Source organism: Eulemur rufifrons, chromosome 7 (assembly GCF_041146395.1).
Source record: "Eulemur rufifrons isolate Redbay chromosome 7, OSU_ERuf_1, whole genome shotgun sequence".
NCBI classification, from domain to species: domain Eukaryota; kingdom Metazoa; phylum Chordata; class Mammalia; order Primates; family Lemuridae; genus Eulemur; species Eulemur rufifrons.
In genome coordinates, this window is record NC_090989.1 from 38,737,964 (window position 1) to 38,882,142 (window position 144,179).

The following is a 144,179-nucleotide window of genomic DNA, read 5'->3' on the forward strand; positions in this document are numbered from 1 at the left end:
TTGATGGAACAAATATGCAGAAAATCAGTAATAAATTAGAACAACACCTGGCAATCTACAACCTGAGAGCTAAATCCATCCCTTTCATTTCCTATCTATTTTTGTAAATAACGTTTTACTGAGACATAGACAATTTCATTCATTTATACAGCATCTACAGCTGCTTTCACATTACAACAGAAGAGTGGGATTTAGGGGAAAATTTATAGCACTAAGTGCCAATATTTTGTACTGAATGAAAATAAAAACACAACATATGAAACTTTGTGAAACACCACTGAGACAGTACTTAGAGGGAAATTGATAGCCCTAAGTGTCAATGTAAGAAAAGAAAAAGAGATCTTAAGTAAATTTCTTCAGCTTCCACCTGAAGAGTAACTTACTGTGACAAGAGATTCTAAAGCCCACAGATCCTAAAACATTTGTCATCTTCCGTTTAAAGAAAAGTTTACTGATACCTGATACAGAAGATTAGAATTTGACCTAGTAGGCATTCATAGAATATGCCATTCAATAATACATATTCTTTTTAAGTGCACATGGAACATTACCAAGAGTGACTATATTCTGAGCCAATAAAATAAGTCTCAATTAATTCAAATGAATTAAAGTCATCCAAAGAGTGTCCCCTGATCAAAATAGAATAAAATTAGAAATCAATATTAAAAAATTACCTGGAAAATTCCCAAATATTTGGAAACTAATTGATACACTTCTAAATAACTCATAAGTTAAAGAAGAAACCAAAAGAGAAATCAGAAATTATTTTGTGTTTAATGTGAAAACAAAACATATCAAATTGGTGAAGTGCAACTAGTACATTACTTATGGGGAAATTCGTCATAACAGCCAATATCAGAAAAGAACAAAGATCTCAAATAAATGACTTTAGCTTCCACCTTAAGAGACTATTAAAAAGGAAGGTCAAGTTAAACCCAAACTAATAGAAGAAAAGAAATGATAAATACTGGCACACAAACCAATGACATAGGAAAGAGAAAAATAATAGTGAGAAATCAATGAAACCAAAAGGTGGTTCTTTCAGAAGATCAATAAACTGTATAAACCTCTAGCCAGACTGATCAGGAAAAAGACAGAAGACACCATGAGAGAGGTGAGCTCACAACAGAATCCACAGTTATTAAAGAATAATAAGAAAATATGAATAACACTATGCCTATAAATTTACAACTTAGATGAAATGAAAAAAAAAAAACCTTAAAAGACAGAAACTACCAAAACTCCCTCAAGAAGAAATAGATAACCTGATAACTCTATATCTATTAATAAATTTGAATCTGCAATTAAAAACTTTTCTATAAAGAAAACTCCAGGCCACTTTGCATCTCGGGTGAATTCCATCAAACACTAAAGGAAGAAATAATATAAATTCCTCACAAGCTTTTCCAGAGAATTGAAATGGAGGAATGTTCTGATCATTTCCTACTCACCCTGTTAGTGAAGAAGGAATCCCCACCCTAAATAGTACAAGATGGCCAAATACATAACACTTAAAGCTGTACAGATGAAATTAAGAGCAATTTATTAGTCACATACACAGTACTCACAGTTCAGGGGAAGATGACACTACAAATCACACAGGACTGTGGGAGGAAGGCTTGGTAGCGAAAACAGGGTTCCTATGGGAGGATGTGATTGGCTTGTTTGAATAATTGTGCAGGCTGATGGGGAGATGAAACCTGTGAGATTGAGTAGTAGGTAGTGTGCAGTTGGTCCAGTTAATAGGGAAACTAGCTGGGCAGAGAACCTTTCCCACTGGTGGCATATCTGGTAAGAGCAGGGGAACTCACAGCTAGGCCCTGGGACCCTATGAGGCTCAAAAGTTGACAAGACACCACAAGGATCAGTGGTTTTGCAGACATCTTCACGAGCTCCCATTTTACCCATGGCAGATAGAGTGAAAGCTTCTCAAACTCTCCTCAAATTCTCGCCTTTCAATCCACATCAAGCTTCAGGCTGAAGACATTAGTGATGTGATCCTCTGGCTTCTTTCCCAGCTTTTCCACACTCATGTAAATTCAAATTCTCATCATAAACCCTTTTATTCCCATAATAGTTTTCAGGGCACTACTCTTGTCTGAATCTAGGCTGATAAACATTTTCTTCAAATTGGCTCCTGAGTTCTTTTGATACACACAACATTGTAGTCTTTGGTAACTCACTTGTTTCTAGGATAAGGAGATATTCTAAGGTTATCTTAAACTATTCTTACTCAAGATCTAGAACCAGCTATTTCTCCAGGACCCCCTATATTTTAAGTCCCTTGGAATAGTTCCTCTCTATCTGACTACACGATTTATTAATAACAGCTCATATCACTATCTGACATTAAATCATATATTTATTTGCTCATTGTCTGCCTCCTCCATTAGAATATAGGTCCAATGAGAGCAAGGACTTTCTTTGTTTTGCCCATCATTGTATCTCTAGTCTCTAGAAAAATATCTGGCACATCACAGGCACTCAAAACTCTGTTGAAAGAATAAATAAAATCTTTGTTCCCAGTTTATATCTTTTTCTTCAGTTTTAGACCAATAACATGGCCACCACTTATAGCTGTACAAGTTGTGCTCTGCACAAACTGGGGGACAACATTCACACTGCAGTTAATGAAAACAGCACCCCAGGATGGTGCACAACCTCAATAACAATTCACAGCAGCCCTGTAACCTGTTTAATGGACATCTAAAATGAAAGCCCCACAGACATTTCAAACTCAACATATGAAAACCTGATTTCATTACTATTGCTTATTGCCCATTCCCCTCTTCTGAGGTTCCCCAGCTCAGTTTTAATAGCTCCAAGAAACCACAACTAAACCAGAAACCTGAGAGGCTTCCTCAATGCCTCCTTTCCCGTCATGAGCACATCAAGTTAGTGTTTATTTGGATAGCTCTCTTATTCATCCCATTTTCTCCATTTCTTATTACTATCTCCCAAGTTTAAGATCTCATGATCTCTCACTTGGTCTGTCTACAATCTAGTTTCATTCAAGTGCCATCTAACCTTCATAAAAGTTGTTGAAATTATCTTTTAAAACTCAAAAGTTGGTCCAGATTTTCTCTTGTTTGTGTCCCTAAGTGGTTCCCCATTTGCATTGACTAACAAAGTCCCTGATCAATTTTATTCATTATTTTAAATGTAGCTTGAGTGATACCTCTTTCATAAAGCCTCTTTTAGTCTCCTCCACTCCAGACTAACATTCAACTTGTTCTCCTTCTATATCCTGTGGTTACCTTGAACACAGCACCTATTTTCTCTGTGGTTCTTGCTTTCATTTTGATCTCCAAACCTTGTAACTCCTTGAGATTAAAAGCCATATCATATTCTTTTTCTCTCTCCTTAGCCTGTAGCCTACCAAAGTTCTGTAACAAATTTAGAAACTTAATAAATGAATGTAGAAAGATGAATGGATTTAGAAATATCTAAAAGCACTTTCTATTTCATTAGGATATTGTAGTGAAACAGTATCACAAAAACTACTATACACTGAAACTCAAGCTTCTAATGTTTCCACACAAGTCTTTACAAAAAAGGCCCACAGACACTTTAACATCTCCTCCCAATGTCTCAATAATGAGCCTGAAGAAGTTAGATACCAACATCCTTGCTAGCACTTTCCACAGAATGTACCCATACAGCTGGTATCACTTTTGGATTTTCACCATGCATTTAGGGGGAAAAGAGACTGAAGAGAGTTAGTGATATAGCATGTGAATCAAAACAGAAAGGAAGTAACTAGCCAAAGTTAGAGATTTCATTTTCAAAGTTGAATAAGGTTACCAAGTTCAAGCAAATTTCACTAAGACTACAAATGATCATTGTGGAAAACTTAGAAGATCTAGATCCAACATATTGATAATTCCTAGATAGAAAGGGCCTTTTCATTAACACCTATATTCAGTGTTTGAAAGTGAAACTAACACCAAAAGTATTTTGAAGAAGAAGAAGAAGAAGAAGAAAGAAGAAAGAAGAAAGAAGGAGAAGAAGAAAGAAGAAGGAGAAGGAGAAGGAGAAGAAACAGCAAATTTAGGCGAAGTTATAGGAGGAAATAGTTTACAGAACACCAAGAGATTTAATCATTAGTAAGGGCTAAGAATAATTTTTTAAATTGTTTAAAATGCATTCTTTTTTTACTCCTATTTTCAAGTTTTGGCAACTTTGTTTATAAACCATGTATTATTTAACTTCTAAGTATTATGGAAAATTAAAAGGCAAATTAAAAAACAAAGATATCAGACATTACACTCAAGGGACTTCGGATGAATCTAAGATAATTTGAAACCCACACACATATACAACAGGAGAAGAGGATAATACAAAATATTTTTCTTCAAGGAAAAGCCTTGAAAAGCTTTGACATACATATAGTAAAATACACTACACTGGGGCAAAAATAAGTGTGGCTTTGAGCAAAAGTGCAATGCAGCTGTTATGTGACACCTAGGAGCACTGTGGTTTTTGTAGACATAAAAAATAAACAGTGAACTCAGAAAAGTATGCCCACAGTAGTCTATTTTACATAAGTATGTTGGTGCCAAACATTTAGTACTAAAATGTTAAGTGTGAAAAAGTCAGTAAGCATTATAAATATATGATTAAAAAATGAGATGTAAATAATCATAATCACACCACTACAAACCACATGTTTTTCATAAATGTTTCCAATTTTCATATTGGCAGGCTGAGTACTTGTAATTGGAGAAAGTCTTCAGACTAAAGAAATATCTTTCTACTATAAACTTCAATGATTTAAATTGATTGGGATAGGGGAGTAACTATAAATTATTTGATATTTTATCAAATCCAGATTACCACAGCTAAACATAAAAAATGTAGCTAGGAAAGTCCTTTATGTTTACTGAATCAATATACTTTAATATAAAATAAATATATTAGATGAAACTGGAGGACATTATGCTAAATGAAATAAGCCGGGCACAGAAAGACAAATACTGTATTATCTCACTTTCAAGTGGACTCCAGGAAAGTTTCTAACAGAAACAGAGAGTTAGGTGTTTGTCAGAGAATGAGAGGGAAGAGAGGGATGGGGAAAGGGAAAATATTGATCAAGGGGTACAAAGTTTCGGTTAGACTGCAGAAACAAGTTTTAGTGATTTATTGCACTACATGGTAACCATGTAGTTAATAATGTATTATGTATTTCAAAATTGCTAAAAGAATAGATTTTACACTTTCTCACCACAAAAAATTGCTAAGTTGGTCAAGTGATGTATTATTTAATTAGCTTGATTGAACACTTCTATAAAGTATACATAGATCAAAACATCGCATTGTACCCCATAAATATAAACAATTATTATTTTTCAATTAAAAATAAATTTAAAAAATAAACAGTGAAATTATATTTGTAAAGAGTGCTTCCAAAATGTACCAGGTTTTAAAAAACAATGCTTTGTGTGATAAAAACCCTTCAACAAATTGGATATAGAAGGAACATATCTCAACACAATAAGGGCCACATAGGACAGATTTAATATTTCACATTAAGTTCCCTCTGTCTAGTCACTGTTCTTCAGTGTAGTGGCCAGTCACAATTTAAAAATAAAATGAAATTAAATATTAACAGTAGGAAACTGATGGGGCAAACTGCTGTCTCTGCTGCTGCAGTTGGTCCTAAGGCTTTGACTACTATTTGTCATTTTACTTTTTGGGCAGCCATTTTGTGTTTCACTCATCCTTGGCCAGCAATTCTCCTAGTCCAGGTTGCTTCACTTTAGCGAAACTCAGACTCTCATCCCTGAGGGGTCTGATCCCTTTTTTACTGTTCTCTAACCAGTGCATGGTTGCTATAATTGCCTTTTTACTGTTATCATTAGACATAGGAGCACCAAGAGGGATCCAGTGAATCCCCTAAGTTCCAGATATAATTCTCCTTGCCTCCGGTGAGTAGTAGTAACTTTATCTCCTCATAATAAGGATCAATTACACCTTTCTGCACAGTAACTCTTTTCCTTGCTTGCTGGCCTATTGGCCTGAAGAGCCAGAAATGGTCAGTGGCAGCCATAGCTTCAGATTTAGTAGAATCTTACCGATCCCCTACAGTCCAGCATAACACAAGTTATGCAGATGAAAGCACGAACATCCAAAGTGGTTCACTGATGTTAAGAACCACTCCTCATTTTAGCTTTTGATTCCTGGAACCAAATGTTCTAGCTGTCACAGTGATAGCACATGTAATGGCCATTGGTTCAAAGTATATATCACATGCTGAAAAACAGCACCTTACAGCTATAGTATCATCCACAAGCCTCATCTGTTAAGAGGCCATTTCAACATTCTATCACACTTGCAGATTCAGGTCCATGGCAGGACCAGCGGATCCTGGTCACCTGCATATTGCCACGCCTCCTTTGCTATAAGGGAGTCCAGTGTAACCAACTTGCCACAAAGTTGTTGGTTGATCTCCCTCGGGCTCAGTATCAGTCTCTGTTGCTGGCAGATCTGATGATATTCAACAGCAGCAATAGTTAGATGAACATTGGTAGGAGGAAGCTGTGCTCTTGAGTCCATGTATAGCCTCTATATCCACCATCATGCCAACAATTTACAAGTTTATCGTGGGCACTGGGATGGCCAAGGCCAGAGGCTAGCTAATCTTCCGAGATGAGTTATCCTGTACACCTGGTTGTTCAGATCCTCCTCTTTATTTTATGCTCATTCCAAAGATTTATCTACATGCCTCTTTCTCAGTCTTCTTTGAATCTGATCTTCCAATATTAGTTATTCTAGGCTCCTGACCTTCCAGCCAAGCTACATGACACTTTTCAAGACCTTATTTATAGTCTTCTTTCAGACCACATCTCTATATACACAATGGTGATGACCTAAGTGTGCTTCTTGTGGCCCTGCCCTCTGGGAGGATTTCCCTTCATTGTGTCTTCAGGGCCACACCTGAGGAGTTCTATCATACAGCAGCAGTTCATTTTTAGCTCACTCCAACATATTGAGCAAACTCATCTGCATAAAAGGCATAAAAGAATGCCTTTAAAAATCCCCTATGTTTGGAGATTTTAAACAGCATACTACTAAATGATCCTTTGGTTAAACAGGAAAAAAAAAAGGGAAACTAGTGAAATACTTAGTACTATATATCAAGTCTGCAGAACATTACTAAAGCAATGCTTAATGGAAATATTATAGTTTTGAATATATTCATGAGAAAACTGGAACAATTAAAAACAAATGAGCTAAGAGTTCAAGAACCTAGAGCAGGAACAGCAGAGTAAGCTTGCTAGAAAGAAAAACGAAGGAAGAAAATAATAAAGATAGAGGCATAATAAATAGAACAGCAGCAAAAAATAAATAAAAGTAAAGTAAAAAGGAGAGATCAACAAAACAAAAGCTGATTTTTTTGGAAGATAAATAAGATAGACATATAAATATACATGACTCAGAACCCCACTCTTGGTAATATGCTGAGAGATAATCTTATACAGGCCTATAAAGGAATAGATACAAGTTTATCACAGCATTATTTATGAAAAGGGAGAACTGAAGACATCTCAGTTGTCACTGAGATAATGGATAGGTAAAATGTGATGATGCATATTATAGAATTATATGAAGTAGTCAGAAATAATGAACTAGATGTAATAAAGCCACATGGGTAGATCTTGAAAACATTCTGTTAAATAAAATAACAAAGACAAAAATGAGAAGATCTGTGCAAATAATGACAGCATATCATGATCCCAAAAGTGAAACTGACAACTATTTGCATCACAGGTTAAAAAAATATAATGTTCTGTCACCATTAATAATTAATTACATGACATGAAAATTATATTTCATATAATGTAAAGATCACATTCTTTCACCGAGCCAAATTAATAGACATCTCTCTTTGAAAAATTTTGAGATTTGCATTCTGACTCAGGTTTCCCTTGGGCTTTATTGTGCTTTTTCTGTGAGTAAAATTTGGTCATAATATTCTCAATCCTTAAGGAATTCAAGTATTTATCCAACTTAAAACTTCATAGAACAGCATCATTCCAAATAATTAATTAATCCATTAATTAAAATAATGAATACCATACAATAAAAAAAGGTCAATAGAATGATTCATAAATAGAAAAATACATTTCTTCTTATGTATCAAATGTTCTAGGCAGATATTTCTAGATTTCTGAATTTTCAGTATTTTTTCACATAATCCAATAAGAAATATTTTTCTAGTAAACAGCAAAATAAAAACCTAAAAGTAGGTACTCAGCAAAATAAAAGATTCCTTAAATTGCATCAGAATCTATTTTATCATTATAAAATTTTTTTACATTTCATATCTAAATAAGAAAGTTGGAAAAATGGAAAAATGTATAGTTAACCAAAAATTAAAATATTCTAAAAATAATGAATTGTATTGTCATATTCTAAAGTCCTAGCTTTATGTCTATATTTTTTAATGTTTCAATTCTCTTTTTCACTTTAAAATATTATGATGATCTTTAAAGTAGATGTACCTTAAGATATTTTTAGGTCAATATCTAAATATTAATTTACTTATGTTCCAATACCTATAAAGATCCTTAACAGAGATATTACTCATCTCTGTTTTGAATACTTAACATAATAGCCAAATTAACTATCCATGCATTTTCCATTGTTTTGAATACTGGTAATAGCTTTATCCCAAGCCAAACATAGTTTTTCACAAAAACAGACATGTTTAAATTTGGTGATCAATTCTGGAATAGAGATAGAATAAAATATTCTTTAAAACAAAAATAATTGTCCTAAAGAAATCTTGGCTCCAGGAACACAAGTTATTAAGGCTATAAGAGTTTTTAAGATAGTTCATAAAAACAATTTGCTAAAAGAATCTTGGTGTTGAAAATATAGTTTACATGATTTAGTATATGGGAAATATAGCTGATACTCAATATTTTTGAATGAATGAAGAGTCAACGTATATAATTATAGCATATCATTTTCTTTTAAATATCCTCTTTGAACTCTTTTGTCTGGAAAAGTAACAGGAAAGTTCAGGAGGCAGGAGGTAGTGCCTGGAAAATGGCGCAGATGGGGCTGAGTGAGAGTTTTATGGGCGCTTTTCTGTTTTCCCTTGTAATGTCCCTCATGTTGCCTATAAAAGGCGTCTGGCTGAGTATGGGTCAGGAGGTGTTGTATGTCCTTGTGGGTGAGACTAGCTGACTTTTAGAACTGTTGTAGATCAGATGTAAACATACATGTGTATGCATGCATGTTAGTAGGTGGGCTACTGAGATTTTATTCCAATTAGTTTCACTTTCGCTTTCTCACGGTGTGATGGTCCAGTTTGGCAATGTGAGCTGCACTGCTGGCACCAACTGCTAAATTCTACCTCCCTTTAAATCTCTTTAACAAAGAACTATACCAAGCCTTTGACAACATGCCTATCAAAGGCTTATGCTAATTCTGCATGTTTAATTCACTTGGGTTTTTGTTGTCCAGGTTTTATTTAACAATATTTTTCTTGTTCTCAACATCTCCTCTTACTGTGATTTTCAGAACATGATTTGTCTCCTGTCACATTCTGTGCTTCTGGGGAATCCCTCCTGCTGAGTTCCACATCGATCACTTCTGTATCTTAAAACTTCCCCGGATTTTGTGTTGTTCATATAGCTCCCATGATGTGTAAATGAGCCCTTGCAATGTCTCAGGTGCGGAGCTCTGCGGTTTCACATATCTGATTTAATTTCCAAATTCCTCTTTGATCTGTGAGCTCCTCAAGGCCAGAAGCTATGACTTACCCATCTTTTCATTTCCAATATCCAGATTAGAGCCTGAAATATGACAGGCATTCAGGAATTGTTGAAGTGAACACAAAGAGAAGCAGATTGGGACTTGAACCTGGGAGAAGTTTATTCTAATAGTGAAATCCTTTTCATACTATATGTCATATTTATTGCCAAGTTATTTTATGGTACATGCTTTTTATGTACATACTTGCTATCAAACTCACACAACAAAGTAGGACTTACTATCCTAATTTTATTGAAAAACAAATAAGCAAACAGCAAATATAATGCTCAGAGTTTGAGTAACTTGTCTGAGGTGAAACAGAATTATTTTAAATAGTAAAACTTAATCTATTTCAAAAGTCTTAGCTCTTTTATCTAAATTCAGCTGATAGAAAATACATATGGGATTTTTCTCAGTCCCAACATGGTTATCAACCGTGAAAGCAGGAATAATTGAGGAGGGGGGGTACGGAATTGCCTGTTTAAAATAAGAGGTGGTTGGATATTACTTACTGGGGCTTGGATTACCATTTGTCAGACCTAAAAGAATTGTAGTCCTCAAATTAGCATACAACCACCTAAAAATAGAAAGGAGAAGGAGCAAAAAGGAGTGTAGGAGAAATGCAATTGTGTCATGATTTAACATTCAAGACTCAAGATTAAAAGGTCTGCTTTCATAAACTGTCTCCCCAGTATACTATAAACCAAATAAAACTTCAGGGAAAAAAAGACCTACTTCTAAGAATCTTTTATCATTTTGTCCCAGTTGTCTATTGCTGCATAACAAATTACCCCAAGATTTAGCAGTGTCATACAATAATTTTATTACATTATATCTCATGATGTTGTGGGTAAAAAAGTTGAACAAGTCTGAGCTGAGAGACTCTTCTGTTCCTTGTGGGATTGACTGAGATCAGTGGGTTGTGAACAACTGATGGATGGGATGGTCTGGGCCCTGGAAAGTCTAAGGTGTTCCGCTCACATCTTGGTACCTTGTGGGAAAATCGTAAAGGCTGCTTTTAGCTGCAACTGTTGAACAGAACACCAACATGTGACCTTTCCAGCATGGCAGTTGCAAGATAGTTGAAATTCTTACAGTACAACCCAGGGTTCCTAGAAAGAATTTTCAAGAAACAGTAAGTAGAAGCTGCCAGTCTCTTAAGGCCTGGTCCCAGAGATAGGTACAGCATTGTTTCTGCCATAATCTATTGGTCAAAGCAGTCATTGCGATTTAAAGTGATCCTCACCTTGGGATGGGAGGAATGTCAAGGTATTGGGGATCATTTTTAATCCACCAAACAACTGAATTAACTTTCAGCAGTTCTTGCTTATAGATGATATTTTTCAATTTTTTTTTTTCGAGACCAAAAAGGAAGAAACCTTTGTGATCCTCTCTGATCCTCAGATTACTACTCTTAAAGCTGTGTCACATTGTACCTTATGTTATGGCTACTGTATATATTTTGTTACCACTTCAAAGGTTTATACTAAGATATTTTTACCTTTATGCCCAATATGAACACATATTTTAGGCAGAAATTTCATAATACCTATAGCTGTCCTTGTTATTTTCTTCTCGGCTCCTGACTTTAAATACTTACAGACTCTTTGCTCTCCCATGAGTGGGTTGAATGGCTGCCATTACCAGCATCTCAGCATGCAACAGAATTTTTCTCATTACTGTTAAGCCAAAAAGTTTGTCTATACAGGGACCATATAAACCAAACTTGCCATTTCATAGAAGTAAAACTGAGATTCAGGGAACGAACTCATCCAAATCATACAAATAATTTATAAGCAAGCCACAGCTAACATCCAGAGCTCATTGAGCCTCTTCATTTGTAGAGATGGCACATGTATTTTGTGTTGGTATATTTTCAAAAGGAATTTTATTAGGAAACTAAGAGGGAAAAACTATTAAAAATTGCCAAATCAACCAAATCCAGAATACGGTACCAGAAACTATTGAATTTCCTAAAAGCAAGTTTTTAAAAACTTAATTAAAATTATCAACCATCCTTCAATACTTGTTTCATGGCTCAGTCTAAATGGTTGAGATTAATATTCACAGAACAAGCCATCGTGTTCACTTGATTATTAAAATCTTTCTCTGCCTAAGGTTACATTTGGTGAACATTCCTATAGAACACAAATATCTCCACATTTTTTGCTCATTCAAAGAGGTCTATCTACATACCTCTTCCCCAAATTTTCTTGTCACTGACTTCCTAATCATTTTCCCTCCACGTCCCTGACCATTCTGCCAAACCAAAGGCCACAGTCCATGAATCAGATTACAGTTGCACATCTGGCCAGCCATTCCTCCTTCTAAGCAAAGTGAACAACCAGGTACACTGCTTGTCATTCTGCCTACTGAGAAAATCTCCTTTTACCACAGTCCTTCAGAGATGTCCCAGAAAGGGGTTGCAGGTGTCCCCTTTTTGGGTGGTACCTCGGTGGTACCTGTATTTTAGGTAGAGCCATCTATAAACCAGGTTTAAATCTTTTCTCTCTGCCAACTGATCATAGAGAACTTCCTGTGCAGGTTGGGAGAAAGAAGGTAGAGTAGAAGGAGTGGGGACTACGGGCATCTGGGCCTCTTATCCATGTAACTTACTCGTGCCTTCATGGCCTACTCAGGCCCAATCTCACATATACCACTTTAATTGGATGATGGAGTGCTGGTGTTGGTGCCCAACTTTATGGCTTGGTGGGTCAAATAACACCCATTTGATGGGCAGCTCAGGTCATATGATAACTTCGTGGCCCATGGTTAAGTAGTCAGTCTCTACTAAGACCTCACAGGCCAAGAACTGTTTCTCATAAAGAAAGTAGTTATCTGTATAGGATAGCAGTGCTTTGCTCTAAATACTAAGGGCTTGTGTTGTGACTCACCTATAGGGGCCTGCCAAATGCTCCAAACAGCATCCCTATCTGCTGCTGACACTTCAAGCACCATTAAATCCACTGAATCATATGGCCCAAGTGGCAGACAAGCCTGCATGGCAGACTGGACCTGTGGCAGAGCCTTCTTTTATTCTAAGTCTCATGAAAAACTAGCTGTTTTTCTAATTACTCAGTACATTGGCTGGGGTAACACTCCCAAATGAGGAATATGTTGCCTCCAAAACCCAAAGAGGCCTACTAGGCATTATGGATCTTTTTGATTTGTAGAAGGGGCCAGAGGAAACAACTTATCCTTTGTCTTAGAAGAAATATTTCAACATGCCTCACACCACTACACTTAAAGAAATTTCACAGAGGTAGGAGGTCCCTGAATTTTTATTTTTTTATTTTTTTGTTTGTTTTGTCATTATTTTTATGGGTCCCTGAATTTTTGTCATATTTATTTCCATCCCCTGACATACAAATGTCTTATCAATAAGTTCAAGGTCATGGCTACTTCTTGCTCACTAGGTCCAATCAGCGTAACATCACCAATGTAATGGACAAGTATGAGATCTAAGGAAGGGAAAGGCAATCAAATCCCTGTGAACAAAATTATGACATATGGCTGAAGAGTTCATAGTCTCCTGAGGTAGGACCAGGAAGGTACATTGCTGGACTTGCTAGCTGAAAGCAAACTGCTTCAAATAGTCTTTATTGATAAGTATGAAGAAAAAAGCATTTTCCAGATCAGTAGCTGCGTACCAAGAACCAGAGGGTATGTTAATTTGCTTAAGCAATTAAACTACATCTGAGACAGCAGTTGCAATTGGAATTATCACCTAGGTAAGCTTATAATAACCTATTATCATTCTGAAAGATCCATGTGTCCTCTGCATAGGCCAAATAGATGAGTTGAATGGGGATATGGTTGGAATCACCATCTCTACATCTCTTAAATGTTTGAATGGGGGCACTAATCTCTGCAATCCCTTCAGAAATGTGGCATTGCTTTCGGTTTACTATTTTCCTAGGCAGAGGTAATTCTACTTGGTCTTTGTCATCATAATAGTCCTAACTCCACAGGTCAGGGCACCAATGTGGAGATTCTATCAGCTGCTGAGTATGTCTATGCCAATTATGCATTCTGGAATTGGAGGAAAAAACACAGGATGGGTTCAGGGACCCACTAGACCCAATGCAAGATGGACCTGAACTCCACTGGTAGCCTGACCTCAACAGGCCTCAATTCTGACCTGCAACATTAAATGCAGAATCCCTGATTTGTGGACCCATATTAATAAATTTGGCCTGATCCAACTTTATATTCCTTCCACTATTATCCTGCACCCTTAGTATCCATTTCCACATGTGTTTCCAAGAACTCTGCTTATGTAAATTAGAAAACTCAAGTAGTTCTTTTGGAGTATAACACTGCAACTTATGGGTCACACTTTGTATCTCACCTATAGGAGCATGATAGGCCTTGAGTCTAGTTATAGTTCAAGAAGCAAAGAAGAATGGTGAGGGTGGGTCCTGAGGAGACACACGATTGTCTTGCATGACAACTGCCTTGATGGAGGCCATTACAATTTCCTCAGGCAATGTAGTTAAACTCCTCAGATGAGGCTGGAGAGGCAGTTCCTACCTAAGGTGGACAGTCTTCTCCTACTGAGGGTGGGGAGGCCACTCCCATCGAGAGAAAAGAATAATCAGAAATTAGGTGTTCAACACCCCTGTTTTTATCAGGGTCTTCCCACACGTCCTCATACCGACTTTCAGGACCCCATTCCTTCCCAATCAATGCCCTCACTTTTATAGTCCTTATGTTACTAGGCTGGGAGTTCAATTTGCATTATAATTCAGGAATATAATTTGGATTCTCGGTTTGATTCTCAGCAATCTCAGCCCTGTGGCTACAGGAGCTAAAGGTCTTCATGAGGGCATACATTGAAGCTTTTGGATCATTTATGCAGCACTTGAGCTGGAGATTCAAATGCCTGAGCTCAGTCTTTTCTTTTCCTACTTTAGTAACATTAGAAGCAACCATCCCATCTCATTATGTTTGTTGTTTTGCCAAAAATTTTCAAAATCATCTTATACACAATCACCCAAATCCTTACTTTTTATAAGTGATTGAGTATCTTTGTGTATCTTCATTGCTAGATCATTCCATAGACTATTAAGAACCATTAATATCTATAAATCTAATCAGAGAGCCAATTCCAGAAATCCCAGAGTCAATTCAGAAAACTCATCCTTAAAATTCTGTTCCTCTAGAACCACTCTCAGTGCCAAAATTTGTATTTGTTATGGTTCTACAGAGAAGCAGAACCAATAGGATGTGTATATGTATGTGTGTGTGTGTATGTGTGTGTGTGTGTGTATATATATATATATATATATATGGAGAGAGAGAGCACACTCTTTATTATAAGGAATTGCCTCGCACAATTGCAGAGGACGACAAGTCCCAAGATCTACAGTCAGCAAGCTGGAGACCTAGGAGAGTCGTTGGACTAGTTTTGGTATGAGTCTGAAGGCCTGAAAACCAGGAGAGCCAATGGTGTGGCTTCAGTCCAAATACTGGTAGGCTTGAGACCCAGGAAGAGCTGATGTTTTGGTTTGGTTTTAAAAGCAGGAAGAAATCAATGTCCCAGCTCAAGCCAGTCAGGCAGGAGAAAACTCCTCGTTACTCTTGGGCATGTGGGCCTTTTCGTTCTATTCAGGCCTTCACCTGGTTGTATGGGTCCCATCCACATTAGGGAGGGCAATCTGCTTTACTCAGCCTACTCATTCAAGTGTTAATCTCATCCAAAGCACCCTCATAGGCACACCCCAAATAATGTTTGACCAAATATTCGAACATCCCATGGCCTAGTAAAGCTGGCACATAAAATTACTCATGACGAATGGTAAAGCAATTTGCTGCATTTAGGAGATCAACAGATATTTGCCCCTTTTCTCTTATCGATGGTGTCTAGCCTTATTACAATTTCTTCCTTGGCATGTTTTTAGGCCTTTCTATATTACAATAAAAGCCATACTAGTAATAATAAGCAGTTTATTTTAGCATAGTGTAGTCTGTAGGTTTTGTATTGAAGTCAAAAAACAGTAAACTGTGCTATCTTCTGTTTAGTATTAATATATGTAGGAAGTATAGCAAGACATTGGTTGGCCTAAGTAGCCATTTACTCTGATGACTACTCAGACACAATAGCTCCTGCTTTTCATATTTGTTCACTTTTGGCTTGCCATTTTTGTGAATCTGCTCTGAATTTGGAAGTGGTTTCTTCAGGAGCTGGTTTTCTTCAAAGCATTTGGGCTTTGGATTTTCTGTTCTCTTGCTTCCCAATCAATCTAATACAATCTACTTTTCATCATCTGTGCAATCTATCTTTCCCTTGCTCAGGATCCTCCAGATGTCTTTTCTGTTCATGGAACCCTTTCTTATTTATAAGACTGCTATGAATTTCTTCTCAGATTTTAAGGTATTTGGTGCATAGAGGGGAGCAAAGACATGTTTTGGTCTGTCCTGTCTATCCAGGCTCTGGCTTTGATATTGAAATGTCACATATTGAGATCAGAAGCAAAGGGTTTTTGGCTAAAAATGGCAAACTAGCCTTATGAATTTATCTCCTTTCTGTCATAAAACATCACTAAAACAAAAATATATAAATTAAAATTATATATATGTATACATATATGCATATGTATAAAATACAAGGACAAATGAAATATAAAATGGCCCACAATGTATGAAAAATTGTCCCAACTTTCAAAAGTTAGAGAGCAGTTGGGTGGGTAATAAGTGACTGACTGGAGGGGAGGAAATACACAAGAGTGAGTCCATTCGGGTACAGAACCCCTCTGAGACTCAGCAGGCTGCAAAGAGAAGAGGGCAGGGTGCCCTCAGCCCTCTTGCCTAGACTACACAGGTAGGCAACTATTTCCTCACTCACACATTCATACACTCCACCAAATGAGAGATCAAAAGTTTATTTTCTAGATTATTTGAGCCAGAGAACCTTTAGATTCAGGAAAGCCAGTTGAATAGAGGGTTGTAACATAAAGGCAAGGGCCTAACATCATGGGATTAAAAGAATTGTTATATATTGAACCATATGTAATAGTTCCTCATGCTGCCATAACAAAATATCAAACATGACCAACTGGGTGTCTTGAACAACAGAATGGGATTGTTTCACAGTTCTGCAGGGTGCAAGTCTAAGACCAAGGTTTCAGCAAGATAGATTACTTCTGAGGGCTGTGAGGTGGAATCTGTTCACTGCCTTTCTCTTAGCTTCTGGTAGTGTGCTGGCTGTCCCTTGTTTTCTGCTGCATGACTCTGACCTCTGCCTTCGTCTTCATGTGGGGTTCTCCCTGTGTATGTGTGTCTGTGTCCAACTATCCCCTTTTTATAAGGACCCTAGTCTAGTATCGCCTTATCTTAACTAATTACATCTGCAATGACCCTATTTCTAAATAAGGTCACATTCTGGGGGTTAGGATTTCAACACATGAGTTTTGGGGAGGACATAATTCAACCCATAAGATCTCCCTTGCTCATCCTGCTCTCAGAATGCCAATAATTGTGCATGTGACACACATCCTTTTCAATCCTCTCCTCGTGAGATTGAAGAAACTGAAAGCCTTTAAATAAAACATTTTTAAAAACTGATTTTTAGGGTTATTCAAAGATTGTGTTTTGTTTCTGATCACTCTACCTGTTTCCAAGCCCACCCATGTACACAGGGATCCCATTCAGTTATTTAGTTCTTAAATATGAATGAGCACCCAGGGATCACTAGATACTTAAGTAATGTTTCTAACAGAAAAGAGACAGACTGAAACCAGCAATCAGAAAGAGAGAGTCCTGGAGGAAACAGAGACAATGCAAGAATAGAAGAAAGCTTTAAAAAAATTGCAATTAATAGTCACAGACAAGGCCGGGCACTGTGGCTCAGGCCTGTAATCCTAACACTCTGGGAGGCCGAGGCAGGAGGATCACTTGAGGTCAGGAGTTCGAGACCAGCCTGAGCAAGAGTGAAACCCCATTTCTACTAAAAATAGAAAAAATTAGCTGGGCATGGCGGTACACATCTGTAGTCCCAGCTACTCAGGAGGCTGAGGCAGAAGGATTGCTTGAGCTTAGCAGTTTGAGGTTGCAGTGAGCTAGGCTGACACCACGGCACTCTAGCCTGGGCAACAGAGTAAGATTTTGTCCCAAGGAAAAAAAAAACAAACAGACACAGAGAGATAAAATGAAATACTGCAATAATAAATGTAACATGAGATCCTATTAAAAATAAATATTCAGAAACAATCTTAGAAATTAAAAGCAGGATAAAATTAGTGTAAGAGAGTAGATTATCAAAGTAATGTAATATAAAATAATATATATTACATTTCTTTTTCTGGAGGTTTCTCTTCTCAGTCTTCTTTCCTCTTCCTACAATTTGAACTTGTTTTTCTGTAAGTCCAATATAGCAATCATTCTAAGATGTCTCTTTGCTTTGCTGCTTTTGTGGCAGTAAATATTTATATTGTAAATATAATGTAAAATAATATAAAACCACATTATATATTAAGGAATAAGATTGAGAAAAGAACTACACTTCTTAATACAACTCTAGGTACTAAAAGACTGAACAGTGAACTGTGATTTATATTTATGGAACAATGTCTTCAAAATTATCAAAGAAAATTGTTTTCAACCTACTAAGCCAAATTTTCAATTAATCATCAGAGAATGATGAAGTTATTTTCAGTCATACAAGGTATTAAAAAATAGTCTTTCCATGCCTTCTTTCTTAGGAAGCTTTTGGAGGACGTGCAAGGCATAGGATGCGTGGTACAGGAAAGGAAGGGTCTAACCATAAAAGCAGCAAAGCAAAGGACATCCCAGGATAACTACTATGTTGAACCTAGAGAAAAACAAGTTCATATGTGAGCAGGAGAAAATAAGAATGGAAGGCAGGTCTCCAGGAAAATAACTGGAATTGATAGTTTATTTGGCATATATAAGCCCTTGGGAAGATAATTTGTAGGTATTTGTAGTATCCCTTAATGCATTTGGACAAAAAACCAACCAACCAAACAAACAAACAAACAAAACCACAAAGCAGAAGAAAAAGAGATAAAATTATTAACTTTAGGAAAGATTGAAAAATTGAATGAACAGGGAAATAATCACAGCACACTATTTGGTTCAATGATGAACAATCATTTGCATGGTCATAAAATTAGAAATATTGTATATTAATTTTAACTACACACAAATCCTATAGTGAGGGAAAGTATGGGATGATGATGGAAAAGAACAAAATCTTCATTTTAAGCATCATTTCTAAAACTGATAAACCAAAAATGGTAGTATAAACATATTATTTAGAAATATGGAAGTAAGTTTCAGAAGAAATGGCTAAAAGAGTTGAAAATAGGTGATTCTGGTGGGGAGGGAGAATTGAAAAATAGGGAAGGGTGAGAGGGTGAGGCACAGATTACTGATTATAAATCATGTATGTATTATCTGATTTTTAAAACTATTAATATGTGCATATTGTTTTGACAAAAATAACAAATTAAAAAAGAATACAGAAGCAAATAAATGATACCAAAATATGGTGAATATAATTTTAAAACTTATCTACCAATGTTATTCCTTTCCTAAATGTAGCATGATGATTGATACTCTATATCATCTTAAGAAAACAATGAAATCAATCAGGTATTTATAGCATTAGCTTCATTGTTAATGCTAGTTAACAGACATACAAGTCAATGTAACAGACACATTAATATTCACCTAACAAGTTTAAGGTTAATTGCCCAACAACAGTGGCAGAAAATTTTATTGTAAAAGGTATTTCTATAGAAATGTAGAACCCAGAGTCATGTGCATGTATGATTCCATGAAGATATTATACTAGATGTAGCATTCTGGCAGTATTTGAAGACTGAATTACAAAGGTCTGCTTCATTTTGTGAGTACACCTAAAAATGTGGACCAATGACTACATGGATTCTATACCTAAATTTATACTTAAAACTCTTGTGAACTCACAGTGAATTGATAATATTTTGTGTTAGTCAAAGGTGCAACATTAAGAATCTACAAGGGGAAGAGATAAGGGGGCATTACCAGAAAGAAGGAAATCAGACAGGAAGGAAAGATTAAGAACAGATGGCCAGCCAGGCACAGAGGCTCACGCCTGTAATCCCAGCACTTTGGTAGGCTGAGGCAGGAAGATCACTTGAGGCCAAGTCTAAACAAGTCTGGACAACAGAGTGAGACTGCATCACTACAAAATATAGAAAAATTAGCTGGTGTGGTGGTGCGCACCTGTATTCCCACCTGTACTCGGGAGGCTGAGGTAAGAGGATTGCTTGAGCTGGGGAATTTGAGGTTGCAGTGAGCTATGATGATGCCACTGCACTCTAGTCTGGGCAACAAAGCAAGATCTTGTGTCAAAAAAGAAAAAGAAAAAAAAATGGCCATTAGCATAGGGAAAGATTACATCTTGACTGTTCTATGTTTACTACTGCAGTGAGTAGTAAAGGAACTGCTATTGTATCAGTAAGCAAGGAAATGCTAGACAATCCCTCGGTAGGAAAAGAGAATTCAAAAGACTGTAAGTTCTGAAAGGGTAACCTTCCTGGAGAAGAGGTTGACAAATGATTACCAGACATGGAATTTAAATTTTGATCTGATTCTGGTTTTCTGAAATAGAAAATTAAAGTGGTATATAGAAATTATTATAAGTTATAAAGAATTACCTGGTGATATATATGCTATTCATCTTATTCTCATTAACTGAGAAACACGTCCACAGGGTTACAGCAGTGATTAAATTTATGTTTGTTGTAGGCATTATTGAAGCACAGAAGAGTAATGTATACAACTACTGCAAACAACTAGAAGGTATAGGCTATTTATAGAGTAAAAGAACAGGGATACTAAAGTCATAGCTTTCAAATTGACCCCCTCTTTACCCACTTAGTAATGAATGACATGGAAAAAAGGATGATGACTTAACTTTGTAAATGCACAACTACACTTTAAAAGGAAAGAATTAAAAAAAGATAGCTTAAAATATTTGTTCAGCAATTAAAATTCTTAAATGAGAATTAAAGAATTAAAATGATTTAATACTTCCATTAATAAAGTAGACAAATTTTGTGATATTGCTATTCTTTACAGTTTGGCTATAACTACTGAGCAAACAGTTTTAAATAAAAGTCTACTTCATATTTTTGTGTGTGAAAGAGACAACATGTGCTTATTGTAAATAAGTCAACCATACAGGAGTGTTATTAAAAAAACAGGTAGATATTCTCTCCCTGTCCCTTTCAATGTCACCACTTGTCTGTGATCTTAGCATTTGGTGTGCATCTGCCTACCTGGTGCAAATATATTGCACTTATATAGTATTGTTTTTCTATTTTTTCCAAAAGTTAGAAAATACATTCTATGTCTTTTTAACCTGGCAATTATTGTAGACATCAATTCTTCTTCTTCTTCTTCTTTTTTTTAAGACGAGGTCTCACTCTGTTGCCCAGGCTAAAGTATGGTGGTGTCATCATATCTCACTGCAACCGTAAGTGAGCCTCCTGCCTCAGACTCCCCAGTAGCTGGAACTACGGGTGTGCACCACCATGCCTGGCTAATTTTTCTATTTTTTGTAGAAATCGGGTCTTGCTCTTGCTCAGGACAGTGTCGAACTCCTGGCCTCATGCAATCCTCCTGCCTCAGCCTCCCAAAGTGCTAGGATTATAGATGTGAGCCACCATGCTTAACCTGGACATCTCTCGGATCCATACTTTTAGATCACTTGACTAGCTCATAATATGGATCTTTCGTAATTTTTTGACCATTATCCTATTGTTAGACATTCAAAGTATTTGTAGTTTTTGACTATTGTACTACAATGAACCTCCTTTTACATGTATCTTTACATATTGGCTATATTATTTCTGTAGGATATATTCATAAAAGCAGAAGTTGCTAGATTAAAAAGAATACATAAAATCATCATCATCATTATTATAGAATATGTACTACATGATCATGGTAAAAAGAAAGACTAGAAATAGAAATAGAATAGAAAAAAAGGATATAAAACAGTCTTCTATTACACACTGATTGATTCCTTTTATGTTTAAATAGAAAAGCTTGAAGAGTCTATCATCTGATACACATACTAACCCAGAGGGTTGGATTATGATTATAATTAGTAAATGTGTGATTAGGTACACCAGTGACTATCTTGATATTGAATATTCAATGAAGTTCTTGCCTTACTGTGGACATTTCATTAAAATGTGTGTGGCAAGTTCTTACTGTACAGGTATTTAAATTGTTCAATCCTATTGCTTAATAGATTTCAATTGGAAACTACCAGATTTTCAAAGAATATGCAGACTTTTTAAAAAAATCTACAAATTTTCAACTTTTATTGCTCTTATATGAAATAAGACTTTGAGAATACAGATGAAACCAGTGATAACTATTTGGCTGGCAACTAGTCCCATGAGGAATGCTTAAAGGAGTTGCTTAGAAAAAACGAAGGTAAGTCTATCTCCCTGATACCTGCTCACCCCAGAATCACTGTATTGTGACAATGCATAATAACTAGAATGTATGCTTGTGCAGGGTAGAGATTTGTATTTTCTGTGATGTGGTCCCAGTGGCTGCAGCAGTGTCTGGCACATGGTAGGGACTCGATAAATACTAGGTGATTGATATTGTTCAAATTTAAACAGAACTTGAGGACATGGTCTTTTAAATAATCTGATTCCAACATTTAAATAAAAAGCTAAGAAGCATTCATTCTAAATAGTATACCTATAAAACAACTGAAATCAAGTAACATATTGGATGGGCAATTATTTGGAAGTCATGGTATACATACCATGTATATAACACATAGTACCACATCATGTGTTGTCTTATTCCACTTCCTAGTTTTAGCTTTTTAGCTTTCACAGTGCTAGTCTGATTCCAGAAGCATCCTTGCATCATGACATACCTTATTACAGGTACATAATACAACTCAATTCACAGACAGAAACAAAACTGTTATGAGACCCAGAGGCACAAGCATTCAATTGTTTTACATTTAATAAATGTTGTGATGAGATTCTTTAGGAAGAATAAAGACAGGTCTCTCATGGCTTGGTGGTATTAACCTGAACGCAGAAGTATTGACTAATTTCTTAAGGTCCTTTGTACCATTTTAATACCAGGGAAAATAAAAATTTGAAAAATTTGTTAATTTAATTTTTTGCCACATAAAAGTGAGTATGGATATTTTCCTTCAAAATTATGTAAAATTATTAAAAGACAGTTTTTAATTTCTACACATTTTGTCCCAAGTGGCAAATGAGAATGTAGCAGTGAAGCTTATGAGATGAAAATTAGGGCCTTTTAATATTTCTAAAAGTAAACTGTTTCCAATTAAAATCACTGATTAAGCTATTACTATAATTATTATTACCTATATAATTTTTGGGAAAAAGGGCCATCTGTAGCTATGATATGAATCTGATTTGACAGAATATATACTTTTACATCAAGTTTAAGGACTAATATTACAAAAAGAAGATGTAACTAGTAGAAAAATAAAACTCAATTACTAAAATTCTGTTGGTCTTTTGGAATTATGATATATATTTATCATTGACTCACAAAACAATAAAATGTGCTTTCAAAAACCTCTAAAACAACTTTTTTTTTGAAATTTATTTCTAAAAGTCACAGAGACAAAACTTTAAAAGCGACACATTTATACTAAGGATACATGCGTGAGCAAAAAAATAAGCATGGGAATACAAAAATGAACATAGTAAAATTTGAATTAATACAGTATTCTGGATACAAGTAGAATACCACTAGAAAAAATTGTATTTACCTCAGAAATCTATGATAGTATGGGTTTAAATAAACCAAGGTTTAGGATAGCCACTTCACTATTCACATTTTAGTCAGTGTTGACCAGAAGCTCAAACAATTTATTTTAGGCTAAAATTTTCAATGAAATTATAGAACTAATCTTCCAAGTAATAAATCAAATTAACATGTTTTAAGGTGATCTGTCTTCATTTAATGGTAGCTGGGGCAAGTCAAATCATGGAAAGCCCTTAAAAAGACTAAGCACCAAATGATAAAATTGTTAGTGGCTATTGTTTTGGGCCACCTTAAATTTTATTTTGCTTACATATGTTTTCCATTAACATTGATGTGCAAATCCTTTCAGGCAAAAGTTTTAACATGGAACTTTCAGCCCTGAGGTCTTGCCAACTGTACTTATAATAGTTTTTAAGCAATTAATACTTTCAGAACAATTCAAAGCTGATACTTAATTGGTTAGAATTGTAAGATGCAGAAATTTTTCTTTAAAGTTTTCTGGTCCCTAAAAATTCAGCAGGGCCAAATTAATTAACTGGAAGTAGCATTTTTTTTTTTTTTTTAAAGGAAGTCTTAAAGATGGTAACGATAAAACTATATAGGCTCTCATACACAATCTTTCTAAATTTTCACCCTGTAAGAAATGATTACAATATCCTTCAGGCTTGCTATATGCCCCATAGAATCAAAAAGAAAGCCAACAAGGAATTTAACATTTCAACAAGCTAGGAACTATTTACTGTAAGCATATCCTGAAATTCTGGAAGACATACTACCATACTGAGAAAACACTATTAACAGGTAAGCATGTGTTGAAGGCAGTTTATAAACGAAACATTACAAATCTTATGTTAATGCATACAACTTATAAAATAGAAAAAAGTTGCTATTTTTCCAATAGTATAGCATCACACTAACACTATATAGTTAAGATTGAAAGCTTCTGTACACATGTTCACTATACTTCCAAAGCAGCATATGCCTCTTAGACATTCTTGTTTGTTATCTAACATATGCCAATCATGGTTTCAGGGATTTTTAACAGTTTGAGCAGGCTAAAACAATCATTCTGCCTTATTTAACGATGAAACAAAGTTAACCAGTTTCAGGGAATGAACGTTTCATAATCAGTAAAGAAACATTAATATTAAATCCCCACAACAGAATGGAAAATGCTTCTAAGGACATGATATAATCCTAACAGAATGCACTATGCCCCTAGATATAGTGAATGTGTGAATAATTAGGAGCCTGAAAAAATACATCAAGATACATGGGACCTAAATGATTACCAAATCAGTAATTACTACTAGAAAATTAAATATGAATTATTCATGTTTTTAATACAACATCATCCAGTTTACTGCTTAGGACTACTCAAAGCTGTTCTGCCATTACATTTTGCTGTTAGTGCAAATTAATATCCAAACAATAGGGAACAAGCAGTCTGAATCACATGGGATTTCAAAAAACTAGAATGATTGTACATCTAACTTTATTTCTGTATTCTGAAAATAGTGCTATAAAATTCAATTATTTTTCTAGCTTCTTAGACTTTCTACCATCTTAGATAATTCAAATTAAACATGGTTGCCTGCAAATTCTTTTCTAAAGGAAGTAAAAGCAAAACACATTTTGGTTATGTTTTGCTGCTGGTCTCCTCAGCTATGTGCTTCATCAATGAGAGCACTAATCTAGGCATTTATTGTGCTACTTATAACAGAACATGAAAAAAAACTGACAGTTCAAATTTTAACAAGTGATTTGTTTTTTTGGTGGCAGGCTTATTTTTTAAATGAAAACAAAACAAACTCTAAAATCAGATGGCCGGCTTGACAACATGAATTAGAAACTTAAGCCTGTAAAAAAAAACTTAAGGCATGGAAAGTTGTTTCTGAAAAACACAAAATCTAACCTTTTTCTTATTCACTTTGGTTTTTTCTTTTTTAAATGAAGATTTGTGGTAAAAATTAAAGATAACTCCCTCTAAGTCACATAGGGTATCATTTGTCAGTGCTTTGTAATAGAAATATTTCTTATAAATATTTTTAACTTGAATTTCAAAGAATTTAAGGTTTTTTTTTTATTAAAGCTCTAGTCCAAGTTTCCAGCTGTTAAATTTTCTAAAAAATATAATTTGGGGCTCTGATAGAGAGGACTTAGCTGGGCTAAGTTACTTTGATACTCTTACAAGATAGTAAGGTTCAGACAGAGATCATTTCCTGAACATGGTTGACCTTTAACAGAACTGATTATTTCCTCACCCAAACAATTATGCAGGATACTGCCATATCTCCACTACAAAAATCTTGTCAGAATTTATGGACAATTATTTACCATCTATGTTTTAAAACCTTGCACCACCAGAGAGGCAAAGCAAATAAAAGTGAAAGTAAGTAAACTTGTTTCTAGTCTACTCTATTTACCTAAATAAACTCTTATAAAATCATATGGAAAAATTATAGTATAGAAAGTAATTTTCTTATTAACTGATCTGTCAGCCAAAAAGTCATTACTAATTCTCTGTAAAAAGAGAAAACTCAACCATAAAATGTCTACCTGTTTAAATAAAAATGCCAATTCTGAAGTCTTTTAACACTAAGACATGAAAAAAATTTGCAAACTCAAGATGATACTTAAAATGAAAGCTATAGTTCAAAAATTTGTGTTCCTAGTAAGAGACTAAAATCTTGTCACTGCAAAATTCCCTATGGTTTTTGGCACTGACATTAAAAGAAAGATTTTAGTCTTTTGGTCACTTGAAACTGCTAAAATACAGTAAGTCTTTAAAAAAGAGGTAAAAGTGAAAAATTGAAGTATAGTTAACTACATCATATACAAGTAAAACATAGTTTGAAATAAACAGTCATTTCTGCTAGGGATCTGAAGACATAAGAACAGTTTCCCACTGCCCCTTCTTTTTTGAAGAGGATCCTCTGATCAGGAATAATTTCTTTAAATTACCGTGAGTGGTGTTGCCTGGCAGCAGCTTCAATTTCCTAGGCTAGTCTTTGAGTAATTAAGTAATCTCACAAGGAATAATCATACATGGCAACAGGGTAAAAAAGCAGGGCAGTTCTTCCATGCACAAACATTTCAGGAGAAAAACCATCAATTTTAAAGATAACCATCAGGTTTCAGGTATCCTAGCACACTCTAAACCTAAGTTTTGCTTTAGACCATTGGTGACTAAAATTAACAAGTTTTGCAGTGAGGTTTTTTTTTTTTTTTTTTTTTGCCTGCAACTATATACACATTGCAAAACTATTCTGCATCACATGATTTTTAAACGAAATAAATATAAAAATGAACCACACAATCAACACATAACTTTAATACTCCACATTATTTATCTTGATCACAATGGTGGTAACCTCCTTGTCAACAATCTTGTGAGTTGAGGAGCTGATTCTCATTCTCATATCCATCAGGCAGATAGGCTCTCCGCAGCTGGTCTGACTTAGGTATGGAGCCTCCATTCTTCACATGGCGAGACAGAAACGCACGGACTGCTGGGTGATCAGCCTTCTCAAGTGGGATATTGGCTTCCAGGCACATTTTGACAAAGTCCTGGATAACACTGACTTTCTCTGTTTGCGCAGTACTGTTGCACTGAAGAGATGCAGTTAGGGGCCTCTGCTTCTTTCTCACATTCTGCTCTTCAAATTCTGCCTTCCTCTTGGTATGAGTCTTTGACTTGAGGTGGTCACTAATGGCAGACTTGCGAACATGATTCAGAACCACATTGCAAGAAGTGCAGAAGAGTTTTCCTCCATCTTCATGTAGCTCACCTCCAAACTCCGAGACTCGATCCAGGGGAGTCACATACAAAGCAGTCTTAGAACGGTTTCGAGCAGGTGGTGCGGTTACTACAAATCGTTCCATTCTGACTTTGAGTAAGATTCTTTCAAGACAAGAGAAACAAAGACATCTGTTATAACAACAGCTCATCCTGGAAGTAATTAATAATAAAAGGCAGAGTATAAGCACTCTAACATTAAAGACTTCAAAAAACGTAATTCAAATTAACAGACTGTGTCCATTAAGTCTTAACTTATCCAAAATATGTGAGGGAAGGCAAAAGTAGAGCAAGTTACTAGTTAAAACTAGATCCATTCCTTGATTTTTACGAAATTCAAATAAATTAGAACTATGAAAAAAAACCCTCAAACTATCCCAGAGTTCACTATCTTTTATAACAGGAAAACATAATCACAGGTCAACAGGTAGAGTATTAATTATATTAATCTCATCCAATTTAGGTACGTATTCAAGTTTAAAAGAGCCTCTCTCCTGTCACAATTTTGGGGCAACTGATTTTAGGAATTCAACTGTGGGCAAAGTTTGTTCAAACAGGTGGGCTGATAAACTAGCATAATTCTGTATGAAGATGGATATAGTTTCCAAAATTGTTCTGAGGAGGAAAAAAAAGTAAAACTAAGAAAGAACACAGACCAAATGCAATTAACAGAGACAATGCATTAAATTTTAAAGCCAAAATATAGAGTTTAAAGTTATTTTTTAATGCATGTATAACTCTCCTAAGCTTTCTGAAATGTGATAAGATATGCAAAGTGCTTTCTCCAATATCTTTTTGTTTCCTTTTCCCATTAAAGACTAATAATTACATTTGTTAATATCTATTTCACTTATTGACTAGTAAGTTAGAACAAAATCAAGAACTTAACATAGTGTCTAGTATATGGCAGAAGCTCAATCAAAACTTGATGGAAAAAGTAAAGGAGCATCTTCACTATTTGTCCAAACATTTATTTAACTTAGAAGCAGCTTAATACTTTCTCAATTTATCCTAATAACAAGCTTTTATGATTACTGGAACTTTATGGGCATTGAAACCTTGAAATAATGAACTATTTTGGTAGGTGACAAATGGTCATTAAGTCTTAATTGTTCCCTGGGGCCGTGCCTTTGGACTAAGCTCTTATAATAACCAAGATGTAAAAAATTAAAATGAATTGACAGAATCCAAGTTGGAATTCTGTTCTGTACAAATATGTTAGTGAAAGATTCCTAAGTGTGCTCTGAAGAACTATGCTTTATGTAATCAGAAACAATAGAGTATTCTATTAATCCATACTAGAGAATAGCTGGGTAACATGAAATCTCTTTCAAAAAATTTTTAAATTGTCAATGTGTTAGACACCCATGGACCCAACCCAAAGGATTTTATATTTCACAGAAATTCTGGAAAGTATAATGAAGTCTAGGTTTTAATAGGCTTAATTCTATTTTTTACCATTAAAGTTTTTTTTTAGGGCATAGCTCTCATTTGCCAAATACAGAGTCAGGCCATAGGTTTGCAATGGCAGAGAAGGCAGACACGATTCCTGACTAGTACTTAGTGAATTATCATTACACATATTTGCATTTTAAGTTAATGGTATGTGTTTCACACTCCCATAACAAATCAGTCCCGATTATGATTAATGGTTCTAAGTTAGTTATGAAAAACATTAAATATTTGCACCCACTAATGCCTAAATCTTATTTTCTATGTGAAAAATCATCTATCTTTAAATATTGGGATTTCAAACTTTAATAAAGTACATAATTCTTTATGACATAAAATGCTCAATCATTTGTGTAAATGTGAAAGGCCTATATACTATCCAATGTCTTGTAACTTTCAAAAACTCTGTGTTACTGCAAAGGCAAATATCTACCCAGTAGAGGATGCTCGAGTTTACATTCCCGAAGAACAAAAGTGTTTTCAATAGAAGAGAGAGATATTTTAAACGAATAAGTTCAAAAGTTAAGAGCAGGAGTTAGACAACAAAAGAAAAGCAGGAAATCATTTACTAAATCAAAATAAAACTCATCAGAAGTTTTCAAGTTTAAATGTTTACCGGATTAGTTTCCAGTTTTTTTCGTCTTGATACTTAGTGAAGGGTCTCCAGCGCAAAACCAGAGACGCATCAAATCCTGGCACTTTCTGTTTGTTCAAACCCGGAGATGCCTTCAAGTCAGTTTTTCAACAAGTGGTGGTGGGGAAACAGTTTCTGGGCTTGCACCCTATTTTCCCTGCGGTGCCGGGAAGTCATGCCTTTACTGTAAAACGCGAAAAACAAATGGAAAGGAAAAATGGGGGAGGGGGAGGGGAAAAAAGGGTGGATGAAAAGATGAACAAGACCGACCGCGCAGGTGTCTCTAAAATCGTTCTTCAGGTAACTCTACACCACAAACCCGATCTCAATGTTAACCCAACACTACCCCTCCCAGTTCCTTCTCGGTTGTCCGGCCCCCTTTACACCTCCTCGCGGTCCCCAGGCCCCAGGGTTCGGGCGGGGGTGGGAGAGAGGAGGGGCGCGGGACGTTCCTGGCGTCTAGACTCCCTTCTCCCGCGCCAAGCCCAGCACGCCGGCGCCCCACCGCCCTGACCCCGCTAGCAGGGCCGAGTCCCAGCTGCCAGCCGTGGGCCCAGCAACTCAACAGCCGAGTTGGCGGCAGTCTCAGGGGAGGCGGCAGCAGGAGCCTGGGGGAGGCGGCCGCTGTCAGGCTTCCCGTCTCCTCCCTCTTCCTCCCGCCGACAACGGCACCCCGGCCCCGCCCCCGGCTCCCGCTTCGGGACGGAAGGCCCCGGGCCCAGAGCCCGCACCAACGGCCGGGCCCACCCTCGGCCTCCCTAGCTGTCTCGGTACCGTAGGATCGAGGCCGCCGTTAGGGGAAGTAGATGAGACCTGGTCGGAAAGGAAAAGAGGAGGAAGAAAAGGAAGAGCAAGGGGATGAGGGAGAAGGAAGACTCGACGACGCCGCCGCCGCCGTCGCCGCCGTTGCCCGATCGAGCCCCCGGCGGCCGCTGTGTCCCCCGCCGCGCCCCGTCCTCCTGCACCGCCTATGGCAGAGCCCGTAGGCGGTCCCCAGCAACCGCCGAGTAGCATTGACCAACAGACCGCTGGTCTATCAAACAGACGGTTGATTTGACCAATAGTAATGGAAGGGCAGGTATAATAATGATTGGCGGCTAGATTTATCCAGTGAAAACTGTGGGCGTGGGTGGGCGGAGCCGGAAGTAGAGCCCAGCAGAGAGGCCCCTGTCCGGCTAGGGCGGAGGGAAGGGGGAGGGAACTAGAAGAGGAGGAGGTTAGCCAAGGCAGCTACAGCGGCGGCGGCGCAGGGGCTGGTACGCGCTGGGCGGCGAGAGCCTCATGGCGGAGGAAGAGAGCGACCAAGAGGCCGAACGCCTCGGAGAAGAGCTCGTGGCCATTGTGGAGTCCCCGCTGGGCCCTGTGGGGCTTAGTTCTGCGGGCGACGGCAGAGGTGGCGCTGGCGGCGGCAGCTGCGGCGGCTGCGGCGGCGGCGGCGTCGGGATCAGCAGTCGGGATTACTGCCGACGCTTCTGTCAGGTGAGGCGCCCGTTGGCTGCCCCGACTTGTCACCCGGGTCCTGGGCCTCTCTGCGTCTCCTGGCCTTCTCGTCCACGAATCTGGGTTGTGTCCAGTGCTCGCTTCTCCAGCTCAACAAGGAGGCTGAGGGTGAAGCTACTCCCTCCACCTATCCAGCTTGGGGTGGGGGGCGGGGAGCAGGACAGGGGTGACCCGCCGGCTTGGGGTTGCTAAGAAAGTGAGAGTTGGTCGGGGATGGAAGGGCTGGAGAGAAGGAGGGTCAGCTGGCCGGAAAGCTCTGTCCTGACAAGCCTCTCCTACCCCAAACAGACCCTTTCCTGCCCGAGAGTCCCGCCTTTCTTATGTTTCCTACTGTGGTCCTTCTCACCGCGTTTCGAACCTCTGATAAGGTTTTTTGCCTCCTCTCCTGCGCCCCTTGCCCCTTGTATTTTCCCCTTTTTCGGGCATGGGAGGCATGCCATCTCTCTACCACCTCCTCTCCTGTCACAGTCACCCTTCCCCCTCTGCTAGGGTCTCCTGTCATCCCTTCACAAGATCCCGCTGGGCCAGTTCTCCAATTGGCTTAGGCGCTGACCCACGCTGATTTAGTTACTTCTTCGGGCGGGGGGCGGGCGTTAAGGCAGTGTGATTATCATCTTTCCTTTTTTTTTTTTTTTTTTTAAACTTCCTTCCCTTGACACATACACGTATTTTCTAATTAACTGCTCGTAGAGAAAGTCATTTTCCTGAAATTCTGGCTCCAGTTACATCTTCAACTCCCATTATCCTTTAAATTACAATGTATTTTATTTAGCCTGTAAAATACGATGTCTGAACAGTGACCGTAAATTATTTTCTTAGTCCACTGCCACCAGGATTTGATGTTGTTTAAAGTGTTTGTAATCAAATGTTATAGAACCAAAGTACTTGTTTGGGGGTAACGTTTGTGTATTGTGCATTCTCATCTGTGTACATTTATAATTTAAATGTTTTGTTGTTATTCATAACACTCTTTGTTTTGTAAGCCATTTTGGAAAAAAGCATTTACTCCTTTTCCATTTCGTCCGTTCCTTTTTAAATTTGTTTATTATTTTGGATGTATTAGGGTTCAAATCCTGGCTCTACCACTTCTAGCTCTGTTACCTAGAACAAATTACTTCACCTCTCTGTGTGTCAGTCTCCCCTTCTGCCAAGTAGGGATAATAATTGAATAAATTTATGAAGAGTTTGGATCAGTTAGTTATTAATTTCATTCTGGTAATAGGTAGGAAATAAAGTTAATGAAAAGTGAGCATCATGTTTGTTGACATTTGATTTTGTGCCCTTTAAAGCATTGAAAGAAAAAGAATGGAGTTGACATTTTCAGGTAAGTTTTTAATGCTTTAGTTCAAATTGTCTTTTGATTTCATTTTTTCCCCCAGTGTCATAAATAAGTTGGTTTGAAAGTTATAATTGTCCTATAAAGGGTGTGTCAATTTCTTCAGCATTGCACTCTATTTAGTGACATTCTTGAAAATATATTTTTATTTTGATAATTGGCATTCACTGGATTTAGAGGTTCAGTTTCTTGTTTTCAGAGCACTTGTTTTCTAACTATACATTTTATATTTATTATGCTATTGGTAGACTTCGTGCCTATACAAATTTAAATTTCTGAAAATTAGAATAAAGTTAATATATTTATGGGCAGAAAATCTATATCTTTCTGTTTTGCTTTTTATATCGTTAACGAGCAACTTGTTTTGGTTATACTTAGCTTTGTTAATTTACTTGATCAAATAACCCTTAATTGCAGTAGAATCTGAAATTTTATTTGAGGGCCAGAACATTTTTGAAGAACTTTTAACTATTATTCTGTTTCTTGAACTCAATTTTAAGAACAAATGAACAAATTTAGCCTGTGAAATACAGTGTCTGAACAGTGACAGTAAAATATTTTAAGAACAAATGAAGTTGACTATTTTATAAAATTTCACTACTTTCTAAATATCCAAGGAAATAAAACTAAACAGGAAGAACTTAATTAACTTTTATTTTACATTCCTAAATTGAGTGTTATACTGACATACTTTCATGTTACCGACTTTTACCTGAAATCTCATTACCTATTTTATAATACTCTAGATTACCAGTAGATCTGTTCTTAGGTTCCTCTCCATCTTGCAGATGATCTTTGTGAAGTTCCTCTTTCTATTAAAACTTTTAGTTGGAATAAAAAATTACCTTTATTAAATTATATTTTTATCTACTGATTAATAAAATTCTATAGTTATTCTGTTTTATTTGCCAGTAAGAAAAGCAGTGGATTATATAATCTAATTCCCAAAGATTGTTTCTTTTTGAAGATTTGGTTTTCTAATATTTACTGAGGGTAATATTAAACAGTAATATTAAGTGTTAAAATAAATTTGAATTTATTAGTAAATGACTTAATGGTGAGTAATCTGTAAAATGGATAGTATGCACTTGCGTGGGTGACAGTTAACTAAATATGTGCATTATACACACAGCCTGATGGTGTTGAGAAGAAAGGCTCCAATTTATCTTCCTCCTTTTAGAGGGAAATATGAATCAAAATTTCTTGGCAGTTGTGTGGGTGAAGGGAGAGAAGAAGGAACACTTCTAGGGAGATTCTTCTTTTATCACAAGGAAAAATAAAATAGGAGATAAGGTGTAATGTTGGACTAACTGTGTCTATCACATCCTCCCTGGGCTCTTGTTAGTAGACTCTCAATAAATGCTTAAATAGAATTGGCCCTTAACTGATACTTAATTTGCTTTGAAGATGAAAGGTAGGAGAAAGTAACTTTTATTGAGGGCCTACTAACTCTTAGCCTTCAGATAGCAAGTTACATAGTTGAAATTGAGGCCTGAACAAGTTAATTTGTCTTAGTTTCAGATAGGTGGGTAGAGAAGCTGGGATCTGAACCGAGCCTTCAGTTTCTACTGAAAGGCAGATTGAAATTACAAGTAAATTTTCATATAATTATAGAGGAAGTTTTTTTTGGCAAGTGCTGCAAAGAGAAAAAAGTTACTGAAAATACTCAGGAAATCATGGATGAAAAGTTTAAAAAGTACTCTTTTGTTATGCCACAGTAGTAAAAAATATTTCAAAAAACAGATCATTATTGTCCCTTTGACTTGTTAGGTGCTATGAACATTTCGCCAATTCCTGAAGGTTCTAATAATTCAACTTATTTTGTCACCACATGTATTGAATTTTTTTTTTTTTTTTTGCCATAAATTGATTGTAAACTAAGCAAGTTAAGGTACTTTCTTCTTACTCAGTGCCAGAGTGAATATAGTGAGTAATAAATATTTCTGGAAATACTTTGATATGTTGATTAAGATAGACTTTAAATTATTTCACACTACAATGGGGTTAATAGTCATTCCATCAGGATGTCATGAATATAAAATGAGAGAATGAACATATAGTGTTTAGTACTATACCTAGCTCGTAGATAGGCTTGAAGAGATAGAGGCTATTAATATTTCTCTCTTGTGAAATCCTCTGAGGATTTAGGAGGGACATTAGAGATAATCTAATCTGTAGGTAGTTTATAGTCTGTGTCCCATAATAAACTTTACAAATGTTATAATTCTTAAATTTCGTTATTTAACTAGAAAAGCTGAATGCTTCTGGTGAAACACAGTAATGTGCAAAACAACTACATTTTCTCTATGGCAGAGGTTCTCAGAGATTTGGTTCCTACACAAGACACTTGGCAAAGTCAGGAGATATATATTTTTTTTTTTTTTTTCTTTGAGACAGTCTAGCTCTGTCGCCCAGACTGGGGTGCTGCGGTTTAGCCTAGTTCACAGCAACCTCAAACTCCTGGGCTCAAGCGATACTCCCAAGTAAGTGGGACTATAGGAGTGTACCACCGCCTGACTAATTTTTTTATGATTTTTCATAAAGGCAGGTGTTGGTCTTGCTCAGGCTGCTCACCAACTCCTGACCTCAAGTGATCCCTTCCTCCTCAGCCTCCCGGAGTGGTTAGAGGAGATATTTTTGATTGTCTTGATTGGAGTAAGCTGCTGGCATAAAGATCAGAGATGCTGCTGAACATCCTACAATGCACAAGATAGCTCCAATGACAAAGAATTATCTGATTTAAAATATCAGAGGTGGCTAGGTTGAGAACTGAGAAACCCTGCTCTATCCTTACTCTGGGACTCTTAGTGGATACTTTATGTCTGTAATGCTGATACAAATGGCAAAAAAGTATTTAATGATCCTCAAATGATTTTTGAGTAACTACTGTGGGCTAGACACTATAATAGGTGTAGAAGAGGCAATCTTAGCAAAAGAAAGGGTAATTTGCCTCATTGTTTTATAAAATACATGCTAATCTCTCTTTAGAGAAATTAAAATTTAATTGTTTTAGGAAAAAAATAATCCTTATCTCTTGGTCTTCGTATAGAATTTACATAATATAATTCTATGAGTAGTTTTTTTAAGCATAGTACATTTTAACAATTCTTGCTATTAATTGGAATATTTAGAAATTTTCCTTTTATTTTTATCAATGTACATAGTTTAAAAAGTCATATGAGGCCTAAATATTAGGAATTGCATTTTGCTGCTAATAGAGAAACTGGCTTACATTTATTTCTCATATAAACAGTCTTGACAGATAGTATAGGGATGGTATGGTGGCCTTATCATCTTTGTATAATCATTTGCTCGCTCTTTCTTATCAGTCATCCTTACCTTCCCATCCATCGTGATCCAGGATAGTTACTGAAGTTCCAGCTATCACATCGGACTTCCAGGTGACAGGAACTGGATATCTTTGTGGGGGAAGCCCAGAACAACTTGCCCTAAATTCTACTCAGTGACTTCAATTTTTTTAGCTATCCCCATATGAAAAAAATGTTAGGAAATTTTTTTTTTTTTTTTTTTAAGTTTTGTTGTTTTTTTTCTTGGTCAACACATGCCTGTGATTCTTTTAGTAAGGAAGGAAGAAAACAAGAATGGATATTATAGAAGCAACCAGCTAGTTTTTAGGGGGTTGGGGGCACAGCTTATATTAATCATAAAAATAGCAGTCATTCTCTGTCCCTTTCCTTCCATACTTATTCTGCAGAGACAAACACTTGCAACTCTTTTAGTTATTTACCTTCATGTTTATAAATAATTTTTTCCCTAGTTGTAGATGTGATCAGTTGTCCTAGTTGAGGGAGATGATATGGACTGTGTCACCATCTCACTATGTACACTTTGATTTTACCCTGTTTTCTCTATGCCCTTCTTCTCTCTACTTCCCCTTCCTTCCCTCTTTGTGTTAAGTATCTTATAGTTCAGTCTTTCCATAGAATTAGAAGTTAATTTCCATTATTTTGGTAGGAGAGGGAATCAGAGGGAGATATTCAACTGGTCTTTCTTTTTCCTTTTTTCTTTTCCTTTTTCCCCTTTCCTTTCCTTCCCTTTCCCTTTCTGTTTCCCTTTCCTTCCTTCCCTCTTTCTGCTTTCTTTCTTTGTCTGTCATGACAGAGTCTCACTCTTTTGCCCTGGGTAGAGTGCACTGGTGTCATCATAGCTCCCTGGGCTCAAGTGATCCTCCTACTCCAGCCTCCTGAGTAGCAGGGACTACAGGGCTGGGCCAGGACGCCTGGCTAATTTTTCTGTTTTTAGTAAAGATGAGGTCTCCCTCTCTCTCAGGTCGGTCTCAAACTACTGAGCTCCCATCTTGGCCTCCCAGAGTGCTAGAATTACAGACATGAGTCACCCCACCCAGCCTCAACTGATCTTTCTGTTCTTGACTCCTTTTACTTCCACTTTTAGAGGTATATGGTGCCTCAGGTTTCTGAGATTTTTCCAGGGTTCTGAGATTGATTCAAGCACACATCAGCTTGTTCCTGAACTCCTTCCACTGATGGCTTGAATTTAAGGTACTCAGGTCTGTTAAGTCCACTTACTACTCATTCATCTAGTTTCCAACTACCCAAATGTAGACATCTCTCCTTTCTCATTCCTTTTTTCTGTGTGGGTTTAGGTTTTTTAAAACAAATTTATTTTTACCTTATTTTAATGGAGTTTTCAAGTGGGATCAGAAGTAAATGTGTGTTCAATCTGCCATATTTAACTAGAAGTCTCAAATTAGTTTTTCTAGTTCAATAAAGACTAGATATGGAAGATGCTGAAAAGGAAAGTATTGAAAATAATTCATAGTGACTTATTTACTTTTGAAAAAGAGTATGCTACTTTCTGATTTAGTCTGTAGTGATTAAGAGCTAGAAATAATTTCATTGTATTGAATTACTTTATGTTTTCCTTTTGGCATAATTATTTTTATTTATAAATTGCAAGTTAAAATTTGTAGTTTTTTAAAAAATGGTTTTCAAAATTGAGCACGTTTGGGACATTTCCAGTGACCATGAAAGGTGAAATCCATGAAAAGACATTAACTTATTTATTATATTAATAATTAGGAAAAACAAAACAAAATGAACCTTAGATCTTGAGGGCTGTATTTGAGGAGCTAAATGCTTTTTTTTTGTTGTTGTTGTTGTTTAGTACTTTTTTAGGTTGACTTTCAGAGTTGATTTGCACTAATTGTTCATAATGACATTGTGTGTAATAAATCATGGAATAAAATCATTGTTTGTAATAAATCATCAATGACCAATGTTAGGGGAGTTGTTACATACAATGGAATCCTATGTCCTTACCCCCAAACAATTATATTTTTAAAGAATATTTATTTATATAGGAAACTGTTTATACTATGATAACCAACTGAAAAGACACTGGAGACAGTTGATTTCACTTTTGTAAATAAAAAAGACTGAAAAGAAACATACCAAATTGTTAGTGATGGATGACTTCTTAGTGGTATGTTTGAGGCTGAATTTTGTTTTTTTTCTTTACACTTGTTTATTTTTTAGATTTTAAAAAATCAAACTTACTACCTTTATAATCAAAGAAAAAATAAAGTATAAAAATATAAATTTTATTTTTTCTTTCCCTACCTCACAGATTGTTTATTTTCTACAAATAAATGCAAAATTATCCTTGATGATGATGAAGTTTTAATTCTTTCTTTACCAAAATATATGAGATGATTTTTTAAAAGAATGAATTGGTTGAGTGAACTTATGAAGGTCATTTTAGGTTGACCAATGAGATCCTAAGCTTCAGTAACTTTTTATACGCAGTATTTCATTAGATGCATGACTATTACTACTGTCTAAATAACCACTTATTACATTGTTTAAAAAAAACTATCTCAATTTTAGCTTTGTAGGTAAAATGGTAGGAGAAAGTATTTTTAAATGGAGTTCACTGCTTCTAAGTTCTTTAATGATACCATCATTTTGCAGTTCTGCCAAACAGAAGTAAGGCACCAGCTGTACTGTGATTGTTGGCACTGCATTTTTTTGATTTCCCTGCCAAAATGTGCTAAACTATACTTTAATTACAACAAAAACAAATAAGAGAACTTTAAATTAAATTTAAGAAATCTATTGTAAAATATGTGTCTGGTGGGCTATTTGAAAAAATAAAATATTAATAAAATCTAGTCAAATGACATTTTAAATGTATATGTATATTAATATGTAATGTTAAGGATATTAGGGGATTGGGATGCTGGTGGCAAAAGCTGTGAGAGGTTGATTTGTGTAATGTGTTACATAAAATCCTAAAGTCCAGTATGTTAACTCTGCACTGTCAACTCTCCCAAGCAATAGTAAAAATAAAAATAACTGAAAGACTCTCCATCTAAGCAGTAGATTTTTGTTGAAGCTTGTCAGTTATATGAGGCACTGGAGATGCAGTGGTAAGCAAACAGGCATTGTCCCTGTTTTAGAAAAGGTATACAATACTATACATGGGGGCTAATAGGAGGCTTGACTATTTTTTGGATTCTCGGGCAAGTTCAGCTCTGCTGAGATTCTTTGGTTTAGTTTGAACATGTTGAATTTAAGGTACTTTTGTCTCATCCAGGGAGAGATCTTAAAGATAGCTGGATTTACGGACACGAGACAGAGTTCAGAAGGCAGGTCTGGTTATCATCTGTCAATGGTATTTGAAACAATATGTGTAAATAAGCTCATATAAGGAGATAATGTAGACAAGGAAAAGAAGAGGACTTAAGCCTAAAGCGTGATTAAATGGCCTACTAGGAAAGGAGAGTCTTCAAATGAAATCTGAGAAGGATTAAAGAGGTTGGAGAAAACCAGAGAACTATGGTGTCACAGAATGCAAGGTAAAAGAATGTTTCAGGATGAGGTGAATGGCAACTGGCATAGCAAGCTGTTGAGATCCAATCATTGAATTAACATGGAGTCTTAGGTGACTCTAAGCAGAGCAGTTTTGATGTAGTGATGAGCTCAGGAGTTAGGCAGGAGTATTTTGAGGAGTGAGAGGTAAAGAAATAGACAGTAAGTATATATTAATATAACCTATAAAGAAGAAGGAATGATATGGGTGGTAACTGAAGGGATTGTGAATTCAAGGAAGGATTTTTTTAAAAAATTGATGAGAATGGGTATGTTTAAAATCTGATGAGAATTATGCATTTGAAAGGAAGAATGTAAATCTACAAAAGAAAGAAAGGATAATCCATAGTATAAGATTCCTGAAGGGAAGGAAGGACAAGATTCAAAGCACAAGTGAAGGGGAGTTACTTTATGTAGGAGCTTTTTGGTAGGAGGAAGGTTTCTCTGTTGAGACTACGTGGAGGTTTAAGGAGAATGGAGGTCTAGAATGGTAGTTGCCTAGAGAGGTAGTTTCTGTAGGTAGTTACCTACAGAACTATTTGCATTTGCTGATTATGAATGGAGAATGACCACTAGTCTATACCTTTGTTTATTAGTGCTTATCTTTCTAGGTGAAGGCATGGAGAACATGAATAAGTTACCTGCATTTGGGATTGGGTGTAGACCATGATTCATCAGTTAATTGACTTTGAGAAAGAAGGACACAGGTTCATTTTCTGGCTCCATTTTCAAAACAGTACAGAGAAGTGAAGGGTGAAAATACAGAAGGAAGAGAAGTGGTTATATCAATAGATATTAATAGACAGGTGCACAGCATTGCCCTGTGTACTATAAAAATATTTATATATATATGCGTATATAGATACTGTTCTAATAAAACATTTACACAGTTTATTAATATGTATTTTATAGAAATATTTTGTAGACTAGAGTTACGGACATTAACCAGTATTTTTGGTTACTCTAAAGTTGAAATATTCTGAATACTACTCAAGTCTTGCCAATGATTAAATGTGTGTTTTATGTTTTAGTATCTGGAACATTTTATTGGAATGTTCTATATATGGATATGTGTACTTAACTCATATTTTGAGTGGTTTTCCTTTATCAGGAACTGTGAGAAGTCCTGTACCTGTTTTATCTCATTTAATTCACTACCTTACAGGGTATGTGCTATTATTCTCATTTTACAGATCAAGAAACTAAAATCAGGATAGAGTAAATGGCTTGAATAAGTCATGTAGCTAGTATGTGACAATCAGAGTGGAATCTGTCCACTCTATCATGAGCCAGCCTGTGCACTTAACCACTATGATATACATATACATTGTATTGTATCACTCAATGTGCATTTGGTATCTATTGTAGCATCTGTGCATATATACTACAGCATACTAAAACAGTTTTGAGTAGTAGTAGTGCAATGGGCATTGATAAAAAAAGACTCAAAGGAGCAGAAACAAAAGATGTTCATAAATGTGAAAGAGAGAAAAAGAAAAAAAAAATTAAGTTTAAGCTATCAGAAGTTCCCCATTAGAAGTGATTCTCCACTCTTATTCACAACACACCCCACCTCCAGCCCACCTGAATGAGATATACTTAGGTAAGTAGCAGTGGCTCTCAAAATATGAAAGTTATGATGATTACAAGCCAGTAGAAGTTATTTTATGTTTATTATCTTGTGTTTTGAAGGTAGGAGGGTGCGGCATGTGTTTTAAATGTTTATCTTAAATGATTAAATTTGAAGTTTCTATCTCTCCATATTATTTAGAGTTAACCTTGAATACCTGGAAATCCCACCAGTCCTAAATACAATGGATATGCATTCTGAGCCTTGATCTGCCATTTTACCATCCTTTGAAAACTCTTGCCAAAGATTTCTCAGATTGTAGAATTTATTAGGAAAGTCGAAAGTGTATATAAGTTCCATGCTTATGAGGATGTGGTGAAATGGATATCTCATTTTCAGCTGATGGGAGTAAAAATCACAACTATTTTGTATCAAGATATATTAGTTCATCAAGATATATTGGAAACCTTAAGAATAATTTGTACCTTTTGACTTAGTCATTTTCTTTATAGCATTGACTTCTGAGGAAATATAAATTTGGACATTAAGCTATTTATCATAGCCTTAATTATAATTAATGAAATGAATGAATTAAAAAGGGAAAGCAACCAGAACATCTAAAATAGTTGAATATCTTTTCATCTCTCATATACTATTATTTATCCATAAAATGATATTTTCAGTGGCTATGTAATGACCTAGGAAAATATAATTATAACTCAAACAAATCAGGTGGAAAAATTTGTTTGTAGAAGGGATTATATAATTTGGATAAAGATTGTCCATTCCCACTGTACTTACATCTGAATTTTAGAGGGGGAGAGAGTGCTTCAAAGAAAAATCAAATGAGCTATTTCACTAGAAACAGGATCTCTTGATGATCATCCATGGAGCCATTTGTATAATACAGGAAGTCTGTAAACCCTCTGAAATGATGTATAAAAAGCTGTATTTGTGTTTTATTGATAAGCAGTTCCAAAGGTTTTTTTAAAAATCAGATTCTCTTAATAATTTCAAAACTTTCCAAAGACAACCCAATAATAATCCAAACACACCAAAAAGTTGTGAACATTTACCGTAAGCCATTGTGGCACAAGTAACACTGCCTGTTTTTTGCAAATAAACTTTATTAGGGTTTGCCCATTTATTTCTGTATTTTCTGTGACTGCTTTCTTGATAGAACAGCAAAGTTGAATAGCTGGGATAGAGAATGTATGGCCCATAAGCCACTTTCTGGTCCTTTAAGAAAAAGTATGTCAGTCCCTGTCCTAGATTCTCATTTATTCTTTGCAACAACCCTGTGAGATAAGTACTATTTTTATCTTTATTTTATGAATGATGCAGCTGAGACTCAGAGAGATTAAGCAAGTACCCCCAAGACACACAGCTAAAAAAGGAAAATATATCTAGATGTTAATAGTGGTTATATGTGGGCAGTGCAATGATGGGGGATTTTTTTTTTTCTCATATTATCCAGATTTACTATAGTGAATATATATATATGATATAATCAAGGAGGCAGGGAAGGTATAAAAACTTACATAGAACAGAGTTGTGAGAATATTAAAACTCATTCATCTTTTTTAAATTTATTACTTTGATTTCCTCCATTTCATCTCGTGTTTATAAACTTAGAGTGGATATGTAATTTTGCTATCCTTGGCACCTGACTATTATGCAGCCCCTTCTTAACTCTTGATTTTATGAAGAAAATATTCTATTATCTTTAGGTTCTTAAAAACTTCTATATTAACTGAAGCCATTTTCTTTTACTCTAACTTTTGAGATTCTTTGTCTTCTCTTTTATATTTTGAAGTTAACTTCAACAGCTATTAAGTGTTCATAACTTAATAAGTGCTCATAAAATGCTGTATATATGTCTGTCAGATAGTACATAAATTCTTAATATCAATCAATTGAATTATCCTTTATTATCTTAGGCATAGATCTTGATACATAAAGTACAGTAAAAGTGTTGTAGATGGTATTCCTTCAAGAAAAAAATTATTTACTGTGTGAAAAGTATCATCTTAGTGATTACAGGGGATTTAAAGAGGTAAAAGACGCAACCCTTGCCCTCAAGGAAATGAATCATCTACTAAGGGAGAGAAGGTGTATCTGACTGCTACTTCCATTTTTATGACCTGATCCAACCCATAGTCATCTTTCCCCTGGATTATTTTATTTCCTTGCTTCCAACTTACAGTTTATTCTCTACACAGCAGCCAAAAATGATCCTTTTAAAGATGTGAGATCTCTTCCAAACCTTCCCTGCTTTTCTATCTTAGTCAAAGCTAAAATCCGTACAGTGGCCTGCAGGGCTCCATGATCCTGCCCCTGACTAGCTCTTTGACTTTGTCTTTTATTCTTCTTTCCCTCTGCTACTTACCTTTACTTACACTAGCTTTTTTGCTGCTCCTTTTATTTGAGTAAGTATGCTTCTTCTTCTTGGCCTTTGTTTTGTAGGCTGGAAATAACTTTTCATTTGGATATCTATGTGGTTAGCTCCAGGGCCCTTTTCAAATATCCTCTTATCAGAGAGATGGAGGCTTCTCTGAATACCTTATATAAAGTAGCATCCCATCTCTAGCATTCCCTTTTCCCCTTGTATTTTATTTTTTTCCAAGGTACTTAACACCATCTAATATATATTTGTTTGCCTATTTTTCCTCCACTAAAAATGAAAGCATTAGAGTACTTGGTATAGTAGAGCACTCTAAGGTTTCAGTAAATGAATATAAACCCTAAAACAGGAACACTGTGATTAGTGCCACCATTTTAATTCTTATGCAAGTTAACACAGAGAGAATACTTCAATTAGAGATAATTGGGAAAATTTTAATGGATAAGACAACATTCAACTTGACTCTTGAATTATCTATTGGGTACAACGTATACTATTTGAGTAACAAGTACACTAAAAGCCCTGACTTGACTACTATACAATTCATCCATGTAACAAAAAAACATTAGTATCCCTTAAATCTACTGAAATAATTAATTTTTTAAAAAAGAATTGTTAATTAAAATGTAGGCATGAAAAAAAGAAGTAGTATGGGAAGGAGAACATTTTAAGTAGAGCAGATAATTTTTGAAAAGGTGGATGGCATGGTGCATTTATGAATGGGGGTAATAGTTAATTGACTAGAACTATGATTCTTAAAATGTGATTCCCCAGAACGGCAGTATGAGCATCACCTGGAAACTATTAGCAATGTAAACTATTAACCCTACCCCACACCTACAGAATCTGAAACTCTGGGGGGTTCAGCAGTCTATATTTTTCACAAGCCTTCCAGATGATTCTGATGCATACTAAAGTTTGAGAACCACTGGACTAGAACATTGACTTAGAGAAGTATTGGGAAGTATTAAGATTAGAAAAATGGGTTGGTACCGATCTTGAGTCAGGGGTTTGAATTTTATGGGATGATAAGGGAGTTTAAGGGCAAAACAGTGCCATCATTAATCTTAAAATATTGTTTTAAGATAGACTAGAGGAGGTAAAGAATGAAAGCCTACACACAAAAAGTGAGTATTTCAGAAAAAGGGAATTGAAAGTCTACCTGTGTAATAGTAATGAAAATGGAGTGGTAGGAACAGTTTCAAGAAATGTCATGGAAGTATTTAGCATCTTGTTAAATGTAGAAACAAGGCACCAGAGAATTCTATGAAATTGCATTAGGTTTTTAATCTAAATATCTGGGAATATGGTGGTAGTATTAACAATAAATGGTAAAAGGGGGCCGGGCGTGGTGGCTCACGCCTGTAATCCTAGCACTCTGGGAGGCCGAGGTGGGCGGATCGTTTGAGCTCAGGAGTTCGAGACCAGCCTGAGCAAGAGCGAGACCCCATCTCTACTAAAAATAGAAAGAAATTATCTGGACAGCTAAAAATATATATAGAAAAAATTAGCCGGGCATGGTGGTGCATGCCTGTAGTCCCAGCTACTCGGGAGGCTGAGACAGGAGGATCGCTTGAGCTCAGGAGTTTGAGGTTGCTGTGAGCTAGGCTGATGCCACGGCACTCACTCTAGCCTGGGCAACAGAGTGAGACTCTGTCTCAAAAAAAAAAAAAAAAAAAACAATAAATGGTAAAAGGAACAATTCAGTACAGTTTTGGTTCTATTGGGTTTTCAGAGTTAATGTATTCTTGAAAAAAATGGAAGAACAGAAATTGTTAATCAGTAGCCACAATGTACATTTTTATTAATATTGAAAATACTCATCTCAAGAACAGTGGATTTTTGGGTAACTGATGATAAAGTTTATTGAAATATAGAACTCTTAATTTATTTTTTCCTTTTAGTAACACCTCAGTACTTAAGAGTATAAGTCTGCTTCTGTGTTTGAGAGAGCTAATTAACCTATGATAGTTTTTTAGTTTAAAAAATTTTTTCAGGTTTTAATTTGGGGACATAAGCAGTTTTGGTACAGGGGACCAAATGTCAATAAAAATACTCATATGTCAGATTTCTTCAAATGAATTGTCTCCCATGATTGAGTTCACAAAGAGAAATTAAAATTTAAAGTCTAAAAAGGTTAAGATCCTAAATTCCCTTCCTAGAATATTGCTTAATCAGAGCCATTGGGTCTCTCTGTGCCTCTGTGGTTTAGAGCTGGGGATTTTTCAGGAACTGCAGCTTGGATTGTCTTCCTTTGATTGGTAGTGGTTTCTTTCACCCCTCTAAAGGATAATTGTTTAACCTCTTTGTGGCTTACTTTTTTTTAAGTGTCTGGAAGCCCAGTAGGGCAAACATTTATTATTGCACCCAGCCCAATACCGATTAAATTTAGAAACACTAGTAATTCCCTGAATTTAGTACATAGTACACGTGACTCACATTACTGTTGCCATTAGGATTTAGTGATATCAGAGGGAAGATGGATGCACAGAGAACAGGATGCACAGAAAACAGGTTTCAACCTCAGCAGGCTCACCAGGGTGCCAGGCAGTTGTGCCAAATGCCAAAGTCCGTAACATGTATTTAACTGGAAAAATTCATCAAGTGGTCAGTTGTGACACTGTATTTTACCATATTTTTGGGAGGGCTAGAGCTCTTAACCTGTATACTTCTATTTCTTCCTTCCAGAAAGTATTATAGTATCTGAATTTCCTTTTGCAGAGTTTACAAATTTCCATGTATAATAGCCCCAGGCACCAGGTATTAATTCATTTTTCCTACTTTAGATTTCTTTCATATTAAAAGCTTTTAATTTCTATTTCTTCTGTGTTTTCCTGGTACTCCTCTGCTGAAGTAATTGTGGTACAGCTTCTAAAGCCTCTTGTTAAAGATTATCACTTTGTATTGTGACAAGCTCCAAGTACAGTCATTGCCTTGTGATCCACAGCCCCAGTGTTTGGCCATTGCATCTGGATTTCTCTATCCCCAAACTTGTGCCAAGACATTTTTAGTTTCGTGCTACCTGGGGTGTTGATATTCCCAATGTAATTTTTAGACCTATTGAACTTAATCATAAAAGCACTCTTTTTGTGGCCCATATTTGTATTACTCATCAACAGATACCTAAAATGAAGCTGCTTTTGATGTTTCTGAAGTCTGTGCTCCTAGAAGCCCAGTGAAGACAGTATCTCTTCTGCTACTTGCTCCTTTAAACCTTTTTTTTACTTAGCTTTTAATTGTTCTAGGCCTTGCTTAATTTGTTCTACTTGGTTGGCAATGTAAACATTCCTTTTTGACACATTTCTTTCAGCAGTAGTAGGATATGTCATTTCAGGTAAACATAGATGTTTTTTGTATGTGTTTACATTATAGCCTGTTCTTAAGTTGGCCTCTCCTATCTTCCTTTTCCTTCCTTTTTGCTCCTTCAGTTATCTTTTGTAGTACTTTATTTAATGTTAGAGATGAAAGTCAAGGAGTTTGGACTTCATCAAAAAGCATTCAATGTCAAATAAATTTTGCCCAGTCTCATCTCCCTGACCTAATAAAATCTTATCAGCCCAAAATCAAACTCAGGATTAACTGCTTACTTTGTTTCTTTTCAGTATTGCTTTTCCCATTCACTCCTGCAGACCTACATTTGAGTTCCTGGAGCACCGTCCTTTATGGCACCATGCCATAGCATATATAGCCATTTGTTGTAAATGTTAACTTGAAGTGCATCTGAAATGCTTCAAGTATTTTAAGGTAATGTCCCTGCTTTTTTATTTTCTCAAATCTGTACAGATTTTGTATTACTTTGTTTAGTAATCTCAGTCTTCAAAGTGTGGCTTTTCATTTGCTGTTATTATTGACTTTATCTATCTTTGAAAGAGGTAGTTCATTTCCAGTCTGGGTTAGTCTTGAGATTTCCATCCAGCAGTTCCCTTCTGTCCTTCAGGTACGTTTGGAACCAGGACCAAAAGTTACTTTCTAATGAGTAACAACTATAATCCTTTTTTTTTCTTTCCTAATTCCATCTTTAAGAACAGTTCTTGTATATAATCCTTTTTTCACATCTGTCTAGTCTAGCCTCTAAGAGTGAACTATTATTTCCAAGGAAGTCTCTCTCTTCTTCCATCTTAACCAGCATGCCCTCCTTTTATTTTACTTTTTTAATTCTCCCACTGTTATTTTAATTGTAAGTGTATTATCTGTTTCTTTGTTTTCTTAAAAAAGCCAATTTAGTTCTTGAGACTGAGCAAACCTGGTCCTAGAGTTAGTGTTTGTTCACCCCTTGTTTTAATTTGATCTTCATGGACTTCTCCTTGTACATGTATCTTCGGGGTTTCCTTGTCCATGTACCAGTTTTAATATATATGAAGGAAGCATTTAATATGTTACTCTTCCCTCTGATTTTAGAATAAAATGAAAAATTGACAGGGATCAAAATTTATCTATAGCCTTTAAAATGACTTACTACTTATAAAAAGTAAGTTGGATCTTTAAGGAGATAGCCACGCGGCCCACATGGAGGACCCTGACCTGCCTCATATGTGGTGGATGTAGAAAACTCAAGGAGATGAGAACCAGACCTGTACATTAACTTTGGCCAGGCGCTGATAGCTTCTCACTAGTATTGTTAATTTCACTTGTGTGGAGTAAGGGAATTTTGGGGAAGGATGAAAATTGTCCTCTCAGTGGTACTTTTTGAGAGAGAGTAAGTTCCTATTTTGTGAACAGGAATGTAAAGGAAAAGAGAAAAATCTGTCCGGAGTTTCATCATGTCCAGAATTTAGGAAGAGGACAAAAATAGAATGAAATAGAGAAGGAGAATTCTGAATGAGTTTTTGTTGTTTACCCTTCCCTACTCATTTCTCCTCCACTCACCAACATAGGCAGCCTGCTTTCTAGTTCTTTGCCCTGGCTTATAGAAAATGTTGGTGGCTGGCTACAAAAAAGAAAAAAAAAAAAGTTACGGACTTAATGTTGTGTGGGAAATCATCATTCTTTATTTAATTCATGAAATATTCATACAAAGAACTTCCATTTGAGGGAATGTCAGAAAAAATATACTGCTTCTGGGATAAGGGTACCTTTTCAAAGTAACACCAAGAAGAGATAAATGAAACGTTGTAATCAGGTGCAAACTAACAAGAATGCAGCTTAACAGAGTATCTTAAAAACTAAAGAAATCACAACTGATTTTAAATACTAATGTCCAATATCCTGATTCAAAGAATTATTTACAGTGTGTTTAATGAAAATTATCTCTCAAAGCTAAGGTTGGTTTTTAGCGTAGAGCTAATTCTGTATGGTCTATAATATCTAACTGTACTGTATTCTCTCATTACTCACCAAAACATCTTTATTTTGCATATATGTTGGCTTTTAGGTGAATATTAGGACCGTAAAACTGCTTCATAGGCTGAATTGCTTTTTGGAGTTCATTTGTATTTAATATGAAGCATGTTTAATATTCTAATTCCAGAATCTCTGTGTTAGCAAGTATAATACTATATATTTCAAACTGTTGTGTATATCTGATTGGTTTCTGTGTTAAACTAGTTTTTGATATATTTTCTTTCCTCTTGGATGGAATGAATTCCTATAATATAATTTCATTCCTTCCTGTGTAGGTTCATTATCTTCTATTAAATCAACTGATATAAACGAAGGGGATAGATATGCTTTGGGCAGAAAAATACAACTACTTCATTTCATTTTTATTTCTTTATCTATTTTTTTTGTAGATAGAATGGCTGGAAAAGATTTAGTAGATGGAAATTTGTTTTTGTGGATTATTTTTCTTTTTTTTTTTAAGAAACAGGATCTCTTTCGCCCAGGCTGGAGTGCAGTGACACAAATCCTGGACTATACTTCATTTCATTTTTAAAATATCTTTTCTAACAAAGTGAATGATTTTCAAATTAGGAACTAAATTTGGTTAAAAGAATTGAAGCCCAAAATAGGTAGGGAAAGCTGATAGGGGGTTTTTAAGTAAGTTTAAATCTCTCAGGTAAATGACATCCAAGTATAGTGTGGGGGACAGGGAACACTTTGCATAGAACCACAGTAATGTTTGAAGAAACAGAACTAAAGAGATGTTATCAATCTAGATATGGACAGATATTCTGTTTTTAAAACAGGTGGGTTATGAGAATAGAAGACCACTAAAAGTAGTATAATGTTGAGCCAAATTATTGAATAGTTTATTAAATAAATGGTTGTTCATAGTTAGAAAACAGTATCTTCATCTCTAGTCATCACTATAGGTTCATTAAATCAGATCATTCCAAATTCTTATTTCTACTTTTTTAATAATGAGATTATTGGTAATAGATATAGGAGATGTTACAGACTTAGTATATATGGATTTCAGCATGGTTTTTTTACAAAATTTCTTGCATTCTTATAGACATGTGGAGAAATGGGGAGTGGATTAGTATTAGTAACTAATTGAACACTCTTGCCAAAAGGATATTGGTTAATGGTCCTAAGTATATAGCGGAAGGATCTGAACTTGGCCCTATTATGTGTTGTGTCTGTGTGAATTTTTTTGTATACAACTTTGATGATAAAATGAAAAACCTCCTCTTCAGATTTATAGGTAACCCATACTGGGAGGCAAAGCTAATGTATTGGCTAGAAATGCAGTACTGAAGGTTTGGGCTGAAACTAAGAATGGGGAAAAAGTAAGAAGGATTAATGTATAGTTATCATGCAAAAAAAAAAAAATCAACTACAAAAAGTTATAGGATGTAGGAAAACTGGCTTAATATAGCAATCTGTGTGAAAAAGATATAGCATTTTTGCTGACTCAAAAATCAATAAAACCTAAAGTAACTTCAAGCTGTATTAATATAATAAAGTCAAAAAGGGAGGTGATATTCCCATTGATTCTGACTGGAGTTGCCTGGAGTCCATAAACATGGACAATTTGGATTGTGAACAGGATATACTAATGGGAACTGTGAAAATTTTGTAGACTATTGGGAAATAGTTGAAATGGTCGAAAGGATGGCAGATATTTAATCTAGGGAAGAGACTATAATAAAGATGTGATAGCTGCCTTATGATATTTAATGGACTGTTGCATGTTTTGTTTACATAATTTTAGAAGTTCAAACTAGAACTGGTGGATAGGTGTTACAGTTTTTGCTTCATAATGAAGAATTTTCTAATAAATTGGTCTATAAAATTAAGTAAATTATCTTTTGGGGTGGTGAATTGCTCATCAGTAGCAGTATTCACATTGGTTAACACTCTGGGAGTGATAGTGTAATGAGTATTTGTGCTCTGCTTGGTAGTTTGAACTAGATAATCTTCAAGATTCCTTTTAACAGTAAGATTGTATGGAAAAATTAAGATATAGATAGAGATGGTTACCCCCATCTTCCAGTTTGAAAATACTTGGTCTTATTACATTCACAGAACCTATTAAAAACTTTAATGTTGTAGAAACATTAACATAAGGAGTAGTGAGTTAAACCAACAATAATCTTTATTAAGCCCTCAAAAGAACTGGGTTTTAGATTTCTCGCTTCTATAGATTTTGTCCTTTGCAGATTCCAACCAACTTATAACTTAATTAGAATCCGTTTTTAAACCATTTTGGTGTGGCTTTTTTGTTTTGTTTTGAGACCAGGTCTCTCTCTTTTGCCCAGGCTCTAGTAATGATAGCTCTTGTTTGTTATATGCCAGGAATTATCCTAGATTTTAATATATGTCTGATTTAGTTCTTTGGTAAGCCTGTGATTAAGGTGATATTAAATTCCATTTTGCAGGAAACTTATACTGAGACGTTTAATAACTTTGCTAGGGCTATACAGCTAATAAGTGACAGAGCTGGAATTCAAACCCAGGTCTGTCAGATTCCAAAGCCTATACTTTTTCCATGGTGGTGCCAATCTACCTGCTTTATTTTTCCATCTGACTCTTAAAAAAAGAAAAATACCCACAGGCGAGGGTAAATCTTGAGATGCAATTGGGTAACAAAGTAGAAAAACTAAATGTAGAAATGTGCTTATGTTATAAAATAGCATTCAGGAAATAAATAAGAACATTGAAATTTTAAGGAAAAGGTGAGAACAAAATAGTTTTGGTTTTAAATTTTTAAAAATTGAACTAATTTTAAACTTAGAGAAAATTGTACAGCTATCAAGAGCAGAAAGGTAACATTGGTACAATAGTTAACTATAGACCTTATTTGAAATGTAGCAGTTTTTCTACTGATGCTATTTTTTTGTTCCAGGATGTTATCCATGATCTCACTTTGCATTTACTTATTGTTTCTCCTTAGTTTGTTCCAGTCTGTAACAGTTCTTTAGCCTTTCCTTGTCTTTCATGACCTTGACACTTGATTACTGGTGAGTTATTTTGTAGGATATCCCTCAGTTTGGGTTTGTCTGATGTTCTGTCATGATAGGAATGAGTTTATTTATTTTCAGCAAGAGTACCACTAAAATGACATTATGTCTTTCTCAGTGTATCACATCAAGAGTTTCATGACAATGCTGTTTTATTACTTACTAGTGCGATTTACCTTCATGGTTTGGTTAAAGTTTGTATCTGTGGGGTTTCTCCACTCTAATGGTACTATCTTTATGCTTGTAGTTGATAAATCTCTTGGGGGAGATACTTTGAGACTACAAATTCTGCTTTTCTTCAGACTTTCACCAATACTAGCATTGATCCATGGATCTTAGCTACAACATTTATTACTGTGGTATTTGCCTAATGGTGATTTTATATTTCCCTATTTCTTCTACATTTATTAATTGGAGTTTCACTGTGGGGAACAGCTGTCTCATCACTAACATATATTTATTTATGCAATTATTTATTTGTGTCAGTATGGACTTAGGTATTTTTAATTTACTGTATGGACTAATGTCCAATGCTATCATTTATTTTGTTGTTCAGATTGTTCCAGCTTTAGCCTTTATGAGGTCCTTTAGGTTGGTCCTCCTGTTCTTATGTCCCATTTTTTTTTTTTTTTTTCAGCATTTCTTTACTTTGTGGTACCACAAAATATTCTAGGCTCATCTTGTATTTTTCCTGTCCCAGCCCTGGAATCAACTGCTTCTTCAAGGAGCTTAGGTTCCTCTTATTGGAGAGTATTGGTTAAAGACCAAGATTTGGGTACTAAGTATGTTTATTGTTAGCGTGGAGTCATTACTTTTAGGTCCTCTCAGTGGACAGAACTAGAAAATTTTTATATAATATAAAGTATCTGCATTACAAATGAATAACAATCATACTGAAGGGGTTAGGGAAAAGACTAGCTTTATGCTTATTATAATAAAATAAAATATTTTAAGTATTTAGAAAATTGGTGAACATAATGCATAGGTTATCTGTATTCAACAAATTCATACAGGCATGTATTATAGACATACTTTGAAACTCCTAGAATGGAGGGTAATTGTAACACATCTTCTGGTTTGTTAATCAGATTTAAAAAGTGGCTAGATTGACTGTAAACAAGTGATGAAAATAATATTAGTGAACAGCTCGATCAACACCTATGAACTGTGAGGTGTCGGAACCTATAAACTGTGAGGTGTTTGACATAGTGAAAGTTGGTAACAATGGGAGATTTCAGAGAGCAGAGTGACAGGGATTTGAATAGCCAAATAATAGAAATAACGTCATGCTTGATACTTTGCAAATGATCTAGTCTATTAATTATTACCTGGGGTTAGATACCAAGATCATTGTTTGCTCACTGACAAACTACTGTTTGGTAGTCTTCATTGTTACATTACAAAAAAGGAAAGCTCAGTTAAGAAACAGTAAACCATGTTTTAATCACTTTAGATCATTTTAGATGATATTTTTCAGGTTCTTAAACAGCTAAATTTATATTACATTTATATATTTGTATGTTAGCTTAGACTACCACAGCAAAATGCCACAGAGTGGGTGGCTCAAAAACCAGAAATTTATTTTCTCACAGTTCCTAAGGTTGGAAGTCTTAGATCAGGTTGCCAGCATGGTCAGGTTCTGATTGAGGACTCTTTTTCGGGCTCGCAGAGCCTTTTTGCTGTGTGCTCACGTGGACTTTCCTTGGAGCATGTGTGGAGAGAGGGGAAAAGGGGAGAGAGAGTAATAAAGAGAAAAAGCAAAAAAGATGGAGAGCGAGGGAAAGAGACCTCCCCCTTCTTATAAGGCCACCAATCCAACTGGAATAGGATTCTACCTTTATGACCTCGTTTAACCTTAAGTACTTCCAAAAAGCCCTATTTCCAAATACAGTCACATTGACTTTTGGAAGGACACAATTCAGTCAGTACTTAACAATTTAGATGATGTATTTTAATGTTTCTAAATGATTAATATAATTTTAACTTAATAGATTTACATTAAGTCTACATTTTGACAGTTTTGACAGAAAATGAGTCTGTGCTCATTTTCACATTAATTTTCTGTGGTAAATTAAGATATGATAATATATAGTATATATACCATATCCCTTTTAGAGCAGGGTATATGCTCCTGTAAATGGGCATGCTGAGTAAGTGCTGCGGGATCAGTAGAGTAGTCCAGCATCTTTCTTTGGCAGTAGCTTTGCCCTCTCTTTAATTCCCCTTATATCATGGCATGCTTCTGGCATTGACTGTAGCTTCTTTCAGCAGTATTCAGAGTGTCTGTAAATACTCATTATGGTAATGTTTATTCCCTTCAAAATGAGCAAAGGGTTTCTACCAATCCCTAAAAGATTTCTGACCTTGATCCTGTGTTTCTTAGGCCATTTTCTTTAGTAATTTAGAACTGTAATAAGGGTGGATTTTTAAGATCCAGGTAAATACTATTCCTGTTTGTTTGCAGCACCTTCAGCATTATCCTGGCCACTGTTATGGTGACCTGTCAGAATACAAAAAAAGAAAAAGAAAAAATTGAAGATGTATTTTTACTGCACTATGGCCTGTTTGAATGCGTTCAGATTATGGTGTCACGGTATCAGCTCTCATTAGCTGTGTGCTTATGATAGCACTCTGGAGAAAAATTTCCAAGTAACAGGGCAGTGTAATATAATTGTTTCATATATTTTAAGGATAATATTTCAAAGAGAAATAGTGTTATAATGAATTTTTAATGCCTGGCAGGACATTTAACAGCATAAGAAGATATGTAAATATAAGTTAATTTTGTTTATGTCCTGAGGGCATTGTGGCAAACCTATTGGAGGTGTTATCCACTAGGGCTTTTTATTGTGTTATGTTTGTGCTCAGCTAGACCAGGCAATGCAGTGGCAGCTGAATCTTGAGTGAATAAAGGAAACTGTAATGAGAACAGAATCTGAGAAAGTAGAAAGATTGTCTTCCAAGGAGAGAAACCAGCCCATAAATAGGAATTGAATAAGATTGCAAGTAGACGTGGACTAGAACAAACTATTTGAGACTAGGGGAAAAATGTGAAGCTGTCAGATACCTATTTTTTATGTGGCACCAGAGTAGTGGCAAAGTGACCAGAAAAAGGCAATAAAACTGGTCAAAGACTCTGATGAAGAGAAAATTTAAAGCAAGGAACCACTGTTTGTCTAACATTCCCCCTTTTTTGGTCTGTGGTGGTTTGGATAGGTTTGTCCTACTACTGAGTTAGTAGTAATTTTTACTTTCCAGCTAGGGAGAACTGCAAAATATAGAAGGGACACAAGGTCACAGAGATAATCCCCTGTAGCATCGTTTTTCATCTGTATATGTTCCCAAAAACATTGGCGAGATATGCTAGGTACCTGGTATTGCCATTTGGAATTGTTAAGAACTGTGAAGAGTCTGAGACTTTATCCAAGTTAGTCTGCCACAATTTCATGGATGCTTGCAGAAGATATGAAACTCCTGGGTCTGAGATAAAGGACTTTATTAATTATGGTAGAGCAAGCAAGTAAAATGAGTTTCATGTTCATTGTGGTTCCCCTTGACCCTCAAGTCTCATATGGTTGATGTGAGTGGCCTAGGTGGATGCTACCTCTAGTAGGTTTTCATCACCGCTGAGGAACCCCAAGTTTAAGGAGGTCTGATCTTTTATAATGATATGTAAGCATATCTGACTGACCTTTGCCCTAGAGGGAGACAGTATCTTATTATCCTGGATAGTAAACAGGTTCACTGCTCTGGAGGGAGATGATATCTCTATTTTTTTCAAGGTAGTCTCCTGTAAATATCTTTGAAATGATGAAGTCAGTTAGGGCTTTTTGAAAACTTACAGTAATGTGAGAGACTTATGGAAAATCATCTCCCAACAGGAAGTGATTAATGTGAAAAGTCCTTTGGGCTCTTGAGTATTCTTGGCTTTTGTATTCTACTCTATGTTTCTCTGTTTTTATATCAGGAGTCCGCAAACTTTTTCTGTAAAGGGGCAAATATTAACTATTTTAGGCTTTGTGAGCCATATGGTTTCTTTCACAACTACTGAACTTGGTGGTTGTAGCAGGAAAGCAGCCATATACAATATATAAATGGATGAACCTGACCATGTTCCAATAAAACTTTATTTATAAACTCTGATATTTGAAATTCATACAATTTTCATGTATCACCAAGTGTTATTTTTTTCAACCATTTGAAACTGTAAAATCCATTCTTTCTTGTGGTTGTACAAAAACAGGTGGCAGGCCAAATTTGGCCTACCGGATTTTGTTAATATAATACATTGTTTTAATACAGCATTCTTACATATAAGAGATCATAATTAACATTTTTATGGCAATTCGTAATTCTAAAATGTTTTCTTATAAATTACCCCAACTTAGTGGCAGAGTAAACCTGCAAGATAAGCATTATTATCTCCATTTTATGGTAAGGAAACTAATGCATTGAGAAAGAAGATGACCTACCTAAATTTGTAAAACTAGTTAAGTGATAGGACCAAGACTGACTGTATTCTGGACTCTGTCCCCCATGTAGTACAAGTTAAATATTCATAATTGGAGCATCTTGCTGTATCTTAATACTCATATGTTTCCAGAATGCTTAGAACCTTATAAATAATAATGATAATAACAATGAATGGTCATTTCTAATTTTCTTTATTACTATATATCTGTGGATTTTATAATTTATAATTTTATAATATTTAATAATTGGTATTTTGACAAAAGCTAGATATAGGAGGTAAAGGGCATTTGTTAATGAAGTTTGGTAAGAATTTGGCATTGAGCAGTACAGTCATTCATATTGTATTTTCCACATTTTCAAAGATAATAATTGATTTTATTTTCAGATGTGTACCATGAAAATAAATAGTACAGAACTTTCTTTCCTCCTAAGTCACCTCTGTTCATGCCGAACTAATGTTTTAATTTATCTAATAAGTTTTATCCAAATTTTAAAACTTGTGATGTTGAGCACATTTTCCATAGTAATGTTTGGATTGCTTTCCTATCAGGTGGTTGAAGATTATGCTGGAAGATGGCAGGTCCCTTTGCCACAGCTTCAGGTTCTTCAGACTGCACTTTGTTGTTTTACATCAGCCAGTGCATCATTCCCAGATGAATGTGAGCACGTACAGTATGTTTTGAGTAGCCTTGCTGTGTAAGTACTCTACCTCTTATAAACGCATTATTTTTCTTGATATGTTTGGGAATTGGTTTTTGATTATTTCTTCTGATCAAGAAACCTTTCCTAAAGTCTTCCTTCAAAAAGAAATTTTCATTTCTTCACTTAAATATTTAAGTTTAATTTTGAACATTTAACCACAATTTTACTTGTAGTTTTAGAGTTAAATGGAATTGTGATACACAGATTCTTCTGGTCACTACAAGCATTTTACTTTCCTTTTTAATTCTCCAGATTGCATTAGCAAGCTCTAATGGTAAATTCCAGAATACAGCAGTTTAGGTCATCCTAGTGAGCAGAGGGACCTTAAATCAGGCCAGAAAGAGGTTAGTAAACTCCTGGTTTTTAAAAATGCTTATAGAGAACTTTTAATTAAAGATTATGACTAAACACTTAGATTTATCCTTTTTGCCCTCCTAGGGGGCCCACTAAAATTATAGTAAAGAAGTAAAAGGAGAAATAAAGTGAAAGAAAATAAAGGTTATCAGTGAATGAAAGATTTCCACAATTTTCTGGGGGACAGAAAGCAGATAGAGGAATGGTAATTGAAACACAACAGTGCAAGTCACAACTTCATCTATTATTTATTTATTTATGTCTCAAATTACACTCACACCACAACAGTGGGTTGTAAAATCATTTATTACCATTACAAAATGCCTTTGAAAATATCAGAATATATCTCATAGGATAAGTATTATTTTGTGAAACTCTTGATGTTTTATTTTTATGTATGTATATACTTAATTATTTGTAAAACATTTTTTAAAACCATAGGTAGCATCTGAAACAAAATTATCCTTTGTTTTATAAGCTAGGAGGAAGCTGTTTGCCCTTCCCCTACTAAGAGGTATACCATTCGAATAACCAAGTATAAAATACAGAGTAGAGAATGAGATATTTTGGGAGAATGCAGATAAAGAAGTTAATTAAAATTTTTCCATTCATGTCAATCACCAGGCCTTAGGGCCAGGTTGGGTAGGGAAACAGTATTACAGCTTGAGCATCCCTCATCCAAAATTTCAAAATCTAAAATGCTGTAAACTCTTTGAGTACCAACATGATACTCAAAGGAAATGCTCACTGGAGCATTCTGGACATTGGATTTTTGGATTAGGGATGCTGAACCAGTAAGTATAAATGCATATATTTCAAAATTTGAAAAAATCTGGAATCTGAAACACTTCTGGTCCTAAGCATTTCAGATAAGGGATACTCAACCTACCCTACTTCCCTCCCCACCTGGCCGCAAAGAAATCAGATGATCCTGGAGCAATGACCTTTGCATTCTGGAACTTAAGGATTCCTTACTGATAGCTAATCACTTAATTGCCCTAAAGAAAAATTCATTCGTCAAGAAACTCCAAACTCATGCTCACTGGGCTCCCAATTATCTGCTTAGGCCTTATTTTTAAGTATTAATGGGTATCTAAGAATCATCAGACATTTGAAAAATGCCTTCAACATGAAAAAAAAACTATACTGAAAAAAATTCTGGAAGAAATAGTGTTAATGTTGGAAACAACATTAAAAATGTTTCAAAAATTAAAAAGATAGTAGAAAATCTATAATTAGCAATTTTCAGAGAGATTTGAGAAGATATGCATAACGTTAAAACATCAGTGTCAGGTTGTGTGAAAGGAATAATGAGATACCAAAAATGAGTGTGAAATTAAGAAAATATGATGCTTAAAACTTAAAGTTCTATAGGAAGGTTGTAGGGTGTAAAGTTGAAGAAATAATCTAGTATGTAAAACAAAACCAAAGAAAAATTTAAACAAAATAGTACATTGTGCTTCTTTTAAAAGTAGCTTGTATATATTTAAACTTTTAGGAGGGAAGGAGAATTTAGAATATAATATTTAGATTTGTAAGAGTGAGGTAGTTTTTTTTTTTTTTTTTTTTTTTTTTTTTAAACTATGATGTACTGGCCGGGCGCGGTGGCTCACGCCTGTAATCTAAGCACTCTGGGAGGCCAAGGCGGAAGGATTTCTTGAGGTCAGGAGTTCGAGACCAGTCTGAGTGAGAGTGAGACCCCATTTCTGCTAAAGATAGAAGAAATTAGCTGGGCGCGGTAGTGTGTACCTGTAGTCCCAGCTACTCAGGAGGCTGAGGAAAGAGGATCACTTGAGCCCAGGAATTTGAGATTGCTGTGAGCTAGGCTAACGCCATGGCACTCTATTGTGGGCAACAGAGCAAGACTCTTGTCTCCAAAAAAAAAAAAAAAGTAAATTAAAAAACCATGATTTAAAAAAATATATATGTTTTATATATATTTTCCAATTTGAAAGCAGTCACTGTTTATTAACTGACTGGATTACAAAAATAATCATGTTAGATACTTTAGTTCATTCTTCTCATAAGCCTGTTGATCTGGTCTTCCCTGTTACCAGGACCTTCACTTTCTACAAAATGGTTTGTCTTTTTCTTCATTCCACCCCGTGGAGATGATAACTTGAAGGGCCACAGGAAGTTATTTGCTTCTTTGAAGCGTTTTCTAACAGTACAAATCTCGTGAATCAGATCCTCTACGCAGATGATGCCATATTTACCAAGAGATTGAGCAATCAAAGCATATCTATCAAGCAATTCACTTCTTATTGATTTTGCCATAACCACGCTGCTTGTTATATTTATTTTGTTTTGCCTAAAGGAATATGGGAATGTATTAGGACTTTTTGATTATAACTGACAAACCTTACTCAAGCTAGTTTAAGCAAAAAAAAAAAAAAAAAAAAAGAGGCAGAGAGTGATTTGTTACATAATTAAATCATAGAATAGCAAGGACTGGAACTTGTTTTAGGATTTTCTGAATCCAGAGAATAAAATAGCATTTAGAACTGTTCTGTCCCTTTCCAGCTTCCCTCTTTTTGGTTTCATTCTTTCACAGCTGCGACAGTTCTAGGATTAAGCTTAGTTTATTAACCAAGGGAGAAGAAACTCCTTCCCCTCACTTCCAATCCTAAAAATACCTTGGAAAGAACCCAGAGCCCAGCCTACTTGGCTTGGGTTATGTGCCTACTTCTTGGATGAATCACTGTGTTGAGGAGAATGTGGTAAGACTTTGGGCCGGTCTGATGAAAGCCCATCCCATGGCTTGGGGAAAGGTGAATGCAGTCATGTACTGTTTCAGACAATGATGGACTGCATTCTGATATGGTGGTCCCATAAGATTATAATGGAGCTGAAAAATTCCTATCACCTAGTGATGTAGCTGTCATAATGTAATATAACACATTACTGGTGTTTGTGGTGATGCTGGTGTAAATAAATATACTGCCCTCCCAGTTTTCTAAAAATATAGCATATAAATATTATGTACAGTACATAATACTTGATAATAAATGACTATGTTGCTGAAATATATATATATATATGCACACAGTATACTTTTTATCATTTTAGGGTATACTTCTACTTATTAAAAAAAAAGTTAACTGTGATACCACATCAGGTCCTTCAGAAGGTATTCCAGAAAAAGGCATTGTTATCATTAGAGATGACAGCTCCATGCCTGTTATGCCCCTGCATACCTTCCACTGGAACAAGATGTAGAGGTGGAAGACAGTGATATTGATGATCCTGATCTTGTGTATGACTAAGCTTATGTGTGTGTTGGTGTCTCAGTTTTTAACAAAAAAGTACAAAAAATATGAAATTTTAAAAATAGAAAATGACTTACAGAATAAAGCTGTAAAGAAAAGAGTTTTGTACAGATGTATAATGTATTTTAAGCTAAGTGTTATTACAAGAGTCAAAAGGCTAAAAAAAATTTAAAAGTTTATAAAGTAAGAAAGTTACAATAAGCTAAGGTTAATTTATTATTGAAGAAAATAATTTTTTAAATAAATGTAGTGTAGCCTAAATATACAGTGTTTATTTGTATTTACTTTAACAGAAGAGTTCACTGTATTTTCCATACCAGAAGAAAAAAAGAGGAAATAGCAACATTCTGCTTATTAAAAGAGTAGTAAGTCTGTAATAGTATTTGATTTTACTTAAATAAGTATTTAACTAGTAAGTTCTTCTAACAATTATTTCATAATTATCTGTTTGTTTATTTTGTAAAGATCTATGCTTGGTTCTAGGGATAAAATAGAAAATAAGATAAATAAATCCTTATTCTCAAAGACTTCACAGAGGTAAGAGAGTATTTTTTCAAATGTTAGGGAAAGGAAGAAAATTGTCTTAAATTGGCTAATTATAATTTTGTCTAACTTTACCTGGGTTGACTCTCCTTCTAAGCTGTATTTTCTAAAGAAATGAAGATTTTGCTCTGTGTGCGTGTGCGTGTGTGTGTGTGTGTGTGTGTGTGTGCGCGCGCGCGCTCTAAAATGAACTTCAAATTCATTCCTCTTTATAGATTAAGAAAACAGTCCTGAGAAGCTGGGGGACTTTTGCGAATATGACTGGTCTTTTTTTCTGTTCTCTTGTTTTAGATTGGTTAAATATAGACAGAATACTAAATTTCATAGGTAGAACAAAGCCAAACACCCTGAACCTAAGTGGAGCTTTGGGCAAAGAACATAGAATTTACCAGTTTTATGTAAAATAAAAGCAAATTTTAGTGCTACCTTCCTAGCTTCCTTTTACCCAATGGAAAGTAACTGTTCATAGATTACAGCATTCTAGGCAGAATTGAGTGATGGGACAGCAGGTATTTGCTTGCTAGACAGTAGGTCCTCAAGGATCATTTGGAGGAAGGAACTAGTTCAGATAGTAGCATTTAGTATATGCAGTGGCAAAGACTTAAAAAGTGTATGCCAAGTTGCCCAATAGAATAAAAGAAGGTCTTTTCTTTCATGGAGCTAAGTTGATATAATCAGCCTCTTATTTAGAGTGGCTAGATATTCTTGGGCTGGGCCACATATGTAATGGTAGATCACTGATCCATTCTGATTATTTTGCTAAATTCCACTGTATTTCAAACAGCATTTGTGCCTAGTCTAACTGCAATCTCTACTATGTATAGCAACCAAGTTTTATTTGGTTGCATTTTGTAATTTAGGTTTAGGTTTCAACTAATTTAAGAAATGGCCTGGAAATCAAAGAAAGGAAAACTAATTATAAAGGCACATTTGGTTTTTTTGGGGGGAGAGGGGGTCAGATCCCACAAAAGGTCTTATAGGGCCCAATCGGTATCCTTTCTCTATGACATATAGCACTCTTATTGCTTCTTGACTCTAATTATATTGACCAACACTTATTTATAACACTTTATCCAATATTTCATCTATTTTCTTCACTAATCACTTGTGGCAGGTGACCTCATTTATTTTAGAGAAAAATTTAGGCTGTCTAGTCTTCCCTTTCTTTGTCTTCTTTCTGAGGAAGAGATGTTCTTCCTTTTTGAGGCAGATTGTGGTCTTAATTCTATTCCCTTACTAAATTCCATCAACATTGTTTTGTTCTTCACCATTACATTAGATGTTTTGTTTAGAGGATTTGTTGTAGCTAAAGTCAATGTTAGACAACCCTGAGTGCATTTGTTTATATTGCCATGGTTAGAAACTCAGCATTTCTTTTGGTTCTAGTTCTGACTAGCATCTTTTTCCCTGTAATTTTGGTCTTTGTTGCTCCTTATATTGACTTTGGAGAAAAGTGGATGAGATTGTAGTCATTTTATGGGCAAACAGATACAGGGATTATTAACTGGTGTATTTGTGTTGGTGATGATGGAAAGGGATCAAGTGAGAGAAACTCTATTCCCACCCACATTAGTATATATCAGATTCTAGAAAGAGGTACATGTGTAGTTTTGAAAAATGGTATTTATTGTTTTCCTAAGGTAGCTAAAGGAAAGAAAGCTTGATAATTCTCTTGGTCAGTGTGGATAAACAAAAATTAGTGTACAAGAGCAATAGACTTAAAGCAACTGCAATCAGGAAAATCAACTATTCTTTAGAAGATATATATAATCATTATGAAGGATATAAATACATGTTTGAATTTTTCTCATTTTTAAATAGCTTAATGTTGTGCTAAATAAGATCACTGAAAAACTACAGATTGAACCTTTTAACTTTCACTTCCTTCCCACTAATTTTTGGTTCATAAAACTAACCATAACATTGTACTGTCAGCTTTCACTGTGGAATGAAGATTAAGGAAAAAAAAACTGTGAAATGCTTCTATAATTGTTATAAAGTTGACAAATTTTCTTCATTGCTTTCTTATACAGAAATCTTGTAAAAAATTCTACCAGGATCACAACACTGAAGTTATATATTTTTAATATTTAATTTATTGATTGACACCTATTGGCTATAGTTTTCTTTTTTTATTTTTTTTAATTTCAAAATATTAAGGAGGTATAAATGTTTTTGTTACATGGATAGTTTTTATAATGCTTTAGTCAGGGCTACAAGTGCGTCCAACACCTGAATAGTGTTCATTGTACCTGTTAGGTAGGTTTTTACCCCTCCCCTCCCCAGCTTCTGATTTCCTGTGATTTTCACTTCTCTCTATGCCCATGTGTGCCCATCAATTAGTTCCAAATTATTAGAGTGTACATGTGGTGTTTGTTTTTCTATTCTTGAGATAATTCACTTAGGATAATGGTCTCCAGTTCCATCCAAATTGCTGTAAAAGACATTAATTCATTCTGTTTTATGGCTGAGGAGTACTGCGTGCTATACATATACCAGATTTTGTTAATCCACTCATGAATTGATGGGCACTTGGGTTCATTTCATTTCTTCGCAATTGTGATTTGTGCAGCAGTAGACATTCAAGTGCAGGTGTCTTTTTGATAAAATGACTTCTTTTCCTTTGGGTAAGTACCCAGTAGTGGGATTGCTGGCTCGAGGGGTGAGTCTACTTTTAGTTCTTTGAGAAGTCTATATACAGTTTTCCATAGAGATTGTACTAATTTATAGTCCCGCCAACAGTATATAAGCATTCCTTTCTCTCTGCATCCATGCCAGCATCTATTGTTTTTAGACTTTTTAATAAGCACCATTCTGATAAAGTTAAGGTGATATCTCATTATGGCTTTAATTTGCGTTTCCCTTATGATTAGTGATGTTGAGCATTTTTTCATATGTTCGTTGCCGTTTCCCTGTTTTCTTTTGAAAAGCTTCTTTTCATGTCTTCTGCCCACTTTTTAATAGGGTTTATTTTTTCTTGCTGACTTGGGTTTCTTGTAGATTCTGGATATTAGCCCTTTATTGGATGTATATTTGCAAATATTTTCTCTCATTCTGTAGGTTGTCCAACTTGCTGTGTTGATTATTTCCTTTGCTGTGCAGAAGCTTTTTAATTTACCCAAGTCCCATTTATTTATTTTTGTTGCTATAATTGACTTTGAGGTCTTAGTCAGTCATGAACTCTTTGTATTGGCTATAGTTTTCTTAAGCCATATCTTGAAAAGGTTTTTCCTTTTAATTTTGGAATTGGGATATGAAATAATTTCCTCTTTGTCCTTAGGAAATAATCTTCAATAGATTTGCTTGTTTTCTTTTTCATTTTCTTTTTGATTAAGATATATTTCAGTCAATATCCAATTAAGGAAATGTAAACAATACTAGATAATTCAGTAGAAGGAATTTAATTCATAGAAGCACTTTTAAAGGTGTTAGAAAATCTAAGATGATAGACAGGGGATAATGAACCCAGATGTTAGTGACTACAGCAAGCTGCTGTTAGCTCTCAAAATGGAAGGACAAAGGAAGAAGGAGTTATTACTAGCGTCTAGAGACCAGAGATGGTTGATGAGGAGAAGAAGCCAATTTGTATGAGAGAGGACTTCTGAAGAGATATAACTACTGCTTTGGAGGATCCTGAAACAGAGGGGCAAGAGAGAAAGATCCTCATTTCTTCCTTCCTCATGATTGCCTCCCTTCAGCCAAACCTAACCAGAAGCCAGAGATCTTTGTTTTTGAATGATATTTCCATTGATTATTGAATTATTGATTATTGATATCTTAGGTTGACAGGGTCTTTTTTCTTTCAGTACCTTAGAGAACTACATTCACTGACTCTGACTCTTTTTTTCTGATGAAGTCTGTTGTCATCCTTATCTGTTTCCCTGTATATAATATACCCTTTTAGGAGGCTGCTTTTTAAGATTTTCTCTTTATCACTTTTTATTTAAATTTTGAGTAGGTGATACATGTTCACGGCACAAAATTCAAAAAGGATGATGACTATATAGTGAGATATCCCTGCCATTTACATCTACCTGCCTAGTTTCCATTTCTATAACCATCCAATGTACTTATTTTCTTGAGTTTCCTTCCAGAAATATGTTATACATATATAAGAAAAAAAATTTCATATTCCCTTTTTTGTCATTTTAGACAAATGCTAGTGTACTCTACATACTGTTTTGTACCTCCTTTTTTCACTTGGATAACTTTTCCCATCAGCATAGAGCTTCATAAATCATTAAATTGGCTTTAAGGTATTTCACTCTTATAGATATATCAAAATTTAATTAACCAGCCCCCTATTAATGAGTATTTAGTTTTTGTTCCAGTCTTTTGCTGTTATCAACAACCCTTTAAATTTGCGTGTATGAGTGGCCTTTGGAATATATACAAGGATATTTTTATATCCTAGATGTATCCTAGGAGTAGAATTGCTAGATTAAAGAGTGAGATTTATCATTTTGGTAGATATTGCCAAATTTCCTCTGTATAGATTGAACCAATTTACATTCTTGCCAGCCCTGTAAGAGTACCTGTTTCCCTACATCGTTACCAACACAGTGTTTTTTTAAAAAAAAAAAAAAAAAAAGAACCTTTATTATGGCCATTTTCAAATATACACAAAAGTAGAAAGCATAATATAATCAACCACCTATCACTCTGCTTCAACAATTATCAATACATTGTCAATCTTGTTTTATCTATACCTCCCCACTCTTTATCCATTAGTTATCTTTTTTATTCAGAGCTTTAGTATAAAGTATAATTTCCATATAATTAAGCTCACCCATTGTAAGTATATAATTCAGTGAATTTTAGTAAATTTATAGAATTGTGTATCCATCACTAAATACAGTTTTACAACATTTTCATTACCCTGCAAAGTTCCCTCATGACTACTTGCGGTCAGTCCCCAGTGCCTACCCAGCGCTAGGCAACCACTCTTCTGCTTTCTATCTTTCTAGGGTTAATATTTCTAGACATATAAACACTATCACATGATATGGAGTTTTTTTACACACTTTCACTTAGAACAAGTGAAACAGTCATGTAAAATAATCTCTTATACAACTACTTTCACATAGAATAATGTTTTTGAGGTTCACCTATGTTGTAGCATTTATCAGTAGCTCATCCCTTTTTGTGCTGAATAGTATATCATTATATGGATATATTAATTTTGATTATGCATTCTGCAATTGACGGCCATTTGGATTATTTCCAGGTTTTTTGGCTATGATGAACATTTGTGTACATGTCTTGTGTGGACAAATCTTTGTGTTTTTCTTGGGTAGATAAGTAGGCATGGAATTGCTAGATGTATGATAAGCTTATGTTTAACATTTTATAAAACAGCTAAGCTGTCTCCAAAGTGGCTGTGCCATTTTAAATTCTAACCAACTGCCTATGGGGATTCATGTCTCTCTACATCTTCACTAACACTTGTTATTATTTATCTTTTCCATAATGGTCATTCTAATGGTAGTTTTGGTTTTATTTTGCATTTCCTCAATGCTATTGTTGGTAAGCATCTTTTCATGTGCTTATTTGCTATTATAGATCTTCTTCAAAATGTCTATACAATTTTTTTTTGTCCATTTTTAAACTGGATTATTTGCCGCCTTAGTGAGTTGTAAGAATTCTTTATATATTCTGGATACACATTCTTTATCATATATGTGATCTGTAAACACTTCTTCTCCACTCTGGTTTGTCTTTTCATTTTCTTATTGGTGTCTTTTGAAGTTTATTGCTGATTTTAAGAAATCTGATTGTAATGTGCTTTGTGTAGTTTCTTTAACGTTTTTTGATTTAAGCTACGTGGATGTGTGGGCTTATAAGTTTTGTTGACTTTTGGAAATTTCTTCAGAAAACTTTTTTTAGAAACCACTATTATGTTTTCTTCAGGGATGCCACTTGAAGGGCATCAACAGTTGTCCTACAGTTTATTTATGGCTCTGTTCATTTTTTCTTTTTGTGTTTTAATTAGTTTTTATTGCTGTGCCTTTGTTTTTACTAGTATTATCTTTTATAGTGTTGAATCTGCTGTTAATCCCATATAATGTATTTTTCATTTCAAACATTGTATTTTTATGTTTAAAACTTCGATGGGGGTCTTTGGTATCTTCCAGTTCTTTACTTAATATGGTTAATCTTTTCCTACCTTCTAGGGTTGATAAACTATAGCCTGTGGGCCAAAGCCTAAAATATTATCTGGCAACCCAATCTCTACTGTAAACATAATATAATAGTACAGGAATTTGAAACCAGTGGTGCACTCAAGGTGATGATAGCAATAGCAGAACCCATACTCATCTTATCTTCTGACTGGTTTTACTCAAGTGCTCCACAGGAAGGCATAGCAGAAGAAAAGACATGCCTATTTTCAGGCTTAAACACTATTTACCTCAGTGTCTACTGTCTTTTACCATGAAGTCCAGTTTTCAAGAACCAAATAAATTTCTGTTCATTATAAATTACTTAGTCTCGGGTATTCTGTTATAGCAGCACAAATGGACTAAAGACATCCTTGAAGACCATTTGTGTTTCATTTTCCATGAACTACTTGTTTATGTCTCAAGCCCATTTTCTATAAATAAGTCGGACTTTTCTCAGTTTTCATAAGCTCTTTATTTATTAGGGATATTAAGCTCTTCCTGTGATATGAGTTACAAATGTATATTTTTTTCACTTTTGCTTAGCCTTTGGTGTTTATGTTTTTAATGCTTTTTTAAAACCATGTAGATTTTTAAAAATGTAATTATAATTTATCAATATGCCCCTATTGCTTCTAAATTTCTTATCATAGTCAAAAAGGTTTTTCTATAATCAGGTTATATTGGAATTTTTTCTGATATTTGTATTGTATATTTTTTATATTTACAAAGTTTTCTATCCATTTTGAATTTTTTCCCATGTTTGGAAGTTAGAGTGGATCAATTTTGTCTTTTAACATTTTTCTATTCAATATGAAGAAGTTAATTTTTTCCTCACTGATTTAAGATGCTACTTTTGTCATATACTAAATTTTCACATGTAAATTGGTCTATTTTTAGATTTTCCATTTGGTTTCATTAGTCTATTTGTCTATTCATGTGCCTATACGATGTTGGCTTAATTATAGAGGCTTTACAAAATGTAACATTGGCTAGTCCCTTTTTATTGCTCTTGTTCTTTCATCCATTTCCTAGATATTCAACTTTGTAAACAACTTGTTTATTTTGAGAAATAACTTTCCTCAATCTGTGGATTTCCTCAATCTGGGCTTTCCTCAATCTGTGGATTTGTATCTTCCATCAGTTCTGAAAAATTCTTGCCCAGTTATTGTCTTTGCCCATTCTGGTTTTTTTGTTTTGAGAACTGTGGTTAGATTTGCATACTCTACCTGTATGTCGTTTAACTCTTGCTTGTATTTTCCATTTCTTTGTCCTTCTGTATTGTACTCGGGATATTTTTTTGTAGGTCTTTCAGTGTACCAATTTTTTCTTCAGCTGTATCTAATCTGCCATTAAATATGTCCATTGACTTTTAATTTCAGTAATTTTATCTTTTATTTCTAGAAGGCTTTTGACTGCTATTGATAATTTTCTTTATCTTTTTCTTTCTTTATATTTTCGATACTTCATAATTTCTTAAACTATGTTATACCCACATTTTATATCTCTATGTCTGATGTTAATATATAAAGTCTTTGTGGACTAACATTCTTCTGTTACCTCTTGCTAATGGTTCTGTGTTTCCTTTTATATTTTAGTTTTTATTGTTATTTTTATTTACATTGTGAATTTGTATTTTCTTGGAATAAATTTATTTGTGGTAATTGAAGCCTGGATTGAAAGGATTTGCATATGTTTTTGCCAGATACCTGGGGATATTTTCAGCTTGAGACCAATATTAGCTAAATTCTTGGCTTGAGAATTTTTGGACCACGTTGGTAGTGTGAATTCAGGTCACAACATACATGAGAGGATTTTCAAAGTAGATTTTTTTTTTCTCTTTTTCTATTTAGCTCCAAGTTCAGATGGGCAGTTTTCCTTCCAGTCTAGAAATGTGGTGAGGTAGATGGGAAGAGTATACTGGGGTAGCTGTTAGAACTTTTAGTCAAGGCAAAGGCCAGCTGTTTTATCCAGCATTTTAATTGTTTTCAGAGAGAGAATCATTAAAGGTACCTAGTCTGTCTTATTATGGAAAATACAATATACAGTAGTATCCCTTTATCTGCAGATTCGGTTTCTGCATTTTGTTACCCACGGTCAGATATGGTCTGAAAATATTAAATGAAAAATTGTAGAAATAAAAAATTCCTAAGTTTTCATTGTGGGCTGTTCTGAGTAATATGAGTTATGAAATTTCCCTCTGTCTTGCCCAGGATGTGAATTCATTCCTTTGTCAAGGTAATATCCACCCTATTAGCTACCCACCTGTTACTCGGCAGCCCTCTTGGTTATCAGATAGACTGTCATGGTATTGCAGTGCTTGTGTTTAAATAACCCTTATTTTACTTAATAATGGCCTCAGAGTACAAGAGTAGTGATGCTGGCAATTTGCATATGCTAAAGAAGAGCCCTAAAATGCTTCCTTTAAGTAAAAAGGTGAAAGTTCTCTGCTTACTAAGGAAAGAAAAAAAAAATCTTATACTGAGCTTGCTAAGATCTAGAGGAAGAACAAATTTTCTATCTGTGAAATTGTGAAGAAAGAAATTCACGCGAATTTTGCTGTTGCACCTCAGACTGCAAAAATTATGTCCACAGTGCATGGTAAGTGCTTAGTTAAGATAGAAAAGGCATTAAATTTGTCAGTAGAAGACATGAACAGAAACATGTTCCTATTGATGGAAATTGGGTTCAGTACTCTCTGTGGTTTCAGATATGTCTTGGAACATCTCTTGAGGATAAGCGGGGACTACTGTATATGTATAAACAAAACTGTGAACCTTTTCCTGCCTCAGTAAAGGCATGTTACTGAAGAAATATTTTGAAAACAACTGCATTGGAATGGTTGAGTATGTCAAAATAAATGCTCTTTTTTCATGTTAAGTAGCACTGAGTAGAAATTTCTGTAAGATACCAAAGATTAAGAGTTAGCGTGTATAGAAGAAATTCTTAAGAACTGAATGTCTTAAATAAAGTGTGGGTAATAAAATTTTATTCTATTATTTGATTCTTGTAGAGTAGACCTAATTTTCTTTGACTTAAATTTGTAAGTGGATTTCTTGTATTTGAATAGTTAAGTATCATATTTAGTGGAAATTTTCTATGATAGGTAAACACACTCTTGTATTTTAGTATGAAAATTACTGATATGCTACAGAGAGATCCAAAAAAGAGTAGTAATTCTGGTTATAACTATCAAACACAATGTGTTGTCTTTCTGTGTATTTTAAGGACATCTGTTACCTTATTACCATTTGTAATGTAGTCATGTGCTGCATAACATTTTAGTCAATGACAGTGGTCCCATAAAATTACAATACTGTATTTTTACTGTACCTTTTCTATGTTTAGATATGTTTAGATACACAAATACTTACCATTGTGTTATATATAACTGCTTATAATATTCAGTGTAGTAACTTGTGGTAAGGTTTGTAGCCTAGGAGCAATAAGCTGTACAATTTAGGTTTGTGTAAACACACTGTTCACACAACAGAATAGCCTAAGGATGCATTTCTCAAATGTATCCCTGTCATTAAGCAACACATGACTGTATATAGGAAAATATAGTCTGAATTCCTAGCATCCAAATGACAGAATATAGTCTGTTTCATAAATGGGGATTCCAGTAGTACTCTAGTTAGTTAAGCTTGCATAGTAAGTAGGAATTTACTGATTAATGAAAGGCAAATAAGTGTGGTGATATATGGTGTACTTTTTAATTCAAAAGGCCTACCATTTATAATGTATTTGCCACACTACAAATTGTGTTTGTTTTTATATAGTTGACCCTTGAACAATGTGGGAGTGAGGGGCACCAATCCCTCCACCCGGTCAAATCTGTTTATAATGTTTGACTCCCCCAAATGTAACTTCAAATAGCCTGCTGTTGACTGGTAGCCTTACCAATAACATAAATAATCGATTAACACATATTTTGTATGTTATATATATAATATACTGAATGCCTATAATAAAGTAAGCTAGAGAAAAGAAAATGCTATGAAGAAAATCATAAGGAAGAGAAAATATATTTACTATTCATTGAGTGGAAGTGGATCATCATAAAGGTCTTCATCCTTGTCATCTTCATATTGAGTAGGCTGAGGAGGAGGAAGAAGAGAGTTTGGTTTCGTTGTCTCAGGGTTGGCAGAGGTGTTAAGAAAATCCACATATAAGTGGATCTATGTAGCTCAAACCCTTGTTCTAGGGTCAACTGTAAATCGTTTTGTTTAGGTAATTTTATCTTGGGTAATTACTTCAATTTAGCTAAATGAACTGTAGGTAACCCATAATTTGGACTAAGATTATAAATTAATTAATGTATAAACTATTAACATTAAAAGTGATAAAACATATTAAACATTATGTTAAACATATATTATAGAAAAATATTAAACATACTCAACATTAAAAACATAAATATGACATAATAAATTTTTGGAAAGAAACCTTTGGATGACTTTAATCAGATATTTTTAAAAATCATAATTTAAGGACAATTGTATTTCAACAAAATTGACACATGCATAGCTGAGAATAAAAAATCTCTGAAGATCTTGTGTTTCCTTATAGATTGTTAAAGAAAATTTGGATGATAATATTAATAGTAGTACCATATTATATTATTATCAGCAAATACGTATAGCACTAAGTGCCAGGGATTGTTTCAAGTGCTTTTCCAGGAGGCAGCTACTATTATTATTTCTGTTTCATAATCTAAAGCATTGAGAAAATAAAGTAATTTGCCCAGGGTTGCATACACATCACGTAAGTGGTAGAGCTGAGATTCAAACCCAAATAGTGTGGCCCTAGTCCATGGATCTACAAAGGGCCACACAGTAGATATTTTAGGGTTTCAGCCCATAAGGCCTTTGTTGCTAATGCTCAACTCTGTGGTGTGAAAGCAGCCATTGTCAATATGTAAATAAATGGATATGACTGTGTTCTAATAATACCATGTTTATGGGCAGGGATGTTTAAATTTCATGTAATTTTTACCTGTCATGAAACATTATTCTTTTGTCCTTTTTTTAAAAAACAGTTTTAAATATGGCTAATCATTCTTATCTTGTGCATCACACAAAAACTACCCTTCTTTGGCAGTAGTTTGCCAGCCCTGCTCTAGGCTGTTACTTATATTTAGGAGTCCTACTTTGTTCTATTTTGGACTTATTTGCTCTGCACTCTGTAGAGTTTTCTTCCATGGTAGATAGACAAATTAGTCTCTAAACATTTAGTTGATCATTTATACTAGTCCATAGGAAATACAACAGGTTTGAAACATGAGATTTTTATTTCTACATGTAATCTAGGTTCCTCCCCTAGTGATTTCAGCCTTTTCTTACTGGATAAATACTGTTGACGTCTTTGAATCTTCCCCTAATAAGGAAGAGGTGGCTAGAACATGTATTTTGCCTTTATTTACTATTATTTTGCATGTGTTTTTCTCATTTTAATATCATTATCATGGAGTTGGGCCTTGTTATTGAGGTAGCTGGTAGTGGGGTCTCTCTTTTGTGATGTTGGCTCTCCTCTTTAATGTTCACATAATGCATACATACCATTGTACATTCTCTTCCACATTTTGTTTGGTTTTGTACAAAGTCATGTTGATCTGCATACTCATGTCTAAATTTACTGGCATAGCATATTTTATTTCTAATAATTTTTGTATCTCTCTTTCAATACATTAATTGTTCTACCAGTCAGTATTATCTACTCAACATTATGATGCAATTCCACTCCCTAGTGCAAATTTAACTTCCCCATGCTTTGACATGTTATAATATAGATATATGCAAAGTCCAGTAGTAGGATAGTACAGAAGAATAATCACCTGTATGTTTTTCTGGAGAGAAGAGACTTAGGCTCAGTTCCTAAGTGAAATTGTGTAAGTAGGTCTTGAGGAAACAACATATTGAAATATCTGAAAGAGTACAGGAGTTTTAGAAGTTTCCTGTGATAGGACAGCATGGAAATTACGGTTAAAGCTACGTAAGTTTAGGTTTGGATCAGACATAAGGTTCTTATGTCATGATAAGAAATTTGAATTTTCTGCTTTAGATCAATGATGCCAAATACCTAAATAGAACAGGAAGGGAATGTAAGTAATAAATTAGTCAAGCAGCCAGTATATTGGAGAGGTAAGAGAGGTGGCTGGAGACTGACAAACTGGAAGGGGAGAGTTTATGTCCTGTCTGAAGGCAAGTGGCTGCTCAGCTTATTTTGCCATGGAGAAATACAAATATTGTGTTATAGGGGTTCCTGTTTTTCAGAATCACAGAGAAATCTCGATTTAATCTGAAATATCTGCTTTATAGGGTATAGTCCAAACAGCAGTGTGTAAAGTCTGTAAATATGGGATCGTTTCTGTGTTTTAGGAAGATAATAGTAGCAGCTGTGTTGAACATGGATTTTGAGTAAGTGTTGAATAGCAAGATGGTGACAGCTCCAATAGCAGTTTAAAGATGAGACAGATGTGAATTAGTGCTTTGCTAACAGCGATAGAGAAGATTCTAGAGGTACTTTTGTGGGGCTTTTTTCATAATTATTGATAGTACAATAATTGCAAAGGGTTAATAAAGAATAATTCTCCCTTTCGTCCCTGACCCCTAGGTTCTTATTTACACTGTACACAGGCAATTGTTTTTACTAGTTCATTGGCTATCCCTCTAGATGGTCTGACAATATATAAACTTTATATATTGGTGTGCATGTGTCCTCCATCCTCTTACCCCTTTTAAACAAAGATAATGTAATGACTATATCTCTATATTTTTGCTTAACAATATATCTTGAAATGTTTTCTTTATCTATTTATATACATGCAATTATATTCTCAGTAATATTCTCATGGATATTTGCATTGTATTTCCTTGTATGTATTATAATTAATGTAGGATATTTCCAGTCCTTTGCTGCTACAAACCATTGTGATGTATATCCTTGTATGTATGTCTTTGAAATTTATGTATATATATTTGGAGGATGAAATTTCTATACATCCTAGTGGAACTGCTATGTCAGATGGTATGTGTGCATTTTAAATTTTGATAATTATTACTGCCTTGCCTTTAAAAGAGGTTGTACCATTTACAGTCCCCCCAACAAGATATAAGGGTCTATTTCTATACACCAAAGCTGTTACAGAATACATAAATTCTTTATATTTTTATAAATATGATAGAAGAAATGGTATATTTCATCTATAGTTTTTGCTTAATTATGAGTAAGGCAGAACATCTTCTCCTACTGAACAAAGTTCATGTGCATTTCTTTTCTGTGAAATAGTCTTATCTTCCAGCTTTCTCTATTGGGTTGTAGACCCTTTTTTTCCTAAATTACTTGTAGAAGCTTTTTAATTAAGGAAATCAGCAAAGATTCTTTCTCACTCCACATTACCACTTTGCTTTTTTTTGTTTGTTTTTTTGAGACAGAGTCTCACTCTGTCACCTGGGTTAGAGTGCTGTGGTGTCAGCCTAGCTCACAGCAACCTCAAACTCTTGGGCTCCAGTGATCCTCTTGCCTTCCCAGTAGCTGGGACTACAGGTGTGCACCACTACACCCGGCTAATTTTTACTATTTTTAGTAGAGATGAGGTCTCACTCTTACTCAGGCTGGTCTCCAACTCCTAAGCTAAAGCGATCCTCCTTGCTTTGGCCTCCCAGAGTGTTAGGATTACAGGCGTGAGCCACTGTGCCTGGCCACCCCTTTGCTTTTGACTGGCTTCAAATTTTTTGGTCTATTGACATTTTAAAATTTAAAGTAGTCAAATTTATAAAAATGTCCGTTTATAGGGCATGATAATTGTGCTATATTTAGAAAAGTGTAATTGTGTAATTTTAGGTTTTTTATATAATTTTCAAAACTATTCTCATAGTTATGTTTGCATTTAAAAATTTTAGTCTTTATTAGTGATTCATTTTGATTGTAGGCACAAAGCTTTTATAAAAAAATACAACTTTAGGTATTCCTAGTTGACTATCTGCTAGATGAATTAAAATCTATGATTTTGAGGGATTTGTCATAGGTACTACTTTAAGATTGCTAAATAATATTAAAGAATTTTATAATTTTCCATATTCATGATTAGAAAATAGTTCCTATTCCTTCTTTTATGAACTCATAAATTATTAAAAGCACATAAAGTATTTAGTAACAGTATTTTGCAAATTATTTAAAAAGGAGAAACCACATAATTTGAGCAGTCCTCTTAAGAGTGGGATATTCAAAGCAAACCTAAAGTTTGGGAACCATGTGTCATTTATTAGATATAATTGGTGATACATGCTATAATATAAATGTTGATTGAGAGTTTCATGGTGATTCTCTAACTTTATATTTTTGTATCAATTTTACCCATCCCTGTATCCCTCTGAAAAAAATTAGACTTTGGATTTTCTCTGGGTTCCCATTGTACCTAGGGTAAAGCTGGACTTTGTCCCCATTTTAGAGTATCCTTCCATCTGTAGCCACCATTTTTGTGACCTTGTATGCCCTTAAATTTTATTGCATTGGAGTCAGTGGTAGGCATGGATAATGTAATTGTTTCATTTTATAGTTTTAGAACTATAGTATATTTCTTTGTATTTTTCTTGAAGATATTTCTTTTAAAATCTTACTAAAAACAATACAAATTCTAAATGATTAGTACACGTATTTGATTTTAGATAGCTGTTATTGCTTGATAATCTTTTAAACTGGAACAAAACTCAAAGAAGCAATGAAAGTTATCATTCACTTATTCTTTCTAGGAGTTTCTTTGAGTTGCTGCTGTTCTTTGGAAGAGATGAGTTTTATGAAGAGCCGTTAAAGGATATTCTTGGATCATTCCAGGTAAAACAGTTTAATACTTCACATTTTATCTACATTTAAAACAGGCTTTTATTCTCCCCCTAAATATAGTTTATTGGTTATTTATTGCTTATAAGTTTTTATGGTTGCTAAGGTGACAATGTTTAAGTTCCTCTTATTCTGACAGATAAAGCAAGCTCTTAAAATTAATTTTCACCTGTATTCCTGAGCAGTTCATAGCCAGGATTCCAATTCCACATTTGTTAGACTAGAGCCTGTTTCTACCACCCTTGTAGATTTGTAAATACATCCTGGGTGTATATACAGTTTTTAATGCTATAATGTAGAATTTAGCCCTGGTGAAAAAGTATTCTTTCCTAGACTAGAAGCAGGTTGTCTGTCCCATGTCACTTTTCCTCTTGGCTGTACCCTGATTTTCTTATCTCATAATAGCTTTCCCAAGCTAGGAGGCAGAAAGTTTTCTTTTCTTTTCTTTTTTTTTTTTTTTTTATACCTTGTATAGGAGAGAAGAGAGTAAATCCAAACAGGAATGCAGGAATGACAAGATTCAAGACCTCTCCTGTAGGTGAAGGAACATTTGATCTTTTTACCGTTTACTTGGGAAGCAGCACCTAGTACTCTGACTCACTCATGTCCTTGGCATTATCTCATCAACACTTCTCTGGGTAGAAGTAAAGTAAGACGTATTTGGAGTTCCACCTTATGGGTAAAGTGTCCCTGACCACCACATTTAAAACTGAAATATCCAGACAACATATCTTACATTTATTACTATTGTGTTAAAAGAAAGGCTCATGGTCAACCAGCATTGCTGCATTAGGTATATTATATTGGACATTCTTTTTTATCCATTATTTTTTCCAGCAAAAGAGATAAAAATTCTTGTTCTCATGAAGCTTATGTTCTAATTAGGGTATATATTTAAGTATTTAAAACTTCTTAATTTTCCATTCCATTTTTTCTTTGACACTTGTGTTCCTGGCAATCCATTCTTGAACTTTTACTCAGCAAATATTTATTTAGTCCTCGTGATGTGCTAAGCGCTAAGCTCTGGGAAAAACAGTAGTAAACAAAACATAAAAAACTTTGCTATAATAGAGTTTAATTCTAGTGTAGGAAGAGAAAGATGATAAATCCCTTTATAAATGAAGAATATTTTAGAAAGTGACAAATGCCTTAGAGAAAAATAAAACAGGACAGAGGAATAGAGAGTGCTGACGTGTTGGTATTGGGAAGGATATTTCAGTTTTAAATGGGGTGGTCAAGGAATACCTCATGGAGATGTCAACTGAGCATTGATAACGGGAACCACTGACATGTTTGGAGTAGATGAAAGACAGTATTTAACATCTATTTTAAATGTATGAAAACATAACATTTGTGAAGGGATATATCCTTTATTTTTTTTCTTATAAGCAAGGTATCCATTCAGTTACCAAAATAATCAGTTCCTTAACAGAAAGTTCATGGTTTTGCATCCTTTTCTATCCTGCACTACTCTCCTTTGAGTATCTCTAATCCTGGCTGAATTCTAAAGCGCATCCCCTAATCTCCCCACCCCCCTTTTAAAAAATCTCTTCCATTTCTGCCTCTTTTTGTTCCTACGGCTTCTTCCCACTCTGAATTTCCTTGAGCCTCTAACTCTTGCCTCCTAGGAGAGGTTTTTACCTTTCGCTCCCATGTTATCTTCTTTACCTGGAGAATCTAAGGCCTGTGCCCTTAAAGACCCAGGAAGGACTAACATGTAGTCTACCATGTATATCTCCCTAAAACGTATTTTCTAAGCTTGTGAATTCCCCAGGCTTTTGACTGGCCTTTGATAATCCAATGACAACCCCAATGTCACTTTTGAAATACTTTAATAGGGTTTTTTTAGTAGAATATATTAAATCTATCTTTCCAAGTGGTTCATCTCTATCCATCTTTCATACACATTCACACCAGCATAAGATAGTGTTCTCTCTCTTCTTCCATAAGCAGGACAGACACAATGCTGCTCATATTTTAATGTACATAAAGGCTACCTGGGGATCTTGGATCTTGTTAAAACTCAGATTATAATTTAGCAGTTGTGGGGTGGAGCCTGATAATCTGCATATCTAACAAGTTCCGAGGTGATACTGATGGTCCTAGTCCTTGAACCATACTTTGAGTAGCAGCAAGGGACTAACATTCTTTGCTGGATTTGAGTTAACTTCCTTCTGTTTCTTCCCCTCACATTTCAACTATGAATTCTTAGCTTTGCCACTCACACTATGTCATTTTTGGGCAAGTTACATACTTTCTGTATTAGTTTCTTTGTTTGTAAAATGAGGGCAATATTTGGACTTGCTTCATTGAGTCATTTTATAGGTTAAGTCAGTAAAGTACCTGGCATTATTCCTGGCAAAATGATCATGTCACTATTTTTAAGGGAGATAGTATAACCTGTCTGGTGAAGGGTGGGGTTCTGAAGTCCTATCTGGACTTATGTTTTTACAATAAAACCAAAACTGAGCTTTTTAAGCTTATTTTGTTCTTCCATGAATTTCTGATCTCCTAAAAAATCTGAGTTCAAATAGAAATTTTTAACTCTTCTTACCCATTGACTATAATTTTTCCTGTGCATTATTTCTAGAGGAAACTTCATTCTTATAGCCAAATGTTCCATTTACTGGCTTCTGAAAGTTTTCTTCCTTAGCCTTTGACTTCCAATAATTTTTCTTTACCTCAACATAGTAAGATGGCACATTTCTCTTATGATATGCCTGCCACCTCCTCCTCTTCATATGATTACTGTATATCTAGAAGTTTTCTATATTCCCAGTGAAATGACAAAAATAATGTAAAATGAGGAAAAATTTATTATGAATGTTTAAAACTAGGATGAGGGCCTTATGCCAAGGAAGAAACCATATTGAGGGATGGGCCAAATAATACTTGTTGACTGAATATAATACAATAAGAAAATATGTGTGTGAGAGAGAGAGAGAGAGAGAGAGAGAAAGATAAAAGAGATACCTTCCAGTGGTATCCAATAATGCACACACACCTCAACCCTACCAGTTTGTAACAACAGGGGCTGGAGGAAGTAGCAGGTGGTGGGGATTTGATATGTGGTCAATTTCATTCTTGTTGCTGGTACTCAGATGTGCACCAGGCATGCAACAGAACCTAAAGAACAGGAATCCTGAGTGATTGTTATACCTACATTAAAAATGGGGATGTATTGCTTTGCCTGAGAGCATTCTTTCCATTGAGAGAATTATAGGTATGATCCAAACTAAATGTAGCCTGCCCCAATACCCACAGGTAAGAAAGTTTTACAAGAGGTGTAGTTGTCTTCTACTGAAACTTCCTTTTCACTCCCTCACAGGGCATTGGTCTAACAAATTCAACTATAGTGCATATAAACTTTCCCCTTCTCTCTTTGGGCATGAAGGATTTGACAGGGATCTATCACCTACTGGTAAAACTAGTCTGTGTTGTAAATATTCTAGGTATAGATGACCAGAAGATAAATACCAGTTATCATCAGTTACATGGAAAGATAAGACAGTTAAACAAACAAACAAAAAAGGATCTATTCTTGCTGAGGTTGAGTTCAAGCTATCTTCCATAAAATTAAGTGAAATTGTAAAGAATGGACAACCCCAAAGAACATATGGAGGTGAAATACTGTATGGAGATAGAACTATTAAATTAAAAGTACAGTGAAGGCAATTAATAGCACATTAACTCCAGCAAAAAACAAATTAGTCAAGGAAACAGTCTTTAAAGATTAATTTAATTTTCAACTCATACCTGTAGGCATATCTTGTTACACTTTCAATTGGGGGATAAAGGAAAAGTTCCTACAAATGTAGGACCCATGTAAAACAAACAGCATTCCCACAAAGGAAAAAATAAAATTAGGTCAGCAATGAAGTCCTTCATAGTAACAAATGCCAGAATAAATAAATAATGTCTGTGGAGTTTTTCAAAGGGAAAAATATGATTTCATAATATAGCTGCCAAGCCCTACAGTTTATGAGAGAGGACAACAGAAATAAATAGTCCAAATACTTGGAAAGCAAACCCAACTATATGTCTTTTATCAGGAAAACAAGTATACCAGCTGACCAAAACAAAGAATTTACAAATAGGGTCATTACAGAATAAAAAATAGTACTGACCCAGAGAACAGGTAAAAGTTAGCAAGCCATTAGTATTATGGCTATTATGAAGATTCTAGTAACATCAAATGATTCTGGAAAAGGAAAATACAAGTTATAAATACAAGCTCCACAATAATTTAGAACTAAAATCTTAGATTATAGTATTGATTGGATAGGGGTAAGGAAGATAGAGAAGAATAAAGTATATTATTGGCTGTCTAAGCTGAAATAACTACATAGGGTGGGTGCTGTTTGCGAAGTAGGCAGTGATTATAGGGGGAAGAGCAAGATATAGAAGGATGGTTAAGTTCATTCTAGACACTGAGTTTTAAAAGTCACTGGAATATGTAAGTACTAATGTCCAGTAGATGGTCAGATTCATGGGTCTATATGTGTATTTTCCTAGGTTTTTTTTTTTTTTTTTAACCAAGAACATTTATTTGCTTTAATAAATCAAGAGAAAGATAGATGTTTTAAAGGTTTTTTTTTAATTGAAAAATAAAAGCAACATGGGGTGGTGACTGAAATGCTAACCAAGCCAGTAAAAGTCCCACACTACTAGAGCTCTGCAGATGCTTTAATGAGCCTACCCTGACCTTAGAGAAAACTCTTATCCTAATCCCTTGGAGTCAATGTAAAAGTCACAGAGATCCTTTTTGTTCAGACTAGGAGTAGACCTTAGTTAATCTTTCTTTCCTTGAGACTCACCCTGTTTTTTATCTGCTGATCCCTTAGGTGGGTTGGCAAAGGGAATAGGAGGAGGTAAGGGATATCACCTTCCAGGAAGGAGGCACAAGGCTGTCTTACTCTAATAGTATCATAAGAGAAGAACAAAAAATAATCAAAGGTAAAAAAGCCAGGCACAAGAGAGGAGTTTAAGTAAAAGTGTTAAGCCTATGCTGTTTCACTTGGGTCAAGTGTTGATCTCCCTTAAGAAGTTAGAGTATATAGTCTTCAAAAACCACAAAACACCCAGATTTTATTATTTTTAGCTACAAAATTTAGAATTACTCAGTTTTCACTAAAACCATCTCAAAACCTGGACCATGGCCCTTCCCTAGAGTACTTAGAATAAGTTTCCATAAGATTTAATTTGGCAAAGTCCTAGTCTTGGTATTTAAAACAAATCCCTATAGTGCTGCTTAAAAGGCTTTTAAAGAATACAACCGTAACAGCTTTAATATAAGGAAGGCATTTTGTGAGGAACAGTTTAAAAATTGTTACCATATTTTCTGCTCAGGTAGAAGTTCTCTCCTGGGTCTGCTCAACACCGTTTTGACTGTGTATTGACTTTTATTTTTCAATTTAAAAAAACCCCCCTCTAAGATTTTCCACCACTACCAAAGCTCTAATCCCCCTATATTCTATCTGTGGTTGGATGTCTCACTCTGTTAGATCCAGTGGGTGGAAACTGACTTCCATCCCTGTCTTCAACACTTACTTAATCCCTTAGTACTGATACAAATGTTTGCCAAAACAAATGAAGGATAAATAAGCCCACAGATATTTCTATCTGATGTCTAGCCATTCCTTTCTTTTTTAAAATCCCTTTTAGAGAGGTATCATCCTTGCTGAACTTTAAAAAACAAAATATAATTAGGTATATTGTCTGAAACTTTTACCCCATAGTCCACTGGCTACTTCTGTGTACAGTGAGATGGGGGATGGATCAATGAATGTATTTGTGAGATGAAAACATCAAATATTTACTTGTGGATTCTACTTTGACAATGTTCAGAAAAAAGGGAAATTGAAATATCTTTAATTGTGAGAAAAGTATAAGGGAAAAGATTATACTGTCTATGAAAGAAACAGATTTGACGATTATTTAGCCCTAGGAGTGGAAAGGACTGGTGGTAAAATTAAAGTTTCATATTCTTAAATCAATTTGTTAAGATTATATTTCTTAAATAAATTTTGTGTTGAAATGAGTAAAGCTTTGATATTTTTCCATTAGCATTTACTATTTGAAATAGTTAAGTCTGCTTAATAATTCTTATATAGCACTACCTCAGAAATATTTTCACTTTCTTTGTTTTTAAAATAATCTCTTTAAGAAAGAAACATCTTACTTCGATTCAGTTGTTGAATTTGTATTATCACTTTGAAGAGGTACAAGAGCCAGAGTTATTTTAAACACAAAATTGACAATAAATAGGCTGGGTACAGTGGCTCACACCTGTAATCTTGGCACTTTGGGAGGCTGAGGCAGGAGGATGGCTTGAACCCAGGAGTTCAAAGCTGCAATGAGCTATGATTGCACCACTGTATTCCAGCCTGGGTGACAGAGTGAGACCCTGTCTCTTAAAAAAAAAAAACAAAACCAAAAACTACAATAAATAAGCTTGAAAGAGTTAAGTTTAAGGGGCCAAGAGCAAGCCTCCAAAAGGTGTGACTGTCAGTGTCAATAAGTTGCATGTATCTGAGGGAAGGCATGTATCCTGACACATAGAACAATAATCATTTCAAAAAAGGATACTAAGCATTGTGCAATGATAGTTAATCACACATAGTATCAACCATAAACAAAGATTTTATATTCTGAGCATCTTACTGTCTAGTTTTGTCAAGGGAAGGCATGTAAGTGCCTTCAAAATCAGTGACAGTATTAATACATTGAAACTATAATACCTCTGAGAATATATCATTGAGGCATTCATTGTTCACTGAAAACAGATTCTGTGGTGTGCCCTAATATATAATAACTAGAATTCTCAGCATATGAGTGCTTGAGGCAAGTTATATTTTCCCATACAAAATGTATCATAGAAAATTTAAGCTTTGGCGGGGTGCTGTGGGTTATGCCTGTAATCCTAGCATTTTGGGAGGCCAAGGCAGGAGGATCTCTTGAGACTAGGAGTTCAAGACCATCCTGAGCTAGAGCAAGACCCTCTCTCTACAAAAAATGAAAAATTTAGCCAGGCATGGTGGCATGCACCTGTAGTCCCAGCTACTTGGGAGGCTGATGAAGGAGGACTACTTGAGACCAGCCATTTAAAGTTGCAGTGAGCTATGATGACACCACTGCAACTCCAGCCTAGACGACAGAATAAGACTCTGTCTCTAAAAAAAAAAAAAAAAGGAAAAAAAATTAAGGTTTAAGGAAGATTTAAAGTCAAATCCCATTTATAAATAAATGATGAAACTAAGGACCAGAGAGATTCATTCATTCATCTATCAAAAAATATTTATTGGAGAATAAGTAACTTGCCCAGTTTTGGCATAGGCAGCGCTGTGACCTGTTTTCTTGGTGGACTCCACTACTCTTTCTGCTTAGATTGTATTTATTTCTTTGTATGGGGACCTGTGCTCAAATAAATCTTGCCTATACCTTAATTCTGCTCCAGGGCCTGTATTATTATAGGTTAGAACTTCTCTATTAGCCATATTAATTCATTAATTATTTTAAAATGTTAATGATAGGGTTATACTTCCATCAGCATGGCAACCACCAACTAATTTTGGAATTTGATTATGCTCTCAGTTTATGGTTTTACTGTAGTTATGATTGGCTTCCCTTCAGGCAAAACTGCTAATTTAAGTAATATTTAAATTTGTTACTTAAAATTTTTTAAAATCTACAAAAATGTAATCAGGTTCATTAAACAGGGAACCATTATTCATATTTAAATATTCAATTTTTCAAAATCCCAAAAGGAGTATCTTAAATAGATCACAAGTACATGATTCTAATTATTTTTACATATCAAATGTGGTAGCTTATGGGCGTTTGTACATTTTTACAATTTTGACACTAGGAGTCATCTTAGTAACTGTTTAATTCCATTCTTTATTTTACAGATCTGAAAATTAGCCTCCAACAGAGTTGAGGTTTATAGAAGCAGGAGGGCCTAAAATCTTACTCTCAATCCAGCATTCTTTCTAGTATGCCATATTCCCTAATCTATTATAAGTAATGATGTAACCATGTGTTTACAGTAATGTACATGGCAAAAGAACAAGTTTAAAGAAATGTTTTATTTATTCTGCTATCTTAAGAGCTTCATGGTCTAACATTTTAAAACCTTTTGAAAATTGCCTTATTGGTGAGGAATTAAGAAACTAGTGTGGTGATCTGAGTGATAGCAGATAAAGGCTTAGACTAGTAAAATGGTTACCTGTAGAAATGGCAAGGAAGAAGCAGATCAGCAGATATTAAAGAAAATGACATGATGTTAGGATCAACAGAAGACAAAGATGAGTTTTACATTCGGCCCCAAACACAAATATAAAAACAAATAATACCTAAGACCATGATTCTCCAGACTTCTGATATCATACTATACAGTTTAAAAAAAAATGTTTGAGCACATATCCCCATTATGTGTATATTTATGTACATGTACTAATCTCATATACACTGTGAAACATAAAAATGCATTTAAAAAGGATAAAAGTAAAATGTAAATGTTTTTAATTCAATTGTACAAAAACTCAGTGATAGCAGTGTGATTACATATGCTTTATTTTTGAAAAATTGTAGCACTTTGTGATACAGTGATTCAGAATCTGATTTTAGGTTCAGTTTACTTTGATGCTTCTTTTAACTACTGTTATAGGTAAAAAGGATAACTTTGGTAGATTCAAATGGAAAAATTTTCTTTTGTAAATCATGATACTCAGTTTAAAATGCCTTTCACGAATTATACAAAGGGTTTTGTTGAAATTTGACTAGTATTCTTTCTGAAGTCAATTAGTGTTTTCTTGAATACTAACAGTTTTTAACACATGAATTAAAAATTCATTAAAATGCTCCAGTTGAAAGATTTTTCAACAGAAAATTCTAGCCTAAATTTTTTAATGGTATAAATACAAGCATTATATAGGTGACATACTGATTGTCGGTAAAAACAGTCATGTAATAATGCAAACATTTCCAAACATTTGTTTTAAATGATTTTCTCCATAAGAACTTTCTACTGAAAACAGTTTTTCATTGTTATAACTGCCCCCTTTATGTTATATGGGCAAACTCAGAATGTTTATTTTTTCAAAAACATCAGGAACTTATCACAGAAAAGAATGGCAAATTAGGATAACTGTCTTTTTGTAAAGGGAAAGTATGTAACATCTTTTAAAATGTACACCTTTTTGAAGTTCTTTACCATGAGATAACTAATGAAAGTGTAATAAGAAATATGATTATTCTCATCTCATTTCAAAGTATTGTAAAGATTTTACTGTATTTTAAAGACTATGTGTTTACAAAATGTACCATATTGAAGATCATTTATATTTTTGTCTCAATTTGCTGCAGTGACTTGCACATGAATGAATTTGACAGGTGGTGTTCTATAACTTTGGAATCTGCATTTCATTCAAAATAAGACAGATGTTCCATTGTGCTTCCATTTGTATAGATTTCCATAAAACCTTATTTCAATTAAAGAGTGATTTATTATTGAGACTGTATCTTCTCTGGTATACCTTTCCTTTCCTGGCTCTGTTTGAAAAAGCTTTTAACTACCTAAGAAGTAAGATGTCAACACTGGATAGTAATGCAAGGCCTTTCTCTTGTACAATAAATACCAGAAAAATGGACTAGTACAAATTTTCAATATTGCAGGAGAAGGAACTAAGTTTATTAAGGATTGAGATAGTTAGCGGAGGCTTCTCAGGGAAAGTGAGACTGTGGAAAGATAGGATTTAGATAGCTTTATGGAAGTTGTAGGAGGAGAAAAAGGGTGACATGAGAAAGAGAATAGGTAAGAAAATACAAGGTGAATTTGGGAGATGTGGAAGAAACCAGGCTGGAGAAAGGATTCATGATGTGCAACAGGTGAATGAATAGGTAGGTAAGTTCAGAGGTCCTTAAATGTGAAGTTAAGGCATGAAGACTTTCATCCTATGATGAGCTGCTGACGGGTTCAGAACAACTATATAGAATGGCCAGAACACTGATGAACAGCTTCATAGACACATGTTGTAGTGGCCGTCTCTAAAATGGCAACCAGTTCAGGGAAGAGAAATCTTGGAATAAACATTAAGCCCACTCCATAATGGATTTTGAAGGAAGAGTGAGGGAAAGAGTTGTATTTTTCCTCTATTTTTGGCAAAGACGCAACATTGAATGGAAGTATCAGAGGAGATTGTGTTCAGCACAGTGCAGTGTGGGTATCAATAATATTAGACAGATGACTTAATAAAGGAGTAAGTTAATATACAGGCCCAAATTAAGTAAATATTCTAAAAAAATATAATGTGCGTATATATACCTCAGGAGGGAAAAAACTGTGAATTCTATAGTTATTTAAGTGCTTCCTTATTCACTTTGGAAGGGTTATATTGGATATCATCCAAAAAAGCTATATATTATTAAATATTTAAGAAAAGAGGACCCAAAAAATACTTTCAAATTTATTTGTTTTCTTTCATCCTGTGTCTCTTTAAATAGACCAGATGAAATCTTTGATCTCTATTTCCAATCCAGAGCTATTTTCCTGTAGGAGTGGTCGCCAAAATATGGTGTACTTGACCCAAAGTTGTCTGTAGTTGGGAGTTGTTAGATATGCAGATTTCCAGGGCTTTCCCCTAGAAATTCTAATTCCGTAGGTCTAAGTTGGGACCCAGGGATCTGTTTTTTTTGTTTTTTTTTTTTTAAATAAAGTTCCAAGTGTTTCTTATTTTCAGCCAAGTTTAGTAAACTGGCAATATAGCTTGACTTGGGTGTAAGTCCAGTTCTAAGTCATTAATGACTGTATGATTGGTGCCTCACCTACCCTTAGACAGCTAGAAAGACGGATTGTTCAAGGGCTCAGCAGCAGAGCTAAGCTCACTAGTGACACAGGAGCTAGCATACAGCTTACCTCATTTCTTGTCCTTTGATTGGACCAAAAGCTACCTTACAGTAGTTGAACTTTATGGCCAATAATCTGTATGTCTAGAGCAATTTGGGAGTTTTTTTTACCTTGTTTACCTTGGGAGGTTTGAAATTGACAATTGTTTTTAACCATGATGCTGTTGTCACAGATATGTTCCATGTATGTTAAAAAAAATCATGGCTTATCAATAACTTTATACTTTATTTTTTACGAATGCTCTAACGTGCTGACATATGGAAATGCAGAAATTTGTTTTACACTAAAGCAATTAGATGTCTTAAAATATTAATTCAAACTATTAAAAAATACCAGAAGAAATAATAGCAAATATTTTTTGAGTGCTTACTATGTGCCAGGCACTGTCTCAAGCACTTTTTAATACTGTATATTATTATTTAATCTTCACAACAATCCTATGAAGTAGGTGTTTTAGTATCCATTTTGTAGAGGAATTGACTGATGGAGAACAGAGAGGTTAAGTAACTTGCCCACGTTTGTAGGATTTTTGTTTGTTGACTTGCTTGTTTTAATTTGGAACCATCTTTAAATAACTTTTAGAAAATACTTATTTTCATGATGTTTGGTTTTAATGAACCTTTGACTTATTTGACTGAATGATTCTTTATCTTGAAACTTGGATTTCTTCTACCTTGTTCTCTTATAAAACAGATAAAATCTCCTCTTTTGTGTATTTTAACCAGGAATGCCAAGTGGCATATAGAAATCACTTTTTAGTCTAAGATGGAATGTTCATACGATGGAAGAATGTGACAATGTAATAAAAGCAAGGTGTTTATAGCCACTTTGAATATGTAACCTTGATTCATCTAAGTAAAATTCATAAAGATATATATTTTTTTATCCTGGAGCTTTGCTTTATAACTGCTACTAAGTTGTTAATATCTGAGGGATTTTGTGAACACAGAATAAAATGCTGGCAGTTGTTTATGTTTTAATTGATGTACAATATTCAAATTTTTAACATTCCCAGTTACAATATCTAGTTTTTTCTTAAGGCTTAAAGCTCAATCTATGCTTTTTTAAAAACAATACTTTCACTAGGCTTTCAGTTAATCTTTTTAAATTGTTAAATTAAATTCCCTGATATATTTTTAAAAATAACACCTAACAAAGTATATAATGAATCAAAAAGTATAATCAACTAAACAAAACTTGTAAATTTAAATCTAATAAATCAGATTTATGAACTCAGTCAACCAAGTTCTCCTAAATGTTATACATTTTTTACAAACAACTTCTGTTAGAAATTTCATATTATAATGACAAGTCTAAGACAGCAGATTCTCTGTAAACATTTCAAATATCTTTAAAAAAAACCCCAGAAAATACACAAATTAACAGTTACTGCCAAAATTATCAATACATCTTTATCATAAACTAAAGCAAAGTATTTCTATTATAGGTTATATTTATTTCTTTAACCTGTCATTTCTTCATTCCAAGACTATAAATCTAATTATCTATAATGAAGGGGACTAGAATTTCCATTTTCCAGCTTTCTGCCACAACTTAGATTATGTATTTGGGATCAGGGCAGAAGAACTTTGTTTACCTGCCAACCAGAGTCTGCATTATTGAGCAGTCACCCCTGCCAACCTCCCTTTCTACTGTCAGGCTTTTGCCTGCCATTGTTAATAGGAGCTTGAGTCTTTACGTAAATTTAACTAAACATTTATGTTTCAGTTTTTTGCAACCTGGTTCTTTTCCTAGAAATGATGCATCCCATAAGTTTTTCCCTTAGGTTACACTTCATCCCTGTTTTAATGGGATTTTCTCAATCCAATATGTACATACTGTGTAACCTTTGGCATTAAAGCCTATTTGTGTGAATGGGGTTTTGACACCCTACTTAGGTTACAATCGTAACCCTTTCTCTTTTATAATTTAATAGTTGCCTAATTGACCATCAGTCATTTTATTGACAATGATGATCAAGTTTAGTTTTTAACCCCTTTAAATTCACAAAGCCAAAATGATTTTTCTCTCCTAGGAATGCCAGAATCACCTCCGCAGATATGGAAATGTGAATCTGGAACTGGTGACTCGAATCATTAGAGATGGTGGCCCATGGGAAGATCCAGTGTTGCAAGCTGTTCTTAAAGCCCAGCCAGCATCTCAGGAGATAGGTACTTCAGGACATTCAAAATCAAAACCAACATTTGTGAAAAGCAAACACAATTTTGTTTCCTAACTAGAGCAGTAATAGTGATTTATCTTTATTTTATAATACTGAATAATGGAGTGATGTATTTTCAAATGAACAGTGTTTGTTATTCTAACATGGCCCCAAGTGATTTTTGACACCAGACTAGGTATGTTTATTAGGTCATTAAATATGAAATGTCCGATTTCGAATCAAAAGTTTACTTTATTATATCTCAAACAAGAAGCAGTACAATTAATCAGAGTATGTGCCTAAACTATCAACACACTTTTGCCATCTTAATGGTAGCTTGCCTATGCCAACAGCAAAGAAGCCTTGAGAGCGAGTGGCAATGAAATGGTGAAAGGTGTTTTCCACAGCGTGTTGAGAATTAAATATTTGTCCTTGTAAGAAGTGGTCCAAAGCCTGGAAGAAGTGGTAATCAGTTGGTGCAGGGGCTGGTGAATATGGTAGATGACAGAGTTACCAAGTTCAGCTGCTGTAGTTTGAGCAGCATTGTTTGTGCAACATGTGGTCTTGCAAGAGGACTGGCCTGTCTCTGTTGACCAATCTCGGCTGCTTAATCACAAGCATCCTCATCATCTTGTCCATTTGGTTGCAGTAGACATCCACTGTAATCTACTGACCAGGTTTCATGAAGCTGAAGTGGATAATATCAACGCTGGACCACCAAACACACCATTAGCTTTTTTTGATGAATATTTGGTTTTGGGCTGTGTTTTGGCACTTCATCTTTGTCCAACCATTGTGCCAAATGCTTGCAATTGTCAAAAAGAATCCATTTTTAATTACACATAATAATACAGTGTAGAAATGGTTTGCCTTTATGTTGTGACAGCAAAAAAAGGCAAGCCTCAAGACGATTTCTCTTCTGATGCTCATTTAATTCATGTGATACCCATCTATTCAGCTTCTTCAGCTTGCCCATTTGTTTCAAATGGTCCAATATCATTGGAATAGTAATGTCAAACCTTGCTGCTAATTCATGTGTAGGTTGAGATGAATTCACTTCCCCTCCAGCTCTCAGCTCATCCTTATCCACCTTGGTCTCAAGTCACCCACATGGCTCATTTTCAAGATTAAAGTCACCAGAACAGAATTTGTTGAACCATAGTTGTAGTGTGTGTTCATTAGCCACATCCTTACCAAACACTTTATTGATATTTCCAGGTGACTGCGCTGCATTAGTTCCACAATGGAACTCCTACTCAAAAATAATGTGAATTTTTTACTTATTCATGGTTTCACAAAAATTGCTCTAAAAAAACAATTTTGAAAGATAATCACAAACCACACCATGTGTTTGAAATACTGAGTATGTATCTTCACAGTAAAAACAAAACAAAACAAAACAAAAAACCCAAAAGTATCAAAGTGAAACATCAGAGATATCAACTGTTAAACTTAGTACTTAAGAGAATTGGACATTCCATACTTAATAACCTGACATTTCTAGTAAGGAAACTTCAGGGTCTTAACACATTTACTACATGTTACTTATTTACAGGGAGTTTTTGTCACTTGAGTTATATTTTTTAAATCTTCTTAAATAGGAATACCCTTTTTTAAAAAACACACAAACTCTGCTTTTGGTGAAAACACATGGAATTTCCCTTACACAGGAAACTCCATGAGGGCTGGAACTCTGAATTTTGTCACCACTGCTGCATATCCTACACTAGCCCCAGTGCCTGGTACAGAGTAGGTGGTTACTATAAATATTTATTGATTGAATGAACGACCACATGATGAATGCATGGGTGAATGAGTGACTAACTGAATGAATAAATTTCAATTTCAAGTACACTAGAGCAGTATTTCCCAAACTTCATCCATTAAGAGAAGTTAAGTTTTGTCTCATTCCCTTAGTACCAACATACATACTTTGTACCACCTCCTATCAAACCTTTATCCACACTGGTCCTTGTGGGCCAAAATCTCTATTTGAGGCAGGAGGCGCTATCAACTGCTTCTAGTTAATTCTTTTTAAAAAGGTCTCATATTCTTCAGCCCCAGGATATTTTGGATCATCAAAACGTAGAATATAAGCTCAGCAGTAGTGAATAAACACAAAAGTCTGGAAACCATTAGAAAATGTGGAGAAAGCCTATGGACTGCATTTATAAGACAGCCAAAGGGAAAAGACAAGACCTCTCAACCTTGGAACCAATTAGGCCTTGGTTTGGTGAAAAAGACACTTCATACCACAGACTGTGTTGAGCAGATTGGGATATTTCCTATTAGTCCTAGGGGTAATGGGTGGAGTTGGGTTGTGAGTGCAGTTGAGTGGAGTAGGAGCTATGATTCTCAGGCTTAGAAGCAAACCAATACTAGATACAAGTGTGGAGGACTATAATAGAAATGTGAGCAAAGGTAAAGACAGAGTTAGCTAGGAGAAGCAGTGCAAAGTTGTGGGATGGGATGGGAGGTGGGACAGGACTAGGAGGATAGGTCTAAGGTATATGGAACAGTGATATGAGGAATCTAAGGGACAGAAAGGAGACTGGTGCTTGGATGTGTAGATCTTGGAAAGGGATAAAAAAACTGAAGAGGGCCTGGGTGTGGTGGCTCATGCCTATAATCATAGCACTTTGGGAGGCTGAGGTGGGAAGATCACCCGAAGCTAGGAGTTAAAGACCAGCCTGTACAACAAAGTGAGACCCTGTCTCTACAAAAATTTAAAAAAAAAAAATACCCAGGTGTGTTGGTGAGCACCTGTAGTCCTAGCTACTCGGGAGGCTGAGGAACGAGGATTGCTTGAGCCCAGGAGTTTGAGGCTGTAGTGAGCTATGATTATGCCACTGCACTCCAGCCTGGGTGACAGAGCAAGACTCTAAAAAAGAACAAAAAAAACCAAAAAAAACCAAGCTTCGAAGTGGGAGACAGTTGGAGCTGAGGAGGAAAGTTGGAGTTGGATTATTGAGGAAAAGTATGAAGAGTCAAATATAGGAAAGGCAAGGGTGACAGACTAGAGGAGACTGGTAAATATGGCCAGAGAGGGCAGGAGCTAGATAAAGTGCGGACAGGGGAGAAGAAAGTTTGAGCTTTTAGGGGAGCTTTTACGCTTTCCACAGAACATACCTGCTGTCAATTGGTCTGAGGGTTGATGGCCTTTTAGGCTGGGAGTTACATTAGAATAATAAATACTGCTTTTATACCTCAGCTAGCATAGCTCACTTTGGGAAAAGCTGCTCTAGAACCGCATTAATATGATAACTTTTCTCTGGTTGGTGATCATTAGGGTAAAGACCAGACTGAAGTTTATCTTTGTATTAACCACACAAATCAGTGTTTGCTTATCATATATTGTAAACAGAATTGCAAGGCAAATGTTTAAGCCAAAATAAAACATTATTTATAATCACTTTAGAAGCTACTGATTAAACATGTAAGTAATGAAAACACTTTTGGATTCAAAATCAAAATAAGGGTTCAAGTTCCTGCTCTGCCACTTAATTTTGTCCTTGGGCAAGTCATTTGACCTCTCTGATATTCGTTTTTGTGATCTGTAAAGCAAGTATAATACCTTTCATAAGATTGTTGTTAGGTCTGAATAAATTTATGTAGCTAAAGGTGTTTATATATTTTAAAATTGTGTAAAAGTATTAATTAGTAAATCCTTAGTGATATATGGACATATATTAATAAGTAGTCCTATTTGGCATTACTTTTGGATTAATTTTATTTTTAAGAGTAATAAAATATATTTCTCATGATTCAATTTTTTCATTAATTCAGATTACATTTCTCTTTAATTAATGTGGTTTTAATATGACAAATTAGGAATTAGGATTCAGCCTTTTTTTGTTGTTTTTTTTTTTTTTTTTGAAACAGAGTCTTGTTCTGTCACCCCAGGTAGAATGCAGTGGTAGATAGAGTGCAGTGGCATCATCACAGCTCACTGCAACCTCAAACTCCTGGGCTCAAGCAATCCTCCTCCCTCAGCCTTCCAAGTAGCTGGAACTACAGGCACATGCCGCCATGGCCAGATAATTTCTTTCTATTTTTAGTAGAGATGTGATCTGGCTCCTGCTCAGGCTGGTCTCGAACTCTTGACTTCAAGTGATCCTCTCACCTCAGCCTCCCAGAGTGCTAGGATTACAGGTGTGAGCCACCTCACCAGGCCAGGATTCAGCCTTTTAATCTTAATGAAAAATATAGGGCAGTAAGACGACGTGGTATGTAATCTTTGACTAAAAAGACATCATAGACTCATGTTACTTGGAACATATTTTAACATTAATGAACTAAAGAAGAAAATTTATTTTTTTTATTTTGTTTTCATTTTTGTTAATTACTGAGACAAAAATCAACAAATATTTATTTCTTGAGCACTGTTTTGGTGTCACCGTTGTTTTCATTTTTCCAATCAACTGAATATTCTTTTTACAAATAAATTACTAAGGAAAATGTCATTTAATTAAATAATTAGTTAATCTAATTAGATACCATATTTTAGTGGTAAAGTTTCAAGCAACAAAGTTTGAGAAAATCTTTTATTGAAAGTAAGAGTCTGTTTTCTTTTTAATATAGTGAACAAATATTTGAGTTCTGAAAATCCACTGTTCTTTGAACTACGTGCCAGATACCTAATCGCTTGTGAACGCATACCCGAAGCAATGGCTCTTATTAAATCTTGTATAAATCACCCAGAAATCAGTAAAGACTTGTACTTCCATCAAGCATTCTTCACATGTCTGTTTATGTCACCTGTAGAAGATCGGCTATTCCAGGAGGTATTGTCTGAAACTATTTTTGCCTATTAACCATTTTAACCCTACCAAAAAAAAGAGTAGCCCAATGTTGTTGTTAGATTCTTTTTACAGTAATACCAAAGATTTAAGGATTACATTATCTAGATGTGTTCTCTTTTGGCGCCATACTTTAAGGTCACATTGAGTTAGTCAGAATATGATATTAACAATGATGAAATTAATAAAATTACTCATTAATAAGCATTATTCATGTTGAGCTTTTATTGTGACAGAGAGGTCAAATACAAACTGAGAAAGTGTTATGATTTTGCCTTTTAAATAGAGTACTAAGAAGTTAAATGTGCATATTTATTTTGTTTTTAAGATGAAAGAATTAATCTTTTTTCTAATATGGACCCTATTTACCTACAGGTCATGGAGAGTAATGAAATTAAAAGTAGTCATTGTAAAATGTAGTTGCTATACAGTGAAACTATGAAACCATGAAAATATTTCTGTACAATCATTTTTGTAGAAGAAAACTAGAAATCTAAGTAATTTCTTCTGAATGTTTAAACATTTATTGCAAGTAGCTTTTTTAGATATTTTTAATGATATGAACTGATTTTTCTTTTTCTCTGACAGCATTTATTGAAAACTGATTGTAAGAGTGCAATTGATATCATCTGTAATACTGAAAAAGAAGGAAAGACTATGTTAGCTTTGCAACTCTGTGAATCTTTTCTTATTCCACAGCTCCAGAATGGGGGCATGTACTGTATCTGGTAAGTGTTCCTAATACAGAAATTAAAATGGTAAGATGAGCAACAAAAGGAGAATTGGCTAGCAGAGTTTGGAATTCTTTTTTAATTGTGTGATGATAGTAAGTGATTTTTTAACAAATTTATTGTACAAGGAACAATAGTAGATTCTAAGAACTAGAGATTTTAAAAAGAAAATTATCATGTACTATTAATTGATAGTGTAGATATTTAAGGTATGTATTACAATGAAACAATTATGTTTCAAATTAAAATTTGAAGTTTGAGTTTTTAAAAACATTTTTAAGACTATTTAAAGCTTGTTAGTAGGATATATGAAGCCAGCATTTTTACCTAGCAATCATGTAATTTAAAATATGGTACTACAAACATTCTTCAAGTGCTACTGAGAACTTCTGCTGCTTCTCCTCCAGTATACAAATATTATATACACAAACATACACAAAAAAAACCCTACCACTTTACCATTTCATTAATTAAGGTAAGTTACATTGCTGAACATAATCTGAAATGATCTTAAGCTATAAACATTTTTTTTAATCAATGCTTTCAAATTTTAAATTCTTAAATACAATAATAGCTTGAAGGCATATAGTCCAAATCATACTTTAATATTCTTTTTATAGATTGAAATCTCCAGAGTCAGAGATAGAGTGAAACAGCTAATTAGTAGCACAGCTGGCTCTAGAAACAAATAAATTCTTTTAAGGGAATACAGCATACTTTTAGTTAGATTATGCTAATTTTTATTCAAAATTATACCATGTAAATTGGAATTTCAAACAGAGAAAGGGATTAGGAAGCAGTAGTCAAACAGTTTTTAGTACAGTCATCCATCGCTTAAGGACCAGGGATATGTTCTGACAAATGTGGTGTTAGGCGATTTTGTTGTTGTACAAACATCATAGACTGTACTTACACAAACCTAGATGGTATTAATAGCCTACCACACACCTAGGTTATATGATACAGCCTACTGCTCCTAGGCTCCAAACCTGTACAGGATATTGCTATACTGAATACTGTAGGCAATTGTAACACAATGGTAAGTATTAGTGCATCTAAACATAGAAAAGGTATAGTAAAAATATGGTATTATATAATCTTACTGGACCACCATTAATATATGTAGTCCACCATTGACTAAAATATTATTTTGCAGCACATGACTGTAGTTTTCAAAGTATTATTTAATATAATTTTTTAATATGTGGTTATTCCAAAATTGAATGTAGTCACGATTGCTGTAGATCTTTTCGTATGGGGATAGGAATGTTCTCTGCCCTTAACTCTATCAGACTATTTAAACAGGGTATCTTTAGTCTTTTCATTTTAATATACTCATAAATAACTGGAATCAAATGTAAGCAAACAAACAAAAAAACCCCTAAAAATACATTTTATTTTCTTCTTCTCTTGGGTAACCAGTTTCTACTCTTTATGGACCTTAAAAATATTAGAGTGCCTATCTTCCAGCTCCTGGCTACAGACATCCTCTAAGAATAGAAGGTTGGTGTGTGACTACAGCTGCCCAACCTAAAAGGAGTTTAGCCTTCTTTTTGGGCCTTCGTTCTGAGTAGCCTTGGTTTTGAGGGCCCGCCCTCTTATTTCTTCAATCTCATCTCTATATTTCTGAATGCTAGGGTCTTTTTTCATGCTTCTAAAAGTTGATTTTTAGTGTAATTTGAAGAGCAGGATGCTTTTCAGCCTACAAGGTCTATGTTGTCTATTTCATCCTAGCCTTCTTATGAGCCAGCTTGCCATTCATCTCCCCTTTCTGTGGGCAGAACCAGATTTACACACAGTCCAGTTTTGCTTTATCTCAAGCCATTGGGGCAAGCAAGCTACTAACCCTATTTCTCTTTCACCATCACTAATAATAATAATAATAATAGCAGCTGCTAACATTTGCTGAGTTAGCTTTTTATGCTCTATGTGTGCATTATTTCATTTACTCCAACAATCTTATGAAATAGATAATATTGTGCTCAAGCCATTCAGCTAGTAAATAGTGAAGCCATGATTCAAACCTAGGAAGCCTGATTCACAGCCTCTGCTATTAAACATTACTTATTATAATGTGTCAAATTTGGGAAAAAAAATCTATCCTGTAAAGGTGACTGTTGACCCTATTCCCTTTTCTCAGAAACTAGATAACTTGATGGTTGTTATTAGTAGTTAATAGAGTCCTTTATTAGTTAGCTACCTGGGAAATGTTTTCTATACACTGAATGGGTGCTATGTTTTCTAAAGGACCCACCGACTAAAACAAAGCATATAAGCTTCATTAAACCTGCCCTTTTGGTCTTCTAAAGGAAGACTATTGGTGGTTTTCAGGATTTTTTATTTTCATTAAAAATCCAAAGTACAAGTAAAACCTGAGATCCCATGTTGTAAATTCAATCAAAATAGGGCTTCATAACCATATCCTAAGATTTCTGCTTTGCCTGCCCAAAAGCTAAATTCCTTACTAGTAGCCCTCTCCTAGGAAACTTATTAGGGTCTGGGATATACATTTTGTTAAGTGAATTTCCCCCTGACTTAACAGAGACAAAAAGGAAATAAGATCTGTCAAAAAGAAAAAAAAAAAAGAAAAAACAACTCATTTTGTACCCTAAGAATGTTTGTAAGGAGCCTCAGATTATTTTTTGGAACAAGTTAGAAAATGAACATATACATTTCTAATATGTTAAATATTCACTTGTGTAATATTGAATGACATTTCTCTCCTCTGATTTCCAACTATCATTTTCTGTTTTAAAATCTGTTGCAGAGATATGCCACATCTTGTTAAATATAGTTGATCTATTTGTCTTCTTCCATTAACATTCATTTTTTCATAAAATACCCCTTATTTAGAATGCCCACCATCACCTTTTATTTCATTCCATGTGTATATTTTCCCTAAATTTCTTTCAAGAGGCTTCCTCTAAATGCTTTCAGCATCAGGAATATGATTTTTACTAGATTATCAACTAACATATTTATTTAATAAATCTTAACTGCTTAGTACTATGAGGATTACAAAGATAAGGAATGAATACAGGAAACTTTTGATATATTAAACATCACTATATGCAAGACATTTTACCAAGGTGTTTCACTTCTCTCTCTTAATTCTTTTAATAAAGATGTTGAATAGGAATAATCCCAAGTTTTAGGTATAAGAAAACTGCACATAAAAAAGGTAAAAGTCACACAGCTAGTACAAAATGGAGTTGGAATTTATACTAGTCAGTCTGCAAGTCATTGCATCTGTGCCTAACTAGTATAGGGAAAAAACAGTATTTATTGAAAGGATACTGGGGAGGGACAGAACCACGGGAAGGGCAGGGATACATGTGGTCTTTAAAGATAATTGCTACGTGGGACACTGAGATTGCTAATGTTTTTCAAAAATCTGTTTCTCTTTTCTGTAAGTTGGCTTCAGTCTCTCCTGCTGCAGACGAGCAGGAATACCAACAGTCCCCAAACTTCATAGTTTACAGTTGAGAACATGCTAGGGTCTCTGCCCTGATGGGGGTCAAGTTTCCTGCCCCTGAATTAATATCTTAAGGTAGGAAGGGGAGGGTCACATAAGAGACATGGCCACTGAGGTTTCACTCTGTCTGGGCACTTCTCAGAAATGGGTTGCTCACTGTGAATGGGGTAGTATACCACTCCAATTAGTGTATAAATCTGTATTGAGATTTAGGTCTCTCTTATTCCCAATCCCATGTTCTTGCCACTGCCTCCACTATACAGTGTATCATTGAGGATATTTATAATGTATTAATAGTTGGGGAAATAGGACCTATAAAATATAAACAAGGAAGCATATGAAAGGCATGAAATCAATAAGAGGGATAAGATCTATTTTGAAGTAGGTATCACTTTGGGGTACTAATGAAGGCTTTCATGAAGAAGAGATACTTGATATGGCCTTTGAAAGATTAAGTTCATCTTAGAAATGAAGAAATACTTTCCAAGTAGAGCAACCAGCATAAATAAAAGTGAGAATAAATGAAACAGTTTAACTGACAGTAAGGAGACTAACCTTAGAAGAGGATTTAGGATTCAAATCGTGAACCTTCTGACTTCAAAACCCATGTTTATATTGCTATTAACACCATACAGCATATTGAATAAACATTAAATGAAATGATCAGGGAGGCTAGAAATAGATCAAGTTAGCAACTGCTGTAGAAACGTGTAAAATTAAAGGGCCTAAGATGGTAACATTGAGAAAGAATGACATAGCTGAGAGTAAAAATATAACTGAAATATAAGGGCACTGGAAAATAAACAGGTTAGAACCACACAGTATGGAGGAATGTTCACTGACTGATCTAGGAAAAGATCATCAATTTTGTAGGAATAGGATCAGTTCTAAGTGGGTTAAGGTGGTGGAATGCAATATAAACCGAAATGCCTAGGCATGGAAATTGGAAAGAAGTCAGAGCTAGAGATCTGTGAGGAAGATGGGAAACCTGGTGAGTGTTCTAAAGGAGTATTATGCAAAAAAAAAAAAAAAAGTGGAAAGTGGGTGGTGGACGGAAACTTAAGGAATACCCAAGGAATACCCACACAGTTAGTATGAACTAGAGGTGGAATTTTGGTTTTATTTCTCATATGTTGCTTGCTGTCATTTTTTGTTTTGTTTTTTTCTGTATTGTCTCTCTGAGTAGAGACTATGTGCACCTTCATGATGGTAATCAAGCTGTCCATAGATTTAATACCTGTATGTGCTGGACTCAAAATACATACTTAATAAATCACTTTTTTTAAAAAACATTTTCATCAATTATTTTAAAACTTTTAGATTATGATGCTTTTTATAAACTTTTATGGCATGTTTGAAAGAATTCTAATTTGCTAAAATGTGATAACCAAATATATCAACTATATCTTATGATTTGCCTCTGCCTCAAAACCCACTGCTCCTAGCTTTGTTCACCTAATAACCTTGACCGTATTTTTGAAAAGAATCTATCTATGAAATACTTTAAATGGTCCATAGCTTGTCTGTTTAAAAATACTACATCTTAATAGAAGAGCGTTGATCTAAAGCATACAATTTCAAAATCAAAACTATAATATACTTATACTTTTAATATCTTTTAATACTTTCATGTTTTTGATATCTTACCAGAAAATGAAAAATATGAACCATTCCTTCTTTGCAGAAAGCCTACAACACTGGTTTCTAAGTTTGCAAGGAGGGTATTAATTAAAGGCCAAAGATTATTATGTATTTAAATAACATCAATATTGGTACATTGGGATGAGAATTTTTGTTTTGATCCAATACTAGAGATGTCTTAGTTAAGACAGCACATGGCTGGAATTCATTCCTCATTACTGAAAATTGGTAATTTCTGATCTCTCTGTCTCCCAATTTATTAGTCTCACATAGGTAGCAGAAGTAGGTTGGGGGTGGTGGTGAATGTAATACAAATTTATATCCATTTTGTATACATTCCACCCAGGGCACTATAGAATCAGGAAAAGAGAACTAATGTTTGTATTTGAATAAACTGTATTTTTGATATTTCTCTTTTTTTCTCATTTACAGGGAGTTGATTTTCATATGGAGTAAACTACAGCTTAAATCTAATCCTTCAAAACAAGTTTTTGTAGATCAATGCTACCAGCTTTTAAGAACAGCAACTAATGTGAGAGTCATATTTCCTTTCATGAAAATCATTAAAGATGAGGTAAATAGGACATATTTATCCCTTGAATTTTAAACCAAATTTAAGTAACAGTTCACTGAAACTTGAATCTCTTATGATAAATTTTATTTGATGATAAAATTGAAGAGAAGGAGGATCTTAAGGCCACATTCTACATATATTGCATCCTCTTCTCCTTCAGCTCCAAACTCCCAACATGGACAAAGGTTCTACATAACTGAAAATAATTGAAAAAAGAGAAAAAAGGCCAAATTTTTTGCTACTTAAAATTTAATATGGGAACAGCTGCTTCCATTAGAAGCTATCATTTCTTTTCTGATAATTAAATTTGTTACTTTTAACATCCATCCTAAGTCCCATTTGTAGAATCCTTAACTAATCTGCAAATGAACTTTGTATATCTGTAGATAATACTTATTCACTATCACAGAGAAACTTAGTTCCAGTTTTAAGTCTGGTGTTTATGTGAAAAGGAACAATGAATTCTGAGGCATTTTTAAAATCTAAGAATAAGTTTTTAAAGTATTTATTTGATATAACTGTAAAAACCCATTAAAAATAGTCCTGAATCAAATTTTTCTTGGGCCACTTGCAAGTAAGTACGATTTTACATATGAGTCTTACATAGATAGACATGAAAATGGATCCTGCTGGCCTGGCGTATTGACCCATGCCTGTAATTCTAGCACTTTGGAAGGCTAACGCAGGACGATTGCTTGAGGCCAGAAGTTCAAGACTAGCCTAAGCAAGAATGAGACTCTGTCTCTACCAAAAAAAAAAAAAAAAAAGAAGAAGAAGAAAAGAAAATGGATCCTGCAGATCTTGTAACTTTTCCTCAAAAATATTAGTGGGACTTTGAATACAAAGACAGAAAAGATGAAGCCACTTACCATATTAGGTAGTTCTATTTAACTGCATCTTTATATGGGTTATTTTTAAATATATAAGGAGGCATCCATTAAATAGTGTATTTTATTTTTTTCTTATGTATTTATGCATCTATTACAGTCATTATGTATGACCATGTAGTGATCATATTTCCATGATACAAAGTTGGCAGCATTGTATTGGAGGGTTTTTTTCTTTTTTAATTTCCAATTTATTTTGCTAACTGCATTCATAGCATCCATATTAAATAGTGAAATGTCAGTCAATTGCATTGTCAAAGTTAACCTCTCCCTCCACCAAAAAAGGGAAAGCAAACTATGCTACAGAACACTTAACATTTGATGTGCATTAGAATCACCCATAAAACTTTGTTTTTAAAAATAAAAATGTATGCATATTTTTTTCCCACATATGATTCTCATGTGCACCAAAAATTGAGAGATACTGTTATAGAAAGTTTATAATGTAAGTGAGGTTTTGCCAATTATCACAGAGCTTTCTTTTTTCACATGTATGGTCAAACTAAGAAATATAAGAGAAAAATTCAAAGATGAAATAAATATTAAAATGACGTTTAATAGTTTACACTCTACTAAAAACACTTTTATTTGATGGAATAGGTCATTTAGTTGCCTCAGTGCTGTGAAAAGAGGCATAGTTACAATCGCGTATGTGTTCGGGAGACATTACAGATGGCACATCTGAAAAGGCTTCACAGAGGAAGATGCTTTAAAGCTGGGTTTTGAATGATAGATGAAGATAGTACTAACATTTGTAGAGGATTTTGTAGTTTACAGAGCTCTTTTATCTTCTTTTATTATTTGTTTTTTTACAACCGTCTGGTGACATTAATAGGGTGACAAATGTGGGGAAGTGGGTGGGAGATGAGACTGATAGGAGAGACTGGCAGGGGGAGTGGCTGTTGGAGATCTAAAGGGACTGGAATACTGCACTAAAAGTTGGAACTTAAGTTCATAAATATCCTGGGACCATTAAAGGATTTCAGGTAAGGAAGTAACCTGTTCCTTTTTATGATCTTAAAATTTTTAACTTGAGCATCTTCTATACATTATAATTTTATGAGACAAAATAGAGGATGTAGATAGAACTTTGGAGAAAGAAAAGGAATCTGTTTTGAGGGAATGGATTTTGAATTTGCTACATCTAGAAAATCTATGTGGGAAAATCAAATTGTAACAGGTGTTTAGAAATAAGAAATTTGAATTAAGGAAGGATTCTAAGCTGGAGATAATGGATTTATAGGGGCAAACTAAAGTCAGTGGAATAGATCTGACTCCCATTCATTCTGCAAACATTTATTCAGAAGTTGCTGTGTGCCAACTTTTATGCTAACCATAGGGAGATACAAAAAAATGAAACACCATCCTCTGTAATTTAGGAATGCAAAGTTGGGGAGTGGGAGTGAGGATGTGAGGATATATATAGACAGTTACGAAAACAGTACATAAATGCTTTTTAGAGATAAGTATAAGTTATTCTCAGTGGAAAGAATAGGGAATTTTAACTGTACCTCAGGGCAGAGGCCAGAATGAATGGAAAGAAAAACATTCAGAGTAGAACTGATTCTCAAAGAATGAACAAGGGATCAGTAGGAATTTACCAGCTGGATAAAGTGGGAGTAGGATGTACAAAGTTAAGGTCTGCCTGTGGAACTGTAGAACTGTAAGCAGTTCAGGAAGGTTACACAGCACATAAGGGACTATGAAGACATTAGGCTGGCAAGGTAGTGTTCCTCCCTGTAATCTGTAATATACCATATGCAGACAATATGACATATATACATATACATATATACATGATTTAAGGACATTATGGTACCTCCTCCTATTTAGTCAAGGATTTAGATTATTCCAAACCACTAGAGGCATTATTTGTAACTTGAACTAAGATGGAATGACAACAGATTCTCAAGTAAAAGCTGATGCAGTTATCTTTGAGTCATCAGTAAAAGTTTAAAAGCTTGAGGGGTATTCAGATGACTTCCAGTAGGCTTATTATTCTGACACCTTATTAGGTTTGAAAGATTATAATTGCCTTCTTTGTGTGTGCCACATTTCTCCCTTATTTGGATAAATAACTTAGTGAAACCCTGTCTCTACAAAAAAAAAAAAAAAAATGGAAAAATTAGCCAGGCATGGTAGCACCCACCTATAGTCCCAGCTACTCAGAAGGCTGAGGCAAGAGGATCGCTTGAGCCCAGGAATTTGAGGTTATAGTGAGCTATGATGGCACCACTGCACTCTAGCTTGAGCAACAGGGCGAGACCCTATCTCTAAATAAATAAATAAATAAATAGTATAAATTAAAGTTTCAGTAAGCAGTTTTTTTTTTTAAAAAAGAATCTAGTTAGTTTTTAACATGGAAAATTAATAAATCTGTTAAAATACATATAATTTAACCCTTCTGCCAAAGAATGTGAGATTTTAAAAAAACAAATGGGGGGGGGTCTAGATTTGTAAGAAATCTTAATGACCATAGGTTTATGAAGTATTTTGTATAATGATGAGGGCTTGTCAAACTTGAAAATGGAAGCTAAAATTCTATCTATTCCAAATTATTCTCAAGTTAAAAAAACAAAAGGTATATATTTATAAACAACCCTACCAAGTGAGGAGAACTGCACATCGGAATACTGTTTATTCATCTTTTGTTTCACCATGGTATTTTAAAGAGATAGACCAGTTAGGCTAATCATTTAAAAAAATAATTTAGTAGTAATATTTTTCTTTTTACAGGTTGAAGAAGAAGGCTTGCAAATTTGTGTTGAAATATGTGGTTGTGCTCTACAACTAGACCTTCATGATGATCCCAAAACTAAAAGTCTGATTTATAAAGCAATTGCACATTTTTTGCCAAATGATTTGGAGATCCTCAGGATTTGTGCACTCTCAATATTTTTTCTTGAGCGCTCCTTAGAAGCTTATCATACTGTTGAAGAGCTTTATAAACATCCAGATGAAGAATATAATGAAGGCACAAGTAGTGTTCAAAATCGTGTTCGTTTTGAGTTACTTCCAATTTTGAAAAAGGGACTGGTTTTTGATCCTGAATTTTGGAACTTTGTAATGATTAAGAAAAACTGTGTAGCATTACTGAGCGATAAATCAGCAGTTAGATTTCTAAATGAAAGTACACTGGAAAATTCTACAGATAATCTAAAAAAGATGGTGGAACAGCAAGGTTTAGATGAAGGGCTTGACTCTCTTACAGATCAGAGCACTGGAGAGACTGATCCTGATGATGTGTCTGGAGTGCAAACTAAAGGTCATTTTAATACAAAGAAAAACCTTACAGGTCTTAATACTTCCAAAGTAGATCACAATGTCCCGAGACATCGGTGTATGTTATGTAACAAGGAATTTCTAGGTGGTCACATTGTAAGGCATGCCCAGGCTCATCAGAAAAAAGGCAGTTTTTCATGTGTAATATGTGGTAGAAAATTTAGAAATAGAGGACTTATGCAGAAACATTTAAAGAATCATGTTAAGAAAATACAGAGACAGCAAATTGCTGCAGCTCAACAGGATGATCAGGAAATCACTATTTTGGAAGAAATAAATTGTTCCAATACTTCCATTTCATTTGAAAATGGAAATTCTGATAGTAAGGATTTGGAAGTAGGGACTCTTACTGCTTCTAGTGATGGAAACAAAGAAGTCATTCCTGAGCACGTGGCTGAATTCATTGAAATTCCTGTAAGTGTACCAGAAGATGTTATTGAAAACATTATTGAAAATGGCAGTCCTGATACTTCTTTAAATAATGTCTTGAAGCCTTTACCAGAATGTGAGGATGATTATGAGGAGGAAGAGGATGAAGAAGGTGATTATGAAGATGATGATTATGACCTGAATCAAGAAACTTCAGTACTTCATAAAATCAATGGAACTGTGTGCCATCCAAAAGATATATATGCCACAGATCAAGAAGGAAACTTTAAGTGCCCTGCTCTTGGCTGTGTCAGGATATTTAAAAGAATTGGATTTCTAAATAAACATGCAATGACTGTACATCCAACTGATTTAAATGTGCGACAAACAGTAATGAAGTGGAGCAAAGGAAAATGCAAATTTTGTCAAAGGCAATTTGAAGACTCTCAGCATTTTATAGATCACCTTAATAGACACAGCTATCCAAATGTGTACTTTTGTTTGCATTTTAATTGCAACGAGTCATTTAAGCTGCCATTTCAGCTTGCCCAGCATACAAAAAGTCACAGGACATTTCAAGCTCAGTGTAGTTTTCCAGAATGCCATGAGCTTTTTGAAGATCTTCCTTTGCTATATGAACATGAAGCTCAGCACTATTTAAGTAAAACACCAGAATCATCGGCACAACCAAGAGAAACAATTCTTTGGAATGTTCATTCAGAGTCAAATTCTAATCATCAGGAAAAAGACTCATCTAGTAATGAAAAACAAACTGTTAATCTGCCAGTTTCTACTTGCAAATCAAGGAAAGATTCTACAGAACCAAAGACATGTATAGAAAGTATGGAAAAGAAAACAGACAGTTTAGTTCAGAATGGGAATGAACATTCTGATGACACTGTTTCAAATATAAGCTTGATAGACCAAAAGATGCCTGACATAGAGCCAAATTCTGAAAATAATTGTAGTAGTAGTGATTTAGTCAACGGACACAGTGAAATAGAGCAAACGCCTTTAGTTTCATCAGATCCTGCTTTGAAAAGTGATCCAGGTAGAATCAGGACAGAAAATGGTTCCGTTTTACCCAATGCTGTACCACAAGAACACAGTACCTTGCCAGTATCTCAGGCACCTTCCAAACCAAATCAGACAAGTGAACATACTTCATATGGCTTAATTTTAACAAAACCATATGTCAGACCATTGCCTCCCAGTTACCTTGATGAACGGTATCTTAGTATGCCAAAACGCAGAAAATTTCTGACTGATATAGTAGATGCCTGTTCTGATCAAGATAACGTTTATAAAAAACCAGTGAAAAGATTAAGATGTGGCAAATGCCTGACCACCTACTGTAATGCAGAAGCACTTGAGGCTCACCTTGCACAAAAGAAATGTCAGACACTCTTTGGATTTGAGTCAGATGATGAAAGTAAGTCTTCTATCTTCTCAGTAGATATATCTGTAGAAATAGAAAATGCCATAAATGTAACTATCATAGATCTTTATGAGGTTAAAAAAATTGACATTTGTATAGCACAGATAGTAAAGCACTACCCTATAATCCATACAGCCATTATGAGGTGATATTACTATTCCTGTTTTATAGATCAAGTGAAATTCATAAACTAATTTGCATAGGTATAGGCCTATGAACTTGTGCAAGCCAGAACTTGAACACAGGTTTTCTATATTCTTTGATTATATTCTTTCACTGTATCAAAGGCTTTTCTTCATTCTAAGTTTAATGTAATAATAGTTCTTGAAACAAAGTAACTTCAATGGAAATGTTTTTTCATCTGCATGCCAGAATATAAATCAAATGAAGCTAAGTCTCTGTTACAAAAATAGAAGTAAAAAGAGAACCAGAAAATAATTGAAAAACAAAATGAGCAAAAGAAGAGCTTGCCTTTCTCCTAATATCAATCTCCTTTGAAGGGCTGAGGGTATAAATTAAACAGGAATCTGACTTAGAATTCCACTTGAACATCTATAAAATTTGAATTAACAGATTTGTTCTGTTTTACAGGTGCCTGATAAAAATGTTTCAGAAAAATCTGTCGATCAAGCAGTAGTGTGAAAAAAGCACTATAAGAAAACGCATCATCAGTTTGCTATTTCTCTGATGGCCTTAATTTTAGAGTGGTCTCGGATTACTAAAGACAAAGCACATTTTCTAGAATGAACTCACAGAGGAGATGTGCTGGCTTAGACTCCAAAAGGGTTATTATAAAACTCCCAAAGTACCAGTTTTCCAGAAAACCACATTTTTTAAAAGCTTATGATGATTAATAGCAGCATGTTCAGTTTCGCTTATGTGAGAAATATGTTCAGGAAACTAGTCAGAAAGAAAAACCAGCTATGGCCTTACACAAAGGGAAAAGTGAACACATTAATAAAAAGGGGGAGTGGTTTACAATAATAAACAACTTAAAGTATTTTATTCTACAAGTTGGCTTTGTTTTCTTGTAATGGATAATCAGATTATGTCCTCCCTTCTGGTCAAACATGGTTTAAGGAACCATTGCTTTTTGGTTTGTGATCTGATTTAGAAACTAACTCATGAAAATAAAACTTACCACCATGTTATCTATTAAAGATTGTAACTTGTTTCCAGATAATTAATTATGTCAAAGTTCAGTGAATGAGTGGCATGACAGCATTGAAAGTGAAAAAAACAAAGAAACAGTGCTTTGCTAATAAGCTCTTGATAGAACCTTCCACCCACAATTTTTATAATACAGATCAGTTATATTTAAAAGGCAACAGTGCCAATTAAATAGAAAAAGAACTACCAGTAACTGGGGAGAGATGGTAGGAATCTAAGACATTACATGCTATGTAGTTGAAGAAAAACACTGAATTGGAAATTCTTCAATGTGAATAATGGTAAAAGCACACTGGGATATTTCTGTTTGTATATAATGTTAGGACATTGCTTGATAATTCATAGTAAGGTCCTTTAGACGTTAATGTGAGTTATCTAAGTACAGTCCCATAAATATAACTGGCTTAAAAAATTTGTCAGCTAAGAATCAGGTTGAGAATTCATTCATTTTATTCAATTAAGAGAGGTAATTCCCAAATAAGCCATACTACTGTTTTTTATTCATGAGTGATAAACTTGGTCTGAATAGTAATTTTTACATATAAAAGGAAGTTTTTACATAAAAACTTGCACAGCAAGAATATAATAAGAGATACACTGATGCATTATTTTCCTTGGTGACTAGTAAGAAAGATTTTAAAAACAGACCTATTAATAAACCCATGTCAACCAAATATTCCAGTTATTCCAAATGAGAAGTTTTTGATCAAAGCATTTAATCTCATCAGACCCTATTATCAATATGACAATTTTAGAACTTCTTGAATGAGGTTACTAGAAGTGGGACATTTCTTCCAGGGCAGCACCCAGATTTTATTAAACTAAAATTTCCAGGTCATGATAGAGCAAAGGATCTAAAAAATACTTCTCAATTTTATTAGTTTACTTATTTTCAGCATTCACTACTATGCAATGATGGTCACAAGCCCATTCCAAATTTAAGTTTGTTTTTGTTCTGTTATGTAGCCTACATTAGGCTGTGGAACTTATATTTAGGTAACAGATGACTGAACACAACTCATAATCAAGTTTTTAAATCCTTTCTTTAAGGTCAACTAAAAAAAAATGTTTTCTATTTTTACTGATACTAAAAATGTAATGATTAAGTTTATTTCAGTGCATTCTAAAAGTGTGTCTTATAATAAAAAGCCTGTTTGGAAACTGATTTATTTGGACAATGAAGTTTTTTGGAAATATAATTTATGCTTTGTACATTTTCCAGAAGTTTAACAACTTAACAGTTTATATTTTTAATTTTTATTTTTTACTAAGTTGTAACCATTGACATAAATCCATGACCACAAATTGTTACATTTTCATTAGTTTGAAAAGTTCATGTGAAGTTTTTTAAACATATTCCACTTGTTATTTTTTTTTTTTGTCTTCAACTTGAGGTTTATTTCTACTTTTGTGTTGCTAAGAGAAAACTTTCTGAAAGACTAAGATCAAATTGGTTTAGATATAACTAAATCAAGGATGTTTTATAAAATTATGTTTGGCCACACTGTTCTAACCTCTTTGTTTGTATACTTCTCAAATAATGGCTGTTGAAAGAATGTGTACATTTTATTATGTCTTTCTTTTAAAACATAAACCTACATCGTTTTGCTTTCATAGGGTACATAAACTTCCAACAGTTCTAATTTGGGATTCAGAAGAAAAGGAAGCTTTCTTATTTGTCTGATTTTTCTCCTTTTCTTTTCTTCTTTTCTACTGTTTTGAGGATGTGTTTATCTTATGTGGACCAAGTTTCAAATCTTTGTTTTTAAATAAAAATTTCCTTCAAAAAATTAAATATTAACTTTCTGCTATATATCAGTAAGGTCAAGAAAATAGCAAATCTGAATTTTTGCTGCTCAGATATTATGGAGGAAGTAGGAAAGGGGAATTTCCGTGGACAAGGACACTGGTACTTTGGGCTTTAGCCATATTCATTTTTTTAAAACCACCAATTATATAATGCATAGATAATTTATATCATTGAACTTGTGATTCTTTTCAAATCACACTGAAGGTTCAGCCGTACTCCTTCCATGTTTGGTTTAATACTGTTGTGTGGATGAAAAACCTAAAAGGGATGATAGTGTTTATTTTTTAATTTATTTGGTACTGTAAAACACCTTTTCAGAATGAATAAATGCTGCATATGCATTTTGGAATTGTTACTATGTGAAAGATATTACAGATTCAGCAAGAAAGAAAATTTGTGCTTCCTTGTTGAACATTAAATTATTTTACTTTGCATTTTATAAGAGTACAAATTAAAACTGAGCCATTGAACTGCAATAAATCAACAATAGTGTCTCATTTCAAGAAATTTTTTGTACTGTACATAGATTTGTTCAATAAAACATTGTCCTTGTTGGTAATCAAGTGTTCAATTTGTATATAGTTTAGCACATGGCTTTCAAAAGGAATTAAGACTTAAGATATATATTAAATATATGTCTCATTAGGAATGGGGTATTTCAGTTAACATCAGATTATTGATTTTTTTTAAACATAGAACATCTAAAATTTTACACAAAATAGACATTTTTGGACATTTTAACTATGCAGGAATAAAAGTTGATAGGTTTCTGGTTACTAAAGTCATTTCAAGTAAATGTTTTCAGTGGGATACAGTACTCTGCAAACATAGTAGGTATAAAAGAAAGAAATACCAGAACTCTCCAAAAGCAAGACAGCAGATGGATTTATGTACATTGGTAATTCTTCTGCGATAAAGAGCTTCTGGTAGAACTTAAAAAAATAAGACTCTGAAGTCACTTTGAAATATAGATTATAAACGATGAAGAAAATTGCTTCCTCAAAAGTATTTCAATAGGGAAATGTTTAGGTCAATGAATAATCTTTAACCAAAAGTGATATCCATGGGTATGAGGGCTCTTACTTTTTTGGTCCACTAACAAAGGAAAAAACTCCTACACTATCTGCTATAACGTGCAACTGGAAAAAGTGGGGCTGATGCAATGAAGATAGCATTGCAAACGAAAGAATAGATAGTAATAGGTTAAAGTGATTTGTGCTATTACAAACGTATTCTTTGAAACATTATAAGAAAGTTATTAAAACTTTCTAGAGCTGAGATCTAAAATTCTCAGTCTGGTTTATGTTCATCTGATCCTAGACTGAATATGTTCCATTTTGAGAACAAGGAAATGTATTGAAGTATTTAGACAAAGTTATTGGAGTTTAGATAACTTCATTTTCCTTTTCTGAAACTTGAATTCCAGGAAGTAAATATTACTATTACTAAGTAAGCTCCCCAAATAACCAAATTAAGTTGCTTTTCATAGCATAATATAAGATTCATACTTATTTCAGGAATCAACTTACTTGAAATAGAGACAATAAAATATTACATGGAATAAAAATTAAAGGGGGAGAGAAGTTCATGGTTTGTTGATGGGTGCTACACACCAGGGAAGAAATGGCTTCTATGTTAATAAATTACTGTGTACCAGCTACTTTATATATGTTGCCTCTAATTCTTAAAACAATTCAAGGGTAAATATGAACATTTCTCTTTAGACACCAAGGCTCAGAATGGTTAACTTGATTAAAATCACACGGCTAATAAATGGAGAGGTACGACTTAAAATCAGATGTGTTCTAAAACCATGTTTCCATCCTGCCACTCTGTTTTCTCTACAAATATAGAGCATGAGTGGATAGAATATGTCCAAATTGAGTCAGACTTGCCTGAGGATCAGTGGTTTCAGAGACAAAGAAGGAAGTCTGGTACGAACATACCTGGTTGATATTTTGTAATGTTTTAGCAGTGATTCTTAAAGTGTGGTTTCTGGAGCAGCAGAATCACCATCACTGGGGAACTTGCTAGAAATGATAAATTGTGGTCAGGTGAGGGACCAATCTATTTGTTAACAAATCCTCCAGGTGATTCTGATATAAGCTAAGGTTTGAAAACTACAGATCGAAAGCAACAAAGTTCTTCATATTTCCCTAGAAGGTAAACTATTTCTTCTTAAATTCACAGAGCTTTCTTAAAACTGTTTCCAGGACATTTAAAGAAGTCCCCTATTAATAGGTGCTCAAGTAACTACTGTTGGGTGAATGGGTATTTTAGTAGTAAGATCTAATTACTCCAAACTGCTCTAAATCCAGGGTTTTTTTTTTTTTTTTGGATTCAAAAAGTATTCGGCTTAAGTGAAACTCTACTAGAAAATGATTTAATGGAAATGGTGCAAAAAGGTGCGGAGATCAGTTGTACCTGAATTCCAGCATGGCAGTTTTATAGTTGTGGAGAGAGCTAAGTTATTAGGTATTGTATAGCCCACATCCTGAGCTCAGACTTCCTCATGTTAAAAGGGGACAGCTGCAAGATTATAAGAATTGTCTGTGAAGGGACTAGTGCCGAGCCCTTCCTGTTACAATTTTGCTAAATTTTTCTTCATATTATGGCTCTTGTCCTATCTTTGGCTCTAGCCATATTTAAAACACCACCTACCCTCATCATGCTGTTCTATTCCATGCATTTTTCACTACTGCTCTCTTTACTCATAATTCTTCACCCATTTTCCACACCTTCTCTCATTCTTTGATGTAATCCTTCTTAGGCATCACTACTTTTTCTAGAAAGTCTGATCTCTTCATTACACCTATTTCCCCATTGAAACTTATTTCTCCCAGCATTCCTCCTCTTAGTATTAATAAATTACAACTCTAGTTGTACAAACCAAAATTTTGCAATCATCCCTGACTCTTAATCAAGTCCTCCACCTTAACTCAAGCCACCATCTTCTCTAATCTGGAGTGTTGTATTAAATAGTAGTCTCTTCATTGACCTTCAAGCATATACCCTTACCCTCCTTCAATCTGAATTTCACAGCAGCAGCCAAAGTGATCCTGTTTAAAACCTGCCCATGCCTTCAAAGCTTATTCATTTATTGAACAAATACTCATTGCATACTTACTATGTGCCAGGCTCTGTAGCAGGCAATGAAAACAAAACAAAAATTCTTGCCTCATAGAGCTCACATTCTACTGGGGGAAAACAAACATACAGTATGTTATAAATGCTATGGAGAAAAAGTGGGTAGGAAATATATAAACAGTAATGGTGTTGGTGGTTTTAAAACGAGACTATGAGGGAAGGCCTCTCTAACAAGGTGACTTTTGAGCAGGGACCTGAATAAAGGGAAAGAGCCATTCAGATATGGGGGAAGAATATACCAGGCATAGTAACAAGAGCAAAGGCTTTGAGGAATGGACCTGCATGGCACATTGAAGGAACAAATGGCAAGGAAATGAAGTCAAAAGTAAAAGATAAAATCCAAAGTCAATGTTATGGCCTACAACAGCAGTCCCCAACCTTTTTGGCACTAGGGACCGGTTTCATGGAAGACAATTTTTCTACGCACTGGGGGCAGGGATTGTTTTGGGATGATTCAAGCGCATTACATTTTTTGTGCAAACCTCTCTGCTAATGATAATCTGTATTTGCAGCCACTCCCCAGCGCTAGCATCACTGTCTCAGCTGCACCCAGATCATCAGGGATTCTCATAAGGAGCATGCAAACTAGATCCCTCCCATGCGCGGTCTACAGTAGGGTTCCTTTTTTTTTCTTTTTTGAGACAGAGTCCCGCTCTGTTGCCCCAGGTAGAGTGCCATGGCATCAGCCTAGCTTACAGCAACCTCAAACTCCTGGGCTTAAGCAATCTTCCTGCCTCAGCCTCCCAAATAGGTAGGACTATAGGTGTGCACCACCACGCCTGGTTAATTTTTTTTTTTCCTATTTTTAGTTGACTGGCTAATTTCTTCTATTTTTAGTAGAGACAGGGTCTTTTTTTTTTTTTTTTTTTTTGAGACAGAGTCTCACTCTGTTGCCCAGGCTAGAGTGAGTGCCGTGGCGTTAGCCTAGCTCACAGCAACCTCAAACTCCTGGGCTTAAGCGATCCTCCTGTCTCAGCCTCCCGAGTAGCTGGGACTACAGGCATGCACCACCATGCCCGGCTAATTTTTTTCTATATCTATTTTTAGCTGTCCATATAATTTCTTTTTCTATTTTTAGTAGAGATGGGGTCTCGCTCTTGCTCAGGCTGATCTCGAACTCCTGAGCTCAAACGATCCACCCACCTCGGCCTCCCAGAGTGCTAGGATTACAGGCGTGAGCCACCGCGCCCGGCCGAGACAGGGTCTTGCTCTTGCTGAGGCTGCTATCGAACTCCCGACCTCAAGCAATCCTCCCACCTTGGCTTCCCAGAGTGTTAGGATTACAAGCCTGAGCCTCCACGCCCAACCTACAGTAGCCACGCCCAACCTACAGTAGCCACGTGTGGCTGATGGTTACTGTATTGGACAGCACAGATAAAGAACACTTTCATCATCTCGGAAAATACTTTGACAGGTTGTTCTATATTAGTGGTACTCAGTACTCAACTGGGGGTGACTTTGCCCTCCATGGGACATTTGGCAATGTCTGGTGGTATTTTTGTTTGCCACAACTGAGGGGAGTATGTGTTACTGGCTCCCAGTGGGTAGAGGCTAGGGATACTGTTAAGTAGCCTACAATGCACAGGACAACCCCCACAACAAAAAATCATCTTGCCCAAAATGTCAATAGTGCCATGATTGAGAAATGCAGACTTGACTCAGTCTTGACTGCAACTCTAACCACATTGCTCATAGACTCCTGAAGCTGCTCTAGTATCCTGGCCTCCTTCCTCAAAACCTCTACTGTTGCTTCTTCCTAGAACACTTTTCTCCTGTGGCTCACTCACTTTCTTCTGAGTTTTTCAAAGTCACTTATTTAGAGAAGCCTTTCCTTTCAAACTGTATAGAACAGTGACATCCTTTCCATCCCCCTCTTCTTGAGTTAATTTTTCTCCATAGCAGTTCCTGGCAGAGCAAATAATAATAGTTTCTTATGTTTATTGTCTGTTTACTCCCACTAGAATGCAAGCCCCAAGAGGACTTGCATTTGTCCCAGTACAAAGAACAGTAACTGGCAAATAGTTTAGGTGCTCAATAAATACATTTTTTTAAATGAAGTAATGAATGAATGAAAGACAAGGCTGGGCATACCTTCCATGCAGTCCCGCACCAGCACATATGAGCACTTATTTTGTCACCTCTTTACTTGCAACGTTCCCAAAAGCTCCTTTAAGGAAAGTTGAACACTCATTAATACTTAATGAAAAATGAAGACTTGGTATCTGTTGAGCAAATGATACCCCAAATAACATCCACTGGCAAATTAATTTAACCATATTTTTGAATGCCTTGTCTTAGAGACTATATTTACAGTATATTTTATAATGGATATTTATGAGATTTAAAAAATGTTAAATTTTCTCACGGGGATCTTCAGATGTGTACATTTCAGCTACTAAATGGCAATATCTTAAATACTAACTAATCTAAAATATTAATTAAAAATAGGAGATAGAGGCAATGACAACGTGTGTAAGTCTGATTCCTCAGTCCAGCAGGGCATGACTATTTTTTCTATTATAAATGTGAATTGGTCTCATACGAATAGTAATAATAGCAGCTAATATATATTGAGCTCTTACTAGGCGCCAAGCACTGTTTCTTCACCCCGCCTCTACAACTCTCTGAGCTAGGTATCTTTATTAGATCCATTTCCAGACAGACCTAAGGAACAAAAAGGCTAAGGAGCTTGCTCACAGTTACAGTTAGTAAATGGTGGAGTAAAACCCTGGCAATCAGGCTTCCAGAACCCCCAACCTTAAACAGCACGCGATACCGCCTCTGCTAAAGCCAAGTTGGCGACAAGGGGAATGGAGGCAACACAGGATCCCAGCGTGTATGAGAGGAAAGTCCCTGGAAAACGAGCAGGCGTGGACAGGATATCTTTGTTTTGATTTTTAATTTTTTGTGGTACAACGTTTAACAAAATCAAGTTATTTTAATTCACGTAGTTAAAGAATATCAAACTACCGGCTCACCCAACTCAGACGTGGCCGCAGAGGAAATTCAAGCGCTCCCGGGGGCCGGGCCGGCGGGCGGGGAGGAGCCGCCCCCATTGGCCGGCCCCGCGGCATGACGGGAGCTGGCATTGCGCCCGGGCCGTCTTCCGCTTTTCACGCACTTGCGCAGCTCTCTGGGGAGCTCTTTTCGAGGAGGGACTTCGGAGCAGTTCACGGGTTCTCTTACTGTAACCAGCTGCCCTGTGAAAGGTCGATGTCCTCCAAGTAAACACACCGCAACTTACTAAAGGGACATCCCGGAACCAGAAGTCGGAGCACCGCAGTTTCCTGATCGACCTCCTTGGCGATCACTTCCGCCCCGGTGTTGGAATACTCGAGGCCCTTCTACGGCGAACAACAGGAAAGGCACTTCCGGTGTCTGTTGCCAAGGAGCGGGCCCGGTGGGCCGTAGGGGCGACATTGTTGGCGTCGTCCTCTCCCCCCTTCCTGGGGGTTGAAATGTCGGGACTCAGCTCCCCAGAGATGGAGGGCTGTCGTAACCTGCTCGGCCTACTGGACAACGACGAGATCATGGCCCTGTGCGACACCGTCACCAACCGCCTGGTGCACCCTGAGGACCGCCAAGGTAAGGGGAAACTCTTCAACCGGAGGACAGCCGACCCTAGGTTTTGGGAGCGTGGGAGTGGAGAGGGTTCGAGGCCTAGCTTAGGGTTCGTCCCCGAGCGCGCTTGAGCAGAATCCTGGTACTCGGGAATCTCGGCTGCCGCCGTTGCTCCATTGCACTGGAACCAGGACGTAGACTTAGGCGGCGCGGCCCAAGGGGCTGGGGGTGGCGCTGACAATGGCATAGTTTTCAGGTTGTATCTATTGAATGTTATGGTAGACGCTTGTTTGAGGATTCGGAGTGTGTCAGTAGTCATTTTGTTGTTGTTTTTAAGTTTCCGGGGAACCAGTGTTTTCCATTTCTCCTTTCTGTCAACTGAGGAGTGTCAGCTGCTGCTCTGGTTTTTTTTCTTCAAGCTTTAGGGGAGGAGGATATCATAAACACTTTATATCAGTCTGGTAAAAACGACTACTGTAATAAAAAAGCAGATAGTTTGAATCCATGTGTTTTTGGAGACAGAATTTTTCTGAGATAATTTTGTGTGCTAGAAATAAATTACTTTCATAGTCAAACATTCTGGTAGATTTCAAGAGCTATTAGTATTAAGCCTGATTGTGACTAGTACATATAAAAATGTAAAGCGTTTGTTTCATTTTGTGCATCACGTAGCTAGTTTTATTTTAAATTTGCTGAATTTTACTTTAAAATGTGAACATTTGATTCCCATATTAGCATATGATTAAAGTATCTTCAAAAGGTTCTGCCTTTTAAAACTGTATTTCTTCTTTTAACTTGGATTTACATTTTTGCCATTGAAGAAAGTCAATCATTTGTAACTTTGAATCATGAACATTAAAAGAAAATTCCTAAGAACTTAGACTGAAAATAGTTTTATACTTGTGTAGTTCTTAAGCATTTATGTATTTTACATGGCAGTCACCTTCTTACAATTATGGTGAGTTTGAATCTAAAATTATTATGGATAAAATGCTGTATTTAATTGATGGTGAATCTAAAAGAAAATGAGAGTAAAAAAAAAATTTCCAGTACATAAACGTTTAAATGATTTGAAGACTATTGCTCAGGAAAAAAATAACTGATAGGCATATGAAAAGTATTCAACCTCTTTAAAAAGCAATGAAATGAAAACCAAAAGTGAGAGTTGTCTTTTCTATGTACCAGACTGGCAAAAAATTAAAAATACAAACTTCAAGTGCTGGTGACCAGGTGAAACAACTCTTTGACAACTAATGAAGAAATGCAAGGTAGAACTAAACTACCACTTTGGAAAACAAGTTTGACATTATTTCCTAAAATGAAAGATTAGACACATGCTCTAGATCAGGACTTCTCAAACCTGAATGTGCTTTTGTATATCTTGGAGATCTTGTTGTTACAAAGCGGATTCTGGTTCATTAGTTTTGGGGTAGATCCAGAAATTCTGCATTTCCAACAAGCTCCCCAGGTGAGGCTCATGTTGCTTGCTCCTTTGTGTTCTTGGAAGATATGTATAAGAATATTCAAAGTAGCAGTGTTTCTAATAGGACACACACAAAGTATAAACAGAAGAATAGATACCTGTGTATAGTCATATAATTAATTATGATACAATAATGAAAATGAATTAACTAGAGATACATATATCCACATAGATTAGTCTCAAAAACAATAAATGAAAGGCAGATTGCAGAAGACTATATACTGTATATTGATAGATTAGATTTATAGAACATTTAAAATACACCAAAGTAAATAAATTGTTTAGGAGTACATATTTATACTATGCTACTATAAAGAAAACCCAGGGAATCCTAAAACAACATTTAGGATATTAGCTACCTTGTGAAGTGGATGAAAAGCTAGAGGAGGAATAACATTAGGGAGGGGTGAAATAAGGATCTCAAGAGTACTTACTAGAAATTTCCGATGTCTCAAGCTAAGAGGTCACTATATGGGAGCTCATCTTAGTGCCATTCTATAAACCTTATACAAGTCAAAAATATTCTTTGGTTTGTGTTTAATATAAAATTTTTGAAAATTAAAAAAATACAAGTCCTTGTTCTGCCACTTTCTAGAAATATGTTTATTGATACCTCATGTATCCTAGACTTTATCTGGAGGGTGAGATTGGGTTAAAATTCCTTGACATCCAAAATATTGTAATTTTACTTATTTTTAGAAGTCATACATGAATGTAGGTCTGTTGGCTTTATTAGGAAAAATTTTTCTGGCACGCATTTTTTCTTAAAACAGTTCTTTAAGAGAAAATGCTAGAATTTCACTGTTGCAATGGGAAGTGAAAGGAAGGGAGAATTTTAGGTAAAGGAAGTTTAAAGCATAAAGAAATTATTTTAAAAAATTAACTTTCCAACAACCCATTTCCTCTTTAAAAAATGACAAGCCATCTCATGTAAAAAGCAATAATGTTGTGACAAGAGTTTATAAATGTTATTTGGTAGAATGTCTTCTGACCTTGGACAAATTTATAGGTGGCTCTTGATTATCTATTAATCTTTGCAATTTCCTTCTAGATGCCATTCATGCAATATTAGTGTACAGTCAAAGCGTAGAAGAACTTCTGAGGCGTAAAAAAGTCCACCGAGAAGTCATATTTAAGTACTTGGCAACACAGGGGGTTGTTATACCTCCAGCTACTGAGAAACACAATCTTATTCAGCATGCAAAAGATTACTGGCAAAAGCAGTCACAACTGAAATTGAAAGAAACGCCAGAGCCAGTAACAAAGACAGAAGACATCCAACTCTTTCAACAGGTGAAGTAGATCTTATATTTTGAACCTGTTTTTTTTTTTTTTTTTTAAAAAGAGACAGGGTCTCTGTCACCCAGGCTGGAGTGCAGTGGTATAATCCTAGGTCACTGCAGCCTGGAACTCCTGGACTCAAGCCATCCTCCTGCCTCAGCCTCCTGAGTAGCTGGGTTTACAGGTGTACATCACTGCTATATCCTGAGCCTTTGTCTGGTCTGAAACTCTGTAAATAATCCTAGATCTGGGGGAACATGGTTAATAATATTCTATTTGTGTTTTATAATTTTAACTTTACTTCGTATCCTTTGCATCCTAAAGGAAGAAAGACCAGTGAAGCAACTGAAAAATAAAATATTTCTGACATTTAGTGATGCTTATATAATCTAGTGATTTGTAAGGGAAAAAAAATTTGTCAATATCAGTAATACTGATATTGATGATTTTCAATATCAAATGAATACCACTGGATTTTAAATTTCAAGGTTAATTTTAATTTGGACTCTAGTTCTTTGTAATTTTTTCCATTTTAAAAAAATTCTATTTAAATCCTTTCTCATTTTTAAAACTTTTTTGGTATTAAATTGCAAAGATTCCATGAAAGGAACTGAAGTATTTTTCCCATTTGATTTTTTTTTTTTTTTAACTAGGAAAAATCTTGTTGTAGTAATATCTCCAGCTAACATTGGCAGTTTCTGTTTCTTTGTATATCCACTGAACATTTTAGATATCGAATGAATATTTAAATGTTTGAATGAATCTCTAGGTAATTTGCAGATTTTTAAACTACATACTACACTCTTTGAATTAATGAGCTTCTATAGTGAGAAAGCTTTGCTTTCAAATTAGGAAAGGATCTTCTAAGGGCTTTCTTAACATACTGTAAAGAGCATTGACTTTGAAATTATACAGGCCGGGCGCGGTGGCTCACGCCTGTAATCCTAGCACTCTGGGAGGCCGAGGTGGGCGGATCGTTTGAGCTCAGGAGTTCGAGACCAGCCTGAGCAAGAGCGAGACCCCCATCTCTACTAAAAATAGAAAGAAATTATATGGACAGCTAAAAAATATATATATATATAGAAAAAAATTAGCCGGGCATGGTGGTGCATGCCTGTAGTCCCAGCTACTCGGGAGGCTGAGACAGGAGGATCGCTTGAGCCTAGGAGTTTGAGGTTGCTGTGAGCTAGGCTGACGCCACGGCACTCACTCTAGCCTGGGCAACAGAGTGAGACTCTGTCTCAAAAAAAAAAAAAAAAAAGAAATTATACAGATGCAACTTCAAATTAGGGTCTGCCAGATGTGTAAATTTAGGCAGGTACCTTGACTTGTCTGAGCCTTGTTTTCTTCATCTATAAAATAGTCGTAACAGTAATATCTATGTCATAGGATATGTTGTGCAGATAAGAGGAAATAGCCCTTAAGTGCCACACAGGGTGCCCAGTGTATTAACTCGCAGGTGTTCAGTAAACATAAGGTCTCTTACCATCTCAGTGAGGTACTGTGTTTTGAAATACTTAGATGAATGAGGTCTAGCCTATCAGGTGTATTTGTGCAGTAACATTTTATTTGAAAAAAGAAATAAAATTAATCCCAATCATAGAAAATAACCTATTTCAGTTACCCTAGAAGTATCTGTTTAAAGGCAATAGAAATGCCTATTTATTATCAACTTTACTGTGATATGATTTATATGCAAAGTGCATCCATTGAAAACATACATTTTAAAGGTTTTGACAGATATATACACCTGTAAAAACAATACCACAGTCAAAAGAAAGTGCTTATATAAATCATTATTGACTGTTCATGCTGATACTTTAAGAGACTTTGTTAAGCTTTACTTTCTTAGCTGAGTTTTCATCTAAGCTGAAAAACTCTAAAATGACTTTTCTCCTTTCTGAAAAAGGATTTAACTATGAATCACAGGTTCAGTGAGTTCACATGTGGTTCAGTTCCCTGTGCTATAACCGGCAGTGTATTCAAACTTAGCTCTGAAACAGGCTAGATAGAAAAAGATATGAGAGGCATTAGTTTTATTTTATATTTATTGTATTTTAATCAGGCAAAAGAAGATACAAAAGCTGAAAAAGTTGATTTTCGTCGCCTAGGAGAAGAATTCTGTCACTGGTTCTTTGGACTTCTTAATTCTCAGAATCCTTTGCTGGGACCACCTCAAGATGAATGGGGGCCACAGCATTTCTGGCATGACGTCAAGCTTAGGTTTTATTACAACACATCAGAACAAAATGTGATAGACTACCATGGAGCAGAAATCGTGAGCCTTCGTTTGCTATCATTAGTAAAAGAAGAATTTCTTTTTCTCAGCCCCAACCTAGATTCCCGTGGACTGAAATGTGCTTCTTCTCCCCATGGGCTGGTTATGGTTGGAGTTGCTGGGACTGTCCACCGAGAGAACACTTGTTTGGGTATTTTTGAACAAATTTTTGGACTTATCCGTTGCCCTTTTGTGGAGAATACTTGGAAAATCAAATTTATCAACCTGAGAATTGTTGGAGAGAGTTCCCTTGCTCCTGGAACATTACTGAAACCAGCTATTACATTTGAACAAAGTGATTTAGAGGCCTTTTATAATGTAATCACTTTTTGTGGTACCAACGAAGTGCGACTTAATGTAAAGCAGGCATTGGATAGTGGAACCAGAGACCAAGCTTTACGTGGTGGAAATGAGGCATTGCTGAACAAAAGAGAAGTGAGTTTGTCTAAGTCTCTAAAACATTGAGAACTGTATGTCCACCTAAAAAAAAAAACTTCTATACAGAAACTCGCCCAGATATTACATCAGTAATGTCTAAGACTTAGACATCACTTAGACTCTAAGTGATTTCAGATATGAGGATTGACATATTTTAGTTGAAATACCTTTCTGGACTACAGACTGATATATTATGTGAAAATTTACCTTTCTCTATCTGAGTTGCAGCAAATGTTCTGCGAGCGTAATGCAGTTCATCAAATAAATCCCACTTTAGATGTTATAGGTAACCATGTGCCTTAGAAACCAGGTAATATGTTTATTTTACTTAATGAATATTCTGCTAATATCTGCTGTTCACGTGGAAAAGGACTAATAGTGTTCAAGGCTTCCCCTCTTTAAATTTTTCATTTACTTTTATCAAATCTGGATAATTGGATATTTTACAAATGCATCTCACTACATTGTTTTTAAAACAAATATTTTAGAGATGTTTAATGTAAACTCAAAGTTCTCAGTTTAGAAAATTTTAATGACATGGGAAAAGTCCAATCATTTAGCAGATAAAGAAAAACTTACTGCCTCTTTAAATATTTGAGGAACATTTTTCAAAGCTGTCTGCTGTAGTCCAAGATAAATATCTTTTGTAATCTGCGACATTTTCCAAACTGTTTTGGGCAATGATAAATGCTGTTCTGAAAATAGACCTTATTCTTACCTAGGCTTCAGCTAATAGTCTTAAAGAACGTTTATTGTAATACCATATGAAGGAAATATACTGTTGAAATTTTAAAGGTGTGCCTAGTTCCTAACTTTTAAATGAATTACTGTTCTTCCTCTTGATTGATCTTGACAAAGGTGTCCAAAAAAAATCCACAAGTTTATAACGTAGGTATATGTGTGTACATTTGTATACATGTACCCCCACGTCATAACTTTTTTCACCTCTAATTTGTGTCACTAAGTTTGAGTTACAAGGTTGAGTTGCCAGATTATTTACATAGTTGCCTTAAAGTTTAAATTCCTCATTACCCAGCAATTATTTGCTGATCCTGGATTTAGTTAGTAATTTTAATTTATAAAAGTACCATTTGGGGCCGGGCGCGGTGGCTCACGCCTGTAATCCTAGCACTCTGGGAGGCCGAGGCGGGTGGATTGCTCAAGGTCAGGAGTTCGAGACCAGCCTGAGCGAGACCCCGTCTCTACTAAAAATAGAAACACATTATATGGACACCTAAAAATCTATATAGAAAAAAAAAAATTAGCCGGGCATAGTGGCGCATGCCTGTAGTCCCAGCTACTCGGGAGGCTGAGGCAGTAGGATCGCTTGAGCCCAGGAGTTTGAGGTTGCTGTGAGCTAAGCTGACGCCACGGCACTCACTCTAGCCTGGGCAACAAAGTGAGACTCTGTCTCAACAAAAAAAAAAAAAAAAAAAAAAAAAAAAAAAAAAAAGTACCATTTGGAGAAAATTCATCGGTAAAATGTGATGATGTGTTGTACGTCTTACTTTTTACTTTTAAGTCTGCTCGTAATCATCTAGGGGAGACTGATGGAAGCAGTAGGAAAAAACTCATCTTTGTTTTTTTAATGCCATGCCTCTTATGAGGGGTACAAATTGATATGTCCTAAAATAAGAACTTAATAAAGGAGGGAAATCCCTTTTGTCTGCTGTAAGAATAGTGTATTGTTTAGATTTAATTTACAGTTGTCTTACTCTTGGATGAAGTTTTAAACATTTAACCAAAATACAGCAGATTTTACTACTCTTAGTTACACTATGAGTGTAATATAATTAGATATAAAGAAAATGGCAGTTCCCAAAATAATTACATCTTATAGTTTTATAAGGTACGTAATCAGGTTACAAGTCCATCTTTACGCAACCCATAGTTCTCCTTGGGTTTTGAAAGGCAAGGTTGTTTTTTTTTTTTTTTTTTCCTTTAAGCTTAAAGTAGCATTATAAAATGTAATAAAAAACATCCTAAGTAAAAGATAAAATTAAAAAGCATTCCTATCTCTTTCTTTGTGCTGTTGATGTCAAGTACTGCAGAACTACTATAGATGCCCAGAATGAGCAGGGATTGCCTCTAGATATCTTCAGTATTGGGTTTTTGAATATTTGTAAAGCTCAAATGAAGCTGCAATTTCTGTACATAGTTTTAATTAACCCTAAAGATTTGAAATCTTCTTGGTAGACTAAGCTTGAGGATTGGGACTGTGTTTTATTTCATGTGAATTTCTACATCTGGGCACACTGTAGAGCCTAATGTTGGAGTGAATGGGTGAATGAGTGAACAAAAAGAAGTTTACATACTATAAAAAAGGCTTTTCTGCATCTAGATTTTATCTTTGGTTCTCATCAGTGGTGGTTTTTTGGTCACATAGTCTGAATTTCATACCTGAATAAACAGAAACTTTTAGATCCCCAAAATAATTCAGATTGGGGAGGAGAACTATACTGACCTCAAAAACGCAGGGTCAGTGGAATATACCTGAGGGCTCTAGAAAACATTAGAGGGGAAATGTATGAAGAAACAGTTATTTGGAGGAAGATTTAGACGTGGAGGAATTGAAATCTGTTCTTGAAGCTTGATTAGGGTTTTGAGAACAACCAAAGCTTAGTGCAAGGATTGAACTCTACTTTTATTACCAACCTATTAGTCTATGTCAGGGTAGACAGAGAAACAACCCAGTTTTAGGTCTCTATTGTCTCTCATTTGCTTTTTTATACCCAAATGGTATTTGGAAAATCCGGAGTAAAGTAGTAAAGAAGAATACAACACTCTACCCATAATTCATACTAATTGGGTGGTCAGACTAGGAGATCATCTGGAATTTTATTTGCTGTAGGCTAATTTGCTGTAGCCAAATAACAGGGCATACATATTAAGTATGCTTTTTTGTTAAATCTTAAAGTAATAGTTACATTAGGGTATTTTATTAGTATCTAGAATGCCAGATAACACGTGTCTTATTAACTAAAAAACCAGCTATAGGAAAACTTCTAATTTATTAAAGCAACTTGCAAATGGCAAACAAGATAACAAGTCAGGAAGTGTTCCAGGGTTTTCAGAAAGGTAACATTTTTGTGCTAAAGGGAAGGCTACTTGCCTAGTACCAGTAAGAAATTGTAATATCGCCAGAAAAGAATTTAAGGAACAGTGGGGTTTTTTTGTTTGTTTTGTTTCTTAAAGATTATCAGAAACATCATGTTTTAACAAATGTTCTAACTCTCACAGCTAAGTAGATAACAAAAATGAATGAAAACCACACTGTAATGTTTTTCTTGGGATTTCTGTTTTCACAAATTTAAATGCCCTTTTCTTCATTGGTTCTGGAGTTGTGGAAGGTGGTCATCAACCTTTTGAAAAATACATTGAGAGCTATGTTCTTTCTCCCCAGAAAAAATATGTTTACATATATTATCACAATTTTTGCATATTTCAGTGAGTTCATGGGCCTCCCTAAAGCACATTCATGAATCCTATAGCCAAACTCCATGTTAAAAAAAAACCCCTGCCATAATAGTTACATTTCCCCCAGACTGCTCTTCTACTGTATTAAAAAATAAAATTATTTTTATAAAATGTGCCCTTGCATCCCTATGCTAGAGGACTAAATCTTATGAATGAAAGGACTTCTAGGAAATCTGTGATTGTTGTTACTTGTGAATTTTGTTTTTCAAAAGATGTTAGATACGAAGACAAAATACCAAAATCTGTCAATTGGAACATAAAAATACTCAGAATTTTATTTTGACAAGATAAATTTAATGGAGAATAATGAACATACATTGGAGAAAGTGGTAAAAATGTGAAAAGAAAAAAATGTACGTAAGAAGATGTTATTTATTAACTGTATATTGCTAATTCTGGTGAAATGTTAAAAATATGAACATTTCTTCTGCAGGAGTTTATGTATGTGATCTTTTCATCTTATAACACTCCCACGTCTTCCCCACCCTCTAAAACCCTATTTATAATCTTTGGTATCTACCCAGTTTTGATGTAGATAACACAGTTGCAGTGTTAGGAAACAAGACTTGCTGGATCTAGGTTCTCTTCAAGTTTATTTGGCATATATTGAGCATCTACTATTTGTAAGTCACTGAATCAAGTGCAAGATAAAATAATGCATCAATATGTTATTTACCTAAACTTATGTTGAATTCGAATCTCAGTCCCTGGGTTTAGATATTCTTAAGGTGAAAACCTCTTTAGGCTCTTTGTAAAAGGATTGAGATAGATGCTTTTATATGATCAGAAAAAAAATGTCTTTGAAATTTTAAATAGCCATATGGCTCTACTAAGCCATATAGATTTTGTCAATACAAAATAAAGGATATTTTGACAGGCCACTTTATTTAGAATTGGAAGGAAAAGTATCCAAACTTTGTCAGAATGTGCTAAATGCTTTCAGCTGTATTTTTTCTAGTCTGAATCTTCCCAGTAGTCTTTCTGTAAAGGGTTAATATTGAATTGAATATGATGTTTGCGTGACATATAAAACGAGACTCCAGAACTTCTTGGGTTAGTCATTGAAATCACTGGCCTAGAATTTGGTACCTTCTAACTTCTATTCTCAGTACTGTTCAATCTCCTCACTGTTTTTGATTTGTTTTTAGAGAGGAAATCTCCTGTCACCCAGCCTACCATATAGGATATAGGGCTTGTTATTTTGAGTGAGTCATTTAGTGAGGCTCTTTGGTTAGTAGTTTTCATCTTCACCTTGTAGATAACCTAACTCTGAAGTATGAAATTAATTACGTTTGAATTAATTTAAGGATTGACGGAAAAATCACCCATTGCCAACTATGTTATTTGTCTGATGTGCTGTTTTATGAACAAAAAATAACTGCTTAAAGGCTTTTTCTTGAAACAGTTTATAAGTTTGTGTTAATCTTTTCCATCTCTCATCTTTTACTGTACTAATCATTAGTATTACACTTAATTGTTCTCAATTGTTACATGTAACTTACTTTTGCTTCCCTAAATTGTATATTTCTAGAACTGGTGATTCTTGCTTATTTTGGGGATCTTCTTTTTCCCAATGCCCTCCACAGGATAAAATTAGCTAAATTTGGGGTGTTTATTATATGCCAGTTGCTTTTCTATATTTGTTGCATGTACTCTTAACTCCTTAGATCCTGCAGACAGCTAAATGAAGTAGGTACCATTATCTCTTTCATCTGACAACAGGTTTGAGTAACTTTCCAAGCTGTTAGAGCTGATAGAGCCTAGATTTAGACCCAGACTTTCAAACTCAAGAGCCATGTGATAACTAACTACATTATATTGCCTCATATTTAGTAGGTTTTTGGTGAATACTTTTTTACTGATTATCTTCAATATGAAAGTTGTCATTTGCTGGCATTTATTTGCAAAGCAAAGATGCCTTTAATTTGTATTGTTTATCTAAATTCAGACTAGGAGTATTAATTCATACTGTATTCCACTTCCAATTATATCTCTTGAGTTGCTCATTTAGTGATTTAAAACATCTTGGAGAAAATATATCGAATATTTACATAAAACAGTATTACTAATGAAAAAATAAAGGAATGGGGTAACATAAAATATATGTAACAATTTATATCAAATTTCTTGAACTCACCATCTCACCGCAATCTCTAGTCTTCCCTTTCTGTTAATGGCACCATTGTGCTTTTAGTGTTAGATACAATCTTTGTTCCATATGTTCAATTTCTTGCCACATCCAGGTACAGCATATCTGTAGTATTGTTTTCTGTTTCAGCTGCTGCTATAATTGGCCCTCTTTACGTAAACCTTGACTAATTTTAATAATTTTATTTCTGTTTTAATATTTCTTACATATTTGTGACATTAAAATTTCTTTTAAGTATAGCATTCATCATAATTTTCATGTTCAGAACTTTCAATAGTGTTGCATTACCTCCAAAATAAAGTCCAGATTTTGTACTGTGATTTCCATCACCCCTTAGATTTGACCTTACTAATTTTCATACATTGTTTGGTACAGACAACATCTAGTACCAATTAGTCTTTGTATTTATCCTGTGCTTTCTTAGTCCTCTGCTTTTATACCCCAGTATCTATAACTGTAGAATATATTTTATTTTTTTGTCACAGGCAGTCTGATAATGTAGGAAGAAAAGGACTATGATTCAAACTGTTTAATAATGAAATTTCTTCCATAAGTCAAGCATTTTTTCCTCTCTAGGGATTTTATAAACATCATCTGTCTAGAATCATCTTTCTCAAGCTTTTTACATGGCTGCTTCACTTTCTTGGCTTAAATATTTTCTCCTTAAGTTAAACTCTCTTAGTATTTAGCAGAGTGTCTTGTTTGTTTTGGTCTGAGCACTTCAGATGTTATTTGTTAACTTACTAATTATTTATCTGCCCCACTAAATTTTAAGCTGAAAGCAGGGACTATAACTGTTTCACTTATATTGTATTTTTATTGCTTTGCACAGAGACTACATATTCAATAGATATTTATTAAAGATAGAAAATAAGGAAGTGAATGCTACTTTTTATTCCTAGACCTTTGCCTATCTGTTAAAGACAGTGTCTAGCACATTATATATATTAGGTGCTCAGTAAATATGTGTTTAATGAATAAAGCCAAACTTACCTTCCAGAATGACAATATATGACCTCTAATACAATCAGTAACACTCAGATAGATAGAATTATCTAGGTCTTATTATGCTTTTGTAAAAGATGAAGAAACTGAAACCCCAAAAATTCAGTAACATACTGAAGTTAACATGGTTTTATTGTTGTGGAGATCTTATCTCTGGCCTTTTTTTTTTTTTTTTTTTTTTTTAAACTACAAAGCTTATGTGGTTTTCTTGAACTTTGTTTCCAATCTGACTACTGCTACTACCTTATTTTGAAAGGCAGCTATGCTCACTACTATACAACCAACACCTTCAGACCTTATTTTTAATGAATTTAAATTCTAATCCTCAGTTTCTTCACATGTAAAAATGAACCAGCTCTAGACTGAGCAATTTGTTTTTTGTTTTGTTTTTAATAGAGACAGGGTCTCACTATATTGCTGAGGCTGGTCTCAAAGTTCTGGGCTGAATGGATCCTCCCACCTCAGCCTCCCAAATTGCTGAGATTACAGGCATGAGCCACCACACCCAGCTTAGATAAATTCATTTCTAAAATCAGCTGTGATTTTAAAATCACATGGTGTTATGACTGAATGCCATCTTAGCAATTAAAGAATATTACTTTTAAAGGAATTTGTAGTTCATTGTTGGTTAAATTAATTTTCCATTATTTTGCTTCATCATAAGTAATCATTCAAAAATATTTTTCATTGATTTTTTTCAACCAAATATACATGTAGACATTTTACATATTCATGTGGGTAGTATGTGTATTTCTGTCTACAGAAGCAAAAAACAATAATGAAAATATTCTATATCATATCTAGAAATAGATATGAGAAATAGAATAAAAAAGGGAAAAAAGTATGAAGTCTTCAAAATATTTTTCTATTTTCTAATCACCAGAAATCCTGAAGTTGTTTGAAACTGCAATTCTGTAAAACTTTTTTGCCTCGTTACATATGTTCAAAAGATATTTCCATGTTTTAGTCAAAAGTACAAAGTGATCTGACAAAGCCAAATATAAAGACTGCCAGTAATCCCTAGTAAAAATGAAGATGTTAATAAAATAACTTATCTTGGCCGTGGAGATTTGGGGATAAAAGAAAAAAAAAAGAAAATAAAATAATCACTTATAGATGATTCCTTCAAAGAGAATGAATAATAGGGGTGGGTAAATATTTAAGAGTGCTGTTGGAGACAAACGAAGAATTCAGGATAGGTTTTTTTTCTGTAGGAAGTGTGGCCCTGGATGGGTGCTGCTCGTAAAGTCATTAAGTTATTCCAGGAAGTTGAATGGAAACATTTATTTAGTAAAAACAGAAGATTTTGCTGTAATGACAGCACTGATTATAGTAGTTCAGATTTATGATAGAGCCTGGAATACAGAAACAAGATAACAGAAAATTTAAGCATGTCAACTTTAATATGGGAATTGTCAGAACAATGAAAATCACAGGACATCAATAGACTCTTAGGAATTAAGAGAAATTGTGAATAAGCCATAATTTTAATTTTATGAGCAACCTTATGCTAGAGCAAGAGTTTTAGATTGATGAAACAGTTTATTTTAAAAAATACGTCAATGTTTTCTCTTAAACATCCTTCAATTTGGCAAAAATTTTTATTGAGCGCTTAGTATGTGTCAGGTATTTTAACAGAAGGCACCTTTACCTAAAGTAGCTTATTCTAGTTTCTTATGCTAGTCTCACTTTAACCTGTTTAAAGTAATTTTTACTGTTTAATAAAGAGTTTATTTTATTAGAAAATGCTTCTCTGGGATGTCTTATTGATGTCTTTCTTACTACTTTAACCATTTTCATCTTTCAGTGTTTTTCTGAAACGTGGGTAAAGTCCTTACCTTTCGACTAGAGCAATACTGCTAAAAGAATGGTGATCCTTGATAGTCTTAAATAGTTTGGCAGCTTCAAAGAGAAAAAAAATGTGCTGAGATTTTTTTCCCCACATAATTCACATACATTTTGCAAATTTTAAATGTGAGATATTTTCATAAAAATCCCAATAAGTTTTTAGCAGTATTACAGCAGATGCATATGTGCACAACAAGGACTGTGTTGGTCAGTTTAACCTCAGACAGCGTGAAGTCAACAGGGTGTTCATCTTACTAATGTTCTTTGTGGGTAATTTTAATGCTTGTTAAATTTATATTTCATGATTGATAGTCTTATATCTCCAATGCACAAAATTGGCTTATTGAAAAATGATGAAAATATTAAGAAATACCATCACTCATAAAAATACCAAATGTAAATAATGGAAAAAACTTCATTGTGAATATAGAATTAGAATATGTATGTGCTGTACAACAGATTCTATGAATTTTTTTTCAAACATCAGCTAAAATGGATAAGGAAGGATAATAATAACTATGAAGTTTTTTTGGCCTGCACTTCATTTGCCACTGGTCAATAGTATATTACCTGTCAAATATTTACATGTCACCATCAAAATTGTCATCATTTTTAAAGTACATTGATTTCTTTGGTAAATGATTTTAGTAAAGTAATACTTTATGAAGAAGTATAAAATAATACATCCCAGTTTAAAATTTGTTAGGCAATATTATATAGTCCAAATTTATAGCAGGTGAGTCCAAAATTATAAAACCATCATATGGAATTGTGTTCCTTAAACCAATACAGTATAAGATATCATTGCTGAGAAGCTTGTAAAAACAGTCTCAACATTAATAACAAATATAATCAGAAAGAGAACAATAGCTATTGGAAAAGTTCTATTGCATAATTCAGTGACGATGTGGAAGAACGATCCTTTTCATGTGCATTTTAGAAGATACTTTATTCAGACAAAACTATTGATGTGCAATGTATGAATCATTATTTGCCATATGTCAGTATGAGAAGTCCCTAACAACTTCTTATTCTATTTATCCCTGAAAACCCAGGGATATAGAAAATGAAGGCTATCCTGGGAAATAAGTTTTTGTGTGGACTAGAAAGTATGTATCATGACCCTTAATGACAGAACGCCATTTGGGCAGCAATGATTGTTAGGTAAATAAAAGGACTGTGCAAAAAAGCCAATCAACACATCCCTTTCTTAAAAAAGAGCAGTTAAATATCAACCATAAACCATCAGGATGGTGATTCAATGTTTAAGGGAGTAGATACAATCAAAACTTTGATTCCTTAAATCTACATCATTTTATAATGCTGTATGAAAAACTGGGCAGGAAGTTACAAAACTTTTTTTTTCCTTCAATTCTGCTTGTTTAGAGGAAAAGTGTTCACATGAGGTTTTAAGATAAGGGCAGAGATTAAAAACATTTCTTTGAGACATTGTTAATGTTATTAAAGGGCTTTTCATTGATTTTAGGTATCAAGCAATCCACTGTCTTGAGCCATTACTCCAAGTTGATAATGTGAATTTTAATGGCAAGGAAATCAGATTATTTTAAGATTATATAACTCTTGTGCAAATGGCTCAGTTCTACAGAGCTTCATCCCCCGCCAGCCCCCATGTGATTCTTTTGGCTCACCACAGAAACATATTTTGGTGCTTATTGAAAACCACATTCAAATAGTGCAACATACCTTCAAAGAATGCTTCCCTGAGCTGATTGCAAAGGACAGTTTAAGAACCTTTTTGACACCATCTGCAAGTAAATATTTCTTTTAGTGACCCTAGGTAAAAAGATTATTGTGAGAGAAAGTATATGATGAAAAAATAATTTTACTTGAGGATCAATTAAAAAATGTCTGTTTTTAGAAGAGCAGAGGAGTGACAAGCTTTCTCTTTCTGTATGAATATAGTACTATAATGTAGAACAGAATTGAGGGGAAATAAAGCTGCTTGTTTATCATTCTTATAAAGATTCAAAACATTATACACTTTGTATACTGTTTAAAAAAAAAAGCAGTTATCATCACCTTTTCACACAAGCAATTGGACTGGAATAATCACCTTATGCATTTAACAACCACATAATGCCCTTATTTTGTGTCTTTTCATTGCCCCGGTGTTCAGGCAATTTAGTCAGTGATTTCTTCACTATTTTCCTTTTACTTTCCACCCAAACATCCATTCAGTTTAAAACATTTTCAGTACTAGAGTAAGAAATCTTTAAAAAAGTTTTTTTCTTTTGTTTACCTTCTATGAATTATAATTACTAACCTTTATAGAATAACATCATTTATCAGTGGACATTCTTCTAGAAATGTGTAGAGTAAGGACATGTTTTTGCACTATTTTGGGGAGAGGGGAGATTTTCATCAGATAATTTTTATATTTTTTGTATTCACTATCATAAGTTTTCAGAAATTTTTTTGTGGTATAAAATTTAATAAATATGACTGCTTACAAGTAAAAAAATACTATTTGTGTATATCAGAAAGAATGGACATACATATGTCTATATACTTTTTGAATTTTATACCGTTTGCATGTATTATCTAGTCAAAACAGATGCAAATATAAACAAATGATAAACACAGTTATTGAAGGTTGATACCTTAGCCAAAGAGAGGTCTGACCTTTGCCCTTGGCTACTAGGAAGATATCTCTAGGCTCTTATTATGTTCTGCCAGATAGGAGTGTTACTCCTGGGGGCTTTAGCCATGAGCCAGTCTAACAATGTGATTTATGATGGGGGTTTTGTGTCATGCTGTATCAGTTTCTACCTCTAGAAGAAATGGAGATCAAAGATACTAGCCCAACTTCTGGGAGAAACTGTAAACTAAAGGTCAGCTACACGAACAATGGGTGACCAAACTTTGATAAAATCACTGAACACCGAAGGCCAGGGTGAGTATAGCCATCCATGACTCCATAGGAGAGGGACTGAAAGCTCCATGTTTGGACCCCTCCTATACACAGCGCTATATGCCTGTGATGGTTAATTTTAGTCAGCTTGACTGGATTAAGGTATACCCACATAGCTGGTAAAGAATTATTTGTAGATATGTTTGTGAGAGTGTTTCCAGAAGAGGTTAGCATTTGAATCAAGTGGCCTGAGTATGGAAGCTTGACTCTCACCCAGTTTGGTAGGCACCATCCAATTGGCAGGGGGCCTGGATAGAACAAAAATGTTTTGTTGAATTTACTCACTTTCTCTCTTATTCTGAAGCCGAACACCCATCTTCTCCTGCTCTTGGACATTAGAACTCCAGGTCCTCCACCTTTTGGACTCTGGGATTTGCACCAGTGGCCCCCAGGTTCTCAGGTCTTTGGACTTGAATTGATAGTTTTACATTATCAACTCCCCTGGGTCTCAGGCCTTCAGACTTGGACTGAGCTACACACTCCCAGCTTCCCTGGTTCTCCAACTTGCAGATAGCATATCGTGGACTTCTCAGCCTCCATAATCATGTGAGCCAAGTCCCCTAATAAATCCCTTCTCATGTTTCTATATAAATCTATTTATGTATTAATATCTTGTTGGTTCTATTTTTCTGGAGAACCCTAACTGATACAGATTTTGGTACCAGGAGTGGTTCTAGAGGAACAGAATTTTACAGATGAGTTGCCTGAATTGATTTGGGGTTTTCTGGAATTGGCTTTCTAATTTGATTAGACTTGAAAATGCTAAGAACTCTATTTTCAATAGTACAGAGACTACTGATAGTCCATCGTATGAACTGTTTATAGAGATATGCAAAATACCTGCATTGGATACTCCTAATGAAACACTTATAAGATGCAGGAAATTAATGACTCTGTATATAATACTTTCAAACATTTGTGGAAAACTAAGTGTCTTAGTCCATTTTGTATTGCTATAAAGGAATATCTGAGGCTGGGTAATGTATAACAAAAAAAGGTTTATTTGGCTAATGATTTTAGGAGGCTAGAAAGTTCAAGATTGGGCATTTGCATCTGGGTTGGGGGGACTCAGGCTGCTTCTACTCATGGCAGAAGGTGAAGGGGAGCCTGCATGTTCAGAGACCATATGGAAAGAGATAGGGAGGAGGTGCCAGGCTCTTTTAACCACAAGCTCTCTCAGGAACTAATAGAGTGAGGGAAAGCATTAATGTATTCATGAGGGATCTGTCCCTATGACCCAAACACTTCCCATTAGGTACCAGCTCTAACACTGGGGATCAAATTTCAACATGAGGTTTGGGAGGGGACAAATATCCAAACCATGGCACTAAGGAATGTAATGATGTTAGTTGGTTACTCCTAATGTAGCTGGACAAAGTGATGAAAAAAAGAATGAGCTCAGGGATTCAGATTCCCAGCTCAAGCAATGCATATATGACATAGGAGCTTCTAGGTGTGCACTGAGGGAAAATCTTATGCCCTATATCCACATGATTGAAATAGCTGAAAATCAAGCACAAGTGCTGGTCATGTGATTGGCTAAATTACATGAAATTTGAACTTTAAGCCTGGCAATGTCTACTGTTACAGTAACAGTGTCTACAGTTAAAACTAAGGCATTAGCCGGGTGCGGTGGCTCACGCCTGTAATCCTAGCACTCTGGGAGGCCGAGGTGGGTGGATCGTTTGAGCTCAGGAGTTCGAGGCCAGCCTGAGCAAGAGTGAGACCCCATCTCTACTGAAAAATAGAAAGAAATTATATAGACAACTAAAAATATATATAGAAAAAATTAGCCGAGCATGGTGGTGCATGCCTATAGTCCCAACTACTTGGGAGGCTGAGGCAGAATTGCTTGAGCCCAGGAGTTTGAGGTTGCTGTGAGCGAGGCTGATGCCACGGCATTCTAGCCTGGGCAACAGAGTGAGACTCTGTCTCAAAAAAAAAAAAAAAAAAAAGGAGAAGAAGCTAAGGCATTGGTTGAGAAAGAATGGGATCCTCTAAGTTGAGATGGGGACATGGGGGAAGACCCTCATGAAGTTCTGAACATTGAGCTCCTAAATTCTGATGAGTCTTTTTTGCCAGTGGTAGTGGCTTTCCCAACCCTAATGTAGCAGTCTCCCCAACCACAGCAGTACTGGCTGTTCCACACTCATCTGAGGGCATTGCCCCTGCCTTGCCTAAGGAAATGATAATGGCTCCCCTGAGGCAGTTGCCAAAAAAGATAATGCTGATTCTCCTCAGGACCCACCCCCTCCACCCCTCCTTGTTCTAGACCTATACCCAGACTGATGTCCCAATAGGCCCCTAAAGATGAGATATAAAGCATGATCCATGAAGAGGTACACTATACTCCAAAAGAACTACCTGAGTTTTCTAACTCATATAAACAGAAAGCTGAAGAACATGTGTAGGAATGGATATTAAAAGTATAGGATAATGATAAAAGGAACGTAAAGTTTGATCAGGCCAAATTTATTGACATGAGCACACTAAATACTGATTCTTCATTTAATGTTGCAGCTCAGAGAGTTAGAAAGGGCTCTAACAATTTGGTTGGTTGGCTGAAACATAGATCAAACATTAGCCCATCATAAGTGGGTGGAAGATGCCTGCTCTCTCTTGATTTTTATGTTCAGGAGGGGATTCAAAGGCTTAGGGAGATTGAAATGGTAGGGTGGATTTGTTACTTAAGACCTACTCACCCACACTGGAAGAGTCCAGAAGACATACCTTTTACCAATACTTTGAGAAACAGATTTGTGAAGGGAGACCCAGCATCCTTGAAGAGCTCCATGATTACTTTTCTCTGTAGGCCAGAACTTACAGTGGGAGTCAGGGCAATGAATTGGAAACCTAAATGCAAGGGGAGTAATTGGCTCCCAGGTAGCAAAGGCCACCTGGAGGCACTCAACTGCCAAAGGCAAAGTGGGCATGGTTACTGTAACAGTAGAGTAAAAGCAGCAATTAGAATAGCCTGACTCATGGAGACCTATGGCATTTATTTGATCATGATGTTCCTAGAAGTGAAATGGATAAGAAGCCTGCTAAATTCTTATTTCATCTGTATAATGAGAAAAATTCTAGATCAAGTGAACAAACATCTAACCAGAATCATAAAAACAGAACGTCATGGACCCTCAATCAATTCCAAGACTTGAGCCAATTTACAGACCCAGGACCCCTTGAATGAGGGGAAGTTAGGTCCTCTTGAGGAAGGACACGACTATAACACTGAAAATGGATAATTTTAATCTGTCTCCCAGCCTTCCCCAAAGGGACCTATACAGAGTTACTGTGCATGGGGTAAAGGGAAATAATTAGACCTTTTGGAAACTATTGGACACTAGCTCTGAACTGACATTGAAGAGGAGACCCAAAATGTCACTGTGGCTCTCCAGTCAGAGCAGGGACTTATGGAGGTCAGGTGATCAATGAAGTTTTAGCTCAGGTCCAAGCCAGTGGGTCCAGTGGGTCCCCAAACCCATCCTGTGGTTACTTGTCTAGTTCCAGAATGCATAACTGGAATACACATACTTAGCAGCTGGCAGAATCCCAAGTTGGCTTGCTAACCTGTGGAGTGAGGGCTACCATGATGGGAAAGGCCAAACGGAAGCCATTTGACCTGCCTCTACCTAGGAAAACAGTCAATCCAAGGCAACACTGCATTTCCCAGAGGGATTGCAGAGATTAGTGTCACTATCAAGGACTTGAAGGCAGCAGGGGGTAAGGGGAGTGATTTCCAACACATCCACATTCAAATATCTTATTTGTTCTGTGCAGAAGATAGATAAAGAATAACAGTGGATTATCACAAGCCTATCCCAAGTGGTGAGTCCAATTGCAACTACTGTACCAGATGTTGTTTCATTACTTGAGCAAATTAACACATCATCTGGTACCTGATTTGTATCTATTGATATGGCAAATGCCGTTTTCTCCATATTTGTATGTAAGGCCCACCAGAAGCAGTTTGCTTTCACCTGACAAGGCCAGCAATGCACTTTCACTGTCCTACCTCAGGGATATAGCAACTCTCCAGCTCTATGTCATAATTTAGTTCTCAGGGATCTTGATCACCTTTCCCTTCCACAAGATATAATACTGAGCTGGGCGTGGTGGTGGCTCATGCTATAATCCTACTGACTCGAGAGACTGAGGTGTAAAGATTGCTTGAGCCCAGGAGTTCGAGGCTTCAGTGAGCTATGATCGTGCCACTGGACTTCAGCCTAGGTGACAGAGCGAGACCATGTCTCTAAAAAGAAAAAAAAAAAATCACACTGGGCCATTACGTTGATGACAGTGTGCTGATTGGAGCTAGAAAGCAAGAAGTAGCAACTACTGTAGACTTATTGGTAGGCCATTTGCATGTCAGAGGATGGGAAATAACTCTGATAAGAATTCAGAGGCCCATAAGAAAAAGACAAAACAAAAAAATTCAGAGGTCTTCTACCTCAGTGAAATGGCTAGGGGTCCAGTGGCATGAGACATATTGAGATATTATTTCTAAGATAAAGGATAAGTTGTTGCATTTAGCCTCTTTTACAAGCAAACAAAAAGCCTGCTTTCTTTTCATCATGAGAAATTCCAGGCCACCAGACAAAGCTTCAAGAATGTGTCAAAATTATTTCAGTCCAATTGCATGTGGGTGTAGAGCAACAACTATCGATGATAATCTTTATCCCAAATCACTGCAGCATACAGCTTACATGAATTTATGTGTAAGACTGAGCCCTGCCAATATAAACCAAATCAAAATCTAAACCATAAAACATATTCTACTATGCATCTTGATAACACTCATTAAAGGACATAAAAATCAGATGTTGAGACATACAGGTTTTGAAATGTGGCTCAACTATTGTTTAAAATCTGATATGCCTTGATGTACTACTAAATAAATGATAATCACTAAGATTGATATATAAGACTTAATATGTGCAAGGCATTGGCTTGAGTATTTACAGGTACTCATTTGGTCTTTATAACAATAGTATGGAGTAGGTACTGTATTATACTTATTTTACAGATGAAGAAACCTAGGCATAGAGATATTAAGTGACACACTCAAAGTCACACAGTAGGTAAGTGGTATTGATTTGAAACCAGGTGCCCTAGCTCTGGAATCTATACCCTTGTATTATAATAGTTGTCTAGGGCTTTCATAATAAAGTACCACAAAGTGAATGGCTTAAACAATGGAAATTTACTTCTCACAGTTCTGCAGACTAGGGTGCAAGACTAGGGTGTCGACAGGGTTGATTTCATTCTGAGACCTATCTTCTTGGTTTGCAGAAGGCCACCTTCTTGCAGTGCCCTAACGTGGTTTTTCCTCCATGCACACAAGTCTATGTCTTGAGCTCCTCTTCCTATGAGGACACTAAGTCACATTGAATTGGGACCCACTCTAATGACCTCATTTAACTTTAATTACCACTTAAAGGCCTTACTCTACATACTGTCACATTCTCAGGTACTGGTACAATATATGAAATTTGGGGAGGCTCATAACAGCCCCTAACCACTAAAATGGTGAATATTTTACCTATTATGTTTGCACTTGTAAACACACACACACACACACACACACACACGCTTCTTTGTGTTCAAGATAGTAGAAAATTGCTTAATAGAAAGTGGAAAGATTTTCTCCCTGGCATAAATTTTTATTAAGAATAGAGTCTCTTCATGAATTTAGCTATTGTGTCATGTGGTGTTGAACTAGATTTAATTCTGTCTTACAAATTTATTTAAGTCAAAATAGTCTGTACCATAATGATAACCAATAATTCCCAAGGATTCAATGCAAAACATCTATCTAAAAACAAAACAAATACTTTGTTTTTGACATTTTGGAAAACTTTCCCTTTTGCTTACGTAGACTTCTGCAATAATATCTGTAAGAGTCAAGTTGGATGAAACTGCTATAAATTAGGACCCAGAGGCAAATGAGGGCTTTATAGCCAGCATAAACAATGCACCAGCTTGAAAATAAAACCAAGACCATCTTGCAAGAAGGCCTAAAGCAAATGGAACAGTAAATGAAAAAGAATTTGGCTGGAAGCATGAAATCTGTTGAGTAAAGGATTTTGATCTTCACTTAGACTGCCAGCCTTTATTTTAATTTAAATGAGGTAAAAAGGCAAATAGATGTGGTTATAAAGTGGGAAGCCTGAACCAATGTTACAGTATTTGGCCTAAAATAGTCTAGCTATACAATTAAAGCATATTGTTTATGTTTTAGAAAAATGAATTTGGTATGAATTCTTACATTTCTTAATTAAATTTCTAACAGTGAAAATGACAGGCATTATTTAGGCAATTCTCTGCTTAATTTCAAGTTTTGTTTTGTTTTGTTTTGTTTTAAGCAAAACCAAAAGCTTCCTATTCTCTGCATTCCAAATTTGGACTCTTTGAAACTCCTAAGCCCCCCAAAAGCAAAAAGCAATGTGATTAGTTTTGATTTTGCATAAGACTTACATAATATTAAAATATGCACCTGTCTTCAATAGCTATTATCTGAAAAGATTATAAATAAAGAACAAAGCTGAAGGCAAGAAATACTATCAAGCTATAGTAATACAGTGTGGTACTACCATAAGGATCCACAGATGAATGGAACAGAATAAAGAATGCAGAAATAAACTTGCACTTATGTAGACTTTTGATTTTCAATAAAGGTAACAAAGCAACCTAATGAGGAAAGAAAAGTCCCTAGGAATACTAAATATCCATATTAAAAACAAAGAACCTTGACTAGTACTTCACACTGTACAGAAAAATTAATTCAATTTTGGATCATAGATCTAAACATAAAGGCTAAAACTATAAACCTTTTAAAGGAAAACATAGGGGAATATTTTCATGACTCTGGGATAAGCAAAGGTTTCAGAAGGCACAGAAAGTAAAACCATGAAAGAAAAAATCAATAAATTAGATACCATCAAAATTAAAAGCTTCTGCTAATCAAAATACACCTTAAGAAATAAATAGGTAAGCTAAGACTGGAGGAAAATATTCACAAAGCATACATCTGACAAAGGATTGGTATGCAGAATACATAGAGAACTCCTAGAAAGACAAATAACCTAATTAAAAATGGGTAAAGTGTTTGAACAGTTTACAAAAGAGGAAATATAACTTGCCAATAGGACGTATAAAGTATGAAACATCATTAGTCATTATGGAAATACATATCAAAACCACGAGATACCACCATGCAACCACTAGATTGGCCATAATTTAAAAAGATGAACACCATCAAATGTCAGTGAGGTTGTGGAACAGTTGGAACTCTCAATATTTTTTATGCTTGTACAATGTTACAACTAAATGCTAAATGCTAAAACTAATGGTAATCATACCCTAAGGCCTGCATTTTTACTGGTAGACATCTACTAAAGAGAAATAAAAGCATGTGTTCACAAAAAGATGTGTACAAGAATGTTCATAGCAGCTTTATTCAGAATAACCCCAAACTGGAAACAGCTCAGATGTCCATCAATCAGAGATTGAATAAACAAACTATAGCATATTTATATAGTGGAATACTCCTTAGCAATAAAAATAAGTGAATTACACATTCATTCAACATAGATATTGAATGAAAGAAGATTCACACAAAAGTGTACATACTTTATGATTCCATTTATGAGAAAGTCTAGAACAAGCACAACTAATCTATTGGTGGGGGAAGTCAGAATGTCGGTTGCCTCTGGAGGAATGTTGAGGTAGGGATTGACTGTGAAGAGTGTGAGAACTTTCTTAGGTTATGGTCATGCTCTGTATCTTGATAAGGGTTTAAACGTGTGCAGATGCATGTATTTGTCAAAATTTAGTGAATATACACTTGAGTTGTGCATTGTAGTGCATGTAAATTTCACATAAACATACACATAAATATCGAACTCTAATGATATTGTTAAAAGATAACTTAGGCCCATGAAAATTTTAGCATTTATTTGATCGAACAGCAATTCACGAATCATGCAGTGCCAAACCATAGGTTCCACCACAGGGGATCCAGGGGACAACTTTTATGTATTCACAAAATCAGGACAGAAAACATTTGACTGGTTAAAATGGAGCAGTAGCTTTAAAATCCCTAGTTTATGAGTTAGCTGGCGGTTTCTGATTGGTCAATTTCCTAGTTAGCGGTTAGTTGGAAGTTTGTGATTGGTTAAGCTTAAGTTTTGTTTTTCTACCGTATGACTGATCTCACTGAATTGGGTTTCGTTTGCTTGCATGAGAACTCAAGGTGCTAGAGTCACCTCAACCTAATGGCCTCCCAATTAAGTATTTTAGTAATTTGCATACTGAAATATTTAGGAGGAAATGTGCTGATATCTGTAATTTGTTTTTTTTTTATGGTTTTTGAGGCAGAGTCTCACTCTGTTGCAGGGTTAGAGTGCCGTGGTGTCAGCCTAGTTCACAGCAACCTCAAACTCCTGGGCTCAAGCAATCTTACTGCCTCCGCCTCCTGAGTAGCTGGGACTACAGGCATGCGCCACCATGCCCGGCTAATTTTTTTTTTAAAAAAATATATATTTTTAGTTGTCCAGTTAATTTTTTTCTATTTTTTTAGTAGAGACGGGGATCTCGCTCTTGCTCAGGCTGATCTCCAACTCCTGAGCTCAAAGGATCCGTCTGCCTCGGCCTCCCAGAGAGCTAGGATTACAGGTGTGAGCCACCATGCTGGGCCTGATATCTGCAATTTGAATAAGATAGATTAATGGATCAAGGGGTGGATCCATGAATAGATATGATACTAAAGCAAGCATACTAAAATGTTAACAGTAGAATCTTATGGTAGATGTACAGGCACTCAATTAAAATTCTTTCACCTTTGCTTTATGTTCGAAAAGTTTTATAATAAAATGTTGGAAGAAAGAAATAAAAAACAACAAAAATTATTTTGCTCATGTTTTGATAAAATGAATGATATTTTACTGGCAGGAGTTGTCAAAACATTATTTTAGTCTGATGCTAATTTTGTGTCTTCTTATCCCAGAGTTGAAATGATTTGTTAAATGCTGTTAACATACATACCAATATGGTTTGAAACATTTATGAAACAATGCTCTGAGAATTGAGGAAAGAAGTACAGCTAATATTCATAACTTGATGTTTAATTTGAATAGGACTGCATGTGTTAAAAATTTAGAACTTTGAGGAATTTTGTTTCTTTTAATCCATATTAATCTGTATGAGTTTAACTTTCACCTATAATAAATTCAGCATGCCAACAAACAACTTTTCAATATACAGCATAATGCTATAATATATAGCACTCTTGAATGACTAAGCAATAGGTAATATTTTCAAGACTAAGTAAACTTGAAAAATAAAAAGTTTTAGGGGCTTCATAGAGCTATGTAGACGAATAGAAACCTTCATTTTCTAAGGTAAATTTGCTCTAATGTATAGATTTGTTTTTATAGACAAGTTACTGATTTTCTGAGGATTTTAATAAAAGGATTGTTTTTACAATAGTTTTTCCATTTTAGTGTATGTACTTTAAATTATTAAATTTTATTTTTATTAAAACGTGTTTATTGGATTACATTTTACTGGAAACAAATTTGTTAAGGCCCAGATAGCATGAGATAATATTGCAAAACTACTTTGTCTTTCTTCATCATCTCTTCTTCTCTATCAAAGTTTTTTCTTTTAAAATTAAAAAGGAATCAGAGCACTTTATCCTCCTCTTGTTCAGAACCCAGATGCTGCTGATGATTATTCTGAAGAAAAGCTTTAATAGCATTTTAAAGTAGAATGTGGGAATTTAGTGACATCTTGTGGCCAAGACTTTTTTCCCTGAGTGTTTTATGTCTATCATAGACTTGGCTTTATAGTAGTGGACTTCCAACTGGGAAACATGTACTTCTGAGGGTACCTGGAGACTTTCTGGAAAATTAAGCTGATCTAAAGAGTTTTAAGGCAGTCAGTTTCCTAATCTTCAATGTCTTTTGCACTTCCCTTAACTGATTGGACTGCACCTGTGGTCCCAGGCATTATACCACTTCCCCAAACTTTTTTTTTTTTTTTAACCATTACCATTCTCCCATTTTACAAAAGAAAGATCTACTTCTCACCCCTCCTGAGTCTCACTATAGTGCTTTGTCCTGTGGCATAAAAACCTCTGGGTGCTAAACAAAGAGAATTTTGAATTATTAGTGTTTGTGTAGGGAAAAGGAATCACTACAATGATTGTTCAACAAAAATTTTGCAAGTCAGATGGTTGCTAAAACTTTCCTTAAAATCATTTAATTTCAACAAAATTAAAGAAAAACTGAATTAAGTTTTTACCTGATAGACTGCTCATTAAAAAGAAATTTTGGCAATAAATCACTATCTGATGTTTTTCCTTTTGATCTAAAATTTGAATATTAAAATGTACAAGTCCTAATTAGGAATGTTTTCAAATACTGGGTGATGTTATAATTTCATTCTTCTCTACTTATTAATGTAAGCATGGCTTCTCATGTTTATACCAAAAAAAAAAAAAAAAAAAAACCCAAGAAAAAATAGGAATAGAATTGATGACAAACCCTGACTTATTTAAGCAATAAAAATATTAAACCAGCTGAGTAAACTATGGATTTCCAGTAAAGTGAGTAAACTAGTTATGTTATTTTGATCAATTATATAATACTAACAGTTATAATAACTCAATCCAAAAGAAATTATTTTTCTTTTCTTCTTCTTCTTCTTTTTTTTTTTTTTGAAACAGAGTCTTGCTCTGTCACCCAGGTTAGAGTACAGTGGCATCATCATAGCTCACTCCAACCTTAAGCTCTTGGGGTCAAGTGATCCTCCTGCCTCAGCCTTCTGAGGAGCTGGGACTACAGGAGTGCGCCACCATGCCTGGTAATTTTTCTATTTTTTGTGGAGATGGGAGGGTCTCACTCTTGCTGAGGCTGGTCTCAAACTCCTGGCCTCAAGCAATTCTCCCACCTCAGCCTCCCAAAATTATAGGTGTGAGGTGAGCTCCCGCACCCGGCCTGGAAGAAATATTTTACCTCTTAAACTATTGTGGGGAAGTTTTAAAAAATTATGATCATATTTTTGTTGCATAGAAATATATATATATATATATATATATATTTTTTTTTTTTTTTTTTTCTTAGAGGGAGACAGGGCCTTGCTCTGCCTCCCAGGCTGGAGTGCAGTGGCCATGGTAACCTCGAACTCCTGGGCTCAAACAATCTTTCCACCTCAGCCTCCAGAGTCAGTCACCATGCCCAGCTAATTTAAACATTTTCTTTGTAGAGATAGGGGTCTCCTATTGCCAAAACTGGTCTTGAACTCTTGGCTTCAAGCAATCCTCCTTCCTTGCCCTCACAAAATGCTGGGATTACAGGAGTGAGCCACCACACCTGGCCAGCAAACAAATATTGTACAGTGATCAAATAAGTGTTTTAAGAACAAAATATGTCACATTGTGATAAAATTCTACGAGGCACCTGGAATAAAAGTGCAAACTAAAGGAGTATAAGTAAAATTTCTAGTTGCAAAGAGGACTTTGTAAATATATATATAGATAGTGGT

General features: G+C 35.1%; 4 protein-coding genes across 4 annotated transcripts; 2 read left to right on the top strand and 2 right to left on the bottom strand.

Annotated features, from left to right (window-relative positions):
* Positions 1-26,879: 26,879 nt before the first annotated feature.
* Positions 26,880-29,484, bottom strand: CGGBP1 (CGG triplet repeat binding protein 1). Its single transcript, XM_069475048.1, has 2 exons — positions 29,427-29,484; positions 26,880-27,463 (listed from the first exon to the last, which is right to left on the bottom strand). Exon 2 carries the CDS (start codon positions 27,442-27,444, stop codon positions 26,941-26,943), a length of 504 nt encoding a protein of 167 aa, XP_069331149.1. The 5' UTR covers positions 27,445-27,463; positions 29,427-29,484; the 3' UTR covers positions 26,880-26,940.
* Positions 29,485-29,537: 53 nt separating this feature from the next.
* Positions 29,538-30,385, bottom strand: LOC138387882 (uncharacterized). The gene is made up of 2 exons (XM_069475049.1): positions 30,219-30,385; positions 29,538-29,628 (listed from the first exon to the last, which is right to left on the bottom strand). Exon 2 carries the CDS (start codon positions 29,619-29,621, stop codon positions 29,544-29,546), a length of 78 nt encoding a protein of 25 aa, XP_069331150.1. The 5' UTR covers positions 29,622-29,628; positions 30,219-30,385; the 3' UTR covers positions 29,538-29,543.
* Positions 30,386-30,637: 252 nt separating this feature from the next.
* Positions 30,638-107,189, top strand: ZNF654 (zinc finger protein 654). Its single transcript, XM_069475046.1, has 9 exons — positions 30,638-30,923; positions 56,474-56,619; positions 75,703-75,784; positions 88,732-88,867; positions 93,439-93,641; positions 94,245-94,384; positions 99,936-100,077; positions 103,701-106,047; positions 106,645-107,189. Exons 1-9 carry the CDS (start codon positions 30,726-30,728, stop codon positions 106,650-106,652), a joined length of 3,402 nt encoding a protein of 1,133 aa, XP_069331147.1. The 5' UTR covers positions 30,638-30,725; the 3' UTR covers positions 106,653-107,189.
* An 8,230-nt stretch (positions 107,190-115,419) lies between these two features.
* On the top strand, positions 115,420-121,596 carry C7H3orf38 (chromosome 7 C3orf38 homolog). Its single transcript, XM_069472464.1, has 3 exons — positions 115,420-115,765; positions 118,276-118,517; positions 120,571-121,596. The coding sequence occupies exons 1-3, from the start codon at positions 115,639-115,641 to the stop codon at positions 121,246-121,248; spliced, it is 1,047 nt and encodes a 348-aa protein (XP_069328565.1). The 5' UTR covers positions 115,420-115,638; the 3' UTR covers positions 121,249-121,596.
* The last annotated feature ends 22,583 nt before the right edge of the window (positions 121,597-144,179 follow it).

What these genes read in the sequence shown, in the direction of transcription:
- CGGBP1 (XM_069475048.1), bottom strand. Translation starts at nt 27,444, where the DNA reads ATGGAACGATTTGTAGTAACCGCACCACCTGCTCGAAACCGTTCTAAG.
- LOC138387882 (XM_069475049.1), bottom strand. Translation starts at nt 29,621, where the DNA reads ATGACTTCCCGGCACCGCAGGGAAAATAGGGTGCAAGCCCAGAAACTG.
- ZNF654 (XM_069475046.1), top strand. Translation starts at nt 30,726, where the DNA reads ATGGCGGAGGAAGAGAGCGACCAAGAGGCCGAACGCCTCGGAGAAGAG. An exon ending in ACTGCCGACGCTTCTGTCAG is followed by an intron (nt 30,924 to 56,473) that starts GTGAGGCGCCCG and finishes CTTTCCTATCAG; the next exon opens with GTGGTTGAAGATTATGCTGG. An exon ending in AAGATCGGCTATTCCAGGAG is followed by an intron (nt 93,642 to 94,244) that starts GTATTGTCTGAA and finishes TTTCTCTGACAG; the next exon opens with CATTTATTGAAAACTGATTG.
- C7H3orf38 (XM_069472464.1), top strand. Translation starts at nt 115,639, where the DNA reads ATGTCGGGACTCAGCTCCCCAGAGATGGAGGGCTGTCGTAACCTGCTC. An exon ending in GCACCCTGAGGACCGCCAAG is followed by an intron (nt 115,766 to 118,275) that starts GTAAGGGGAAAC and finishes ATTTCCTTCTAG; the next exon opens with ATGCCATTCATGCAATATTA. An exon ending in ACATCCAACTCTTTCAACAG is followed by an intron (nt 118,518 to 120,570) that starts GTGAAGTAGATC and finishes TATTTTAATCAG; the next exon opens with GCAAAAGAAGATACAAAAGC.